The 144,179-nt window shown below is 44.7% G+C and overlaps 1 protein-coding gene and 1 pseudogene across 1 annotated transcript; one reads left to right on the top strand and one right to left on the bottom strand.

Annotated features, from left to right (window-relative positions):
* Positions 1-41,499: 41,499 nt before the first annotated feature.
* On the bottom strand, positions 41,500-98,121 carry LOC126092844 (uncharacterized). The gene is made up of 5 exons (XM_049908573.1): positions 98,063-98,121; positions 94,311-94,406; positions 63,654-63,844; positions 63,478-63,539; positions 41,500-41,646 (listed from the first exon to the last, which is right to left on the bottom strand). The coding sequence occupies exons 1-5, from the start codon at positions 98,119-98,121 to the stop codon at positions 41,500-41,502; spliced, it is 555 nt and encodes a 184-aa protein (XP_049764530.1).
* Positions 80,639-80,756, top strand: LOC126093856 (5S ribosomal RNA; annotated as a pseudogene).
* Positions 98,122-144,179: the final 46,058 nt, after the last annotated feature.

Below are 144,179 nucleotides of genomic sequence, written 5' to 3'. Positions count from 1 at the left end.
AATATCGAATAATCCAGAATGCTGTTGTTTATACAAACAGTCAATATTCCAGAATGTACAAACATTACAAATACAAGATACGAGGAAGTAAGGTCCGATAGGTCATGAAATGGAAATGACAGTGAAATGACAGTGAAAATCCGATGAAGCTTTGTGCAAATGTTTCGAGCAGTGTCTCCGTATGCCTGTCGATCGTGTCACGTAGCGCTTTTCAGTTCTGTACAAGCAGTGAGCATGTTAAAGGTATCTAGAAAATAGTGTTTCTCGCCAGGTATGGGTGCCCGTTACGAGATTTCGCCTGCCGCCGTTGGATAACCAGCTGCAGCAGCAAGTCGTATACTCCTAGCTCACGCATTTGTTACATAGTTCAATTCTTAATTTATTTGCGTGTTTTTGGTACTTGCATTGTTTAATTCATAAATTTCGGGCGTATTATAGTATTTGAGAGTTGTAGCATCGCGTTTTAGTACCTGAATAGTGTAAATTCGCGTAGTCGTCTGTCATCTGTTTTTGTTTTGAACGGCCAGTGTCGGTTGGTCACAGTCAGTGTGCTCCCTGCCGCCGTTGGATAAGCAGCTGCAGCAGCAAGTCGTATACTCCTAGCTCACTCATTTGTTACATAGTTTAATTCTTAATTTCTTTGCGTGTTTTTGGTACTTGCATTGTTTAATTCATAAATTTCGGGCATATTATAGTATTTGAGAGTTTTAGCATCGCGTTTTAGTACCTGAATAGTGTAAAATCGCGTAGTCTCCTTCCGCCGCCGAGCAGTGTGTCAGCAGTGCACAAGTGGCAGCATTACTGCATTTACAAGGCAATCTTGTATTTTAATAACCGTTTAAATTTTGTGTCGATTTGTTTGCGCTCTCTGTAGATTAGTTCAGACGTTCTTTGCACAACAGTTTTTAGCATGGATAGGGACTGCATCTGCTGTGTTCGGATGCAGGCTGAGTTGGCATCCCTTCGCTCCCAGCTTCAGGCAGTGTTGGCTTCGGTCACACAGCTTGAGGCTGTTGCCAATGGGCATCACTGTGAGGGTCCGGATGGGGGTTTGTCAGGGACGGCCAGCTCGTCCCACGCATCCCCCGATCGGACTAAGACTGTGGTTGCCCGGGATACTGCCCGCATTGAGGCTAATCCCTCACCTGTGGTAGAGTGGGAGGTCGTCTCAAGGTGTGGCAGGGTGCAAAAGACATTCCGGAGGGCTGAACGGAAGGCCTCTCCAGTTTGTCTGACGAACTGGTTTCAGGCTCTGTCTCAGGATGATACTGATCTTCGGCCTGACATGGCTGCTTGTCCTGTTCCAGAGGTTGCCCCTCAGTCTGCAAGATCCGGGCGGTCGCAGAGGGTGGGCTTACTGGTAGTTGAGAGCTCCAACGTCGGGCGCGTAATGGGGCCCCTTAGGGAAATGGCAGCAAGGGAGGGAAGAAAACCAAAGTGCACTCCGTGTGCATACCGGGGGGAGTCATTCCAGATGTGGAAAGGGTCCTTCCGGATGCCATGAAGGGTACAGGGTGCACCCATCTGCAGGTGGTCGTTCATGTCGGCACCAATGATGTGTGTCGCTATGGATCGGAGGAAATCCTCTCTGGCTTCGGGCGGCTATCTGATTTGGTGAAGACTGCCAGTCTCGCTAGCGGGATGAAAGCAGAGCTCACCATCTGCAGCATCGTCGACAGGACTGACTGCGGACCTTTGGTACAGAGCCGAGTGGAGGGTCTGAATCAGAGGCTGAGACGGTTCTGCGACCGTGTGGGCTGCAGATTCCTCGACTTGCGCCATAGGGTGGTGGGGTTTCGGGTTCCGCTGGATAGGTCAGGAGTCCACTACACGCAACAAGCGGCTACACGGGTAGCAGGGGTTGTGTGGCGTGGGCTGGGCGGTTTTTTAGGTTAGATGGCCTCGGGCAAGTACAGAAAGGGCAACAGCCTCAACGGGTGCGGGACAAAGTCAGGACATGCGGGGACCAAGCAGCAGTCAGTATTGTAATTGTAAACTGTCGAAGCTGCGTTGGTAAAGTACAGGAACTTCAAGCGCTGATAGAAAGCACCGAAGCTGAAATCGTTATAGGTACAGAAAGCTGGCTGAAGCCAGAGATAAATTCTGCCGAAATTTTTACAAAGGTACAGACGGTGTTTAGAAAGGATAGATAGCATGCATCCGGTGGTGGAGTGTTCGTCGCTGTTAGTAGTAGTTTATCCTGTAGTGAAGTAGAAGTGGATAGTTCCTGTGAATTATTATGGGTGGAGGTTACACTCAACCACCGAGCTAGGTTAATAATTGGCTCCTTTTACCGACCCCCCGACTCAGCAGCATTAGTGGCAGAACAACTGAGAGAAAATTTGGAATACATTTCACATAAATTTTCTCAGCATGTTATAGTCTTAGGTGGAGATTTCAATTTACCAGATATAGTCAGGGACACTCAGATGTTTAGGACGGGTGGTAGGGACAGAGCATCGAGTGACATTATACTGAGTGCACTATCCGAAAATTACCTCGAGCAATTAAACAGAGAACCGACTCGTGGAGATAACATCTTGGACCTACTGATAACAAACAGACCCGAACTTTTCGACTCTGTAAGTGCAGAACAGGGAATCAGTGATCATAAGGCCGTTGCAGCATCCCTGAATATGGAAGTTAATAGGAATATAAAAAAAGGGAGGAAGGTTTATCTGTTTAGTAAGAGTAATAGAAGGCAGATTTCAGACTACCTAACAGATCAAAACGAAAATTTCTGTTCCGACACCGACAATGTTGAGTGTTTATGGAAAAAGTTCAAGGCAATCGTAAAATGCGTTTTAGACAGGTACGTGCCGAGTAAAACTGTGAGGGACGGGAAAAACCTACCGTGGTACAACAACAAAGTTAGGAAAATACTGCGAAAGCAAAGAGAGCTTCACTCCAAGTTTAAACGCAGCCAAAACCTCTCAGACAAACAGAAGCTAAACGATGTCAAAGTTAGCGTAAGGAGTGCTATGCGTGAAGCGTTCAGTGAATTCGAAAGTAAAATACTAGGTACCGACTTGACAGAGAATCCTAGGAAGTTCTGGTCTTACATTAAATCAGTAAGTGGCTCGAAACAGCATGTCCAGACACTCCGGGATGATGATGGCATTGAAACACAGGATGACAAGCGTAAAGCTGAAGTACTAAACACCTTTTTCCAAAGCTGTTTCACAGAGGAAGACCGCACTGCAGTTCCTTCCCTAAATCCTCGCACAAACGAAAAAATGGCTGACATCGAAATAAGTGTCCAAGGAATAGAAAAGTAACTGGAATCACTCAACAGAGGAAAGTCCACTGGACCTGACGAGATACCAATTCGATTCTACACAGAGTACGCGAAAGAACTTGCCCCCTTCTAACAGCCGTGTACCGCAAGTCTCTAGAGGAACGGAAGGTTCCAAATGATTGGAAAAGAGCACAGGTAGTCCCAGTCTTCAAGAAGGGTCGTCGAGCAGATGCGCAAAACTATAGACCTATATCTCTGACGTCGATCTGTTGTAGAATTGTAGAACATGTTTTTTGCTCGAGTATCATGTCGTTTTTGGAAACCCAGAATCTACTATGTAGGAATCAACATGGATTCCGGAAACAGCGATCGTGTGAGACCCAACTCGCTTTATTTGTTCATGAGACCCAGAAAATATTAGATACAGGCTCCCAGGTAGATGCTGTTTTCCTTGACTTCCGGAAGGCGTTCGATACAGTTCCGCACTGTCGCCTGATAAACAAAGTAAGAGCCTACGGAATATCAGATCAGCTGTGTGGCTGGATTGAAGAGTTTTTAGCAAACAGAACACAGCATGTTGTTATCAATGGAGAGACGTCTACAGACGTTAAAGTAACCTCTGGCGTGCCACAGGGGAGTGTTATGGGACCATTGCTTTTCACAATATATATAAATGACCTAGTAGATAGTGTAGGAAGTTCCATGCGGCTTTTCGCGGATGACGCTGTAGTATACAGAGAAGTTGCAGCATTAGAAAATTGTAGCGAAATGCAGGAAGATCTGCAGCGGATAGGCACTTGGAGCAGGGAGTGGCAACTGACCCTTAACATAGACAAATGTAATGTATTGCGAATACATAGAAAGAAGGATCCTTTATTGTATGATTATATGATAGCGGAACAAACACTGGTAGCAGTTACTTCTGTAAAATATCTGGGAGTATGCGTGCGGAACGATTTGAAGTGGAATGATCATATAAAATTAATTGTTGGTAAGGCGGGTACCAGGTTGAGACTCATTGGGAGAGTCCTTAGAAAATGTAGTCCATCAACAAAGGAGGTGGCTTACAAAACACTCGTTCGACCTATACTTGAGAATTGCTCATCAGTGTGGGATCCGTACCAGATCGGGTTGACGGAGGAGATAGAGAAGATCCAAAGAAGAGCGGCGCGTTTCGTCACAGGGTTATTTGGTAACCGTGATAGCGTTACGGAGATGTTTAACAAACTCAAGTGGCAGACTCTACAAGAGAGGCGCTCTGCATCGCGGTGTAGCTTGCTCGCCAGGTTTCGAGAGGGTGAGTTTCTGGATGAGGTATCGAATATATTGCTTCCCCCTACTTATACCTCCCGAGGAGATCACGAATGTAAAATTAGATAGATTAGAGCGCGCACCGAGGCTTTCAGACAGTCGTTCTTCCCGCGAACCATACGCGACTGGAACAGGAAAGGGAGGTAATGACAGTGGCACGTAAAGCGCCCTCCGCCACACACCGCTGGGTGGCTTGCGGAGTATAAATGTAGATGTAGATTTCAAGCAACGCACCATAACATGTCATGCATTTTCTTCTTCAGGACAATTCTTGGCTGCACTCTGCAGGAACAATGGGGAAGGTCCTGCAGCGTTGTGGATGGAAAGTCATCACCTACAATACAGCTCGAACGTGCTGATGTTCATCTTTACGGCTGGCTATGAAAATAACATTTTGACACAGACAACGAACTGAAGAACAGCGTAGAGAAGTGCCAGGAAGCTGCCTTCTAAGACGAGTCTACAGCTCGTGGTCTAGTGGCTAGCGTTGCTAGCTCTGGACCACGGGGTCCTGGGTTCGAATCCCTGCCGGGTTGGGGATTTTCTCTGCCCGGGGACTGGGTGTTTGTGTTGTCCTCATCATTCCATCATCATTAGGGAGAGCGTCTAGTTTCAAATGGTTCTGAGCACTATGGGACTTAACATCTATGGTCATCAGTCCCCTAGAACTTAGAACTACTTAAACCTAACTAACCTAAGGACAGCACACAACACCCAGTCATCACGAGGCAGAGAAAATCCCTGACCCCGCCGGGAATCGAACCCGGGAACCCGGGCGTGGGAAGCGAGAACGCTACCGCACGACCACGAGCTGCGGACGGAGAGCGTCTAGATTGGATTGTGTACAGATCGGGAATTTGTACGGGCGCTGATGACCGCGTAGTTGAGCGTCCCACAAACCAGACATCATCTTCATCATCTACAACGAGAGTATTAGAAAGTTCGTACAACGCTACTCCAAATGTCTAAATCGGTGCGGCATCTATGTACAGAAGTAGCTGTGGTTTCCACTTCGCGACAGGTCGGACCTTACTTTCCGATTATCTCTCATGTTTCAACAACCTTTCAGAAATGATAAATCCTTAATAACAAATAATTGCTGGTGTTCGGATTTGACGGCCCATACAAGACTCCCAGCGACCATAACTGGAAGCTATAAACTCAATAAATTATTAACTGTAAAACTTCATGTGCCCACGCGAATTGTATACGGTTGTGAAGACACTCTTGGACTCTTAGCAACAAATAATCCTGAGATAATAACGAGCATCAAAACGGATACACAAGATTAGTGAACACAGGGTTGTCGTAGCGAGACTGAATACTGCAACCCACAAATCCTCCAAAAAGAAAAGAAAAATATACCTATTCAAAAAAGCAGATAAAAATTCACTTTACGACTTCCTGAGAGACAATCTCCACTCCTTCCAAATTAACAATGTAAGTGTGGACCAAATGTGGCTTGAATTCAACGAAATAGTAGCGGCAACAATTGAGAGATTTATACCAAATAAATTAACAAACAACGGAGCTGATCCTCCCTGGTATACAAAACGGATCAGAACACTGTTGCAGAAACAACGAAAAAAACATGCCAAATTTAAACGAACGGAAAATTTGCATGACTGACGATCTTTTACAGAAGCTCGAAATTTAGCGTGGACTACAGCTCGAAATGCTTACAATAATTTTCACAACGAAACATTGTCCCGAAACCTGGCAGAAAATCCAAAGAGGTTCTGGTTGTACGTGAAGTATGCTAGCGGCAAACCACAATGCCTTCACTGCCCGATAGCAATGGAGATACTGTCGAAGACAGTGCTGCCAAAGCAGAATTACTAAACACAGCCTTCCGACATGCCTTCACAAAAGAAGACGAAGGCCGGCCGGTGTGGCCGTGCGGTTCTAGGCGCTTCAGTCTGGAACCGCGTGACCGCTACGGTCGCAGGTTTGAATCCTGCCTCGGGCATGGATGTGTGTGATGTCCTTAGGTTAGTTAGGTTTAAGTAGTTCTAAGTTCTAGGGGACTGATGACCACAGATGTTAAGTCCCATAGTGCTCAGAACCATTTGAACCATTTTTTGCAGAAGACGAAGTAAATATTCCAGAATTCGAGTCGAGAACAGCTGCCAATATGAGTAACGCAGAAGTACATATCCTCGGAGCACTGGAGCAACATAAATTACCTAACAAAAGCAAGTCTCTTGGTCCAGACTGTATACCAGTTAGGTTCCTTTCAGAGTATGCTGATAAAATAGCTCCATACTTAACTATCGTATACAATCGTTCGCTCGACGAAAGATCCGTACCCAAAGACTGGAAAGCTGTACAGGTAACACCAGACAACAGTTGCTGTCACGTCTTCGTATGAAGCATTTGTATAACGATTGGAATTCACGATATCCAGCGTTTTATGGCACTATACGATAAGTTCGTTTATTTGGATAAAAGCGTATGGGGTCTGAAAATGGCAAAATGAATTGCGGAAACTGGTTGCTTATAGAATAAAATATAATATCTTAAAGTATACGGCTGTTGGTGAAGTTTCTTGACATTAAAAAGTACTTACCAGCCGATGTCCCCTGGCCGTGATGGGCCAACAGAGATTAAAACAGAAAATGATAGGAGCATATGCTGAAACCATATTCCAATTAATTTGTGTGGAATGAGCAAAGGGTAAACGCAAAGACTCTGAAAACCACTGTTTTTTGAGAGAGGATGGGTGTTGTGGCAACTCTATTCGGAGAGAAGTATAAGATCTTAAGAATCCATAGTATCTTTCCTTTTTTGACTTTCTTATAGTAAGGCCTATACTTGTCGTGATGGCGTGATTCTCCTTTTCTGTAAGCGTAGACCAATAATCAGCCAGATTCACCGGTTTTTCTCTAAATCTACTTATTTATATATCTACATACGTAAGCCACAGCACAGTAGCAAGTAGCGAAAGGTATATCGTACCAAAATTATCAATTAGCTGCCCTATTCCATTCACGTGGTAAGAGAAGGAAAAATAGCTGTCAGTATGCGGAGTAATCTCACTTGTATTATTCGCGTTATTTATATTACGGCTACCCGGAACCCAGTCCCGATTGCAGGTTGCCTATCTAACGGCGAGGTGACAAAAACTTGATTTTCAAAATTTCGTCTAATTACTGACCGAATTTAAAATTTAAAATGTTTTCATAATATATTCATTCAGAAGTATAATCATGTTTTAATGGTTTAACACAGTAAGCCAAGGATTCGAGATCGCACTTTTTCTTGAGGCAGCTTGACTGTTTGACGATGCGCACTAAACGGACTTCATTCATCCAGTATTGGAGAAAGAGTGCACTTCGTCACTCTCAACAAACTTTACACACAATTTAAAACCCTTACGAAACTTTTCCTTGCTGACACCACCCCTGAAGTGATGAAAGGGAAGACGTTTATTGGCTCGAATGGCTCTGAGCACTATGGAACTTAACTTCTAAGGTCATCAGTCCCATAGAACTCAGAACTACTTAAACCTAACTAACCTAAGGACATCACAAACATCCAGGCCGAGGCAGGATTCGAGCCTGCGACCTAACTGTCATGCGGTTCCAGACTGTAGCGCCTAGAACCGCTCGGCCACACCGAAGTTTATTGTTCAATAAATTTTGACTACTCATGCAGCCAAGCTTCGTCTGTCATAATTTATTACTTCTTTATTATAGACTCTTTTTCGCAACACAGTTTGCAGACAGGATTCACATATATCAATGACTGCACCTGCGAAATTATATCACAGTACGACACATAGTTGAGGAGATGTGATGTCATAAACATTTACGTGTATAACTTTATGTCGTCTATTTTGAACTGTTATAAGGAACTCCGACTGTTTACGCCAATAAAAATTCAAATAAAACAAATAGTCAGCTGTACCTGTACACGCCATCCAAGCTCTGTTTGACTAAATGCCCAGGCGTATCAAGTTCGTTATTACGGCCAGAGGTGGTTGTTCTGGGTACTGACTGCTCAGGATCTATGCACCCAAATTGCGTGAAAATGTAATCACATGTCAGTTCTAGTATAATATATTTGTCCAATGAATACCCGTTTATCATCTGCATTTATTCTTGGTGTAGCAATTTTAATGGCCAGTAGTGTGTTTGCAACAGTAATACTTTTAAAATGTTATTGTAACATTTTATAATTTTTGTAATTGTTATATGTATCTGTGGTCCACAATGTAAGCTAGTAATGAATGATTTCCGAGACAAGGCACGATATCTTTAAATGGTTGTAGTCTTTGGTTTGTTTATGTTATTACATGTTCCGTGAAAAAAATTAAGTTAAATATTTATGACGATCAGCAGGGTTTTGTGCACTAGAACAGATTGTAACTAGCTCTATCAACGTTTGAAGTTTATGATCTTCACGCAACATTACGCTAACAAGCGCCACTTATACTTCTGCGTAGCAAAACGAAATCACAACAAACAACTGGCTCCATCTAGCTAGAAAATATATAACACGATATCATTCTTCCACCAGAAACTGAGAGTGTAAACTCTCGAAACGCGTCGTGGGATTAAATAAGAGAGTTTATTTGAATTTTTATTTAGATGTGTAAAAAATTAGCTTTGCTTAAAACTGCGCACAGTAAAACTTCAACGTTAGGCACGATGTTTTAATTTATTACTTCCTTACTGCTACCTCTACTCGTAACTCATTTTGCACACTGTATCGACACATATCACGGGTTGTGCCTCCAAAATTGTCCGTCTGATCGGCTCCTTTCTCTCCCACCGTCCTTCCTACATCACCATCCATAACACAGATTCCTACACCTTTTTCCCATCCGCCGGTGTGCCCCAAGGCTCCATCCTCTCCCCCCTTCTGTACCTTTTGTACACGGCGGACATGCCGCCGCGGTCACCCCCGTCCACCTTCTCCAGTTTGCCGATGACACCGCCTTCCTTGCCCTTGCCCCCACCCTGCAGCGCTCCCAACACCTTCTCCAATCCCATCTTGACCGGTTCACCGCTTGGTGCAACCAGTGGTTGCTCAAGGTCAATCCCTCCAAAACCCAGGCGATCATTGTAGGCAAAACCACCCCTTCCTTCCGCCTCCTTGATTTCTATCTCACCATCTATGGCCGTCCTATCGCCCTCACTCCCACCCTTATGTACCTTGGCGTCACCCTCGACCGTCGCCTCTCCTGGACTCCCCATCTCCGGACAATCCAAGCCAAGGCACGCTCCCGTCTCCTCAAGCTCCTTTCCGGCCGTACGTGGGGTCTCGACCCCTCCACCATCCTCCACACCTATAAATCCCTCATCCGCCTTATCCTTTGTTACGCCCATCCGGCCTGGATCTCCGCCCCCCCCCCCCTACCTTTTATAAATCCCTCCAAATCCTTGAACGCCATGTTCTCCGCCTCACCTATCGCATCCGTCTCCCCTCCACCACACGGATCCTGTATGATCTCATCCCCTTCCCCCACCTCCTCCTTTTCCTTGAAAGGATACAGATCGTGTACACCTCCCGCAAACTCGATCCTCCTCACCCGCTTGTCTCACCCATCCTCTCCCACCCCCGCCCGCTGCCGCACCTGTATTCCCACGTCCCACCCGGTCTCCATCTCTTCACCCTCCTTACCCTCTCCCAAGGTGGCTTCCGCCTGCTCCCTCTCCCTGATGATGCCCTCCTCCCCTCCATCTGCCCCTCCTACCAACTTTGATCCTCCCTCCCTCTTCCTGTTTTTGCTCCTTTGGGCACCCTTCCACCCTTCTCTCCCTCTTCCCTCCCTCCTCCATTTCTCCCCACTCCTCCCCTCTGCTTCCCCTCCCCTGTCCCTCTCCTCCCCCCCCCCCCCATTTCCTCAGCCATTGGCATCTTTGTTCTCCCCTCTCCCCCACCTCACCCTTATTCCCCTCTTGGCAGATCCCCGGACTCGCACACGCTAAGTGAACATTCGCGCGCCGGAGATCATCGCCATCAGTGTCTCGTGTGTGCCGTCGTGTTTAGTGTTCAGTGTTCACCGTCACACTCCATCGTTCACCTGTGCCATCGCCATCTTCAGTGTTAGTGCGTCGTGACAACAGTTTGTAGTGTGGATTATCGTCGAGTGTGAACGGCTCCGTGTTTGTCTTTATGTGTCTACTGTTTTCTTACCCACCGTTATGTAACTTATGTGTATTCTTTCTGTTGTTTTCTCCTTGTCTATTCTATGGCTGAAGAGCAGCGTAGAATGCTGCTGACAGCCTGCCTGTTGTCCAGGTTTTAAAATAACAATAAAGAAAAAAAAAACTCCAAAATTATATCACTTTAGTACGACACATAGTTCGGGAATGGACTTTTTTTTCTTTTCTTTTCTTTTTTTTTTTAAAGCGTCGGGGGTGGGGTTACCGGGTCCCTAGTTAAATGAGTGACGAACTCTCTCCAAAAGAGAAAGGAAGCACGATCATGATGATTAAGAACTTGTTGGAAACATAGTGCAGTATAGAAATGACACATTTTGCACGGGCCAGGGTGAGATCATCGATTAAATATCACAGAAAGCAGTTAAGTAATGATCTTATTACAAGCGAAAGCTAGTTCGTTTAGCTGCCGCACTTAGTGACACCAGTACCTATCACTGGATAAAATATATGTTCAGTTCATAAAATGGTGTCACTGTTTACTTGTCCTAAACTATCTTACGTTGTAACTTCTTTGTGACGACATGATAGCTTGATTTGGTTCAAATGGCTCTGAGCACTATGCGACTTAACTTCTGAGGTCTTCAGTCGCCTAGAACTTAGAACTAATTAAACCTAACTAACCTAAGGACATCACACACATCCATGCCCGAGGCAGGATTCGAACCTGCGACCGTAGCGGTCGCTCGGTTCCAGACTGTAGCGTCCAGAACCGCACGGCCACTCCGGCCGGCGATAGCATGATTTACCTGCGTCCGAGCATAAGAGGTGTCTCGTAACTGCCTTACTATCCCCACACCATGAAAACCGCACTCGCACCATCCTGTAGGGATGTCGGCTGTCCGCAGCTCGTGCGGTAGCGGTAGCGTTCTCGCTACCCGCGCCCGGGTTCCCGGGTTCGATTCCCGGCGGGATCAGGGATTTTCTCTGCCTCGTGATGACTGGATGTTGTGTGATGCCCTTAGGTTAGTTAGGTTTAATTAGTTCTAAGTTCTAGGGGACTGATGACCATAGATGTTAAGTCCCATAGTGCTGAGAGCCATTTGAACCATTTGGATGTCGGCTGCCGCCGACGCTACAGCCAGAGATACCAACATTGGCCAATGAATAGGCTAACAATGAATAGGCCGACATTTGCTGCAAGGATTTGGCTACTTATTTTACGCATGCGCAAGTGGCGCTTTGCTCTTACCGTGTTCCCCAACGCTCTGACAATGGACGTATCATGGTACGACCATAGTACTGTAAAGTTCACACAGGATATGGCGGACGACGTACAGTGACCATTTTTCATAAAAGCCGCTGGGCGAGTTCATTCGTTTGTTCGGAAAGGTAGGCCAACAGCGTCGGCGATGACAGAACTGAGGGGCACCCCTTGCAAATTTCCAGAACTCTTCTGCAGAAATTATTCACTAAAAAATTTAATTTTAGTGTTAGTTACAGCTTTATATGTTAGCTTCATGGCGATGTGACATCATTTCGTTAATGATCGTAGTTATTGTGATATTTGCTTGGAAGTAAGACACTGCGCGAAATTCGAAAAAAGTTTGCAATTAAAAATAGGGGTCACCATTATTTTGCGTTTGGTGTATATTACATAACGTTTCTACATATGAAATTTAGCTAACACATTGCATTTTTTAAGGCTTGGATCAGGCTCTCTACATGCCGCCAAGATCGAGGAAACTGATATGACATAGTGCCAGCGATATAGACACAGTGAAACATTGACAACATTCCCCATATTTAATAAAAGGTTTGAGATATAGAAATGATAGAATACAAAGGCGAGAGTATTTTTCCATATGGTTATTACCAAAATTTTATTATCTACAATGTTATTCCACTAACTACAGCCTTTTTCGATGAAAGGATGTAACTCTTAAGGGACATCTATAGCTGGTGAAAGGAGAAATACTGTGGTTAGATGGTTCAAATGGCTCTGAGCACTATGGGACTTGAAGATCTGAGGTCATCAGTCCCCTAGAACTACATAAACTTAACTAACCCAAGGACATCACACACATTCATGCCCGAAGCAGGATTCGAACCTGCGACCGTAGCGGTTGCGCGGTTCCAGATTGAAGCTCCTAGAACCGCTCGGCCATGCCGGCCGGCCTTGTGTGTTGCGTATCCTGATCTAGCGCCATCATTCGAGAAAGTACCAGGTTTCTCCAGCAGTACGGAACTGGAACTTCCACGCTGTGATCTGAAAAGAAGATCCTTCCTAAACGCAATACGAACAACGACTGCAAGTTAATAATGTTTGAAGTGTTTACTGCTAGTATATAGGCCGTGAAGTGCACAGTGACATGTACTTCGATGACTACAGTGTTATTTTCGACTGTTTACCATCTCATAAACTTAGCTTACGAAAATGCCCAAGGAGGAGGAGTAGATTAGCGTTTAAAGTCCCATCAACAACGAGGACATTAGAGAGGGAGCATAAGCTCGGATTGTGGAAAGATGGGGAAGGAAATAGGCCGTGCCCTTTCAAAGGAACCATCCCGGCACTCGCCTGAAGCGATTTAGGGAACTCACGAAAAACCTAAATCTGGATGGCCGGACGCGGGTTCCAACCGTCGCCCTCCCGAATGCGAGCCCAGTGTGCTGACCACTGCCCCACCTCGCTCGGTGAAAATGCCCTAGGATGGAAAGAGAAAATGTCACTTTTCGGATGATTACACGAAAGAGTGTTTTTTTTGTCAATAAAGTGAAACATCCCCTTAGAAAATTATAAATTACTGTCCTGATAAACCTCTACGTTATTTGATTTTCAAACAGCTGAGCAAAACTAAACGTACTCAGACATTTCTCTCTTTACTTATTCTGATCAACACTAAACTGATACACAATATTTTTAGCGCAACGCAATCTGACTTCCAATAATCCCTACAAAAGAATGGCCCTGACTAACAATAACCTATACCTTTCATGAATCACTTACCTCACAAAAATCTTCGTTACTCAAACTACTGCAATAAGGCGTGCGCCAATACTGCCAGCTAAATAAAAGATTCTAACTACTGAAGGCACTAACCTCTGATAGACATAGTTAGCAAATGATAGATTTTGATAGAGAACAAACAATGTATCTACCTTATAATGTTCAAAAGAGTTCATGATATCCAGTATTACAAATTTACTCTTTCTGATGGGCACACGTCCAGATCGTCCGCTCTCAAAATTCTGCCATCTCTCTCCCCACATCCACCACTGCTGGCGGCTCACCTCCAACTGCACAACGCTACGCGCTGTTTGCATCCAACTGCCCAACACTACAATAGCAGATATTCCAACAATGCAAACCAGCCACAGACTGCACACAGCACAGTCAGTAATTTTCATACAGAGCGCTATGTGGCGTTACCAACATAAAAGCCTAAACAGCCTACTTACAAGAGGACGTACGGATCAGGAAGCGTTGTGTGAGATTTGTAGCTGTTTCATCTCAGCAACTCACAGAGGCAAGCCATATGCGAGGCATCACATTTCTACGAAGAATCATACAAATAGATTCGCCGTAGCATCGGCATGAAAGCCTATTTCTACATCCACGATTATAAGAGACACCCAGGAAGAATTGCCCGGTGCTGCTGCAGAACTATTATAATGACAGACTATGAAGTTGTCAAACATCATCAATCCTTCAGTTCTCTTGACTATACCGGAAAACTGAATGCCGCAACGTATCCTGACTCCAAAGTCGCCGCAAAGCAGTCTACAGCTAGGACCAAAGCCACAACGATTGCTAAAATACTCTCGCGCCGCACTTATTTCTGCACCCCCATCTCAGAGTATCCCGACGAGGTCCCAGCTGAATATGGTAATCCTACTCGGAGGCAGTCCACTACACACCTTTCGGACACTATTGGCGCGGAAAGCGGAAAAATCACATATTCCAGCGCATACCTAAACCTAAGTATATTTTATCATTACTATTGTTCTGTAGCTGTATATAGCTGGCAGTTCATCTGTCCCGATGGTTTTCTTAGCATTTCTGCTCTTCGAAATATGACGGTACCGTCAGAGGTGGAGTTCGAATTGACTTTTTACTATGGGGAAAGTAAGCTATCTAGCCTAGCAGCGCCCAAAGTGTTGCAGACTTTCTTGCAACGAAACAGTTCGCCTCGCAGTCACTTTTGAGGGTCGCAGCCTGCAGCCTGCCACGGACTACACACGAGTCCACGTCTCCCACCCTCCACGGCATTCCCCTTCCCTCTCAGCGCGCTGTAGGGCCCGGAAGGGTTCAGACGTCGCGCGCGCCCCTTTTGGCGTCGCCACCTTGCAACACTGCACCACCACGGTCAGCACTGCAGAATCGGAGCTCTGCTGCATTTTGTAGTACTCCTTCAGCCTGGGCGGGTCACTGGGATCATTCACGACTGTTGGATCAAAAGTGCTACAGTGGTCGTCACGAAAGAAGGCAGGTCATCTCTGTCACCTGCATTATTGCCAGTTGGTGATGATTTCAAATATTAGGAAAAAATTTCCAAAAAATATCAGATATCTTTACTTTTAATCAAGAATACGATGAAGTACTTTCCAAAAGAAAATTCTTTTTTGCGAAAAAAGTAAAAAGAGGTTTGAAAGAAATATATTTTTTTACTTCAGTCTCAGGGGAAAGTCAGAAACACTTACATATTCGTAGTCAGAAAACATAGAAACATTCTCAAAATTTATAAATGCGTATGATACATATTTTACGGTGAAAACGTAAAACTATTCAGGGATAAAAAGTAAAAATACCGTCTCCTGTGTAATGAAAATCTTCGTCGCTGATTAATTTACGTTCTGTTTGACGTTGTAGAAATTTCCAGCGAGAAAACTGTTAAGAAAAGTATAAAATTAATTTTGGTAACATCTGAGACTTCATTACCGTATACTATCACTTACGAACGCGATTTATTTATGAGAGAGTAAACACGTGACCCAACGCAGCGAGCAAGTCCTATCCGCCTTCAGGATTCTGGTTCCAACGGCTCGCCTTAATAGGACCTAGAAAAAAACACAAAGAGCGAAACTCGTCTAGCTTGAAGGGGGAAACCAGATGGCGCTATGGTTGGCCCGCGAGATGACGCTGCCATAGGTTAAACGGATATCAACTGCGTTTTCTAAATAGGAACCCCCATTTTTATTACATATTCGTGTAGTACGTAAAGATATATGAATGTTTTAGTTGGACCATTTTTTTCGCTTTGTGATAAATGGCGATGTAATAGTCAGAAACAAATGGCTCACAATTTCAGACGAACAGTTAGTAACAGGTTGGTTTTTTAAATTGAAATACAGAACGTAGGTATGTTTCAACATTTTATTTCGGTTGTTCCAATGTGATACATGTACCTTTGTGAACTTATCATTTCTGAGAACGCATGCTGTTACAGCGTGATTACCTGTAAATACCACATTAATGCAATAAATGCTCAAAATAATGTCCGTCAACCTCAATGCATTTGGCAATACGTGTAACGATATTTCTCTCAACAGCGAGTAGTTCGCCTCCCGTAATGTTCGCACATGCATTAACAATGCGCTGACGCATTAATTTAAAAAACCTACCTCTTACCAACTGTTCGTCTGAAATTGTGAGCCATTTGTTTGTGACTATTACAGCGCCATCTATCACAAAGTGAAAAAAGTGGTCCAACTAAAAAATTCATATTTCTTTACGTACTACACGAATATATAATAAAAATGGGCGTTCCTATTTAAAAAATGCAATTGATATCCGTTTGACCTATGGCAGCGCCATCTCGCGGGCCAGCCACAGCGCCATCTGGTTTCCCCCTTCAAGCTAGACGAGTTTCGTTCTTTGTAGTTTTTTCGTTTGACGCTTATTTCAAGAGATATTTGGCCCGGTCACGATCAATGGACCACCCTGTAACAGAATGTCTGTCACTGCATCCATCACCCTAAACACCAGTTACACTATACAGATGCAGAGCCAATGTGTAGGTACTTTCAGGCTACTATTTCCCTCGGAACCTTCCCAAATATTTTTGCTTGTATGATTTTGCGAAACTCCAGTTCAGATAAACCACTGGCCTTTTGTCCCTCGTATACTATAAATGCACAATGCACAAAGCTGTCCCTCTTGGAGAGACAATATCCCATCGTTTCACACGAAATTTGTCTGTTGTTACATTTTCTGAATTTAAACCCGATGTTTTTCAGAAGGCGGATGACTGGCGGTTCTGAGCCCTCATGCTGAATTTTGTATTGTAGTTGGATACGAACGTTGCTGGCAACAGAATACTGTCCTCTATTATAGTATTCTGACATTGTCTTCTATACCACATGTTTATTAAAATCGTCCGTTTGAGTAAACGTACTTTCCACTTTATATCCCTTTCGTGGCGAATCGAAGACAGCACTCGGAGCTACAGCTTCTGAAGTTAAGGCAATCCTAACACATTACACTGTTCTTGGTGGGACTCCATGTACTTCAGTCGTCAATTTTTATGTTCGGGCAAAGTCTTGCTCCGTAATGAGCAAGTCTGTTGAAATCTGTAGGATATCAGATATTACATATTTACAGTGGCTTGATTTTTCACATTCATCATAAACGCGGCAAAAGATATTTTGAAGCGATTTTGCGACTTCTTTAGGATTCATATGTTTCTGGTTAAGAAGACAATGATCTTATTTCCGCGAATTAAAGTGAATGGGACGAGTCACGTTTCAAATTGTATCGAGCAGATGAACGTGTACGGTTATGGAGACAAACTCATGGAATACATGCACACTGCACTGTTCAAGCTGGTGGAGGCTCTGTATTGGTGTGCAGTTGGATTTACATGGGATCCCTGATACGTCCAGATACGACTCTAACAGGTGACACGTACGTAAGCCTCCTGTATAATCACCTGCATCCATTCATGTCCACTGTGCATTACGGCGGACTTGGGCAATTCCAACAGGACAGTGCGACACCTCACACGTCCAGAATCGTTACAGAGTGGTTCCAGGAACACTCTTCTGAATTTAAACACTTCCGTTGGCCACCAGACTCCCCAGACACAAACATTATGGAGCATATCTGAAAAGTGTCAAAGCTTCTCATGTTTATAATTAAAAAAGATAATTGCTTTTAAAATCGGTCATTAGTTTATTGCAATATATGAAGTGTGATGGAGGTGAATTATTGTGTCATTAAGCATCGCTAAAGGGCTATTATTCTTCTCTTTGCAAACTTGGTACACTTTGTGCATGAAAGGAATTCTTCTGATGCATTCCTAACTGGGAAGCCCGGCGACCAGGTGGACACAGGTAGTGCGCCTATGTCGGCACGCTTCACAGAGGGCAGGCCCCAAGAGGATTAGCGACAGGCGAAGACGCTGCATTCTGCAACACGCTGCCAAGGGAAGCCGTGGACATTCGCACGTGTGCCCGAGGCAGCGGAAATTACGAACTTCGAGCGAAAGACAGTTTTGTCACGATTCTAGGTAACGCGGACAGAGCGGCGAGTGGAATAGCAACAGCACGACTTGGGTGTCCAAGAATCTCAAATGGCCCGGGGAATTTTGGCCGTTTCCCGCGAGCTGGGAACATAGCGGCAATACTCAAAGGAAGATGTCTTGGTTTCTTGCCCCCCTTCTAACAGCTGTGTACCGCAAGTCTCTAGAGGAACGGAAGGTTCCAAATGATTGGAAAAGAGCACAGGTAGTTCCAGTCTTCAAGAAGGGTCGTCGAGCAGATGCGCAAAACTATAGACCTATATCTCTGACGTCGATCTGTTGTAGAATTTTAGAACATGTTTTTTGCTCGAGTATCATGTCGTTTTTGGAAACCCAGAATCTACTATGTAGGAATCAACATGGATTCCGGAAACAGCGATCGTGTGAGACCCAACTCGCTTTATTTGTTCATGAGACCCAGAAAACATTAGATACAGGCTCCCAGGTAGATTCCATTTTCCTTGACTTCCGGAAGGCGTTCGATACAGTTCCGCACTGTCGCCTGATAACCAAAGTAAGAGCCTACGGAATATCAGACCCACTGTGTGGCTGGATTGAAGAGTTTTTAGCAAACAGAACACAGCATGTTGTTTTCAATGGAGAGACGTCTACAGACGTTAAAGTAACCTCTGGCGTGCCACAGGGGAGTGTTATGGGACCATTGCTTTTCACAATATATATAAATGACCTAGTAGATAGTGTCGGAAGTTCCATGCGGCTTCTCGCGGATGATGCTGTAATATACAGAGAAGTTGCAGCATTAGAAAATTGTAGCGAAATGCAGGAAGATCTGCAGCGGATAGGCACTTGGTGCAGGGAGTGGCAACTGACCCTTAACATAGACAAATGTAATGTATTGCGAATACATAGAAAGAAGGATCCTTTATTGTATGATTATATGATAGCAGAACAAACACTGGTAGCAGTTACTTCTGTAAAATATCTGGGAATATGCGTGCGGAACGATTTGAAGTGGAATGATCATATAAAATTAATTGTTGGTAAGGCGGGTACCAGGTTGAGATTCATTGGGAGAGTCCTTAGAAAATGTAGTCCATCAACAAAGGAGGTGGCTTACAAAACACTCGTTCGACCTATACTTGAGTATTGCGCATCAGTGTGGGATCCGTACCAGATCGGGTTGACGGAGGAGATAGAGAAGATCCAAAGAAGAGCGGCGCGTCTCGTCACAGGGTTATTTGGTTAGCGTGATAGCGTTACGGAGATGTTTAACAAACTCAAGTGGCAGACTTTGCAAGAGAGGCGCTCTGCATCGCGGTGTAGCTTGCTCGCCAGGTTTCGAGAGGGTGTGTTTCTGGATGAGGTATCGAATATATTGCTTCCCCCTACTTATACCTCCCGAGGAGATCACGAATGTAAAATTAGAGAGATTAGAGCGCGCACGGAGGCTTTCAGACAGTCGTTCTTCCCGCGAACCATACGCGACTGGAACAGGAAAGGGAGGTAATGACTGTGGCACGTAAAGTGCCCTCCACCACACACCGTTGGGTGGCTAGCGGAGTATAAATGTAGATGTAGATGTAGATGTATTTGTATACTTCGTCTCACACAGGGTATCGCTCTCTTTTCCTCGCGGAATGCGACGGCAAGGAGGGAGGAAATTTTGAAAGGGGCCTCTTCATTGGCAAGAATCTAATGTTCGCTTTGAAAAATAGTACGAGCTACGTAATTTGCGGAAGGGCGGAGACAAGACGCTGGAGGGGAGCGGCTCTCTCTCTCCAGGGTCGAGGAGCGCACTAGTATTTGCATTCCCAATATTGCTTCTGAGGAGGCAGGAGTTCACTCTTGACTGCTCCCGATAAGTCGCAAGGATTCTCTTATCGCTTGTCATGAGACAATGCACTTTGCATTCGTCGCAAACAGCGTAGAGAGCAAAGTTTGTTAGATCCAAGTAAGCGAGCTTCACTCACTGTGCGCGTTATCAAGAGCTTAACTCAGGATCATATTTTGATTTACTACATGTCCGATGACGGTAGTACTGTTAGAACAGTTTTGAGCTTTGTTTAATGCACTTGCACGTAGGTTTGCACTTGCAGATGGACGCATACCGTCGTCCAGTAATGATAACTTCCAGTAGCAGGTTTCGGTGACTAATTTCAGCGTGGTGCATGTTAGATGCTATCAACTACGTCGCCGGCAGAGTCTTGATGCAGCCGCACGCAATCAGCCGACTCCACCGCCACGCCGACCACGCTATGAACATGGTAATACAGAAAACGCCCGCTTTCCTAGCTGCGCATTCTTCTTTCGCTTTCTTCAATTTCTTTGCAATGTGTTGGATGCTCATAAAGACGCAAGGCACAGTATTCACCGTTTGCCCGTAAAGAGAGTCATCTGCTCAGCTGTTTTTTTTTTTTTTATATATATACCATCTCATTTATAGCACCAGGTCAACCAGTCTCGTGTAATTTATTTATATGTTAAATTAGAAGGAAGTCATACAATGCTCATGTTAAAAGGCAAATACCAGGGCAGGCACCTTATATAATTCACTTGTTGTGAGCTGTTGGTGCCAATTCAATTTTATTTGTTGTTTCTTTTTTATGATACTTTCTACAGTATCTGCGACCCAAATTTTTTAGTTTTGTTTATCATTATTTGAATAATTTGTGTGTGATTATTAAATGAATTTCAAAAAATTTCAATAATTATTGCATGTGCAGTTTAATGCAGTTTCACTGAATAAACCACTTATATTTTGAACAGCACACCTTGCATTTCATTTATAGAATTTAAATATAATTCACACCTCTTTCTCCCTCCCACACGAGGTATCTTGCACATCTTGGATGCATCGCAACGTGCTGTTCCAAAGAGATTCCCAGCCCCTCGTACTCTTACGGATTTGTGGTCAGCCCTGCAGGATTCATGCAGTCAGTTCCCTTCAGCACCACTTCAGACGTTAGTCGAGTCAATGCCACGTCGTGTTGCGGCACCTCTACGATATTAGGCAGCTGTACCAGTTTCTTTGGCCCTTCAGTCTAATTATTTAAATAAAAATAAATTTTTAATATGACACGTTTTTATACGGAAGTGTAAAACCATTTCTCTTAGCCCCACGCATACCTCCAACGCCATACAGAGAGTTCTGAAAATTTTTAATAGTGAATTTTTTTAAGAGCTGTGAAAACACTTGTAAGATTTATAACGAATAACGTGGAGCGCGTGAAACAGATAGTAGGAGGTGAATTATTCATGCTTGAGTTATGTATTGCATATGCACCACATTTTTAGTTACAAATCTTACAAGTATTTTGATATCTATTAAAAATTTACACTAACAAATTTTCAGAACTACCTATGCAGGGTGTCCCAGCTACCTTGTCCACCCAAAATATCTCTGGAACAGTAACAGCTATTGGAAAACAACTTTCACCGGTATCAATGTAGGGCTGGGGCCCATGAATGTACATATTTGGAAACATTCTAAAACGAAAGCATATGTGTTTTTTAACACAAACTTATGTTTTTTTAAATGGACCTCCTATATTTTTTCTTCAGCAATCCATAGCATGACAAAGCACATACACAATGGCGTTGATTGCATCGCAATATTCCCATTACATCCCGAGATATTAAGACGCGAAGTTGACGCTTGAAACACCTCACATACGCTGCTAGCGCACGTCCTGAGGCTCAGGCGTGAACCCCATGCTGACCGTAATCGCGATGTGATTGACAAGCGTAATCACACTTCCATACTTATCAAGAGGTCCGAAACGAATAATACGGTCTGCTTCGATCCTGCATTAACGTCGTACATTCCAGCAGGTATATATCCCATAGGCTAGGGGTGATGCGGTTCTGTAACATATCTGTGTACCGCAACGTTAGTCACAGAGTTAACTTCGCTTATTGTTAATCCGTTACTAAAAAGGTAATGCCGTTCAACGTTAAAACTTTACTTTACTGTAGATCTAGCGCAAGTGACAGTTAATCATTCACTCGTAATAGTAAAATTCATGTTGATGGTTTTAGTGAAACGAGCAAGTGGACTAAGTTTTACCGTTGTTTCGGACCTCTTGATAAGTATGGAGGTGTGATTACACATAATCAAATCGCGATTACGGGCAGCATGGGGTTCACGCCTGAGCCTCAGGACGTGCGCTAGCAGCGCATGTCGGGTGTTTCAAGCGTCACCTTCGCGTCTTAATATCTCGGGATGTAATGGGAATATTGCGATGCCATCAACGCCATTGTGTATGTGCTTTGTCATGCTATGGATTGCTGAAGAAAAAATATAGGAGGTCCATTTAAAAAAACAGAAGTTTGTGTTAAAAAACACATAAGCTTTCGTTTTAGAACGTTTCCAAATATTTAAATTCATGGGCCCCAGCCATACATTGATACCAGTGAAAGTCGTTTTCCAATATCTGTTATTGTTCCAGAGATATTTTGGGTGGACAAGATAGCTGGGACACCCTGTATAGTGTTAGCAATCTGTATGGAGCTAGGAGAAATTATTTTATGCTTTTTAGACCAATACAAAACGCGTTATATTAAAAATTTATTTTATTTAAATAATTGTTTTCTGTGTTTTAGTCTTGTATGTATGACATTTTCAGCCGATTTCAAACACCTTGATGAGATTACAGCAAAGACAGCTGGTAAATTTCAGGTTTAGGGTCTGCCGGACTGTCGAGTGCCGGATTATCGTGTTCTTACTGTATGTTTGTGTGGGTGTGCGCGGCTGTCAGGCGCACTGGCCGGGTGGGTGGAGCGCTGTGTAGGTGGGCCAGTGACCCGGTGAGCCGACGCTCGGGGCAGACACGTGAGTAGTCCGCGGCGCGAGCGCCGTCTGCCGGCCGTTAGTCGCGCCCGCATCGAGCGGCCACGCAAGGCGTGGCGCGTGCGTGTGCGAGGGTGCGTGTGGAGGTGCGTGCGACCCGCGTGCCCGCCCCGCTCCGTATCGACCGCCGGCGAGCGCGCCCGCGCCCGCCACCCCCGCCGCTCGCCGCTCGCTGCCTGCACTTGCCGCACGCCCCACGTCGGGGGCCACGCGTTCCCACACACCCACGCCGCCGCCGCCGCCGCCGCCACTCGCACCTCTGCCCCAGCGCGCAGTCCCCCCCGGGCCCTCTGCGTAGACCTGTGCACTACTCCCGACTCTCGAGCAGCGTGCAGCCTTTTCCGGTTCGACGTCCCGCCACTGCACAGCTGCGACCAAGGGTCCCATTGTCGTCTTTACGGTTCGTGGAGTCACTACTTTACTGATACAGGTCACACCTGAGTCAGGACAGGCTCTAACAGAAGAAACGAAAATTGAGAAACTGTAAGATGACCATCAGTTCGGCATTCGGAAAGACAGAGACGCTGGAGAGGTACTTCCGACGTCGTAATAAGCTTTCTCGACTTGTGAAAGCGTTCGAAAATGTAAAATGGTGCAAAATACCCAGAAAAATTCGTTAGTTATATACCTGGGGAATCAAAAAGTCAGTATAAGTTTGAAAACTGAACAAATCACGGAATAATGTACATAGAGAGGTACAAACTGACACACATGCTTGGAATGACATGGGGTTTTATTAGAACCAAAAAATACAAAAGTTCAAAAAAATGTCCGACAGATGGCGCTTCATCTGATCAGAATAGCAATAATTAGCATAACAAAGTAAGACAAAGCAAAGATGATGTTCTTTACAGGAAATGCTCAATATGTCCACCATCATTCCTCAACAATAGCTGTAGTCGAGGAATAATGTTGCGAACAGCACTGTAAAGCATGTCCGGAGTTGTGGTGGGGCATTGGCGTCGGATGTTGTCTTTCAGCATCCCTACAGATGTCGGTCGATCACGATACACTTGCGACTTCAGGTAACCCCAAAGCCAATAATCGCACGGACTGAGGTCTGGGGATCTGGGAGGCCAAGCATGACGAAAGTGGCGGCTGAGCACACGATCATCACCAAACGGCGCGCGAAAGAGATCTTTCACGCACCATCTGTCGGACATTTTGTGAATGTTTTTTTTTTGGTTCTAATAAAACCCCATGTCATCCAAGCATGTGTGTCAATTTTTACCTCTCTATCTACATTATCCCGTGGTTTATTAAGTTTTCAAATTTATACTGAGTTTTTGATCACCCTGTAGTTATATGTTATATAGTTATAAGGTATATGGAATACAATACGTAAAAGAATGGACGAGGACTAATTGTACTGGAAGACCACAATCGAAGTGTCGCATTAAGACGAGAGTTTTACAGGGATGCAGTCTTTGTCTTCTTCTGTTCAGTCTCTGTATCTACTAGCAATGATGCAAATACACTGAAGAGCCAAAGTAACTGGCACAATTGCCTAATATCGTGTAGGGCCCGCACGAGCAAGTAGAAGTGCCGCAAATCGACGTGCCATGGACTCGACTAGTGTTTGAAGTACTGCTGGAGGGAACTGACGCCGTGAATGATGCAGGACTGCCAATATATCCGAAGGAGGGGGTTGGGGATCTCTTCTGAACAGCACGTTGCAAAGCACCCCAGATATTCTCAATATGTTCATTTATGGGGAGTTTGGTGGCCAGCGGAAGTGTGCAAACTCAGAAGAATGTTGCTGGAGCCACTGAGTAGCAATTCTGGACGTGTGGGGCATCGCATTGTCCTGCTGGAATTATCCAAGTCCGTCGAAATGCGCAATGGACATGAATGGACGCAGGTTATCAGACAGGATGCTTACGTACGTGTCACCTCTCAAGAGTCGTATCTAGATGTATCATAGTCCCATATCACTCCAACTGCACACGCCCACACCATTACGGAGCCTCCAAAAATGGTTCAAATGGCTGTTAGCACTATGGGACTTAACATCTGAGGTCATCACTCCCCTAGAACTTAGAACTACTTACACCTAACTAACCTAAGGACATCACACACATCCATGCCTGAGGCAGGATTCGAACCTGCGACCGTAGCAGCCGCGCGGTTCCGGACTGAAGCGCCTACAATCGCTCGGCCACAGCGACCGGCACGGAGCCTCCATCAGCTCGAAGATTCCCCTACTGATACATAGATTCATGAGGTTGTCTCTGTACCCGCACAGGTCCTTCCGCTCGATACAATTTGAAACGAGACTCGTACGGTCAGGCAACACGTTTCTAGCCATCAACAGTCCAATGTCGGTACTGGCTGGCCCAGGCGAGGCTCAAAGCTTTGTGTCGTGCCGTCATCGAGGGTACACAAGTGGGTCTTCCGCTCCGAAAGCCCATACAGATGATGTTTCATTGAATGGCTCGCACGCTGACACTTATTGATGGCCCAGCACCTGCAGCAATTTGCGGAAGGGTTGCACTTCTGTCACGATGAACGATTCTTTTCAGTCGTCGTTGGTCCCGTTCTTCCAGGATCTTTTTCCGGCCGCAGCGATTTCGGAGACTTGATGTTTTACCGAATTCCTGATATTCACTAAAAAATGGTCGTGCGGGAAAATCCCCACTTCATCGCTACCTCTGAGATGCTGTGTCCCATCGCTCGTGCGCCGACTATAACACGACGTTCAAACTCACCTAAATCTTGATAACATGCCACTGTAGCAGCAGTAACCGATCTAACGACTGCGCCAGACTCTAGTTGTCTTATGTAGGTCCCACGCCCGGCCATCCTGATTTAGGTTTTCCGTGATTTCCCTAAATCGCTCCAGGCAAATGCCGGGATGGTTCCTTTGAAAGGGCACGGCCGACTTCCTTCCCCGTCCTTCCCTAATCCGATGAGACCGATGAGCTCGCAGTTTGGTCTCTTCCCCTCAAACAACCCTCTTATACAGGTTGTTACAAAAAGGTACGGCCAAACTTTCAGGAAACATTCCTCACGCACAAAGAAAGAAAATATGTTATGTGGACATGTGTCCGGAAAAGCTTACTTTCCATGTTAGAGCTCATTTTATTACTTCTCTTCAAATAACATTAATCATGGAATGGAAACACACAGCAACATAACGTACCAGCGTGACTTCAAACACTTTGTTACAGGAAATGTTCAAAATGTCCTCCTTTAGCGAGGATACATGCATCCACCCTCCGTATGTGTATGAACCACATGTTGTGTCGTACTTGTAAAGGAACATGTTCTAGCAGCACAGGTAGAGTATCCCGTATGAAATCATGATAACGCGCTCCATTGAACGTAGGCGGAAGAACATGGGGCCCAATCAAGACATCACCAACAGTGCCTGCCCAGACGTTCACAGAAAATCTGTGTTGATGACGTGATTGCACAATTGCGTGCGGATTCTCGTCAGCCCACACATGTTGATTGTGAAAATTTACAAGTTGATCACGTTGGAATGAAGCCTCATCCGTAAAGAGAACATTTGCACTGAAATGAGGATTGACACATTGTTGGATGAACCATTCGCAGAAGTGTACCCGTGGACGCCAATCAGCTGCTGATAGTGCGTGCACACGCTGTACATGGTACGGAAACAACTGGTTTTCCCGTAGCACTCTCCACACAGTGACGTGGTCAACGTTACCTTGTACAGCACCAACTTCTCTGACGCTGACATTAGGGTTATCGTCAACTGCACGAAGAATTGCCTCGTCCATTGCAGGTGTCCTCGTCGTTCTAGGTCTTCCCCAGTCGCGAGTCATAGACTGGAATGTTCCGTGCTCCCTAAGACGCTGATCAATTGCTTCGAACGTCTTCCTGTCGGGACACCTTCGTTCTGGAAATCTGTCTCGATACAAACGTACCGCGCCACGGCTATTGCCCCGAGCTAATCCATACATCAAATGGGCATCTGCCAACTCCGCATTTGTAAACATTGTAGTGACTACAAAACTACGTTCGTGATGAACACTAACCTGTTGATGCTACGTACTGATGTGCTTGATGCTAGTACTGTCGAGCAATTAGTCGCATGTCAACACAAGCACCGAAGTCTACATTACCTTCCTTCAATTGGGCCAACTGGGTGAATCGAGGAAGTACAGTTCATACTGACGGAACTAAAATGAGCTCTAACATGGAAATTAAGCGCTTCCGGACACATGTCCACATAACACCTTTTCTTTATTTGTGTATGAGGAATATTTCCTGAACGATTGGGCGTACCTTTTTGTAACACCCTGTATAACACATACCGAGAAAAAAAATCTCAAAGAACATGCTTTTTTCGGGCCAAAGATAGTAAACCTCCCCTTAATATGACTAGCCAGTGTATAATACGTATAGAGTAACGTGATGAAGTAGGACTGCCGTTAAGCAAAGGGTGAAACATGAGACTGATTAGGTGGGGACCTGATCTTAATGTTCACATCTGAAACCGAGCGAGGTGGCGTAGTGTTTCGCATACAGGACTCGCACTCGGGAGCATGGTGGTTCAAATCCCCGCCCAGCAGTCGAGATTTAGGATTCCCGTGATTTCCCTAAGTCACTATAGGTAAAAGTCGGCACGGACTCCTTGAAAATGGCATAGCCGATTTCCTTCCCCAGCCTTTCGTAATCTGAGTCTGTGCTCCGTCGACGGGACGTTACAATCTATTCTTCCATCCTTCCTTCAACTTCCAGATATGTTTCTAGTGACTAGAACCGTATTTCATAGAGATAAGTTGCTGTTCGTATCCGTAAATTCACAATTACCTTGAAAAATATTTGTTTGTGAGCCCAAGTTTTTAGAAAATATTTTGCCTCCGTTATTCAATATTTCCACCCATGACTGTTTTCTCTGTTATTTATAATACATACTGTATATTAATATTTTGGAACTGCGTACGTTAATTACAATTTTAAAGGTATGAGGCTCGTAAAATGTCCCGATAGAAAACCAGACAACCCTAATTCCGACTGTTCAGTTTGGCATCTGTCTCTCCCACGATTAGTTTTTTATGTCGTCCTTCCACTTTATGTCGTTCTGTACACATAAGACCATAATCTGATAGAGTACTCATGTTTGAAAATTTCAAAAAATCTAGTTTTGTGTTGCTTAAAATGTCCTCTGGAATGTCTACTTTATTGTAACGTTCATCCCGAGTTCGCCAGAAACTCTGTTATCGAGTTACAGATCGATTTGTGAAAAGTTTCTCCGAAACCTATTCACAGCGGCAAAAGGCGACACCGCGGCCAATGTGGCAGGATGTTAATTTCAACGACGGCTCAATGGGAATTATGAAAACTACGAAAGTGGTCGAACATGAGATCGCATCAGCCTCTTACAACTTCCCCTCCAAAGCGAAAGAGAAGCGTATCGAGCGGATGGCAAACTGCCAAAGAGGCCCGAAGGACCATTATAGCCGCGAAGAACATGGAGGTGAACTTCGTTTTGAATCTGGAGGGATTGTTGTATGGTCCGGGGATTGCTGGCTAGAGAGGAATGTTTAACGTAACTTCAAAAAATGTAATCCAAAACTTTAAGCGTGTTTTTCTCGAAACCGTATTTTTCAGATTGGCAGGAAACGTAACTTAGAACAGTACATACGATTCTGGTCGGAGTTTGATGCCTACATTCTAAAATGATTTCCTTGTCTGCATACGTAGGCTTTTCTGCGATATCTTTAAAAGTCTGTTTTCGGGCGAAAATCATGACATTTTGTTAACATGTCGCCATTTTGTTAAAACTTAATATTTTTCAATTATCCTTTGTAAGCTGATAGAAAATGTATTGAAAATCATTTATACAATATTATTTTGGTACATGTTCAGTAGGAGGGCTTCGGGGTTTCCCGCCGATGAGAGATGTTGGCTGCAAGGGGTCCTTCCACGTGGTGCAGCGGTTGCACAGAGCGTTTGATGTGAACACAAAAATTATTTTTGAAAGACGAAAGTGTAAGTAATAAAACTATAGTAAAACTTCGTTAACACGAATCCGAAGAGACCGAAAAATCAGGAGTTCGTGTTAAAAAAAATTCTGTTAAGTGAAAAACACAGATTTTAATAAGTATACATGTTCAGTAGTACACTAATGCGTAATACACTACACTATTAATCACTTTATTGTAGACTTATAACACTATAAAGTGATTGTAAAATCCAAGTACTCACAAATTGTGTACGTTACTTTCTTGGAAAAAAATCGGTCACGGTTCGCTAACGTTCATGGGAACGATAATATTTTGTAATTTCATAACCAACTGTAATGATAGCGTCCGTAAACCCAGCAGTGACGTCGGATGTTGAAGCGGACCGTTCTAAACAGTCCAAGGCTGTAAACATCTCCTGACGGGTAGGTGGAATGGTATCTGTATTCTCTTCCTCTTCATTTTCTTCTGATGGCCCTTCTTGCACCTCGTTCACAGCTTTTGGCACATCCGATCCCACAGAAGCACACACGGCAACATCGTCGTCTACACTAATGAATTCTTCGAAACTAATCCCAGGGTTCGCAACGTCCTGCAGAACTGTCCATTCATCAGGTGGAGTGGCATTTTCCAACTCGTGGACATCTTCAGTGTTGCTATGTCTCCAAGCTCTGTTAAAGCGCTTCCCTATATGATGTGACGATACTGAGTTCCAGGCTGCTGCGATGGCTTTTATTGCGTCAAGCAGATTCCAATTTGGGGTTGCACTATTGTTTTCAGCAGCACGGATTGCAGCTCTTACAAGTCGCTTACGATAAGCTCTCTTTATGAGAGAGATTAGGCCTTGGTCCAAAGGCTCAAGACGGCTTGTGGCGTTGGGTGGAAAAAACTGAACCTTTATGTCGGATAGGTTCAGATCATGAACGTTATGGGCAGTACATCTGTCCAATGGAAGAACAACATGTCTGTTTTGATCAACCATCCGACTGTTGAAACGAGAAGCCACTTGCGAAATGATGGTGCCATCGATCCAAGCTTTCTTGTGGTGAGAGTAGATGCAAGGTAAAGCAGATTTATGTTTTTAAAACAACGTGGTTTTTCGGATTTACCGATAACCCAGGGACGAAACTTCTCACTGCCGTCAGCATTACGGCACAGTACAACAGGCACACGTTGTTTGCTTCGTGCTCCACCGTGACACTTATCACCTTTTGTCCCCAGGGTGTGATTCGGAAAAAGATGGCAGAAAAATCCAATTTCATCCATGTTAAACACATCACACGAGGCATATTTTTCCCTCACTCGGTTGAATTCATGCAACCAGCTGTTCGCACTTTCTTCATCAACTTCATTTGCTTCACCACAAATTTGTACAGATGAAATTGAATGTCTCTTTTGGAACCGATACAACCAACCAGCAGAACAACGGAAGTCTTCGATGCCCATATCTTTAGCAATATCATTTGCTTTTGACTGAATCACAGGGCCAGTTAAAGGTATGTTAGACGCATGCATATGATTGAACCATTCTAGCAGTAAAGTCTCGATGTCTTCATACTTGGCGGTACGAAGTCGTTTGGATTTCTTTCCAGAACCTGATGCGGCAGCATTAATAATTTTTTCTCGATTCTAAATAATAGTAAATAAAATAGATTTAGGTATTCCAAACTGCCCTGCAATTGCTGTTTTCTTGGTACCACGGTCCACTTCATCTAGAATCTTAAGCTTTAACTGTACATTTAGAGCTGTCTGTTTCCACTTTGCCATTTTCGCGTGCTACGGTACCGGTTGTAACTGTAGTTTTTATTCAGTATTCCAACTCGATACGGTTACGACTAACAGAACACCTGTCAAATCTGGCACTGAGTTCATTCCTAAATGATGCTGCCCACTTTATTGAATGTCTTACAAGGTACAGCATACGCTGACTGTTGAGGTGATAATCGCGGCTACCGACCTACAATACGTTAAAAATGAGTCAATAATTAGCTTTGTAGCTACATTTCCTACATTCATTTCGGAAAAAAATTATGCTTTAGAATACTCTAAGGTCGGAAGTTTGTGTTACAGTGAAATTTAATTACGCTAGGAACTGAAACAGAGTTCGTAATTCGCCTTAACCGAAATTCGTGTTAACCGATAAAACGTACCATAAAAACTAATGTATTCCTGGCGGGACCAATATTTTTTTCGCGTGAACCGCGAGTTCGTCTTTTGCGAGTTCGCGTTAACGAGGTTATACTGTACATAACCAGACTTAGTAATACTTTTTATTTTACTTGAAAAATCACGAAAGTAACCTGTTTTTCTTGCGTTCATGGAGGACTACCCAGAGTGTGCTCGGCAATCGTGCAACCATTTCAATAACGGATCTCTCCGCTTATTTTTGCACAAAACGTTTTGTTTACGTTGAGCGTCAACTGCCAACCCCTGCACCTACCGACGATTTCTTGCAAGTCTTCCCGCATATCGCCACAATTTTGGAGAGTTGAGACCTCTCGCACAACACTGTCATCAGCGAACAGCTTCACTTTCTGTTATCTGTTAGGTCATTCATGCATAGCCCAGACGAACCACTGGGACGGACCGACCGCCATGTCATCCACTGCTGATGGCGTAATTTGGATGCAGGATGGAGGTGCGTGGGGTCAACGACCGCTCTCCCAGTTGTTGTCTACCACCACTTCTCAATGACGTAGTTCCCGAAACGACATCACGAGGCTGAGTGCACCTCATTCCAGTCCTTCCAGCAAGGGAAAATCCAAGGCAGTATCAGAAATCAAGTCCTGAACATAGAGGCTGACCACTGAGACACAAAGGCGGATCATTTGTATGGTGAACTAAAATCCACGGACTCGCACGCCACAGCGCGATACTAACAGTACAAAAATGTAACAAAATTTCGGCCGATGTCTAGTTTCTGTAGAATGTGGGCATACGCACAAGAAGGCAAGTTAGTAATATTGTAAACACATGTGATACAAGTATGTTCATTTAAGAATGTTTATCTTTGCTGCACAGTTAGTACTGAGCTTAGTGTTTTGCGAGCCTAGACTTTATACACTGTTCAAAAGAATTAGGGGAACACATGTATGCCGGCCGCAGTGGCCGAGCGGTTCTAGGCGCTTCAGACCGGAACCGCGCGACCGCTACGGTCGCAGGTTCGAATCCTGCCTCGGGCATGGATGTGTGTGATGTCCTTAGGCTAGTTAGGTTTAAGTAGTTCTAAGTTCTAGGGGACTGATGACCTCAGATGTTCAGTCCCATAGTGCTCAGAGCCGTTTGAACCATTTTGAACACATGCATCAATGTATGCTAAATCTATTTTGATACAAGTTGTACCTATAGTCTTATTGCATGGCTTGAGACCTTCGCTTTCAACTACATCATTCGCCATCTACTGGCTGAGTTACCCATTTCTGGCGTCAGATAACCGCTCGGAGTGAGTGAGCATCGGTGACCCAGTGTTTTCTAGTAAGGTACACAGGTGGCTGTACTCATTTGTGGACGCTTTATTCAACCGAGCAGATGCAATGCGACATCTTAACGTGGCATAATTTGCGAGGGTAGTCTGTTTGATCCAAAAAGAATGGACTTTCGCTCGTGTTGCTGCAGATGCCAATGTCTGTCCAGCTGTCAAATGGTTCAAATGGCTCTGAGCACTATGGGACTTAACATATGAGGTCATGAGTCCCCTAGAACTTAGAACTACTTAAACCTAACTAACCTAAGGACATCACACACATCCATGCCCGAGGCAGGATTCGAACCTACGACCGTAGCGGTCGCGCAGTTCCAGACTGAAGTTCCTAGAACCGCTTGGCCACAACGACCGGCTGTCCAGCTGTCATCCATAGGTTGTGGACACACTACAGGCAGACAGGTTAGTACACAATGCGAGTGGAAGTCGCCGAAGCATTACAACCCTACGTAAAGACCGATATCTGGCCATCTCTGCACTGCATCCTTGTTTCGATACCGTCAGAGCATTGCGAGTCGATCTCAGGAGGGCCGGTGGAGCCACTGGGTCAGATCAGACTGTAATGAAAAGGTTACGAGAAAGTACTTTACGTCCCAGACACCCTGTTAGAGTACCCGCTTGACATGACAATAACTTGCAGCTCGCCCTCTGTTCTGGCAACTTCGTCACTGGTGAAACGTGATTCCCAGGAGAGTTCCAGATGTCCTCTGATGCATGGTGATGACCCTGTTCGTGCGCGGAGACCCATGGTCAGCGATATTTGCCAAATGTTTTCCAGGAAATCGACAGATTTCCAAGGTTGTTGTGATAAAGCTTCAGTGTTGGCAGCTATACGGATCTTGTTGTCCGCGGTCGCCTTTCCGCCAGGCTGTACATCGAACAGGTGTTCTTGGGCTATGTGATGGCTTCTGCATATATTGGTGACACTGACTTACTTCTAATGCAACGTCCTATGTGGCGGGCGTCAGCAGGGGTGTCTTGCGAAGCCTGGACGCTGAAGTAATAGAATGGACGTGTGTATGTGTGTGTGTGTGTGTGTGTGTGTGTGTGTGTGTGAAATCTTATGGGACTTAACTGCTAAGGTCATCAGTCCCTAAGCTTACACACTACTTAACCTAAATTATCCTAAGGACAAACACACACACACCCATGCCCGAGGGAGGACTCGAACCTCCGCCGGGACCAGCCGCACAGTCCATGACTGCAGCGCCTCAGACCGCTCGGCTAATCCCGCGTGCCTCGCCGGCGGTGAGCCTCGACCTAATTTCATCGTGCATATGTGGGACATGCTTGACAGAGGTGTTGCACCACAGACTCTGCAAGTACTCTCATGGGGTCCTTTTGAAGAATGGGTACGGATACAACAGGCTGACCTCGTAGACTTACACGGAGCGTGCCGCTTAGGTGACAGGCAGAGATAAACGCTCACGGACGGCATACACGTTATTAAAGCTTTTAAAGTCCAACGAAAAGCACCACTTTGACGGGATGAATTATTATTTCCACTTTCGGCACCTGTCGGGCATTTCAGTTCTTTTTATGTAAGTGATCGAAGATGCTATGATGTTTGGTTGTGTATTTAATCTGTGAAAGATGAAGGTATAATTTGGTAACATACTCAGTCCTCAATTATTGTTCAGTGGAGTACGGTACATGCCCAAACTCATGTTCCTCTAATTCTTTTGAGCAGTGGATTTTTTAGTTTCTAGTCTGCGTTCTATGGTATCTGGCTTCCTGATCCTTATACTACATTTACGGAAGTTGTTCTAGAAAACATGTGATCTTGTTTCATGCGAACACAGAAATGAGACTACAATCGTTTTTCATTCTTCAAGTTTTCGGGAAGTATTTCATTCTTAAATGTTTATCCTCTTCTTTTCCACGCACTACATCCTTTCATGTTTTCTGGTTTATCGTTAGTATTGTTTCCCTGTTCTTCATTTATAAACCACCAACGAAAATAAAAAAACCAACACCACACATCTCCTTCTTGATCTATCCCTGCTGATTTTGTGATAGTTAATTACCTTGCAACCGTGCAGATTGCGTTGTCTAATTATATCATTTGGCACTACATTCGAATCCAGTTTCCGCTATATGTTCCTTTCAGTCTATTAGTACCAGTTATATTGCTAACAACTTGCATGTCCACCTGGCATAACGACTAATTATCGGTTTTCACTGAAGTGGCCGCTCTTGCTAAATGTAGTATGTGTGTCTAACATCTATACACTGATAAGTTATGCAGTTATTTACAACACTGTTCATTAATTTCAATAATCCAAGACTATGAAACTTACTGCCAGTTTAAAACTGTGTGCCGGGCTGAGACCCGAGCTCGGGACCTTTGCCTTTCGCGGGCAAGTGCTTCACCATCGGAGCTACCCAAGCCCGACTCACGACCCGTCGACACAGCTTTAATTCCCCCAGTACCTCGTCTCCTACCTTCCAAACTTCACAGAAGCTCTCCTCCAGACCTTGCAGAACTTAGCCGCAGAATGGAAATGTTTCCGGAATGAAATTTTTACTCTGCAGCGGAGTGTGCGCTGATATGACATTTCCTGACAGATTAAAACTGTGAGCCGGACCGAGACTCGAACTCGAGACCTGCAAGGTCTGCAGGATAGCTTCTGTGAAGTGTGGAAGGTAAGAGGCACTGGTGGAATTAAGGTTGTGAAGACGGGTCGTGAGTCGTTCTTGAGTAGGTCAGATGGTAGAGCAACTGCCACCGAAAACCAAAGGTCCCGAGTTCGAGTCTCGGTCCGGCACTCCGCTGCAGAGTGAAAATTTTATTCTGTGACCAAGACTATTGTCTGACATTCCGAATATGAACACAAGCAAAACTTTATTTCTCCAAAAATATACTTATATACACTTAAACATATGTAAAACAGACAGAAAAAATGGAGTTATTTTCACCAAATTATCCTCATTTAGATTTAACGACTGCCTCACAAACTCGAAGCATACGGTTAATATGTTTTTGTGGGTACTGCAAGTCTACATGATTCCACACGGCATTAACAACATTCCAGAGATGTTCCTTGATTGTTATTTGAAATTTCAACATCATCATCATCATCATCATCAGCCAAATCAATCATTAGATGATGTGGCCTCTTCGAGTCGTGGATTCAGGTAGGCTTTCAGAAGTCTTCTCCAAGTGGAACGGTCTTGGGCAGTTCTCTGTCAGGTGTTACCAGCGATCTTCTTGATGTCTTTGTCCCATCTGTCTGGTGGCCTTCCTCTAGGCCTCCGGTGCTCTCTCGGACTCCACTCCAGTACTAGCTTCGTCCATCTATTGTCTTTTCTTCTTGCGACGTGGCCAGCCCACTGCCATTTCAAGGAACCTACTCTCTCTAAGATGTCATTAACCTTCGTCACAGACCGGATGTCATCTGCCCTTTTCCTGTCCTTTCTTGTATAGCCCAGCATTGATCTCTCCATAGCTCTTTGTGCTGTCCTAAGTTTCCCTTTTGTGAATGAGTTCAGTGTCCATGTCTCGCATCCGTACGTCATCACAGGAAGAATGCATTGATCAAATACTGCTTTCTTCAGATTTACTGGCATTTTTGATCTGAATACTTCTGAATTCTACCCAAATGGTTGCCAACCAAGCTTGATGCGTCGATAGATTTCTGGTCTTATGTCTCCCTTCATATTTATAATCTGGCCAAGGTAGACATATTCACTGACCTCTTCTAGTAGACTGTCCTTGACTTTCACATCTCCAGCTGGGACCCATTTGTTGGATATTACTTTTGTTTTGGAAAGGTTCATGTTCAAGCCAACCAGCTGACATTCCGATGCAAGATCTGTAACTAAGTTTTGGAGCTCTGCGAAGTCTTTGGCCAGTAAGGCAATATCATCAGCAAATCTCAAGTTGGTAAGCCTTCTTCCATTAATTCTAATTCCCTTACCTTCCCAGCTCAGCTTTGACATAGCCATTTCCAATACAGCAGAGAACAGTTTTGGGGAGATGGGATCGCCTTGCTTGACACCCCTCATTTCAACATACATCTGTCCAATTCATCTCGGACCATTTCTATGGGATTATAATCAAGGCTTTGATACAGTGAACTTCTTGTAAAACACCGACTGATGTTTTAGGTCATTATTCTGTGGTAATGTGAACCCTTTCCCTCTTAAGTGCGATCCAAATGGTATCGTATTATACTGAAGTATTGGGTGGTAGTGCTTCTGGTTCATACACTCTTCTACTTTCACAATGTCAGCACTCCCGTCTCCAGCAAAACACCCCCAATCATAATGAACCTCCACCACGTTTAACAGCAGGTACAATGCACTGCTCGGTCACCCTTTTTACTTCAGACCGAAGAATAAAGGTCCTCTCCGTCTGATTCCAAAAGTTCGATTCATCTGTGAATAACACTTTCTAATGCGCTCCGCGACACCTGCCATAGCTGTCTACCGCCCCGATCCAGTGCACTTCTCGCGAGATTATAAATTCACACCAGGCGACGCAATACCTCACAACTGGCAGTCGTCTCACGCTTCGGCATCTCAACAGGTAACATGTTGAGACCGAACCAGCAGCAATTAGGGCGTAGGGAATTTTACTGGACGGGCAAAGCTCCACTTATTCCAGTTTAGAATCCAGATACACGCTTGCATTTACCAACGACTTGATTTCAGCTACAGTTGTTCGATGCATTTTCATCTTTGAGTTGCACTTTAGATTTAGTAAGTTGTTTCTCCACAGGCGCCCAGATAGTGTTTTGGAGTGTTTGATTTACTTTTAAGTCAGATTGCACTTCGGGAATCTTTAACCTTTCAATGTTGGATTGTATATCAGAAGCCATTAATTTTAATTTAAGGTCAGATTGCGTATTAGGTGCCACGAACATTATTCCAAGCATATCTGAATACTTTGATAGTATCATTTTATGCAGGTATGTTCTAGAATGTAATTAATGAATAAATTACATTATATATCAATTTAAAAATGTGGTGTCACCGCCAGACACCACACTTGCTAGGTTGTAGCCTTTAAATCGGCCGCGGTCCGTTAGTATAAGTCGGACCCGCGTGTCGCCACTATCAGTGATTGCAGACCGAGCGCCGCCACACGGCAGGTCTAGAGAGACTTCCTAGCACTCGCCCCAGTTAGACAGCCGACTTTGCTAGCGATGGTTCACTGACAAATTACGCTCTCATTTGCCGAGACGATAGTTAGCATAGCCTTCAGCTACGTCATTTGCTACGACCTAGCAAGGCGCCATTACCATTTACTATTGATGCTGTAAAACACGTACCGTCAAGAGCGATGTTCACCAATTATGGATTAAAGTTAAGTATTCCAGAAGATATGTACGTTTTTTGCTAGTCTCAATTCCTTGTCCTGTTCCAAATCTCACGCCAGCCTGCGTGAGCTTAAACGCGTGCCTTTCGGCTTCCTTATAGTGGGTTGGCTGTCTTGCCAATCCACAACAAAAACCATCCTTACCATTTATTTACCTACAAACCCCCTCCCTCCCCTATAACTGTGTCGAAAACAGTCAAGGAACAAGACATCAAACCGGGCACCTGTACCTCCTGTGTTCTGGGTCTCGTGGACGAACAGAACGAGATGAGTTTTACTCGATCGTTGCTTGCACGTTGATTCCCACAGAGCAGGTTTTCGGTCTTCAGAAGTGTCGTTATAAGCCAGGGCACGAAAGAAAAGAAAGAAAGATTAGGGTTACCGTCTAGTTGGCAGTGAGGTCTTTTAGAGATGGAGCACAAGCTCTGGCTGTTTCAAGGATGGAGAAGAAAACCGTCATATCCTTTCAAAAGAACTGTAACACCGAATATGCAGGGTGCATGGCACCTGCTACCGATGTATATATTTTTTAAATTGTATGTAAATATTTGTAATTTAAATGCTTTCTTTTAATAAGTAAGGACATTGCTTCACTGTATGTGTAAATTTAGGTAGAAGTCTGTTGACGTTTCATTGTATTTATCTTTGTTTTACTGTGAAACTTACAAGCTCTGGGAAAAAGTGAAAGGAATTTGCATCGACTAGCAACGATAATAGCAGTGCTTGTGCGTTGTAAAATCTTTGGGTAGGGAGTTGTTGCGCAGAGCGCGCGGAGAGAGAGGAAGACGGGTTCCAGCGCTTGTAGTGTGCGGAAGTGCGGTGTTAACGCTCTCGCAGTAGAGAGTACCATTTCGGCGGCATCATGTACGCACGCCAGCCAGATGACTAGTAGCAGGAGGAAGGACAGTGGACGGGCGGAAGAGGCTGTATTAATTACGATTGCCCGTTCCTGTAAGTAGCCGTGGCCCCACAAGGTGCTACCGTCCTCAACAACAGCAGCAGTTCCAGCAACACAGATTCCTCGTCGGCTCCGAGTTTCGTCGCACGCATAGCACTGAAATAAGACTGTTCATTGGTAGAAAGTATTAACGGCTAACCCAGCAGCACAACTGAATGTGATTTGATTAATCAACTTTATTTAAATAACAATCAGTTAAATTCAGGGCGATTGTGTCCTCATTGCCCCCAGACACTGTTACGAAGCAGGGTCCTTGTTCCCTTTTTTCCTTATATGCTAGCCGAAGTTTGAGGATCTATCACTGGAAAAAATCAAAATCTAAAGAAAATGCACAAATTAAGAGTGCGGAATTTTTATTTATTTTACATATAGCTTGGAGCACATAGCTGTTTGGTTTGGTACGTATTCTAGTATTCAATTCTGTTCAAGTCAGTAAAAAAGGTTCAGTTGTTCAGACAATAATATGAAATCCAATTTGAAAATTAAGTAACTGCAAAGTAAAAAGTGCTTGCTTTTATCTAAATTTCTTGTTGATGTTATGTTGAGGTCTCTGAAAGTCATTGTTCATGTAACGAAGTTCAATACTAACATACAGTTTAAGTGGATATTTTCAAATCATTACTCAATTGCCTTTTTCAAAATTTAATGACAAACTTAACGTAAAAGTGACAACCTTCAGTTGCCACGTGAGTGTTTAATAATAAATGGCCCGCATCTCGTGGTCGTGCGGTAGCGTTATCGCTTCCCACGCCCGGGTTCCCGGGTTCGATTCCCGGCGGGGTCAGGGATTTTCTCTGCCTCGTGATGGCTGGGTAATGTGTGCTGTCCTTAGGTTAGTTAGGTTTAAGTAGTTCTAAGTTCTAGGGGACTGATGACCATAGATGTTAAGTCCCATAGTGCTCAGAGCCATTTGAACCAGCCAATAATAAATGTTTTTCTTTCCCATCATCTTGTACAGGAGTTTGGATGTAAATCGGCCTAGTGGGCTGGCGTCCGTAATTATTTCCTTTTCGTTTATTACCAGGTGCATTCAAGTTCTAAGGCCTCCGATTTTTTTTTCTCCAGACTTGAAAGAGATAGAAACATGCACATTGTTTTAAAATGAGGCCGCGTTCATTGTCAATACGTCCGAGAGATGGCAGCACCGTACGGCAGATGGAATTTTACCACCAGCAGCAAGAATGAGAACTGTTTTAAATACTTAAAATGGCGACGTTTTCCTTACTTGAACAGTGTGCAATCATTCGTTTTCTGAAGTTGCGTGGTGTGAAACCAATTGAAATTCATCGACAGTTGAAGGAGACATGTGGTGATGGAGTTATGGATGTATCGAAAGTGCGTTCATGGGTGCGACAGTTTAATGAAGACAGAACATCGTGTGACAACAAACCGAAACAATCTCAGGCTCGCACAAGCCGGTCTGATGACATGATCGAGAAAGTGGAGAGAATTGTTTTGGGGGATCGCCAAATGACTGTTGAACAGATCGCCTCCAGAGTTGGCATTTCTGTGGGTTCAGTGCACACAATCCTGCATGACGACCTGAAAATGCGAAAAGTGTCATCCAGGTGGGTGCCACGAATGCTGACGGACGACCACACGGCTGCCTGTGTGGCATGTTGCCAAGCAATGTTGACGCGCAACGACAGCATGAATGGGACTTTCTTTTCGTCGGTTGTGACAATGGATGAGACGTGGATGCCATTTTTCAATCCAGAAACAAAGCGCCAGTCAGCTCAATGGAAGCACACAGATTCACCACCACCAAAAAAATTTCGGGTAACCGCCAGTGCTGAAAAAATGATGGTGTCCATGTTCTGGGACAGCGAGGGCGTAATCCTTACCCATTGCGTTCCAAAGGGCACTACTGTAACAGGTGCATCCTACGAAAATGATTTGAAGAACAAATTCCTTCCTGCACTGCAACAAAAACGTCCGGGAAGGGCTGCGCGTGTGCTGTTTCACCAAGACAACGCACCCGCACATCGAGCTAACGTTACGCAACAGTTCCTTCGTGATAACAACTTTGAAGTGATTCCTCATGCTGCCTACTCACCTGACCTGGCTCCTAGTGACTTTTGGCTTTTTACAACAATGAAAGACACTCTCCTTGGCCGCACATTCACCAGCCGTGCTGCTATTGCCTCAGCGATTTTCCAGTAGTCAAAACAGCCTCCTAAAGAATCCTTCGGCGCTGCCATGGAATCATGGCGTCAGCGTTGTGAAAAATGTGTACGTCTGCAGGGCGATTACGTCGAGAAGCAACGCCAGTTTCATCGATTTCGGGTGAGTAGTTAATTAGAAAAAAAATCGGAGGCCTTAGAACTTGAATGCACCTCGTAGTGTAACTTTTGGATTCATGATCAGTGGTGCGCCTTTTCTGTCCAGTGTTGTTCGTGACTGAATGCCCAAAATAACTTTCATTTTTCCAAATTGTAGCCCTGTTTGGTTTAATTACTTTTTTATTTTTCAGAAAGATCGGTTGTACACTTTCCTCCTACTTATCGGTATTACTTCTTCGGGAAAGATAGCCTTATCCAGTTAGAAAAATTCCATTAGGTATACACGCGATCCACAGTCATATTTTATATCGCAAGCAGGATAGGTCGATTAGTGAAGGGGAGGTTACGGAACCATACCGGCTTTTGCCCAGAGCGATTTAGGGGAATCGCGGAAAACTTAAATCACGATGGTCGGACGCGGATTTGACCCGTCGTCCCACCGAATGCGAATCCACTGTGCTGACCATGCGCTAGCCCGCTCGGTAACAGGCGAGCAGTCAGGGAAAGCACTGTGGGCGTTAATTTGCTGTCTATTCTTGGTTCTCGGCGGCTGTGGGATGAGGCGAGAGCGACCGTGGCGGGCGCGGGCGGCTGGGAGGACCACGTGACTGTGTCCGTTGTTCGGCAGGGACAAGGCCGGGCCTGCAGGCGGGGCTCTCCATCGATCGGCCGGCCACCTGATGACCGGGACGCGGCCGCTGTAAACACACCCACAGCCAGCCGGCGGGCGGGCTGTTTGTTTCCCCTGGCCTCCAGGCCTCACCGCCACAGAGAGACTCGCAGAGTCGCTTAGCGACTGAACTAGATGAGCTCACCGGAAAACAAATTTTACAGGTCTATTACGAATGATTGAAGCGATTTCATAAACTCACTGTAGCTCCATTCATTGACATATGGTCACGACACACTACAGATACGTAGAAAAACTCATAAAGTTTTGAAGCCGCACTTCAGGTTTCTGCCGCCAGAGCGCTCGAGAGCGTAGTGAGACAAAATGGCGACAGGAACCGAGAATGCGTATGTCGTGCTTGAAATGCACTCACATCAGTCAGTCATAACAGTGCAACGACACTTCAGGACGAAGTTCAACAAAGATCCACCAACTGCTAACTCCATTCGGCGATGATATGCGCAGTTTAAAGCTTCTGGGTGCCTCTGTAAGGGAAAATCAACGGGTCGGCCTGCAGTGAGCGAAGAAACGGTTGAACGCGTGCGGGCAAGTTTCATGCGTAGCCCGCGGAAAACTGGCTCATGCCACAACTGGAGACTGACAGCGCCGACTTCATCTTTCAACAGGATGGTGCTCCACCGCACTTCCATCATGATGTTCGGCATTTCTTAAACAGGAGATTGGAAAACCGATGGATCGGTCGTGGTGGAGATCATGATCAGCAATTCATGTCATGGCCTCCACGCTCTCCCGACTTAACCCCATGCGATTTCTTTCTGTGGGGTTATGTGAAAGATTCAGTGTTTAAACCTCCTCTATCAAGAAACGTACCAGAACTGCGAGCTCGCATCAACGATGCTTTCGAACTCATTGATGGGGACATGCTGCGCCGAGTGTGGGAGGAACTTGATTATTGGCTTGATGTCTGCCGAATCCCTAAAGGGGCACATATCGAACATTTGTGAACGCCTAAAAAAACTTTTTGAGTTTTTGTATGTGTGTGCAAAGCATTGTGAAAATATCTCAAATAATAAAGTTATTGTAGAGCTGTGAAATCGCTTCAATCATTTGTAATAACCCTGTATTTGCCAGTTTAAAAGAGCACAGTAGAATGCAGCAGATGTAGCACAACTTCTACCAGGCGTAGATCACGGCATGAAGTGGTACACGAGAAAATAATTGACTGCTCTGCAGAATCCCATCGGTCATTGCGAGAACCACGATGGTACGAAAAACTTCGAAAGTCTAGCCACGAGTCCGTAGAGAGTGGTATAGGCGACGTACAATATACAGGGTGACACACGAGAGACGGAGGGTTTTGAACTGCGTAGTACTGAGGGCGCGGTGGTGGGAGGTGGTCGTGGTGGGGACAGTTCTGATCCCCACAAGACGCCATTTCATTTACTCAGTCACTATGGAGCAGTGGACTTGCAACGTCGAGTGTTTGTCTACGACAGTTTCGTGAAAAGTGGTGAGTCTATTATTGCTATGCAGCCATTGTTTCGTGCGCGGTTTAATGTCGGTCGACATGGAGTTGTTCCGAGACGTAACACAAACCTCAGATGGGTGGAAAACTTCAGATCAACTGGAAACATACTGGATAAGAAGCATCCTGGCCCGAGACGCAAAGTAACGACACCAGAAAATGTTTGAAAGGGTAAGGCAAGCGGCAGTCAGACGCCCAGGACGGTCAGCTAGACGTCATGCTAGAGAGTTACGAATCAATCATCTTTTGCATAAAGAATTAAAAAATTCCATCCCTACAAAATGCTCATTGTGCAACAACTTAAGGAAACTGATTTTGCTGTACGAGAAGACTTCGCTTACAGAATGCAAGTGATTTTGGGATCGAATGAAAATGAAATTTTATTGATGAGCGATGAAGCTCATTTTCATTTAAACGGAACTGTGAATAAGCAAAACCTACGCTACTGGGCTCCAGCCCATCCACACCTTATCCACCAGCGTCCTCTACACTCAGAAAAAATAAGTCTGGTGTGCTCTTGGCTCTCAAAAATGGTTCAAATGGCTCTGAGCACTATGGGACTTAATATATGAGGTCATCAGTCCCCTAGAACTTAGAACTACTTAAGCCTAACTAACCTAAGGACATTACACACATCCATGCCCGAGGCAGGATTCGAACCTGCGACCGTAGGGTCTTGGCTCTGTTGGCATTAGTAGACCTTATTTTTTTTTGAAGAGAACAAGGCCACAGTTACTGTTAATTCGGTTCGTTTCATTCGTATGCTTGAAACATTCTTGAAACCAGAACTAAGAAGACGACGAATCCCTTTAAAATGCGTTTGGTTCCAGCAGGATGGGGCAACATGGCACTCCGCAAACACTTCAATGACAGTTCTTAGACGCATGTTTCCAGGCCAGATTATCTCACGTTTTGGCAATGTTCCTTGGCCTCCCAAGTCTCCCGACTTGTCAGTATGTGACTTTTTTCTGGGGGGGTACCTTAAGAACTGTATCTATAACCACAAATGACGAAATTTGGACGAGTTGAAGAATGCAATCATTCAAGAAATTGCTGCCATCCCTGCAGAGATTTTAGTTCGTGTGATGGAGGATTTTGAGAAGAGACTTGAGTCCTGCATTCGAAATGACGGACATCACCTTGACGACATTATTTTTCACAAATAACTTTGTTAACTAAAATGGCAAATAATGAGCTTTGATTTGTGTAAAAAAACATGCATTAATTTTAAAGTTGGCTGAGTATTATTTCATTAAAAACCGTCCGCCTCCTGTGAGTCACCCTGTACATGTGTTGGGAAAAAAGTAGTGGAAATACTCCTGCAGCATGAAAGATGTGTGTCACGTGGCATGCCCACTGACTGTAGCTGATACCAGAAGGTCACTCGAATTAGTGCAGTGAGCGGGAGGCCATTTCAAGAGTCGTAGCAACGGGTTTAGGAAACTCTAACCAAGTGTGTGGATCAAGACTGAAGTGACACGTGATCGGAGCGCACAATAGTGTTTCCTTCTAGCGCTAAATCCTATCATTCTTCATGACATTACACGACCCCACACGGCGAATCCTGTGCAGGAGCTCCTGCGTGCGTGGGGTAGAGGGATATACAGGTTCTTCGTACTCATCCGATATAAGTCGGTGCGATTTCGACCTTTTCGCCAATATGGAGTAACCTCATCGGGGCATGCGCCACAACGCAGGAGAGCAAGAGAGGACATCATCTGTGTCAAAGGGCGGCTCTTGTGAGAAATCGATAGAGATGCATGCGCTGTCGTCTTCCATCTGTGTAGGGGGAGGGGAGCGAGATTCGGGACTAGTGTATTGGCGGCATGTAGTGTGGTGAACGGCAGTCAACAAAGTCTGGTAGGAATTACACTGAAGAGCCAAAGAAAATGGTACACCTGCCTAATATCGCATAGTGCCCCCGCGAGCACGCAGAAGTGACATGGACTCGGCTAATGTCTGAAATAGTGCTGGAGGGAAAATGACACCATGAATCCTGAAGGGCTGTCCATAAATCCGCAAGAATACTAGGGGGTGGAGATTTCTTCTGAACAGCACGTTGCAAGAATCCCAGAAATGCTCAATAATTTTCATGTCTGGGGAGTTTGGTGGCCAGTGGAAATGACTACCTCAGAAGAATGTTCTTGGAGCCACTCTGTAGCAATTCTGAACGTGTGGGGTGTCGCATTGTCCTACTGGAATTTCCCAGTCCACAATGCACAGTGGACATGAATGGCTACAGGTGACCAGACAGGATGCTTACTACCTATCAGGTGTCCCATATCACTCCAACTGCAAACGCCCCACACCGTTACAGAGCCTCCACCAGCTTGCAGTCCCCTGGTGACATCCAGGATCCATGGATTCATGAGCTTATCTCCATCCCCACACACGTGCATCCGCTCCATACAATTTGAAACGACTTATCCGACCAGACGACGTGATTCCAGTCATCAACAGTCCAATGTCGGTGTTGACGGGGCCAGGCGAGGTGTAAAGCTTTGTGTCGTGCGGTCGTCAAGGGTACAAGAGTGAGCCCTCGGCTCCGAAAGTCCATATCGGAGACTTTATGTTTTTCCGGCTTCTTGATATTCACGATATACACGTGAAATGGTCATACGGAAAAATCCCCACTTCGTCGCTACCTCGGAGTTGCTGTGTCCCATCGCTCGTGCGCCGACTATAACACCACGTTCAAACTCACTGAAATCTTAGTAACCTGCCATTGTAGCAGCAGTAACCAATCTAACAACTGCGCCAGATACTTGTTGTCTTATATAGGCGTTGCCGACCGAGCGCCGTATTCTACCTGTTTACATACCTCTGTATTTGAATACGCATGCCTATATCAGCTTCTTTGGCGCTTCAGTGTCTAACCGTGTTGCCACTATTTTTTACCCGACCAAAGTTAATGGTCGTTCCTTCCCACTCGAGACTGCAAAGGTAAATCTTTCGTGGATCAACTTAGCGGATCGACACTAAGAACTTCCAATCCGTGCCGTCCAGTTTTCTTGCTGATCTAGTCCACTGAAGTAATTCTTGTAACGCTGCTGGATTACTTTGGAGACGCAAACTGTTTAGCTACGTAGCTGTAAGTGGATTTGTGGGTAGCTAATGAACTTTCAACAAATTTCTGGATGCCGTTGCGGTGCATTCATTACCAACACCGTAAAGCACTTAACAATCACAATGTTAGACATAAATAACTTCAAAGTTATGGCTTGCACAGAGACCACGTCTGGTTTGGATCCTAATATCGATTTACTAGTTTGGCTGGCAACGGAAGTCTTTAGTACACCTCGTATAACTTCGGAACCGTTCGGACGTTGTCGAGATATTAACAACTGACGTTAGTTTCCTGATATGAATAGTTGAGTGCATATTGGTAATGTAGCAGCGAATCTTTAGTGATAGGGTCCCCCTCAGCAATTAAAATGCACAAGGTGGCTTTTAATAATTAATATTTGCAAAAGAAAATGTTCCTGCTTCGCGCCTAAATGTCGGTTGGCCCCCGATGTTCAGGATCTCCGAGTAGGTTTCTGTCTCCCGGCTTACACAGAATCCACTGGCATACGTTGGTGCCATATGACGCGTCCATTATCGCTGCCTGTGTTCCGAGCGCGCGAACCGCTCCTTTCTTTTCGCTACAGTGCTCTCCATTGCTGCTCAAGAAAGCGAGTTACGTGTAGTAACACTTCTATTCCAAGAGAATGTTACAATTAGCATATAAAACGTGGTCCCACATGAGAGGAATGTCACACCATCCTCAGATCGGGAAAACAAATGCCAGCCGAAACTAGCCATTTCATTTGAAATTACTTGACAATAAATTACACTACCTAAAAATATGTAAAGCACCTAGAAGACACGGTCAGATGACAGAGTAACTTCATATACATGTGCAATACTGGGAAGTATGATTAGAAATGCAGTTGTCTGCTACAGGTAGGACAGGCAGTATATTAGTGGTTCGTGTTTGGTGATGTTACCATCCCTGGTAGAGACGTTGTATGTTGACTGATCGCTGACAAGGACGTGAAGATGTCCACATACTCGCCTGAAACGGCGTTATCAGCACCTGACAGAGTTGGAGAGGGCCTTATTGTCGCTGTCCATGTCGCCAGCTGGTCGACTCCTGCACTATCCAGATTTGTGGAGTATTCGCATGTGCCAGTGGACCGACTATAGACTGCATGGGAATGTGGCGGTAGCCATACTCGTCATTAAGACTCTGGTACCACGTCTGACCACCAGAATGGAGGATCGCCGTACTGCATACCAAGCACATTGTGACCCCTTCACATCTTGGTCAGAGGCTGGGAGCAGCCAGACTAGGGAATTAACCTCCCGTGTGTAGATGGCAGTTAACACTCTAACACAAACAGCTCCGTCTAGAGCAGGGCTTCACAACATACATGCTCGTGGAGCAAGCTGTGAGCAGCAAGGGGCGAGCACGGAGCAGCACGAGCATGCTACCCCCACTACCGGCCCAGAGCGGAGAGTGGGGAAAGTCACGTGGGGCACACAACAGTTGCCGCCAGTTAATGTAAATCCGTGGCCACCTGCAGGGATATCACTCACGAATTATTACTGCAACAAATGAAACAAATAAAGGAGAATGTACACATGCCACATAATTTTATTAGCTTAGTGTATGCCTCTACATTCACATTAATTTGTGAACTGTTACACAATAAAAGGTGTCACTGAAGTGTGGGATTCTCGGTTATCTTGTACTTTTTGCCCTTTACAATTACGTCTATGTTCGGAGTAATTGTTCTTGTGCATTTTAGGCGCAGCGTGCAGTTTAAATTTCGATCAGACAATGCGTTTCTCAGGCGGGTCTTGTTACATTTCATTGCAGAGAACAGTTGTTCACAAACATACGTGGAACCGAACATTGATATTATTGTAGCCGCCAGTTTGTGGAAACGAGGAAATCTATCCTGAGGGAAGTGTCTGTAGAATTCCAAAATGTTTTTCTTGTTCTGAAATTTGTCTCTGTATTCTCTGTCACACTGCAGGTCAATAATTTCTTGCTGCAGCTCAGGACGAATCTCTTAAATAATCGCTGACTATGGAGAGAACAGATCAAAATCACTGTCTAGTGCTGTCAGATCTTGAAAGCGCTGATCAACTAAACTATGCGAATAACGTTCACAGTCTTTGTGAACATCTTGCATGGATGATAATTTAGGAAAATGAGCTAGGTTTCCTGTTTCCAGCTGACTCACCCAAAGTGTCAATTTCATTTTAAAAGCTCGTATTCGATCTATGAAATGAGTAATTAGCAGATCTTTACTGTGTAGTAAAATGTTCAAAGCATTCAGATGGCTAGTTAAATCTGCTAAGAACGCGAGATCACATTCAAAAGTGCGCGCGCATTTCCCCTCCCTCCCCTCCCTCCCTACTCCGTGACCTTGCACCTGCTCGCGAGCACGTGCCTCAGCAGACGCGAGTACTCGCGCTCAAAACCGGCCAGTTGTCAAGCCCTGGTCTAGAGTGATGCCGCTACCGGGGAAGCGTGAGCTGCTGGTGAATGGCGTCGCAGCGTGTTCAGCGATGAAACACTGTTCTGTACTGCCCCGAATGACCATTGTCGGCGAGTATGGCGGTGAGCTCGGGAGAGGGCGCATTCTACCAGTGCTTTGGAGAGGCACAGTTGAGTCACTCCTGGCGTCGTGGTGTGGGGAACCATGGGGTATGACTTCAGGTCATGGCTGGTAGTGGCTGAGGGAACTGTGCACGTCCACATATGCCACGTGTCTCTACGAACTGTGTGTGTGATGTTCAGGTACTTCTGTGACCACACGATTCCCAGGCTCGATAGAACATATGTGGGATCGTCTCGGATGTCAACTGCATTCCACTCCCGGTACCCAGGATATCGAGGACTGGTTACATAAATTGTGGGGCGTCAGCAGAGGATACTCAGCCGTGGCTGGCTCGAGTCATGGTTGTCTTGGGTTTAACATTGGTTGCAGTCCTGCGGTTTTATTTCTCCTGCAGTTATCGCGATAATGTTATTGTCCTCTCCGTGCGTGGCAGCAGCAGCAGCGCCGGCCGGAGTGGCCGAGCGGTTCTAGGCGCTTCAGTCTGGAACTGCGCGACCGCTACGGTCGCAGGTTCGAATCCTGCCTCGGGCATGGATGTGTGTGATGTCCTTAGGTTAGTTAGGTTTAAGTAGTTCTAAGTTCTAGGGGACTGATGACCCCAGCAGTTAAGTCCCATAGTTCTCAGAGCCATTTGAACCATTTTGCAGCAGCAGCGTCAAGAGATACTAACACTGCTGTACTATCTTTGGTGTGGCGGATACAGTTTCCTGCTGGGAGGTGTGTGACCAGTCGGTCAGTTGGCGTGAAGCAGCAAGGAAGTTCCCGTCGTGAGCACTCTGGCCGCGGCCGCTGGCGGTGTGCGTGTGATGTTGGAGTGTGAGGTGCTGCTTTCGAGTGCTACGAAGTTCGTCGCCCACCGACCTTGGGCATGAAAGTTGAGTCCTCACTTAACCTACTATCGAGCCTCAACTGTTTACATTACTTCGTTCGATCCTCTTTGTCGCTTCTGGGACATTCCCACGATCAACAACGTGTGTGTATTCAAGTTGGCTAAGATTCCAGCTGTCTTCCTGCGGAGTTTAACTTAACTCAATTTATTCCCTGTTATTGAAGTAGACCAGCGGTATCTTCTGCCTTGTGGTCGTTGACGTTCCAGTTACCTGCCCTGGTCGTTGACGTAATTTTCGGCACTGTATTTTCCTTGTCGTGTTGTTGCTGTCCAGCGGGTAGTTCGACAGCTCAGGTGTTGTTGGTTGTCGTGGACGCCAATATTCTGTGTGTCTTTGCTGGTTGCGTGGAGCGGAACTGATTTTGTTGATTGGTCGGTCAGCTGTCTATCAATTGGGTTGCCTTCAGATTAAGAAGTCGTTGGACAGGCTTCCTGTCTCACCTAAATGGGCGTTAGTGTTGAAATCCCAGGCCGACCCTTGGAAACTTCTGAGCGCCGTCCCTTGTGTGTTACATAGTAATTTCCTTGTCTGGGGCCGGCCGGAGTGGCCGAGCGATTCTAGGCGCTACAGTCTGGAACCACGCGACCGCTACGGTCGCAGGTCCGAATCCTGCCTTGGGCATGGATGTGTGTGATGTCCTTAGGTTAGTTAGGTTTAAGTCGTTCTAAGTTCTTGGGGACTAATGACCTCAGAAGTTAAGTCCCATAGTACTCAGAGCCATTTGAATTTGAACCCTGTCTGGGTTTTAGTTATTTGGTTGATGTGTGGCCTTCAGCCGAGTATCAGTATGTCTTAAATTAATGTTCTTGTCTTGCCCTTAAGGCAAGAGATTGTTATTCTTTATAGGGGCGTCCGCCGAATTTTATATGAAATGTTTTAAGATACGCCCTTCTGCCTTTTAAAATTGAAACTCTTCTTTCTGGTTCTTAAGCCGTTAAATTATTTGGTGATGTGCGGCTTTTAGCCTAGTTTTAATATCTCTTAAAATAATGTTCTTCTCTTGCCCTTAAGGCATAATATTGTTATGATTTTGTATACGGCCTTCAGCGGAATTTTGCTTGAAATTTTTTAAGATAAGGCCTTCTGCCTTTTGATTGAAACTCTTCTTATTGCTTAAATTGCTTAATATGTGGCCTCCAGCCAAGTTCCATTAATATTAAATTGCTAAGGCCTTCAGCCTGTTTAGATTGAAGATTTAGAAAATATTTTTGGATGAAACCTCCAGAAGGGCCTTGTATTTCAATTTTTTGCTTAGGCCTTTCTTGCATTTTGAGTGCGGCCTACAGCCAATCTAAGGTTAATCAAAGGAAGTCGATTAAAGTTTTCAGTGTTTTGCATCCTTGTTGTAATATTGTGTGTTGATAAATAAAGTTTGTATGTTGACTGCAACAGACAGCAACGTATTATGGCCCCTTAACCACAACCTAATCCGCTCTGTCCTGCTAGCCCAGGCATTTCAGATACACCGACTTTTTGACAACCTTCCGAACCGAATCAGTGCATGCATCCTGGTCAGAGGGGGTGCAGCGTCAAGAACATCGTTCTTGTGGAACACAACTAGCTCTTTACTCGCACGATGTGATGAGTGCTATTGCCAAGGGTTTCAACTTGATTCCCTATTTCTGAATTTCCGGAAGGTTTTTGACACTGTACCACACAAGCGGCTTGTAGCGAAATTGCGTGCTTATCGAATATCGTCTCAGTTATATGACTGGATTTGTGATTTCCTGTCAGAGAGGTCACAGTTCGTAGTAACTGACGGAAAGTCTTCGAGTAAAACAGAAATGATTTCTGGCGTTCTCCAAGGTAGTATTATAGATCCTTCGCTGTTCCTTATCTAAATAAACGATTTGGGAGACAATCTGAGCACCCTTCTTAGGTTGTTTGCAGATGACACTGTCGTTTATCGACTAGTAAAGTCATCAGAAGATCAAAACAAATTGCCAAACGATTTCGAAAATATATCTGAATGGTGCTAAATTGGCAGTTGACCCTAAATAACGAAAAGTGTGAGTTCATCCACATGACTGCTAAAAGGAGTCCTGTAAACTTCGGTTACACCATAAATGAATCAAATTTATAGGCCATAAATTCAACTAAATACAGGGCTATTACAAATGATTGAAGCGATTTCATAAATTCACTGTAGCTCCGTTAATTGACCTATGGTCACGACACACTACAGATACGTAGAAAAACTCATAAAGTTTTGTATGGCTGAAGCCGCACTTCAGGTTTCTGCCGCCAGAGCGCTCGAGAGCGCAGTGAGACAAAATGGCGATAGGAGCCGAGAAAGCGTATGTCGTGCTTGAAATGCACTCACATCAGTCAGTCATAACAGTGCAACGACACTTCAGGACGAAGTTCAACAAAGATCCACCAACTGCTAATTCCATTCGGCGATGGTATGCGCAGTTTAAAGCTTCAGGATGCTTCTGTAAGGGGAAATCAACGAGTCGGCCTGCAGTGAGCGAAGAAATGGTTGAACGCGTGCGGGCAAGTTTCACGCGTAGCCCGCGGAAAATTGGCTCATGCCACAACTGGAGACCGGCAGCGCCGACTTCATCTTTCAACAGGATGGTGCTCCACCGCACTTCCATCATGATGTTCGGCATTTCTTAAACAGGAGATTGGAAAACCGATGGATCGGTCGTGGTGGAGATCATGATCAGCAATTCATGTCATGGCCTCCACGCTCTCCCGACTTAACCCCATGCGATTTCTTTCTGTGGGGTTATGTGAAAGATTCAGTGTTTATACCTCCTCTACCAAGAAACGTGCCAGAACTGCGAGCTCACATCAACGATCCTTTCGAACTCATTGATGGGGACATGCTGCGCCGAGTGTGGGAGTAACTTGATTATCGGCTTGATGTCTGCCGAATCACTAAAGGGGCACATATCGAACATTTGTGAATGCCTAAAAAAACTTTTTGAGGTTTTGTATGTGTGTGCAAAGCATTGTGAAAATATCTCAAATAATAAAGTTATTGTAGAGCTGTGAAACCGCTTCAATCATTTGTAATAACCCTGTACATAGCGCGCCGTGTGCGGCTCACGTTCTTGCCCTTCATAACTTGGCGTCTTGTAATAGCGGTAGTGGCGTCTCGTTTCCTTCTGGCACCATTGAGTTTTCTAGTATTGTTTGTCCGCGAGTGGCAGAAGCAGCGGTTATCGATAGCCAGCACTGTGGTACTATCTTTGGTGCGACGGCTTTTATTTCCAGGTCGTCGTGTGTGTCAGGCAATTGGGCTTCGGACGGAGCACTGAGGAAGTCTGCAGCGTGAGGGCAGGCCGGGACCGCTGGCGGCGTGCAGGCACTGTTGGACCGAGGGGCTGTAGCCGACGACCCAACCCAGGGTGTTTGAAGCTGAGTGAACCTTATCCAGTAGTGAAACCTCAGATCTTGCTGTTGTTTGCGTGTTGTTTCTCCCAGGGTCGGCGAGACCAACCGCAAAAAGTGGAGCCTGTCAGGTTGGTGGAAGCTATTAGCCGCCTTCTAATGCTTGACATTAGTTTGAATTTGGTGTTATCGGTGAAGTGCAACCAACGGTATTGTACTGCCTACTGGCCGCTAACGCCCCAGTTACCTGCCCTGGTGGTTAGCGTAATTTGCGGCAGTCAACTTTTCCTCGTCTTGCTGATGCTGTCCGGTATGGCGTGTAATTTGACAGCTTCCTTGATTGGGGTATGAATAATTGTTTTCCTTGTCTACCTGGGTTATAGTGGTTCCTTCTGCCTTTTGGTGTTTTAAACACCGGCTTCTGGAGACGCAGTGCTATCTATCACTTCGTCCTCGCCTGAATTATTCCGTCTGGCGTTAGGTGGATTTGGTAAGAGGGTTGATCGGCGTTTAAACCGTCTCTAGTTTGAGTTGCCGTCCGTAGGTGAACATTAGTCTTGGCTACCAGTCTCACTGCTTCCACAGCTGTAGTGACCTTCCTCAGGTCAATCTGTCTGTGGATCACTCCGTCTTACTTGGTCAAGTTGTCATAATTGTTTAAAATTTACCCTAATGTTTTAGCGTGTAATTGCCTTCCTCCCTTGTAATTCAGACCTTCAGTCGTTAATTGTTTGTAACATCGCTTGTGGCCTTCAGCCGACAAAAAAATCTCAATTCTGTCTTAATAAGGCCTTCAACCGTCACTATAGCTTGTTACAGTTTGTTAAGATTGTTTAAAAAAAGGTTTTAGTATTTTTCACGTGTAATTGCCGTCCTCACTTGCAAGTCAGGCCTTCAGCCGTTGAGTATTCTGAAGTTGCTTGTGGCCTTCAGATGACGAATAATTTTGAATTTTTTCTTAATCAGGCCTTCAGCTGTTGATTGTGTGGAACACTGCTTGTGGCCTTCAGCCAACAAATAATTTGCAATTCTCTCTTAATAAGGCCTTCGGCCGTTACTATAGCTTGTTACAGTTTTTGATTGTTTAAGAAGTAAATTCCGGTAAAAAATTGTTGAAAATTATTTCCTAAAATAAAGTGTATGTGTTTACTGTAACCAACGGTAGCTGATTACGGCCCCATCCACATTCGTTGCCTTATCCTGCGTCTTCCTGACTACCAGGTCTCACCTAGGAATTACAACTACTAACAACTTAAATTGGAAGGAACACATAGAAAATGTTATGGGGAAGGCTAACCAAAGACTGCGTTTTATTGGAAGGACACAGAGAAAATGTAACAGATCTACTAAAGACACTGCCTACACTACGCTTGTCCGTCCTCTTTTAGAATACTGCTGAGCTGTGCGGGATCCTTACCAGATAGGATTGACGGAGTACATCGAAAAAGTTCAAATAAGGGCAGCACGTTTTGTATTATAGCAAAATAGGGGAAGAAGTGTCACTGAAACTATACAGGATTTGGGCTGGACATCATTAAAATAAAGGCGTTTTTCGATGCGGAGGAATCTTCTCACAAAATTCCAATCACCAACTTTCTCCTCCGACTGCGAAAATATTTTGACGCCGATCTACATACGAAGAAACGAGCCGGCCGCGGTGGTCTAGCGGTTCAGGCGCTCAGTCCGGAACCGCGCGACTACTACGGTCGCAGGTTCGAATCCTGCCTCGGGCATGGATGTGTGTGATGTCCTTAGGTTAGTTAGGTTTAAGTAGTTCTCAGTTCTAGGGGACTGATGACCTCAGATGTTAAGTCCCATAGTGCTCAGAGCCATTTTTTTTGAAGAAACGATCACCATGATAAAATAAGGGAAATTAGAGCTCTTCGTTCTTTCCGCGCACTGTACGAGATTGGAATAATAGAAAGTGATTGTGAATGTGGTTCGAGGAACCCTCTGCCAGGCACTTAAATGTTATTTACAGGGTCCACGCATATGTAGATGTAGATAGAGATAAAAGGATTCAATGTTTTCTTCATGGTGAGTATGTTCTACATCTTCATGGCGAGTATTCTGCATACAATCCCGTCTTTCAATACGACAACGCACCGCAATAGTTCTCATGAAAAGGCCAAAATTTACGCCACACTGAACAGAAGCAAAACGACGAACAAGTGATCGGAGACGATAATGTAACACCTCTCATTGTGTTTGGAGTCGTAAGTGCTCAAGTCTCATTTTGTGTAAAATACTTGTGAGGAGAAAGTAGATGACAGAGAAGTATAAAAAGGTGAGAAATATAAAAAAAGGTGTGGAAAGCAGTGTACACAATAACCGTAGAAAGAGATATCCACTAGAGATGCACAATAGGACGGGAAAGATAAGTACATGATATACACAACTCCTACCGACGAAAATGTATTTGAAAATAAGCAAAGTTCTTCATAGCTATTTTGCAGATGACATGCTGCCATAAAGACAAAAAAATCACAAAGGAGCTGACCTGTGTAAATATATTTTCACTAGCAGTGTAATTTTCAGGTGAGCAATCGTATTAAACTAAACAACATGCACGTTTTATAGTTTTAGGCCTAAAATAGATAAAGGACCATGAAATTTGTGTGATATTTAACAGAAATAAATTTGACCGACCAAAAAGTCACATAGGTGCTGAAACATGTCTGGGTAAGTAAAAAAGAAATACATTCTGCTTTCCATAAGGCGAAGTTTAAAAGACCCAAATTTAATTCGCAAATACAGAGACAATGTCGAGAGCTCCAACCAAAGCAAGATGACAACAGTCGTGTTCGCACGGCTACCTGCGTAAGTCGAACTGGCCCGCTAAATTAAGCGACCTTAACATACGGAAAGTGTCTATTTGAAGCAGTGACTATAATGTAGCAGTCAAGTAACTATCTATCAAGGCCAGAGACCGTGTTATACACTGCTGTCCACTGTGTTTATCTCACATGACAAAAACCTATCCGGTGAGTAACACACTCGGCTTTTATTCCGAATTAGTGGGGGGAGGGGGGGGGAAGTTCAGTACTCAACACTGGCAAGAAGATCAAGATGTTTTTGTGGTGTCCCTAAATCGCTGTAAATGAAACCTGAGGTTGTTCCATGCAGATTTCCTTTTCTCACCCTAGTCCATATGAGGTAGTTCTGCATCTCCAATGGCTTTTGAGTTCGCCAGGATGCTGAACTCCAACTATCGTCTCTTCGATTGTAGACGACATCTTCATTTTTTTTTCCTTTTCGAAGGAGTAAGACAGAATTTGATTAAAAAGTTTCTTGCCTGTCATGCTACTCAGTTTGGAAGCAAAAGAGTTAGCCGAGCAAAGTGGCCGCGCGGTTTGAGGCGGGATGTCACGGATTGCGCGGCCCCTACCGCCGGAAGTTCGAGTCCTCCCTCGGGCGTGGGTGTGTGTGGTGTTCGTAGCATACGTTACGCTAAGTAGTGTGCAAGTCTAGGGACCGAGGACCTCAGCAGCTTCGTCTCTCACGAATTCACACACATTTGAATATTTTTGAACAAAAGGTTTACGAAACAAACTTTCAGTGACATCCAATGGCCGTCTCTGTGTCAGAGAATCTACCAATGAAAGAACATACTACTTTCAGTTACAAACAAAAGCAATTTAGGCAGACCTTTCTGGAGGTGAACACACACTGATAGTCTATTCCCAGGAAGTCTGAAAGAGAAGATACTTCGTTGTTTTAAATGAATCTAACGTTTCGTAGTGTAGTCTAATGATGTCTCACTTGTACAGTAACGTCCTATAATATGCTCCCACGCCTTGACAAGGTACAATTTCTGGAACATTTACTGTGGAAGCACGTGGCAACAGCAAGACTTCAGATTTTACTAATATAATACAGCATAACCGAAGTTTCCGTAGGTGCTTGACAGAACATGATAATAACAATAAATGGGAAAACATTTCCTAATGTAGTGCAAAATTATATTTATTTGTTCACAAACGGGCTTTCGGCTTCTTAGGCCACCTTCACCTGACAACTGGACGTCAAAAACTCAGATAAAAATGATGTACGATTTACAAAAGGTACAAAAATTGTGTGTAGTGTTAATAAAGGACAAACATTACATTTTTGTTGTCACATAGAAATGATTACATTAACTGAAGAAGGAGGGATACTTTTAACTGGTGATAAATAATCAATAGTGGTTACAAAACCTGGTGCAAAATCCCGTATATTTCTAACAATTCGGATAAACTTTCTAAAAAGTTAACATTTCAGATAACCCTGCAAAAAATTTAAAATCTCGCAACTACACACCTGCATTTTATAATACCAGCATCATTTCAAAAAATTTTTTCAATAGTAAAGACAAATTGCAGCCAATAGCACAGAGTGGTGTGTATAAAATTATGTACAAGCAGTGTGAAAAAGTATTTAGTGGCCAGTCACACGGAGCTGTGACAATTAGAGTATTTGAACCTGAGAGAAGATGGAGATTAAGGAAGAAAGATTTTACATTTGCTGATAATCTTTTAACAGAAAACCATTCATATAATTTCGACTGTAAAGTTTTATATTTTGTTAACAAAAAAAAGATACGTATGGAAATACCGGAAATCAGCAAACACATAACACAGAATACCAGCTTACTATTAAATGGTCAGACTCAGTTTCCTTTTTCCACTTTGTTAAAATTAATTTCTCGTTATAAATAGTAGATACAATTGTAAGTTCATTTATTTCTCTTCAGTTGTTAAATGTATCTCCACTTTTTAAAGTAATTTACTTGTACGTGACAAAAAATGCAATGTTTTTCCTATACGGACACTCTTTGTAATTTTTTTTCTATCTTCTGTGCAAATAATATTTGTGTAAGTCGCAGCTCACGTTTGTCTGTGTTCGTGACAATCAGTTGTCACCCGACGATGGTCTAACACGCCGAAAGCGGTTCGTGAGGAAGTAAACATAATTTTGCAGAACATTGTGAAGTGTTTTCCTCTGTAATATTAATATAACATAACTTCCGACATATAAACAATAGGTAATGAAAATTCTTATTACCGCTTTCAAGAATCTTAAAATCTATAAAGATTCTTAAAAACCATTTTCAGTTCACCAACGAAGGAGTAATTTAGCTGTACGCTTCCCATTGTTAAGTTCAGAATTCTTCAGGACTTTTGTGGGTGAACTTCATGATGACAGACAGCATTATCACAAGACAATGAATTACGCGTCTCCTGGCAGAGATAAACGTCGTCTTTTACTTTTCCGACTCGACAGCGAGCTTTCTGACTCACATATAATCTAAATATTTAACTATTCTTTTATGTGAACACATACCCAAAATCAGGAAACAGTTCAATGTGGCAGCTAAGGAGGGCTGTATACAGAAAAATGAATTTTGGTTTTCCAATGTAGAACGTTCATCATTTAATAGCACAGCGTGGTTCCATGAAGTGAAGAAGGCATAAAAAGGTCGAAATATCAATGAGAGTGAAGCCTGGCTGATCAGGGCAAATCAGACGAGAGGAAGGAAAACGGCAGCGTAACTGACTGCATACTACTCACGAAACGCAGGGATCCGTATTCGAGTTCTGTCTTTTATATTACGCTTGTGAGTAGAGAAATTTCATCATAGATGCATGTTGCCTAGTTTCTTTTTCCATATATTCGTTGCCTAGTTTTTTTTCTATATATTCGTTTCTTCATTGATTCTCTAGATAACGCCCTCGCTTCTCGTCTAATCAGATCATACAATTTTCAGCATCCTTCGATAGCTCATCATTCTGTTGTTTTCTAGTTTTTGAATAAAACATGAATGTAAGTTGTCTCATCACGAATTAGTTCATATTGAACTGCTAATAATGGATTACACATAAAGTGAATTAAAGGTAATTTAAGACTGGTTGCTGCTTTACATTGTAAATATTGTGTTTTAGTTGCATCTTTAAAGGTTTTTACTGTCTGATGTCAACTTCGTAACCAGTGCCCGCGTTCGTAGCGCAGCGGTAACGTTACCGCCTACCACGCAAGGGGGCCCGGGTTCGATTTCCGGGAAGGGACTGGGTGTTGTGTATCCTTCATCATCATTTCCATCATCATTGACACACAAGTCGCCGAAGTGGCGTCAACTAAGAAGACTTGCAATACGGAGGCCGAACCCCGAAGGGGATATCCCGGCCAATAAATGCCATACGATCATATCATTTTCGTAGCCAGTTGCACAGATATTATAACGACGGCTTCACTGTAGCCACACACCGAATCCACAACTTTGTGACGTTACATATTGCGCTGAAGGCCCTTCTGTTAAAATGAACTAATAAAATACGGCAAAGGAGCAAAAAGTTGCAATACTTGCTATCAAGTCTTCGAATGAAGCACTGGTGAAACGACTGAATTCACGACTTCCAGGAGTTTATGGCAGTATATGACATTCTCATTTATTTGGAGAGATGCGTATGGGGCCGGAAGATGGCACAGTGAAATGCTGAACCTGGTTGCCTTCAAAATAAAATGAAATAAAATAACATTTTGAGTTACACGGCTGTTGGAGAATTATTGACATTGACCTTTACTTAACCAGCCCATGTCCCCTGTCCATGATGGACCAACAGAGATTTCTGTTAAAGTGTCTCCCCTGTATAGGAATATACGCATTGAATGTACCAGTATGGATTGTTGACATATGGTTGACGACATATGGAAGTTTGGATCTGGCCTAATGGTAAGGCGACCGCTTGCGATAAGCGGGAAATCCGGGTTTGACTCCTGGTCCGGCACAAATTTTCACTGTCGTCTTTCCATTATACAGCTGCTGGTTGTCCATATTCGCAACTGCGAATGCATGTCATGTATTTCATAACGGCTGTAGTCGCCGCAGTGGCTGCTTCTTCGGACTTGCATGCATGACCGAAGGATCTTTGCATCTTATTTCTGAACAACACAGGCACTGCAGTATCGAAATGAGATTTAAAAAAGGTGCAAGACAAAGGTGTGGTGTTTCAAACTTAGTGGTCAATTATACATCGAAGAAGCAATGACGGAATCGCTGATGACATTGTTATCATCAGTGAAAGCGAAGAAGGGCAGGATGCGATGAACTGAAAGAAAAGTCTAATGAGTACAGAGTACTGAATGAGAGTAAACAAAAGAACGGCGAAAGTAATGAGAAGTAGCCCAGATGAGAATAGCGATAAGCGTAACATCAGAATTGGTGATCACGAAGTAGACGAAGTTAAGGAATTCTGTACCTCGGATGAAAAACAACACATCCTCGACGAAGCAAGGAAATGATGGAAGCCAGAGTAACAAATGCAAAGAGGGCATTCCTGGCCAGGAGAAATCTGCCAGCATCAAATACCGGTCTTAACCTGACGCAGAAATTTCTGAGATTATACTTTTGGAGCACAACTGTGTGTGGAAGTGAATTTGTTGCATTTCTGCCTATGGGGACATTTAAAGTGTTTGGTGTATGCCCAATGCGTTGACAATTTTATATCTTACGGAAGCTTCTGAGGAACACTTGTGACACAATCCGATGGAGGCAAGTTATTTGAAAGAGTGAGCGATTCAGTATGAAGAAAGGCTTAAGGATGTAGCACGATGTGTGCTAACTACATGCTGCACTGCCTATGGAATCTACACTCATGCTCACAAATTAGGAATTATTGCAGAATGTGGTGCCACATAGCGTGGCACTACACAAAACTGGCGCTAATAGCATGGGCACATAGGGAACACACACGACACAGATCTGTAAGTCCACAGTATAGGTGATAAGTTGAGAAAACTGTCCCGAAACACATGTGCTACAAAACGCCACTGTTTCCTGCGCATGTATCCCGACATCAATATGGGATATGATCAGCATGCACGCGTGCACAGGCCGCACAACGGGTTGGTATACTCTGGATAGGGTGGTCGCCCAGCTGCTGGGGTATAGCCTCCCATTCTTGCACCAGTGCCTGTCGGAGCTCCTGAAGTGTCCTAGGGGTTTGAAGACGTGCAGCAATACGTCTACCGAGAGCATCCCAGACATGATCGATGGGGTTTAGGTCTGGAGAACAGACAGGCCACTCCATTCGCCTGATATCTTCTGTTTCAACGTACTCCATCACGATGGCAGCTGGGTGGGGCCGTGCGTTATCATTCATCAGGAGGAAGGTGGGACCCACTGCACTCCTGAAAAGGCGGACATTCTAGTGCAAAATGACGTCCCGATACAGCTGACCTGTTGCAGTTCCTGTGTCAAAGACATTCAGGGGTGTACGTGCACCAATCACAATCCCACCCCACACCATCAAACCACGACCTCCATACAGATCCCTTTCGAGGAGATTAAAGGGTTGGTTCTGGATCCTGGTTCACGCCAGGTGAAAACCCAGCGACAATCACTGTTCAGACTATACCTGGACTCGTCCGTGAACATAACCTGGGACCACTGTTCCAATGACCATGTACTGTGTTCTTGACACCAGGCTTTACGGGCTCTCCTGTGACCAGGGGTCAGTGGAATACACCTTGCGGGTCTGCGGGTGAATAAACTTGGCTGTTCAGTCGTCTGTAGGTTGTGTGTCTGGAGACAACTGTTCCAGTGGCTGCGGTACGGTCTCGAGCAAGGCTACCTGCATTACTCCGTGGCCGTCTGCGGGCACTGATGGTGAGATATCGGTCTTCTTGTGGTGTTGTACACTGTGGACGTTCCGTACTGTAGCGCCTGGGCAAGTTTCCTGTCTGCTGGAATCGTTGCCACAATCTTGACACTTTGTGGCACACGGAGGGCCTGTGCCACGACCTGCTGTGTTTGATTATCCTCCAGTCGCCCTAGTATTCTAGCACTCATAACGTCATCAATATGTGTTCTTTGAGCCATTTTCAACACACAGTCACCACTAGGACGTCTTAAAACTTCTGCACACTTACTCGCTGCACTGTACTCTGACATGCACTAAGCGTATGTGGACTGCTGACAGCGCCACCGTGCGACGACCGCAGGTCAGATGCACCCCATGGTCATACCCCGATGTGGTTTAAACCCGCAAACCGCCCACCAGAGCGTTGTTTCGCCATGTATCAGCATTATCCTTAATTTGTGAGCATGAGTGTAGTTTTACGTAAGAGACAGATGAGAATGAGAGGACAGATGGGTAGAGATGGGTCGAACTCGTTCATTCCCGTGAACTACTTCATTCATTTCACTCTTTGCCGTGAAGCGTTCAAATGAAGTAGTTCATTCATGAAGTACGGAAGCCTGGCGAAGTTGCCCAGTTCGCCGCTCAGCCGCGGCTACGCTCGCTTCGCCTCGTTCGTACAATAAAGCTTCGTAATACTTCATAATTTTACCAACAGATGGCCGAACTATGCAGTAACGTACACGCAACGTTTTACGCTCTTACAGCGTCTGAGTTAAACAGAGCACGGTGGAAGGGGACAAAGGAAAGATAAACGGAGAAGCCTGTCACATATAAAGAAGGTATTACATTTAATCTTGCTCGACATTTTCTCATGAAGCGCCCAAAAAAGTCTATCTGCCAAATGAAACATTATTTGTTGTATTCATGGACTGAAAACTAGGGCTACCAACGAAATGCAGTCCAATTTTATATTCCTTTTAAAATTTAATCCAAAATAGAATGAGTACGTTTACCAATGTCACAAAGTCTATATACCTACGTTAAGTAATTATTCAGAAGTTTTCCTGTAGATTTTATTTTTGTTGGGAATAATAACCCTCCAGATTCAAAACGTAAACTGTCACCTGTAGTCATTGGTACGAATTCAGGTAAAATCCCTCTTTCAGTGTTATTAACAAACCTTTTATTTTCATGTTGGCTGTGCGTGCTCACACAGCGGGCCTCTTCGTATGTATCTTTAATATTCATTTGTTTGCAAGCGCTGCCAACGGTAGGCTACCCGTAGACGCAATAGTCACGGGTAATGATGGCAGCACTGCAGGAAGCAACTGACGCTGCTTTCCCCTCGCCCCTCACCACCCCTACCCATCGTAAACCTATCGTTCCCCACAAACACCGCGCGATTCGTCGACAGGCAGTATAGGGAGGACTGAAGTGACGGGAGGATGAATGTCGTAGCGCCGATGTAGTGGGAGAAGGAGAGGGGGAGAGAGTGAGTGAACTAGAAAAAAGTGTGGAGTGTGCTATCTGTGAAGAGTTTGAAGTACCAGTTCATTGAAATTGAGTGGTTAGTTCACACTTCACTGGAGTGAAGCGTTCATTTGGACGACTCATTCACGAGCTCCCCATCACTACAGATGGGCCAATATCTGAACAGGTACTTGTTTTTCGGACATGTTATACGAACTTTTCTTGTACTTTTGAGCAATACTACCTCTTGGAGGAATACGTGTCACTTTTTTTTTTAACCCCTGTATGTGTTGCTTGGGAGGAACATTATGAGAAGAAGAGTAAAGAAGGAAAACTTCAGGCGCCGTCGTGTACGAGAGGTGGAGTGCTTTCCTCCTAAGTCGAGTGACGCAGACAGGGGCTGGAGGGATTACGTACCTTCTTGTTGACGGAGCGGATGAGATCTGCGGCAGTGAAGGCGGGAACGGGAGGCGGCGGGGGTGGCGGCGCCGGCTGCTGCGGGGCTGCAGCGGCGGTGGACGCAGAGGCGGAGGCGGTGGAGGCGGGGCCGGCGGAGGCGGCAGCGGCGCCGGGCGCGGGGGCGGCGGCGTGTCCGCCGTGCGGCGAGGGCAGCTGCGACGTGGAGGCGACGTCGCCGACGGCCACCCACGTGGAGCAGGAGCGCGACGCCGGCTCGAGGCGCGCGTGCGTCGCGTCGCCCCACAGCGCCAGCTCGGACACGGCGCAGCGCGCGGCCGCCGTGCCCTGCGGCGACGGCAGCTGGCTGATGTCGCTCGTGCTGAAGCTGCCGGCAGAGCGGGCCAGGCCGCCGGGGTCAGCGAAGCTTCCCCACTCACAGGGGAACCTCCCCATGGCACCCCCCTCACATTTAGTTACAAGTTGGCACAGTGGATAGGCCTTGAAGAACTGAACACAGATCAGTCGAGAAAACAGGAAGAAGTTGTGTGGAACTATGAAAATACAGGGTGATTCAAAAAGAATACCACAACCTTATGAATTTAAAACTCTGCAACGACAAAAGGCAGAGCTAAGCACTATCTGTCGGCGAATTAAGGGAGCTATAAAGTTTCATTTAGTTGTTCATTTGTTCGCTTGAGGCGCTGTTGACTAGGCGTCAGCGTCAGTTGATGCTAAGTGGCAACCGCTCAACAGAAAGCTTTTTGTGTTATTGAGTACGGCAGAAGTGAATCGACGACAGTTGTTCAGCGTGCATTCCGAACGAAGTATGGTGTTAAACCTCCTGATAGGTGGTGGATTAAACGTTGGTATAAACAGTTTACGGAGAATGGGTGTTTGTGCAAAGGGAAAAGTTCTGGACGGCCGAGAACGAGTGATGAAAATGTTGCACGCATCCCGCAAGCATTTGTTCGCAGCCCAGGAAAATCGACTCGCAGAGCTAGCAGAGAGCTGCAAATTCCACAATCAACTGTGCGGAGAGTCCTACGAAAAAGGTTAGTTATGAAACCTGAACGTCAACTACCCGAGGCGATGGATCGGCTGCCAGGCAGCCCGTGACAAAGCACTTCATCACTGGCCTCCAAGAAGCCCTGATCTTACCCGCTGCGATTTTTTCTTATGGGGGTATGTTAAGGATATGGTGTTTCGGCCACCTCTCCCAGCCACCATTGATGATTTGAAACGAGAAATAACAGCAGCTATCCAAACTGTTACGCTTGATATGCTACAGAGAGTGTGGAACGAGTTGGAGTATCGGGTTGATATTGCTCGAGTGTCTGTGGGGGGCCATATTGAACATCTCTGAACTTGTATTTGAGTGAAAAAAAAACCTTTTTAAATGCTCTTTGTAATGATGTATAACAGAAGGTTGTATTATGTTTCTTTCATTAAATACACATTTTTAAAGTTGTTGTATTCTTTTTGAATCACCCTGTATAAGCAAAATATACACACTGAGTAGTCCATGAGAAAGATAGGCAACAACAAGTAAAGAGCAAGCTCAGCAGTGCCGTGGTCCTGTGGTTAGCGTTAACAGCTGCAGACAGAGAGGTCCTTGGTTCAAGCCTTCCCTTGGGTGAAAAGTTTAACTTTTTATTTTCAGTTTATGTGACAAATGCTTATGTTTTCATCACTTTTTTGGGAGTGATTATCACATCCACAAGAAAACCTAAATCGGGCAAGGTAGAAAAATCTTTTTACTCATTCGCCAAGTGTACAAGTTAGGTGGGTCGACAACATACTCCTGTCATGTGACCCACATGCCGTCACCAGTGTCGTATAAAATATATCAGACGTGTTTTCCTGTTGAGGAATCGGTTGACCTATGTCCTTGCGATCAAATGTCTTCGGTCCCCATTGGAGAGATACATCCTTTCGTCTACTAATCGCACGGTTTTGCGGTGCGGTCACAAAAAAACAGACACTATACTTATTACAGTGAACACTGGTGTCAATGAACGAACAGACAGATCATAACTGCGAAAATAAAAAAAGTAAACTTTTCACCCGAGGGAAGACTTGAACCAAGGAACTCTCATTCCACAGCTGCTCACGCTAACCACGGGACCACGACGCTCCTGAGCTCAGACGATCCTTGATGTTGCATATCTTGCACATGGACTACTCAGTTTGTATATTTTGCTTATTTTTTCATAGTTCCACACAACTGCTTCCTGTTTTCTCGATTGATCTGTCTTTAGTTTTTCAAGGCCTACCCACTGTGCCAACTTATAACTAAATCTGAGGGGGGTGCGATGGGGAGGTTCCCTAGTCAGAAACAGACAGCGTTGTTTTCCATACTAATATTCGCGGCTATTGTAATGGATAAAGGTGCCTTCTATCTTCGCCATGTTAAACTGCCGTTTCCAATCTGCGAGGCGTGTTTTTGTTTAAGTAAGGTCTGTTTTGTTGTGGACACTAGTAGTTCGCGCACATAACGCAACGAGCGCGTGCGTCGTGTACCGGCTAGAGAGCCTGTACACAGAGAGTGGCCATAGGTGAAGTTGCCCGTGATTGGTTGATTAGCTTTGGCGCCATTTTTCTGCCAAACGTCTCTCGCGCTTCCTGTGTTCGCCGTGCTTTTGAGTTGAATTGTAGTTCAGAGGACTTCTGGAAACGATTAAAAGGTATTTGAATTATTGAGAGACTTGTTATTCGTTGTGCATGCATTTAGTTGTATATCGTTTTTTAAGCTCTTATTTCTTTAACAGTTCTTGCTTACTGGTAGCATAACAAGCTTTTCTGAAGCCAATATCTGACTGTCCTTGCTGGAAACGGAAATTCCTGTAATTGTTGTGCCATGCTCATTCGACTTTATAGAGTCAAACTTTATTTCATTCCGCCGGCCGGGGTGGCCGAGCGGTTCTAGGCGCTACAGTCTGGAGCTGCGCGACCGCTACGGTCGCAGGTTCGAATCCTGACTCGGGCATGGATGTGTGTGACGTCCTTTGGTTAGTTAGGTTTAAGTAGTTCTAAGTTCTAGGGGACTGATGACCTTAGAAGTTAAGTCCCATAGTGCTCAGAGCCATTTGAACCATTTTATTTCGTTCCGAAACAGAACACTAGGCATTATTTTGGTTTCAGTATTATTGCCTGACTGTGGACGCAGGGAAGCTGTAAGCAAGTTTTCCGCAGTTGTCGTGGTTGCTGAAACATTATTCGTAGTAAATACTTGTAGGTACTCTTGAAGACTGTTTTTAATAGGCCTGTGGGGTAGAAGGGATACGGTAGTTTTCTTGTTATATTTGGTCGTTATTACAGTAGCCTACATTTAGCATTAGCTGATTTTTGTAATCTTTTTCGTTTGTTATCTACGAGAGGTTTTCAGTGTATATATATATATATATATATATATATATATATATATATATATATATATATATATATATAAGTAAACAACTGCTTACGACTTTCATTCATCTGACGTAATACAGGTACGATAAATCTTTAGCGTTATGCACTTCCGATACAAAACAAATGCTATACACTGTATTTTTTTTATTTACGTTACTTTCATTTAAAGGAGATAAATGCAAGTAACGAATAATTTTTACAGCTACTGTATCAGATTTTCCTGTGCTGTACGTAGTAGGCTACTATGAGTATATTATAGCTGTAAAGAAAGGCATTTAACGAATGATTTCGCCATATTGTCTTGTGCTTTTGATTCGGTGAGTGTGTACTCCACTACTCCCCTACTGGCCATTCAAAAGTCCCGCCCGCAGTTTGGCAGAAAAATGGCCGCCGTATCGTCCGGTTGGCCACTCGAGTACCTACAATTATTTACTACGAATAATGTTTCAGCAACCACGACAAAATGAAGACAGAAATCTGGGAAACTTCCTGCCCTAACAGCATTAATGAAATAGTTATAAAACTACAATCAGATTATCTGGAATTACTAACAGTAGCCTAGAAATCAAATGACACTCGTGGAAATCCTCAATACAGTACTGTTAAAAAACACCTTATTACACTGAAGGACGTAATTATGACGTCTGCAGCTTAGCAAAATTCTTACACATTAGATACACAATCCCATTTTAATTCTATGTTTATAAGAATAATGTGTTATAATAATTTTCACACAGCCAATTTACAGGTCTGTTTTCCCTTCGCATAGATAAGAGTACTTGGTTGGTTTCCACTAGGCTCCTGTTTGATTTATGTCAGCCCTGTTGACTGCGACTGCCCACTGCTTTCGTTTTTCTTCATTGCATGGTAATGCTAACATGCGAAATCCACCTTCGCCTCAATTGGAACAACCAAATGCAGCACAACCTGGCATTGTTTACGAACGTCTGCAGAACGAATTACAGATGTCAGAAACAATACTGTACAATTACTAACGTGTTTATTTCAAACATGTAGTCCTACCGACTTCATCACAAAACGCTTCATTATTTCAACTCGTTTTTAAGATCGCGAACGCTAATTACGTACTAAAAACGATATACAACTAAATCGAACATGCATGCACAACGCACAACAAGTCTCTCAATAATTCAAATACCTTTTGATCGTTTCCAAAAGTCCTCTGAACTTCAACTCAAAAGCACGGCGAACGTAGGAAGCGCGAGAGACGTTTGGTGCCATTTCTCTGTCAAAGCTAATCAACCAATCACGGCCAACTTCACCTATGGCCACTCTGTGTATAGGCTCTCTAGTACCGACATGTTTCGGGAATAACTGTGCTCAGTTTCAGCTCTGTAGATAATCTGTACGGTTCTGTCTGTGCTTTCAAAGTGTTTTAAGACTATCAACTCGCCCGCAGCATGTGAGGTTCGCTCTGTGAAACGGTTTTTGTCAGCAAGGAACCTGCCTGTTGCAGTAATTCATCGATAGATTTGCGAAGTATACGGTGATACTGTTATGAGTGAAAGCAAAGTGCGTAAGCGGATACAAGAATTCAAAGATGGCCATAACAATGTCCATGATGAGGACGGCTCCGGCCTCCCTTCTTTGATTACAGACGATTTGGAGCTTCAGTCCGGAGCGAGGATTCGTGAGAACAGGCGCTTCATTATAACAGGTCTCTCAAACGAATTTCCTGACGTGTAGAGATCAGTGCTTTACTGTATTGTTTCTGAACATCTAAAGCTTACGAAACTGTGCTCCCTTTGGGTCCCGAAACTCGTAGCAAAAATGGTTCAAATGGCTCTGAGCACTATGGGACTTAACTTCTAAGGTCATCAGTCCCCTAGAACTTAGAGCTACTGAAACGTACCTAACCTAAAGACATCACACACATCCACGCCCGATTCGAACTTGCGAACGTAGCGGTCACGCAGTTCCACACTGTAGCGCCTAGAACCGCTCGCCCACCCCGACCGGCGAAACTCGTAGCAGAGGACCACAAAAACTAAAGATTTGAGTGTGTGATGAAGTTCCTGACCTGTTATCAGGAAGAAGGTGACGGCGTCTTGTGTCATATCGTAACTGGAGACGAAACATGGGTTTCTCGTATCACGCCCGAATCAAAGCAACAGAGCATGGAATGGAGACACACACACTCGCCTGTAAAGGTAAAGGCCAAACAGACTCTGTCCCAGCGCAAATTCATGCGGTCGGTGTTTTGGGATACGCATGGTGTTTTTTGGTCGACTTCATGCAACAAGGAACCACTATCAATGCAGAATCATACTGCCAAACCGTGAGTAAGCTACGCAGAGCGATTCAAAACAAAAGACGCGGCGTGCTTACAAAGGGAACTGCTCTTCTCCATGACAATGCAAGACCTCACACTGCAGGTCAGACCCATGATTTATTGGGCAGTTTTGGCTGGGAAGTTTTAGACCACCCACCCTACAGTCCTGACCTTGCGCCGAGCGATTACCATCTGTTCCTCCACCTCAAACAACACCTCAGTGGCAACCGGTAACAATGATGACGACGACGTGAAAACGGCAGTCAACTCTCGGTTATCAGAGCAGGCGGCAAGTTTTTATGGAGAGGGTATTTCAGAACTGGTTGAGAGGTATGATACGTATTTAACAAACTTGGCAACTACATCAAAAAATAGAGTAAAGTATGTACTTTCTTAAAATAAATTTAGTTTTTTGAAATAACTTTTCGTTGTGTACTTATGTTCAAACGGACCTTACTTAAAAATCACGCCTCGTACAATTTTTTGGGTAGTATTAAGTACAGAACAGAAAATTTTTTACGCGCATTTACATTATTTGCTAACAAGCTGACATTTCTTAAGAATAATACACACATAAAAAAAAAAGGATGCCAGACCGAAACTAGTCATAAAATGAAAGAAGTGAAATTTGCAACTTTTGCTAGTGTTTCGTTGTACTGAACTTTAAATTGCACTTTTACTGTGTTATATCATTCGGTGTGAATGTACACTATGATCAAAGGGATCTGTAGGATCTGTACTGTGGGGCAGTGGGTGGAAATTTCTTACTGTTGCCGTTCTCAACACAGGCTCTCTAACTACTATGTTGGCAAACAGAAAGTGATTAGCAAAAAGGTTGATGCCTGTAATTAAAGTTCACTGTGTCCACTCTGATGGAGAAATGAAATTATTGGTCACTGAAGTTCATTACGCTGAGGATTTAGGATGATGTCTGGGATTCATAGAAAATGCAGTTTACTATAACAATTTTCACTGTATTCTGAAAACGACAAAGCATAAAGTTCCAGACAAAATTTACCCAAGCAATGCTACTATCAGCTCTTGTACTATCAGAGCTGTTCAGTGTATTGAGTGGATCCTATTATCCCTAGATAACGAAACTGTTCAATAATCGTTATCGATTTAAATGTTCAAAGTGAGTGCTTGCCCAAATTTGATGTTAATACTCATCAAACGCCACGCTAGTAATGATAGAAGGTCTGTCCTCCGGCGACACATGAAAATACGACATACGAAAACTGAGAATAAATCACTGAAGTCATTTCGCAATTAACACTTTACCCCAATGCGAACTCATTGTTACGTGCATAGTGAGTTACATAATACAGCATCCAAGGCTGTTCCTTGCAACTGCACAGACGCAATGCGGCTTCCGACATGGAGTGTGTGCAGATAGGAATCTAGAAGAGAACTCGGGGCCTGCCTCTAGCTCGCAGCGCTCTTATTTATACGAGGTGCATTCAAGTTCTAAGGCCTCCGATTTTTTTTCTCCAGACTGGAAAGAGATAGAAACATGCGCATGGTTTTAAAATGAGGCCGCGTTCATTGTCAATACGTCCCAGAGATGGCAGCACCGTACGGCAGATGGAATTTTACCGCAAGCGGCGAGAATGAGAACTGTTTTAAATACTTAAAATGGCGACGTTTTCCTTACTTGAACAGCGTCCAATCATTCGTTTTCTGAATTTGCATGGTGTGAAACCAACTGAAATTCGACAGTTGAAGGAGACATGTGGTGATGGAGTTATGGATGTGTCAAAAGTGCGTTCGTGGGCGCAACAGTTTAATGAAGGCAGAACATCGTGTAACAACAAACCGAAACAACCTCGGGCTCACACGAGCCGGTCTGACGACATGATCGAGAAAGTGGAGAGAATTGTTTTGGGGGATCGCCGAATGACTGTTGAACAGATCGCCTCCAGAGTTGGCATTTCTGTGGGTTCTGTGCACACAATCCTGCATGACGACCTGAAAATGCGAAAAGTGTCATCCAGGTGGGTGCCACGAATGCTGACGGACGACCACATGGCTGCCCATGTGGCATGTTGCCAAGCAATGTTGACACGCAACGACAGCATGAATGGGACTTTCTTTTCATCGGTTGTGACAATGGATGAGACGTGGATGCCATTTTTCAATTCAGAAACAAAGCGCCAGACAGCTCAATGGAAGCACACAGATTCACCGCCACCAAAAAAATTTCGGGTAACCGCCAGTGCTGAAAAAAATGATAGTGTCCATGTTCTGGGACAGCGAGGGCGTCCTTACCCATTGCGTTCCAAAGGGCACTACGGTAACAGGTGCATCCTACGAAAATGTTTTGAAGAACAAATTCCTTCCTGCACTGCAACAAAAACGTCCGGGAAGGGCTGCACGTGTGCTGTTTCACGAAGACAATGCACCCGCACTTCGAGCTAACGTTACGCAACAGTTTCTTCGTGATAACAACTTTGAAGTGATTCCTCATGCTCCCTACTCACCTGACCTGGCTCCTAGTGACTTTTGGCTTTTTCCAACAATGAAAGACACTGCCCGTGGCCGCACATTCACCAGCCGTGCTGCTATTGCCTCAGCGATTTTCCAGTGGTCAAAACAGACTCCTAAAGTAGCCTTCGCCGCTGCCATGGAATCGTGGCGGCAGCGTTGTGAAAAATGTGTACGTCTGCAGGTCGATTACGTCGAGAAGTAACGCCAGTTTCATCGATTTCGGGTGAGTAGTTAATTAGAAAAAAAATCGGAGGCCTTAGAACTTGAATGCACCTGGTATAGCCGCGGTGCGGACCGCCGAAAGCGCAGCCGACAGAATTTGCCTTCCTGACTAGCTGCTGGGGCTAGTAGAGCACCACTTCAAGTTACTAAATAATTAATTGCTTCATTCGATGAAGGCCAATGAAGCTCTCAATTTAATTGTGCAGTCAGCTCACAGGTAAGTATTTGTAATAAAATTCTGATGTGGCTAGGTTAAATACTTTTTGGGAGAGAATTATTTTAGTTGCACTGCACGCAATAGATGAGCTTTGAACTTGCCTTTGGAGAGACGCTAGAGCTATAGTTTTGTAGCTACCTTTTGGAAACTTCTCAAATCTTTGTTATTATAGCGTACCTCCATTCTACCTAAATCTAAACATTCTAACTTTATCTAATTACTTACTTAATCTATTTTACTTTCGAACTTTTAGGATACAAAAAACAGAAAATCATGGATTTCAACCAAAATATTACTTTGTGAGGTCCAGCATGCTGTTTCCATTAAATTATAATGAAAAATGAATCCGAATAAAAATTTTGAAATTTCTAGTTCATTCCTGTTGCACCAATGATTTTTACGTAAAATGTTCAAATTTCGAAAACTGTTAAAGTTACTACACTGAAACGTAACACATTATCATTTTAGCATCATTCCTGACATGCTATTAACTTTTCAGATTATTTACTTTACTTTTAAGGTATTGTGCAACATTCGTGACGTCATAGCTAGTTACAGCGGACTAGGCTGGCACACAATGGAAAGCATATGAATTCTATATGGCGTGAGTAGGCTGTTTCCCTAATGTACACCCCACTGTAATGCGGAATTGACCACTGATGTCAGGAAAGGCGCAACCCCAGTATAAAAGGAGGCAGTGAGTATTACGTTGGCAATGGAGAATGGGTAAGAGCAGAATGGTTCTGTCAGGAGAGCTCAGTGCCTTAGAACGTGGAGAAGTCATTGGATGTTATCTAGAAAATCCATCAGTGACATTTCAACCCTTCTAAAGGTGCACTCACAAATAAACCAAGATTAGGCGTACATACATGATGCACTGACGGACAGGGATACTCCAGCAGTGCGGAGGGTAATTGTAAAAAAATCACTTGAAATCAGTGGAAGGAATAACTCGAGAATTCCAAACAACTACCACCAGTCCGGCTAGTGCAATTACCGCGAGTATGGAATTAAAGAGAAGGTCAATGGTAAGCGACGCTTGAGGTGGTGCGAAGGGTGACGCCACTGTACAGTGGATCACTGGAATCCAGTGATTTGGAGTGATGAATCACGCTGTACGATGAGGAATTCCGATGGAAGCGTTTGGGTTTTGTGAGTACCTGGAGAACATTACCTCTCTTAATGTGTTGTGCCAACAAAGAGGTTTTTCCGGGTTGGGATGTCGTCCCCCTTTTGTGTTTAAGGAAACGCTAGAGCGGAAGAATGCAAGCACATTTTATAGCATCATGTACTGCGTATAGTAGACGAACTATTCTGACAAGGGAACCTCCCCATCGCACCCCCTTCAGATTTAGTTATAAGTTGGCACAGTGGATAGGCCTTGAAAAACTGAACACAGATCAATCGAGAAAACAGGAAGAAGTTGTGTGGAACTATGAAAAAAAACAAGCAAAATATACAAACCGAGTAGTCCATGGCCAAGATAGGCAACATCAGGGATAATGTGAGCTCAGGAGCGCCGTGGTCCCGTGGTTAGCGTGAGCAGTTGTGGAATGGTTCAAGTCTTCCGTCAAGCGAAAAGTCTACTTTCTTTATTTCCGCAAAGTTATGATCTGTCCGTTCGTTCACTGACGTCTCTGTTCACTGAAATAAGTTTAGTGTCTGTGTTTTGCGACGCACCGCAAAAGCGTGCGATTAGTAGACGAAAGGACGTGCCTCTCCAATGGGGAACCGAAAACATTTGATCGCAAGGTCATAGGTCAACCGATTCCTCCACAGGAAAACACGTCTGATATATTCTGTACGACACTGGTGACGGCATGTGCGTCACATGACAGGAATATGTTGTCGACCCCCCTAACTTGTACACTTGGCGAATGGGTAAAAAGATTCTTCTACCTTGCCCGATTTAGGTTTTCTTGTGGATGTGATAATCACTCCCAAAAAAGTGATGAAAACTTAAGAGTTTGTCACATAAACTGCAACAAATGAATGCAACAGTTTCACAGTCGCACAGTTTTCCCTGTGATCTGTCAAAACATATGTTTTTAACGTTTTCAAATTTTTCCGTGTGTAGACCGTCAAATCCTGCATATGTCCAAGCAAATCTGAACATGTCCTGGAATTTTGGAGAGTGAAGTTGATTATATGTGAGTGCCTGAACTTTGATAATTGACACAGGATCACGTAAACAATACTGCTCTGTGTACCTGTGCAGCTTCGCAAAATCATAGAATGTTTTCACAAAGTATTTCACTTGCCGAAAACCAAACACATCTAACGGTTGCACAAAAGGTGCACAACCTGGAGTAATGGTAATCACGTCTACTCCCACACTAAAATTGTACAATGCCTGATCCTTCTGTCCTGTATAACTGTCAAGGAATAAGGCAAAACTTTGTCCGCGTATGGAGCAATCACACGTTCATTAAAGTCTTTCACTAGTCTTTTCTCCATTTTTCCTGACGCACTGCAATTCACAATGACATTCGGCGGACAGATAATAATTGTCTGAAAATAAAAAAATTAAAGTTTTTCCTCGAGAGAAGACTCGAACCAAGGTCCTCTCGTTCCACAGCCGCTCACGCTAACCATGGGACCTTTTTTTTTTTTAATATCATTTTGTTCGTTTTCGTTCGTTGTATCTGATCGGGGCGGACGTCGTAAGACACCTTTTTAAGTTCGTTGTTGATATATTAACTCAGTTTTTTTTATTACAGAAGGCGACTAACCCTCTGACCGAGCACGCTGAGCTACCGTGCCGGCGGACTACGGCGCTGCCGATCTCATGTGTCACTGAAATAGCCTATCTTGCACATGGACTACTCAGTTTGTCTATTTTGCTTATTTTTTTCATAGTTCTGAACAACTTCTTCCTGTTTTCTCGATTTATCTGTGTTCAGTCTTTGAAGGCCTATCCACTGTGCCAACTTATAACTAAATCTGAGGGGGGTGCGATGGGGAGGTTCCCTCGTGAGACGTTGGTGGTGTCAGTGTGACAATGTACCGTGTTATAAGTAGTATCTTTGAGGCAATGGTCTGTGGACAATAACATCCCTGAAACGGATTGGTCTGTCCAGAATCCGTATTTAAGCCAAATGGAATACCTCTGGGATGAGTTAGCAAGTCGACTTCGGCCCAGACCTCAGCGTCCAGCACCAGTACCTTCTCTGGTTTCGGCTCTTGAGGACAAAAGGGCTGCCATTCCTCCGTAATCATTTAGATGCCTCCCTGAAAGTGTCCCCAGCAGAATTCAACCCATCATAAAGACGAAGGCAGACACAGCCCATATTAATGTCCGGAGACTTTCGATCAGATAGTGTACAAAATAATCGCCTTCTATAAATATTTAGTTATGTAATCAGAAATATGTGGTAAATAGTAGGATGTAGCCTTTGGCGAGGTTATGCCATCATGTGCTTTGTAAAAAAATGCTATTTTAATCTATAAATAACTAATTAAACTGGGAAAGTTAAGAAGTTGTTAACAAGAAAATATTAAAAACTACTAAGAAAAGAAAAAAAGGAAGTTTTTACTGCCTATTATCATGCCTCTGAGCGCATGCTATCAACAGAAGTAGTGCAATGAAGTCGACATACAGGAGCAACATGCGTCAGAAGTACAGGGAAAGTCATTGACAATCAAACTCGAGCGAATCGAGTAAACGTACGAGTAGAGATGCGTAAAGAATGAATGAATAAATAAATGGGTCTAATGACTGAGACATGGAATGTGAAGAGCGAGCTTTGGGTCGTATCTTCTGGTAGGGTTGGGCAGGCAATTGGTGCAAACACCGGTGGGGAGCGGGAAGTTATCCCGAGACAACGGCTGCTAACCAAAGCGAAAATATTTGCAATAAATATGTTATGATACCAAAAACTTAGTTTTATATTCATATTTCGCATGTCTATTTTGAAGCACAAGTGCTTTCTTAGTATCTCCGCACTGTTTCCCAACACTTTTTACTATTTATGATAGAAATAACGCCACATATATGGTACTATCTACAAGGTGTTTCAAGAGACACATCTGCACAGCTATTCCTCTAGGTCACAGGAACGGTCACTTAGCTCTTTTTCCTTCGTTGTTATTTCAGCTCTCCTCAAGAGCACAGCCTGGTGGCGGACAAAACTGTTTTTCAGTTGCATGTTTAACAAATATATAATAAAAAAATACGACAAATCATTTAGCTTTAAAAACCATACATAGGTGACAATTTGACTAATTTTGAGTGTAGATAAATGATTCACATGAGAGTTTAAATACATAGGGTTGAGGATATTGATGCTCTTACGATATAATGGTGTTGCTGGTGATTTATGAAGAAACTCACGAATCCGATGGAGACGAAAAGAGGTTTGCAGGAATGGGGACCATGAAGAACTGCAGGAGGTATATGTTATTGAGTAGAAGGGAGGCAGAATGATGGAGAAATGGTTGGCTGCGACGATGTAGTATAAGGCTTGGGTGGAGCTTTGTAGGCTGATAGGAAGGTTATATGTCGAGAGGAATTTCATGACGTAAGAGTTTACTGAATTTCCGGCAATTTCATTTTCTTCCATTCTTTTATTCTGAGTCATCAGTCTCCTGGCAGGTTCTTTTTATGCGGCCAGCCAAGAATTCCTCTCCTGTGCCAACGTATTCATTTCTGAGTAGCACTTGCTCCCTATGTCCTCGTTTATCTGCGGGATGTATTCCAATCTCTGTATTCCACTACAGTTTTTATCCTCTACAGTTTCCTCTAGTACCATGGAGGTTTTTTCATGATATCTTGTCATCCTGTACCTTCTTCTTCTCACGGTTTTCAATACGTTCCTTTCTTCGCCGATTCTTATCTTTTCAGCCCACCTGATTTTCAACGTTCTTCTGTAGCACCAGTTTCAGACGCTTCGATTCTCTTCTCCACCGGTTTTCACGCAGTCCATGTTTCACTACCACTCAATGCTGTGCTCCAGACGTTCATTTCCCAGAAATTTCCCCCGCAAATTAAGGCCTATGTTTGATGCCAGTCGGCTTTTCTTGGTCAAGAATGCTCTCTTTGCCTATGTTAGTCTGCTTTTTATATTCCCCATGGTTCATCCGTCGTGGTTTATTTTGCTTCCAACGAAGCAGAATTCCATGACTTCGTCCCCATCGTGACCAGCGGCTTTGACGTTAAGTTTCTGGCTATTCCCCTTTTCTGCTACTTGTCATTAGTCTCAGTTCATATTCTGTACTCGTTGGACCGCTCATTCCACTCAACATACCCCTTCATTCTTCTTCATGTTCACCGAGGACAGCAATCTCATCCGCGAATCTTGTCATTGATATCTTTTCCTCTTGAATTTTATCCCACACTTGAACCTTTCTTTATTTTCCGTCGTTGTTTCTTCGATGTACAGACTGAACATTAGGGGCGAAATACTGAATCCCTGTCTTACACTTTTTCCAAAGCAAGCACTTCGTTCTTGATCTTCCAATCTAACTCTTCCCTCTTGATTTTAGTACATATTGTATATCACGTGTCTTTCCCTGCAGCTTCTCAGAATTTCAAACATCTTGCAAAATTTCGCATTGTCGAACGCTTTTTCTAGGTCTACAAATCCTTTGAGCGTACTTTTTATAGGTTTTGTTTCCATTATCAAGTGCAAAGTCAGAATAGCCTCTCTGGGGCCTTTGCATTTCCTGAAAGCAAACCGATTGTCACTTAACAGATCCGCAATTTTCTTTTAAATTCTTCTGCGAATTATTCTTTCCAATAGTTTGTGTGGATAAGATGTTAAGCTGATTGTGCGACAGTTTCTTCACTTATCTGCCCTTGTTACCTTCGGAACTGCGTGGATGACATATTTCCGGAAGTTTGGTGCTACGTCACCAGTCTCATGGATTCTACACACCAGTTTGAATATTCGTTTGGTTGCTATTCCCCCAGCGATTTTAGAAATACCAACGGAATGTTATCTTTTATAAATTATAGAGCGCAGGAATCAGTCGTCCTTTTTTTTTGTTTTTTGCAGGTTTTATTTGGCAACATTGATAATGGCTAGGCAAGAGCCGAAATGTGGAGTTGCCAAATAAAACCTGCAAAAAAAGGACGATTGGTTGCTGCACCCTATAATTTATAAATCATATCACAGTCGCTGAGTGCACCCACTTTCCTACTGGAAGATAACCTGAGAAATGTTATCTAGCCCTTCTGTTTTATTTTATTTCAAGTCTTCAAGAGCTCTTTTACGTTCTGACTCTAATACTAGGTCCCATACGTCTCCCTTATAGACTACAGTTTCTTCTTCTATGAAGCCAAGATTGTGCAAGATGCACTGTCTACTGATTAAGGATTTTGTATTGAGAGCAAATCAAATAAAGAGGAAAATATTGTTAATATTTGCAGCTATTCTTCGTAAGTTGCTACTACAATATGTTTATCTTGTAGATAACAGATACATATGTTTATCACCATCGGGTCCTACCTGCGAAGAGATGGTGACGCTCACCTATAGTGCGCGGGGTGCAGTACGTTTGACAACCGTGAGCCCAGTATAACAGAGGTTGTGGCGGAGGACATACGCTGCCATATGTAATTTTACTTATGTTCGAAACAGGCTTATGTCTGTTGTAGTTATTTTCTTGGTCGTGATGCAGCCGCTGGGCTGACATTTTTCATTTATTAGTGAGACTTCTGAAGAAGGCTATATTATTATAGCAGAAACCATGGTCAAGGTTTAAAATAAACACATTTTAGCGCAACTTTGGGCTGTTTTTCATTCGAGACAATTTCGTAACGGTTGCTGTTGTTGCCATGATGAAAATAATGACTTTTTAAGAAAATGGCGGGAAGCAATATTTCTCTGCTAGGGCCGTTAATATTGAGGCACAACTTTTTTGTTATAATACAAGTTCATACATACTGCATTAGGTTTACAAGCAGTAGAGCTGTAGCAAACAATAAACCACTTCCCATACATTTTAAATCACGGAACTCCATAGGGAAGCACAGCTTTACACAAAGACCATGAGTCGTCTCTTACGCAGGTTTCAAAGACTTTCGCCATGGTTTCGGCTCCTGGGCCAAGCCTAGGGACATGCAACAGAGCACCGAAAACGCAGTAACACTGAAAATGCGTTTTGCAAAGAAAAAGAAGGGAACGTAGAAGTTTTCCATTTCCACTTTTCATGTATCGAACGATCATCAAAACATTTATTTGTCAATATGTATAATTAAATCGTTGTCCCGGAACCTATTGCCAGTTGGATGCTGCGTGTATAATAGGTATCAGAGCCAACGAAAATTTTATTTTCAACATTTCGCATAATTACTGTGCGAATTTCAAAATATAAAGAGTTATAACAATCTACTCATTGAGAAGCATATCATGTGTTATAAGCTTAACACAAGAAGACAAGTATAGCAGGTAAAAACAGTGTGTCTTGAGACAGGGAAACCGACGGCGTGCAAAACCCGGGCCATATTCGTCCAGTACTTGAGAATGAGAGTATTTAGCGTATGCCAGCAAACTTCACACGTGAATTCAAACCTCCACGAAAATTTTTCTCGCTGACCCTCCAGAAAAAATGATGAAAGGAAAAAAAAGTTAATCTCTTTACTACATTTTCGTTAGTCATACATTCAGACTTCAACATTAGGCATGACGTTTTAATTTATTACTTCTTTACTACTAACTTTATTGGCAACACACACATTGCAGGCAGTATCTACATATATCGCAAAATGTACCTGCAAAGTTATATTATTGTACAACACATTGTTCAGGCCATATGACATCATAAACATCGAAAAGTGTGAAAAATCAGCTTTTACTTAAAACGACACGCAATAAAAGTTCAGTATCAGGCATATCCCTTTAATTTATTTCTTCTTTGGCTCAAATGTCTCTCAGCACTATGGGACTTAACATCGGGGGTCATCAGTCCCCTAGAACCTAGAACTACTTAAACCTAACTAACCTAAGGTCATCACACACATCCATGCCCGAACCTGCCTCGAGATGACTGGGTGTTTGTGTTGTCGTCATCATTTCATCATCATTCATGAAGAGTGACGAGACTGGGCTGAGAAAAGGTTGGGAATTTGTACGGGTGCTGATAACCGCGCAATTGAGCGCCCCACAAACCAAACATCATCATCATCATCATCATCATCGTCATCATCATCATCCATGCCCAAGGCAGGATTCGAACCTGCGACCGTAACGGTCGCGCGATTCCAGACTGAAGCGCCTAGAACCGCTCGGCCACAATTATTTCTTCTTTACTGGTAACCCTATTCCCAATGTATTTTGCAGACAGTATCTACATTTATTACTGTATGCATCTGAAAAATTATATCATTGTTCGACGCGTACTGGGGTCGGACAAAAGTATGGAAACTCAGTGAGAAATGTGTATTCCAAAATAACGCAGATACTGGCGTACTCCGCGTGCTACGCTGTCTTGATTGATCACCACGACACTTATGCCATGTCGTCAATGCGCTACAACGGTCAGTCAAGATCAGAACAGTGTTATGTGTAGTTGTGGATGCATTAAGTCGCAGCTAAGTGAATTGGAGCGGCATCGGCGTTGCCGCAGTGGAAACACCGGTTCCCGTCAGATCATCGAAGTTAAGCGCTGTCGGGCGTGGCTAGCACTTAGATGGGTGACCGACCGGGCCGCCATGCGCTCTTGCCATTTTTCGGGGTACACTCAGCCTCGTGATGCCAATTGAGGAGCTACTCGGCCGAATAGTAGCGGCTCCGGTCAAAGAAAACCATCATAACGACCGGGAGAGCAGTGTGCTGACCACACGCCCCTCCTATCTACATTCTCATCTGAGGATGACAAGGCGGTCGGGTGGTCACGATGGGCCGCTTGTGGCCTGGAGATGGAGTGCTTTTAAGTGAATTGGGACGTCGGCAAATTATTGATGCTGCTACGGTGTATGCTTCCGCAATCAACGTAACCCAAGTATTTCGTGTTTTAAGAGGCACTATGTCGATGATTTATGCCGCATACAGGGAAAGCAGAAAACTGTCATCCGCTAAGTCACAGCCCGGACGAAGGAGTACATTGAGTGATCGTGGGAGACGGTCATTGGAGAGGACTGCAACGAAACATAACAGGAAGGCAGCTGCAGCAGTCATTGTTGTTGTGGTCTTCAGTCCTGAGGCTGCCGGCCGCGGTGGTCTAGCGGTTCTGGCGCTGCAGTCCGGAACCGCGAGACTGCTACGGTCACAGGTTCGAATCCTGCCTCGGGCATGGGTGTGTGTGATGTCCTTAGGTTACTTAGGTTTAAGTAGTTCTAAGTTCTAGGGGACTTATGACCTAAGATGTTGAGTCCCATAGTGCTCAGAGCCATTTGAACCATTTTGAGTCCTGAGACTGGTTTGATGCAGCTCTCCATGCTACCCTATCCTGTGCAAGCTTCTTCATCTCCCAGTACTTACTGCAACCTACATCCTTCTGAATCTGCTTAGTGTATTCATCTATTGGTCTCCCTCTACGATTTTTACCCTCCACGCTGCCCTCCAATGCTAAATTTGTGATCCCTTGATGCCTCAGAACATGTCCTACTAACCGGTCCAATCTTTTTGTCAAGTTGTGCCACATACTCCTCTTCTCCCCAATTCTATTCAATACTTCATCATTAGTTATGTGATCTACCCATCTAATCTTCAGCATTCTTCTGTAGCACCACATTTCGAAAGCTGCTATTCTCTTCTTGTCCAAACTATTTATCGTCCATGTTTCACATCCATACATGGCTACACTCCATACAAATACTTTCAGAAATGACTTCCTGACACTTAAATCTATACTCGATGTTAACAAATTTCTCTTCTTTAGAAACGCTTTCCTTGCCATTGCTAGTCTACATTTTATATCTTCTCTACTTCGACCATCATCAGTTATTTTGCTCCCCAAATAGCAAAACTGCTTTACTACTTTAAGTGTCTCATTTCCTAATCTAATTCCCTCAGCATCACCCGACTTAATTCGACTACATTCCATTATCCTCGTTTTGCTTTTGTTGATGTTCATCTTATATCCTCCTTTCAAGACACTGTCCATTCCGTTCAGCTGCTCTTCCAGGTCCTTTGCTGTCTCTGACCGAATTACAATGTCATCGGCGAACCTCAAAGTTTTTATTTCTTCTCCATGGATTTTAATACCTACTCCGAATTTTTCTTTTGTTTCCTTTACTGCTTGCTCAATATACAGATTGAATAACATCGGGGAGAGGCTAGAGCCCTGTCTCACTCCCTTCCCAACCACTGCTTCCCTTTCATGCTCTTCGACTATTATAACTGCCATCTGGTTTCTGCACAAATTGTAAATAGCCTTTCGCTCCCTGTATTTTACCCCTGCCACCTTTAGAATTTGAAAGAGAGTATTCCAGCCAACATTGTCAAAAGGTTTCTCTAAGTCTACAAATGCTAGAAACGTAGGTTTGCCTTTCCTTAATCTTTCTTCTAAGATAAGTCGTAAGGTCAGTATAACCCCACATGTTCCAATATTTATACGGAATCCAAACTGATCTTCCCCGAGGTCCGCTTCTACCAGCTTTTCCATTCGTCTGTAAAGAATTCGCGTTAGTATTTTGCAGCTGTGACTTATTAAACTGATAGTTCGGTAATTTTCACATCTGTCAACACCTGTTTTCTTTGTGATTGGAATTATTATATTCTTCTTGAAGTCATAGCAGAACTGAATGTCGCGCTCGCAAACCGTCAATGCCAAATCAACACGAAGGTAGCTCCATAAGCTGGTAATTGCTGGGCCAGCTGGAATTCCAAAACAACTCATCAGTAATTCAAATTCCTGCGACAGGAAAACGTGGTTTCGAAGCCACAATTCCTTGACTACTGAGAAATGGAATACAGCCATTTGGTCGAACAACTCTTCTTACACACTGTTTCCAACTTCGGGCCGAGTTTACTTCCCAAGAGTGAAACATGACGGGGATTCCGTGATGATTTTAGCAGCGATATGGCGGTATTCCATGCGCCCCATGGTTACTCTGCGTGGTCGCACTACAGTCAAGGATTATGCGGCGATTTTGGCTGATCCGGTCCGTCCCATGGTAAGTGTTTGTTCCCCAGAGGTGATGCTGTGTTCCAAGACGACAGGTCCGCTGTTCACACACATTGCATCATTCAGGGCTGGCTTTGTGAGCACGAGGACGAATTGTCACATCTCCCCTGGCCACCATAGTCGCCATACCTCAGTATTATTGAGTCTTTGTGGTCTACTTTGGAGAGAATGGTGCCTGATTGCTATCTATCATCATCGTTATCGGAACTTGCCACTATTTTTCAGGAAGAATGGTATAAGGTTCCCTTGAAAACCATGTAGGAACTGTATTTATCCATTCCGTGCGGACTGGATGCTGCTTGGAAAGCAAATGGTTTCCTACACGGTATTAAGCATGGTAATGTGCTTTTGCTGTTTCCTTATTTTTGGCCATATATTTTTGTAAACATACGAGGGTCACTCCAAAAGAAATACACACTATTTTTTTTAAATCCATCTTTTATTCTACATGTTTGTAAGTTTTACGGTGTGTAGATAGATCCTTTAGGAACAATATTTTCTTTTCTCCACACAATTTCCATCCCTTTCAACTGCCTTATACCATCTTGGAACCAGCGCCTGTATACCCGCACGGTAAAATTCTGAACCAACCTGTTGGAGCCACTGTTCGGCAGTGTGCACAAGGGAGTCATCATCTTCAAATCTTGTTCCAGGAAGAGAGTCTTTCAGTTTCCCAAAGAGATGATAGTAACATGGAGCCAGGTCAGGACTGTAAGGCGGGTGTTTCAGTGTTGTCCATCCGAGTTTTATGATCGCTTCCATGGTTTTTTGACTGACGTGTGGCCATGAATTGTCGTGCAACAGCAAAACATCCTGCTTTTGCCAATGTGGTCGAACACGACTCTGTCACGCTTGAAGTTTCTTCAGTGTCGTCACATATGTATCAGAATTTATGGTGGTTCCACTTGTCATGATGTCCACAAGCAAGAGTCCTTCGGAATCGAAAAACACCGTGGCAATAACTTTTCTAGCAGAAGGTGTGGTTTTGAATATTTTTTTCCTTGGGTGAATTTGAATGATGCCACTCCATTGATTGCCTCTTCGTCTCTGGTGAAAAATGATGGAGCCGTGTCACAACTCTTCCACGAAATTCATCTCCACCATTCTCGTACTGTTCGAAAAGTTCGCTGCACACCATTTTTCTTGTTTCTTTGTGAGCCACTGTCAACATCTTGGGAACCCACCTGGCACAAACCTTTTTTAACGCCAACACTTTCAGTATTCTGCAAGCACTTCCTTCCCCTATCCCAACGTAGCGTGACAATTCTTTCACTGTGATGCGTCTATCAGCAGTCGCCAATTCGTTAACTCTCTGCACATTTTCTGGAGTGTGTACAGTATGAGGACTGCCACTGCGAGGACAATCCTCAATATTGCCGTGCCCGCTTTCATCACGAAACCTGCTTGCCCACCGACTAACTCTACTGCGATCGACAGCAGCATCTCCATACACCTTTTTCAACTTCTTATGGATGTTTCCCACTGTCCCGTTTTCACAGCACAGGAATTCTATGACAGCACCTTGCTTCTGACGAACGTCAAGTGTAGCAGCCATTTTGAAGACATGCTGTGACGGCGCCACTCACGGGAACAGGTTGAAATAAGTTTGAAAACAAGCGGGAAGGATGTATCTACACACTGTAAAACTTTTACACATGCAGCATGAAAACTGTATTTTTACAAAAATAGTGTGAATTTATTTTGGAGTGACCCTCGTATTTAGTTCAGGAGATATGCGAAGGAAAGTAGCTGTTACTTAAAATTTCGCGCAGCGAAACTTCACCAACAGGCAGGACGTTTTAATTTATCACTTCTTTCCTATAAACTCTGTCCTTAAAACACTTTGCAGACAGTTTTGACGTATATCACTAAATTAGCTGCAAAATTATATAACTGCACCTCTCATAATTCAGGAGATATGACGTCATAAATATTGGGATGCGTCAAAAACTAATTTGCCCTTAAAATGGAGCGCATATTAGCGAGACTGTATTTATCCAGTGTTTAGTAGTGAGACCATCTAGTGACTTCTAACAAATTTTAAGCACAATGTCAATCCTTTCGTGAACTTTTTCTCGCTTACGTGTTTAAAGACGAATATTAATTACATTACGTGATTTTTAAAGTAATCTGACATTTGTCTAGCATTTTTACATATGTTTGGTCGACCATTTAATGAATCGGGGATTTACTGGCTGCAAATTAGATTGGAACTGCTGTCTTGCGGCTGTTTTACTGCATCGCTGTTGCCCATACAGTGACAAGTGGACCGCGTCTACTCATGATCTCCGTTTTATCCAAATGTTTGGTATAACCCTATACAGAGTTGGTCGAGAAATGAAAGCGAGAAGTCGATATGGCCAAACTTTTAGAGAAAATAGCATAGTTGGCGCGGGTTGGGAGCAGCATGACCCATAAACGCCGACGAGCAAAAAAAAAAAATTACGACCACTTGTTTAATAGCGTGTTGTTCCACTTTACAAACACTGTACAACAGAAATTCTGCTTGGCATGGATTCTACAAAACCTTAACACGATTCCAGAAGTATATGGCACCAGAGGTCTACGCACAGGTCAAGCAACTCCCACAAATTACGGCATGGTGATGTACGGGCAAGCAGCTGGCGCTCGAGAAGTTTTCCATTAGGTACATATCAGGCACATTTGCTGGCCAAGACATCAATGTGAGCTCACTATAATGTCCCTCAAACCACAGTAACACGGACAGTTAACCTGTTGGAAGATGTCATCGCCGTTGGGGAGATCTATAGGAATCAGCATGGGTTTCCAAAAAGACGATCGTGTGAAACTCAGCTCGCGCTATTCGTCCACGAGACTCAGAGGGCCATAGTCAGAGGTTCCCAGGTAGATGCTGTGTTTGTTGACTCCCGCAAGGCGTTTGATACAGTTCCCCACAGTCGATAATGAACAAAGTAAGAGCATATGGACTATCAGACCAATTGTGTGACTGGATTGAAGAGTTCCTACATAACAGAACGCAGCATGTCATTCTCAATGGAAAGAAGTCTTACGAAGTAAGAGTGGTTGCAGGTGTGCCGCAGGGGAGTGTCGTAAGACCGTTGCTATTCACAATATGTATAAACGGCCTTGTGGATAACATCGGAAGTTCACTGAGGCTTTTTGCGGATGATGCTGCAGTATATCGAGAGGTTGTAACAACGGAAAATTGTACTTAAATGCAGGAGGATCTGCAACGAATTGACACATGGTGCAGGGAATGGAAATTGAATCTCAATGTAGACAAGTGTAATGTGCTGCGAATACATAGAAAGAAAGATCCTTTATCGTTCAGCTACAATATAGCATGTCAGCCACTGGAAGCAGTTAATTCAATAAATTATCTGGGAGTAGGTATTAGGAGTGATCTAAAATGGAATGAGCATATAAAATTAATAGTAGGTAGAGCAGATGCCAGACTGAGATTCATTGGAAGAATCCTCAGGAAATGCAATCCGAAAACAAAGGTAGTAGGTTACAGTACACTTGTTCGCCCACTGCTTGAACACTGCTCACTGGTGTGGGATCCGTACCGGGTAGGGTTGATAGAAGAGATAGAGAAGATCCAACGGAGAGCAGCGCGCTTCGTTACAGGATCATTTAGTAATCGAGAAAGCTTTACGGAGATGATAGATAAACTCCAGTGAAAGACTCTGCAAGAAAGACGCTCAGTATCTCGGTACGGGCTTTTGTTGAAGTTTCGAGAACATACCTTCACCGAGGAGTCAAGCAGTATATTGCTCCCTCCTACGTATATCTCGCGAAGAGACCATGAGGATAAAATCAGAGAGACTAGAGCCCACACAGAGGCATACCGACAATATTTCTTTCCACGAACAATACGAGACTGGAATAGAAGGGAGAACCGATAGAGGTACTCAAAGTACCCTCCGCCACACACCGTCAGGTGGCTGTCGGAGTATGGATGTAGATGTAGATGTAGACTTTAAGCATGAAGCGACGCAGGTGGTACGCAATAATGTTCACATACACTCCTGGAAATTGAAATAAGAACACCGTGTATTCATTGTCCCAGGAAGGGGAAACTTTATTGACACATTCCTGGGGTCAGATACATCACATGATCACACTGACAGAACCACAGGCACATAGACACAGGCAACAGAGCATGCACAATGTCGGCACTAGTACAGTGTATATCCACCTTTCGCAGCAATGCAGGCTGCTATTCTCCCATGGAGACGATCGTAGAGATGCTGGATGTAGTCCTGTGGAACGGCTTGCCATGCCATTTCCACCTGGCGCCTCAGTTGGACCAGCGTTCGTGCTGGACGTGCAGACCGCGTGAGACGACGCTTCATCCAGTCCCAAACATGCTCAATGGGGGACAGATCCGGAGATCTTGCTGGCCAGGGTAGTTGACTTACACCTTCTAGAGCACGTTGGGTGGCACGGGATACATGCGGACGTGCATTGTCCTGTTGGAACAGCAAGTTCCCTTGCCGGTCTAGGAATGGTAGAACGATGGGTTCGATGACGGTTTGGATGTACCGTGCACTATTCAGTGTCCCCTCGACGATCACCAGTGGTGTACGGCCAGTGTAGGAGATCGCTCCCCACACCATGATGCCGGGTGTTGGCCCTGTGTGCCTCGGTCGTATGCAGTCCTGATTGTGGCGCTCACCTGCACGGCGCCAAACACGCATACGACCATCATTGGCACCAAGGCAGAAGCGACTCTCATCGCTGAAGACGACACGTCTCCATTCGTCCCTCCATTCCGCCTGTCGCGACACCACTGGAGGCGGGCTGCACGATGTTGGGGCGTGAGCGGAAGACGGCCTAACGGTGTGCGGGACCGTAGCTCAGCTTCATGGAGACGGTTGCGAATGGTCCTCGCCGATACCCCAGGAGCAACAGTGTCCCTAATTTGCTGGGAAGTGGCGGTGCGGTCCCCTACGGCACTGCGTAGGATCCTACGGTCTTGGCGTGCATCCGTGCGTCGCTGCGGTCCGGTCCCAGGTCGACGGGCACGTGAACCTTCCGCCGACCACTGGCGACAACATCGATGTACTGTGGAGACCTCACGCCCCACGTGTTGAGCAATTCGGCGGTACGTCCACCCGGCCTCCCGCATGCCCACTATACGCCCTCGCTCAAAGTCCGTCAACTGCACATACGGTTCACGTCCACGCTGTCGCGGCATGCTACCAGTGTTAAAGACTGCGATGGAGCTCCGTATGCCACGGCAAACTGGCTGACACTGACGGCGGCGGTGCACAAATGCTGCGCAGCTAGCGCCATTCGACGGCCAACACCGCGGTTCCTGGTGTGTCCGCTGTGCCGTGCGTGTGATCATTGCTTGTACAGCCCTCTCGAAGTGTCCGGAGCAAGTATGGTGGGTCTGACACACCGGTGTCAATGTGTTCTTTTTTCCATTTCCAGGAGTGTATTTTGATTAACACCTATATCAATCAAATACTGAGAATAGTATACAAAAAGGGGAGATAAAAGGAATAGATTATCACAGATTCTTTATCAAACATCTATAGAATAAATTCAAAATCATATGAATGAAGGTTAAAACCAAGAAAGTAATGCAGTCAAAGACAATAATTACCATGGAAGAGAGTTGTGGCCGCATCGAAAAGGAAATTCAATGCGACTACAATGCAACTATCAACCGTACACAGGCATGGTGGCGACTCCAGCGAGCGACCAAATGGTGTAAATTGTCCTGAAGATGACCCCATCGCGGGTTGAAACCGGTTGGCGGCTAAACAAATAATACGATTGTGACTGTCATTTTGAATAATTGGCTCTACGTTTTGTTATGAGCCGTGGTCGTCCAATACCATAGGGCCAACCCGTTATTTCACCGTCCTTCAACCACTTTCCATAGGTGTTCACGACAGTAGTACGCCAACAGGCCATCAGCTTCGCCGTTTCAAAGCTTCTCGTGTCCAGCCGCATCGCCACAAGCACGCGCCCTTTGTCAGAATCGCTTATATCAGTGAATTTCTGCATTTGCGGCCCGTATCTTAGCTATAATGACTATCTACCGCTTACATTCTTTCGTTACTGCGTCACGTGCCCACAATATCACCAGGAGGCAGTCAACTTTGCGGTGGGCAGTAATAATAATAATAACAATATTGAGCGTATGGCATGGGTGGCCGGGAGACCCCTCGCGGGGCGGTTCGGCCGCCGCTCCACAAGTTCTTTAACGCCACTACGGCGACTTGCGAGTGAATGAGGATGAAATGACGATGAAAGACACACAACAGCCAGTCAACTCGAGGCAGAGAAAATCCCTAACACCGCCGGGAATCGAACCTTTTTTTTGTAACCATATATATTTATTTAAATATATTAACAACGATACATTTTATTCTATTAACCTATTATATTCCTAGTGCTGGTTAATATTACTGTCATTTTACATGTTTTCGTTTTTATATTTTCCTTTTTCGTTTTTCTCTTATTGTTGTTCCTTAAACCCTTTTACATGGCCATTTGTCGTCTTTTTTTTGAGGGCGTAGACATTGCAGGACAGGCATAACAGTTTATATTTGGCATCGATGCATTGATTTTGAGTTTATGTTTCTGTATGTGATGCACTTGTGATGCCACAGGCACATTGTGTATTCTGGTTTGATCTCTTCCTCTAGTTATACTGTTAAGTGGGACAGTATGAGGGAACGTCACCATGATAGGTGGAGCAGAAGTGGAAGAAACTTTTTTTACATATACTACAGAATATACCTAAATTGAAGAAGAGAGAAAATTTTGTCATATTACATAAGAGAAGCAGAAAAGAGAATGTGAGTAATCAACAGAATTTTATAGGCACAAAGTAAAGGAAATCATTTAAAAATATCTAATAATAATAATGAGTAGTTGGCACTTTCCACTAAGTAATGCTTGTTTCCTAGTCAGTATAGTACAAATAATGGAAGAAAAGTTATTTAAAAAAACTGGTAGTACTACTGTGCATACTTTTGACACTGTTTTGGCTGCGAGCATGACAGATGTTTGCTGAGAAGCACTTTGTATCACTAATTTCACTAAGAAGAAACACTTTGTACTACTATACTTGACTATTTGAGGCGAGAGGAGAAAGCACTTTATCTTTTCTGTTGCACTTATTCACTATCACTGCACACGTTCTTCTTGTGGTGAGTGTGGTGAGGTGGCTGGTGGCGGTCACAGGCTGGGGAGGACTCTGGCGATCGCTGTCTGCAGTGGAATCTGCAGGAAGTTTCTGAAGTTCTCGCGCTAGCGCCTGTGCTGCTGGGCCGTCTTGCTCTCCTCCCAGCGGTCCATCAGGAAGGCCAGCTGGTCGGTCTGCCTCCGCGCTACGGTGGTGTGTGCCGTCATGGCGGGGATCCAGAGAGTCGCCAGTCGCTTGGGCCGTGGAAATGGGTTGCAGACTGGGGCGGTGATTGCTTCCACTGTGATGCTTCCCGGCGCCGTTCTGTTGATGTGGGCCACCATCTGCTGGCACGCTTCCCAGATGTTGATGGCATTCCCGCACGTGAATCGGTGCTCGAGGGTGTCGGTCATGCCACATACTTCACACTTGTCACTTGCGACGAGTTTTATCTCCGCCAGTCTTTGGTTGGTTGGTACCGTTCTGTTAATTATTTTGTACCACGTCTCCTTCGCATGTTTAGGCAACACGTTTTCCGAGACGTTCCCCCATATTTGTTTCCAATTGTATTGCGGGAGTTTTTGTTCAATTTTGTTTTTTGCCGGCTTCCCCCTGAGGGCCCAGTATATTCTCTTGGCTGTTCTGTGGCTGGGGTTCGCCACGGTGTCCAGAACGTAACTTTTGTTGGCGTAGTGCAGCCTGACGTGTCGCATTCTGAAGGGAATGTACCTCGTGTCGACCGGCGCTTCTTTGGATGCGGGCTTGTATCTTCCAATTATCTTGGCTGTGGCACTGTCAGGGTCTTTGTCCTGGATGGCGAGCGTTCGTTTCAGTAGAAGGCCTGCACATTTGGTCTTTATATCAACTAGACCTAGTCCCCCTTCTTTCGTTGGCAGCGAGCACGTTGCTTGCGCCACTTTGAATATATTTCGACGCCACAACAGGTAGTACACTGCGCTCGTTAGTGCTCGCGCAATTTCTGTCTGGATGCTTAAGATTTGCGCCAGGTACCAAGCTTTCGACAGGATCGTCGTGTTTATCAGTTGTGTTTTCTGGTGGATTGTTAGTTTCCGGTTCGCGTGCTGTCTGGAGAGACCTCTTATGGTGTGTAGCACGTCCCTCCAGTTGTATGCGGCCATTCTAAGTGGACAAGACTGTATATATATTCCAAGAACTTTATGGCATTCTGCTATTTTATACCACTGGCTGTCTGGTTTGAGTCGTTGATTCACTATCGGTAGTAGCACTGTTTTTCTGGGATTGGTTTGGGCGCCTTACTCTTTTTGGAATGTATTCATGATGGACCCCGTGCGCGGGAAGCGAGAACGCTACCGCAAGAGCACGAGCCGCGGACACGGTGGGCAGTGGTCACAATGTTTTGGCTCATCAGTGTAACTTAGCGTACTTTCCAGACAGCTGAAAGGCTGCTCCTCCCAAATGCGTGCATCCGCCGTGCCTCGGGATTAGGGGGAGTGGGGTGTAACCTCACCGATCTAGACAACGCACCCAATTGTGACTTTAGGATAAGTTTAGTTGTAGGACCTAGTTTATAGATACTTTTCTTAGGAACCTGCAGCGACCAACTCCATGGCCTGCCCAGTGTCAGGGGCACGCTCATTGGGGTTAGCTCAATGAGCAAGACTTAATAGTAGGTTTATACTATCAGCTGACACATTTGTAACGCTGCAGGCTTTAGTGACTAGTTTATAGTTAGTTAGTTAGGTTACCACTTAGTTCTTAATTAACATACTAATTTGCCCATTGTAGTATCCATGTAGTTTGCTACTAACTAGTTACTAACTTACACATAGAAAAGCTGCAATTGTATAAATGTATAAGATCTTCGGCCCACTAATCACATAAGACAGTGGGCTACATTGTATAATTAATAAGATTTGGAAATAAAGATTAAAAAAAAAATGCACTAGTGCAACTTGTCATATCCAATTTTAACGTCAGCTAAAGAATCCAATCAAAAAGTTTCAAAATTGCTCTTATCTCGTCGAGCGAAGGAAAGAAATAACATTCCGATAAGACTGTATAAAAATACATTCCACTGTAAACCATCAGCTATCCTCGCCAATAATTGGCGAAATTATGCGTTTTGTGAATGTAAAACCAGTTGGTTTTTGTACAGAAACTTTGAAACACCCATGTAATAAGGCTTCATAACGTGTGTAGTATGCCGAAAAATTAGTACTCCCCCTCTCTTTACGATGACTATTATCGCAACATGTGTAAATCATCAACTGTAAAAATAACAAAAAAATGGTTCAAATGGCTCTGAGCACTATGGGACTTAACATCTGTGGTCATCAGTCCCCTAGAACTTAGAACCACTTAAACCTAACTAACCTAAGGACATCACACACATCCATGCCCGAGGCAGGATTCGAACCTGCGACCGTATCGGTCACGCGGTTCCAGACTGAAGCGCCTAGAAGCGAACGGCCAAACCGGCAGCCTGAAAATAACAAAAGTATCTAATTTTGTATATGAAGTTCTCCTGTACGCCTTGCAATCCTTTTCTGGAAATTTATTTCCAATCCCATATTATCTTTGCCTTTCCTTTTCATACCATTTATGAAAATATTAATAAACACAATATACTTAGCGATTCACGCAGTGGAAAAACTACATGAAATTTCACAAAAAACCGGACTACAGATATCTTATGAAAAAACCCAATACATGGAAAGGCAGCCAGAAAATAAATCCCCTTTAATAACAAAATATGGTAAAATTGCACAAGTCTGCCTTTTTAAATACTTCGGTGAAACTATACAGTCCTCAGGATTAAAGCGAATTGCCAATGAACAAAGAATCACCAAGCTCCAGAAAGCCTACAAGCTAACATGGACGCATTACAATAAGAAGTGCATCTCGACAGACGCAAAATTAAGGCACTATACAACAGTGATTCTTCCAGAAGTAATCTGTGCAGCTGAAACAATGGTGATTGATGGTTATTCAAAAATTAAGGAAATAGAAAAGCAAGAAAGAAAAATTCTCAGGAAGATTTACGGTCCAATCAACAAAAATGGCATTTGGATGAAGAGACCACAAAACGAACTCTATAGAAAGATCAACATAGTAACAGATGAAATCAGAAAGCGCCGAGCCAAATTTTATACACACATCTACAGGATGGAAGACTCCAGAACAGCAAAGAAATTATTCAATATTATAACAAGGAGTAAATGTGGCACAGAATGGCTGAAAGAAGTCCTGAGGGATCTACAGCAGATCAACATAAAAAATCTCGAAGATCGCACCGAGTGCGGCATAAAATCACAAGTGTGAAGTTTGGAGAAAGAACATCGCGTCAGCCTGGTAAAAAATGGACAGAGGAACGGGAGAAGGAGCATTCTGAGAGGATGAGGAGGTTTTGGGAAGCAAAGAAGAAAAACATCCGAAGATGAAATTATGAATTCAAGTTCAATCGCTCTCCTAAAGGGGAACAATCGTTATAATAATAATAATAATACTGAGCGTTATTTCACATTATTTGCCGTGTAAGTAACGCAAAAATTGAAAAAAAGGAAAAAGTTTTCCGCAGAAGAACTCGACCTCACGACCCTTGGATTGTCGTTTTGCGCTCTTACCGCTGCACCGACCGTTGCCTGGAAACGACGTTAGCACATACGGCTCGTGCCTCGCTTGGCCACCTGGAGCTCTCGTTTCTATCACATTGATTACTGGCCAAGCCCTGAATGCACCATAAATCTGAACGAAATCTATGATGATGAGCAGGTGCCGTCTGCTTGTGAGCTTCCGTCCGCTGGCGCGCCGCACCCCTCATTCGTCGACACACCTGCCACTGTCCGACGCGCCCCCTCTACCAGGTCCGTGCTGGCCCAGGGCAACAGCCAAGTCCTGGTGCTCCGTAGAGCGCTAGCGTGATGTGAGCTACCCTCATCTAGACCCTCCTCGCCCCCCCCCCCCCCCCCGGAGATAAAACTTTACAACAAGCGTTCCTGTGTTCATCTGACGGGACATGCTGCGCCACATTTACTCACCTCTTCTGCAGTCCGAGGGCAGAGCTGAGGGCGCCACAGCTGCGAATCAGTTCCGTCTCCTCCTCGAACCATAATATTTCCGGTATGTCAGCAGGCCTGAAAAAGAAAACAGAAAACTGTCACTATGGTTCCGATTTTATTTTTATCCACTTTCAGAACTTCAAAACCATGCACCAAAATACAAGACAAATGAGTAAAAAATCTCCACCTGTAGTTTTATAGTCAATATAGGGCTAATAATTATTTTCCCAGAATCTACACTACCCTGTTGAGAGCGTAGCTGCAATATTGAGTATACAGTTTCGATATAAATACAGTGCTCAAATGTCTCTGAGCACTATAGGACTTAACATCCCAGCTGATCAGTCCCCTAGAACTTAAAACTACTTAAACCTAACTAACCTAAGGACATCACACACATCCATGCCGTAGCGGTCGCGCGGTTCCAGACTGCGAATGTAACAGCAAAGGATATGACTAATAGTGATACAAGGTACCCTCCGCCATGCACCGTACGGTGGCTTGCAGCGTATGTATGCAGATGTAGATAAAGCTACAGTCTGGAACCGCGCGACCGCTACGGTCGTAGGTTTGAATGTCCTTAGGTTAGTTAGGTTTAAGTAGTTCTAGGGGACTGATGACCACTGCAGTTAAGTCCCATAGTGCTCACAGCCATTTGAACTTCAACGCACCGGACGCAGTACATAAGGTGATATCGCAAATTGCTTCGTCTTATTAGGGCTATAAAAGCTAAACAGCTGTAATCACGTTAGTTTACTTCCACTGAGGTTCCGCACCAGCGCAGATCATCTTTGAAAGTAGTGTCTTCTAGTGTTTGGTATGTAGATGATGTCAGTCATTTCACGTTATTGATATTGGACCGCGCTGTCATAATAAGGGATAGAGTTGGGCGATTGATCAGTAATTTACTTAGAAAGTGTAAACTTTGTAATATAAAGTTTTTTTTTATCCTACAATAATTATATAAACAGGAACAACGTTTATCATTTAATAGGATTAGTGCCTTCATCATTCATTTATGTTCAGACTGCAATTTATAGAATTAAGAGATCCTAATATCTGCTTCAGGGGGTAGTCAGACAGGGCCAAATCATCATTTTAGCGTTTATTATTTTCCGTTGCGCACATTCATTTTGCCGGTCGCTGTGGCTGAGCGTTTTTACGCGCTTCAGCCCGGATCCGCGCTGCTGCTACGGGCGCAGTTTCGAATCCTGCCTCGGGCACGGATGTGTGTGGTGTCCTTAGGTAAGTTGGGTTTAAGTAGTCTAGTGGACTGATGACCTCAGATGTTAAGTCCCATAGTGCTTAGAGCCATTGGAACCATTTGAACATTCATTTTACACCCGCCTGGAGCAGCATCTTGGACGGAAATGTTACATTGACCCATGGGGCATCACGTGAGCTCATGTGAAGAGCCGCGAGGCGCGGTAGTGCTTTGACGGTGACCATGTATGGTCATACACGAGGCCCAGCAGAGCAGTGTACGAAAGTGACAACGTGGAATGGGCAGCGTGACCTGCCGCACAGTGTAAAGGCGGAGGCGGCATAGCCCGTGGGAGATTCCAGGACAGACAGCGGTCCAATCCGTGTAGAATAGCCCTGGAGTCTCGACTTGTAGTATTCGCTTTGGATCTGCTCGCGCTCATACTCAGCCACGCATCTCGCTCCACGAGATTTTGCTATCAGTTAACTTTCAATCAAGTTCTTATCCAATTCTTGCTCAGATGAGCAATTGAAGATTGTAATTATTCACGTCTTGTCTTTGTTCGATTATTTCCAAACCGAGTTAACCATCTCCACATTAGGTGACTGGGCGCACCTTCTCCAGTCTCCAATGCCACTGAGAGTCTAGACCACTCGCTGGACGCGACAGCTCAATGATTGATACATGGCGAGGACGGTCGCTCAGGCTCACCGTTCTATGCTATGTGATCAAAAGTATGCGGACACCCCCAAAAACATACGTTTTACATATTAGGTGCATTGTGCTGCCACCTACTGCCAGGTACTCCAGATCACCGACCTCTGTAGTCGTTAGACATCGTGAGAAAGCAGAATGGGGCGTTCCACAGAACTCATGGACTTCGAGTCAGGTGACTGGATGTCATACGTCTGTACGCGAGATTTCCGCACTCCTAAACATTCCTAGGTCCACTAGTTCCGACGTGATAGTGAAGTGGAAACGTGAAGGGACACGTACAGCACAAAAGCGTACAGGCCGACCTCGTCTGTTGACTGCCAGAGACCGCCGACAGTTAAGAGGGTCGTAATGTGTAATAGACAGACATCCATCCAGACCATCACACAGGAATTCTAAACTGCATCAGGATGCACTGCAAGTACTATGATAGTTAGATACCTGTGGCGGAGTGGTTACGCGACAAAAACATGCCTGTAATGGACTGGCCTGCATAGAGTCCTGAACCGATCCCTATAGAATACCTTTGGGATGTATTGGAACGCCGACTTCGTGCCAGGCCTCATCGACCGACATCGATACCTCTCCTCAATGCAGCACTCCGTGAAGAATGGGCTGCCATTCCCCAAGAAACCTTCCAGGAGGTGAGAAAACTTGGATTTTATGGTCGAGCGGCTGCTCATAAGCCACACATCACGCTGGTAAATGCCTAACGACGCCTCGCTTGGTGCAGGGAGCGTAAACATTGGATGATTGAACAGTGGAAAAAGGTTGTGTGGAGTGACGAATCACGATACACAATGTGGCGATCCGATGGCAGGGTGTGGGTATGGCGAATGCCCGGTGAATGTGAACTGCCACCGTGTCTAATGGCAACGGTACGATTCGGAGGCGGTGGTGTTACGGTATGCCGGTGTTTCTCTCGGAGGGGGCTTGCACCTCTTATTGTTTTGCGTGGCACTATCACAGCACAGGCCTTCACTGATGCTTTAAGCACCTTCTTGCTTCCCCCTGTTGAAGAACAATTCGGAGGTGGCGATCGCATCTTTCAACACGATCGAGCACCTGTTCATAACGCACGCGACAAAAACATCCCTGTAATGGACTGGTCTGCACAGAGTCCTGACCTGAACCCTATAGAATACCTTTGGGATGCTTTGGAACACCGACTTCGTGCCAGGCTTCACCGAACGACATCGGTACCCCTCCTCAATGCAGCACCCCGTGAAGAATGGGCAGCCGCGCGGGATTAGCCGAGCGGTTTAAGACGCTGCAGTCATGGACTGTGCGGCTGGTCCCGGCGGAGGTTCGAGTCCTCCCTCGGGCATGGGTGTGTGTGTTTGTCCTTAGGACAATTTAGGCTAAGTAGTGTGTAAGCTTAGAGACTGATGACCTTAGCAGTGAAGTCCCATAAGATTTCACACGCATTTGAACATTTTTGAAGAATGGGCTGCCATTCCCCAAGAAACATTCTAGCACCTGATTGTACGTATGCCTGCGAGAATGGAAGCTGTCATCAAGGCTAAGAGTGGGCCAACACCATATTGAATTCCAGCATTACCGATGGAGGGAGCCACGAACTTGTAAGTCATTTTCAACCAGTGTGTCCGGATACTTTTGATCACATAGTGTATAGAGTTGGCAACTAGACATGGCTGCGAAAACGCATTTCGAAACGCTGCGTTTTTCTCCGGTACCCCGTTCTCATAGATTTCCAAGCAGCCGTAGACACGGAAGGCGCTCATTTCGGCAGCAGCAGAGCGACGTGAATTCTGCTGACGAGTGAATCCAGTAACAAGTTGGATAATCTCACTTGAGCGTCGGTGCTTCGAGAAGGAACGATGTGTCAAAGCGATGTAGTGCAAGCTGCATGAGGGCGATAGCTGGTTGGCGGGTCGCGGTCGATTGGGCGAGGTTCGTGCATCACGCTAGCTAGCCAGGCGTCACTGCTTTCCGTCGTGTTTGTCACACAATGCGGCAGCGGCCGGTCAGCGACACAGAGCCACAGGTTAGAAAACAAAGGCATCACGCAGCTGAAATCACACGCGACGCTTTGTTGCGTGCGTGCGCCGCTTCCCACCAGTCTTATCGCGCATACCTGAACGTGGCGGATATAGCAACTGCGGCAGTCGCTGTGGGAGATGAATTTGACGCATTAGGTTGCGGATCGCGTGCCAAAGCTATGCAGCGCAAACTTCGCGAAACTGGTTTCGTATATGAGAGCAGACACCGGCGGCAGCAATGTGCGCTTAAGTTTCGTCATTTTCTGAATGCCGGAGTCATCTCTGAAATGAAAGCTTTGGCAGCTGAACGAGTAGTGACGGAGTTAATACTTGTCGGAATCAAATCGATACAGAAGAAAAGAAAGAAGAGACGTGTTTGGATTCGCGATTTGCTCAGTGAGTTACTGAAAGAAATTGTTGTGGGACACTCGAGAAGGTATTTCAGTTATCTGGGAATGTCACCAGAACAGTTCACGTTGTTTTTTAAAAAGTATTAATGATACGACAAGAAATAAACGTGCTATAATGTGCGAAATATTGTCGCCAGAATATTGTCTTTTTTTGAATAGAGGGGATTCGTATTCATCTTTACAGTAAATGTTTCTTCTGTTCCACAGCCAGATATTATTCTCGCTTATGTGTTTCTAAGTCAATGAATTTCACCGAGCAGCTCAGATATCCGTCCATCCATGTGCAGGTCGCGTACGACTGATGCAAAGGCAATTCTAACGTTGCGGCTGATAATGGAAGCATGTAAGTAGGCTGTTTATGTTTTCTTTATGTAAGTAGGCTGTTTATGTTTTATTATCGGCAACGTTACGTAGCGCTCGGTATGAAAATCACTGGCTGTGCTGTGTGCAGTCTGTGGTTAGTTTGCATTGTTGTCTGCCATTGTAGTGTTGGGCAGCGGCAGCTGGATGTGAACAGCGCGTAGCGTTGCGCAGTTGGAGGTGAGCCGCCAGCAGTGGTGGATGTGGGGAGAGAGATGGCGGAGTTTTGTAATTTGTCATGAACTGCTATATATATATATATATATATATATTATGACTATTAAGGTAAATACATTGTTTGTTCTCTATTAATATCTTTCATTTGCTAACTATCCCTATCAGTAGTTAGTGCCTTCCGTAGTTTGAATCTTTTATTTAGCTGGCAGTAGTGGTGCTCGCTGTATTGCAGTAGTTCGAGTAATGAAGATTTTTGTGAGGTAAGTGATTTCTGAAAGGTGTAGTTTAATGTTACTCAGGGCCATTCTTTTGCAGGGATCTTTGATAGTCAGATTGCGTTGCGCTAAAAATATTGTGTGTCACTTTAGTGAATGTTTGAGTACGTTCAGTTCTGCTCAGGTGTTTGAAAAGCAAATAGTGTAAGAGGTTTATCAGCACAGTCTATAATTGTTCTAAGGGAACGTTTCAAGCAAGACTAAAGAAAAATCAAGACACGTTCATAGCATTTGTCGACCTGGCAAAAGCGTTCGACAAAGTAAGATCGTGCAAGATGTTCGACATTCCGAGAAAAATAGGGGTAAGCTGTAGGGAGAGAAGGGTAACACACAATATGTACAAGAGCCAAGAGGGAATAATATGAGTGAACGACCAAGAACGAAGTGTTCGAATTAAAAAGAATGGAAGACAGGGAGGTAATCTTTCGCCCATACTGTTCAATCTGTACATCGAAGAAGCAATGGTGCATATAAGAGAAAGGTTCAGGAGTGGGATTAAAATTCAAGGTGAAAGGATGTCAATGAAACAATTCGCTGATGAATTGCGATCCTGAGTGAAAGTGAAGAAGAATTACACGATCTGCTTAACGGAATGGACAGCGTAATGAGTACAGAACATGGATTGAGGGTAAATTGAAGAAAGACGAAAGTAATGAGAGGCAGCAGAAATGAGAGCAGCGAGATACTTCCCATCAGGATTGATGGTCACGAAGGAGATGAAGTTAAGGAATTCTGCTACCTGGGCAGTAAAATAACCAATGATGGACGGAGCAAGAAGGACATCAAAAGCAGACTAGCACTGGAAAAAATGGCATTCCTGGACAAGAGAAACACAGGCCTTAATCTGAGGAAGAAATTTCAGCGAATATTCGCTTGGAGCACAGCATTGTACGGTAGTGAAACACAGACTGTGGGAAAACCGGAACAGAAGAAATCTAAGCGTTTGAGATGTGGTGCTACAGACGAATGCTGAAAATTAGATGGACTGATCAGGTAAGGGATGAGGAGGTTCTGCGCAGAATCGGAGAGGACAGGAATGTGTGGAAAACACTCATAAAGAGAAGGGACAGGACGATGGAACATCTGTTAAGACATGAGGGAATGACTTCCATGGTACTAGAGGGCGCTGTAGAAGGAAAATATTGTAGAGGAAGACAGAGATTGGAATACATTCAGCAAATAAATGAAGATGTAGGTAACAAGTGCTTCTCTGAGATGAAGAGGTTGGCATAGCAGATGAATTCGTGGCAGGAGGCATTTAACCAGCCAGAAGACTAAAAAAATAAAAAACGACTGCTTCAAGTACAGCAACATGTCTCTGCTTCTCTTTGCAGTCAATATCATTAAAATCCATAAATATCTACGTCTAAGCACTATGGGACTTAACATCTGAGGTCAGGAGTCCCCTAGACTTGGAACTACTTAAACCTAAGGAAATCACAAACATCAATGCCCGAGGCAGGATTCGAACCTGCAACCGTAGCAGCAGCGCGGTTCCGGACTGAAGCGCCTGGAACCGTTCTGGCACCAAGACGAACAATCAGGTCTGTTTCCAGTTTTATATTTAACTTTTCTGACATGCTACTGATGCAATACTTAACCTTAAACCAGGCGCAATTACTAGTTTCGTGTCGGCGAAGTTGGAACAAACCGGAACTTGAAACTTCCTGGCAACCCGGAACTTTTTAGTTTCAACAGCGACTTGTGCAAGTGCTCGCCGCCCATGCGCAATAAACAGTAGTGCAGTTCCGAAACGTAGTTTCGCAAACTCGTGTAAACTAACCTTTGGGTGCATCGTGACAGAATGGCAGGATATCACAATTTGTTGTAATCGACATAGAATGTGGTTAGGCTACTATATCTTTCCGAGATCAGCATTTTACAATGAAGAGCCAGAAAAACTGGTAGACCTGCCTAATATCGTCTAGGGCGCCCGCGAGTACACGGAAGTGCTGCATCACGACGTGTCATGGACTGGACTAATGTCTGAAGTACTGCTAGAGGGAATTGAGACGATGAATCCTGCAGGGCTGTCCATAAATCCGTAAGAGTACAAAGGGGTGAAGATCTTTTCTGGACAGCACGTTGCAAGACATCCCAGATATGCTCAATAAAATTTATGTTTGGGGAGTTTGGTGGCCAGCGGAAATGATTACCTCAGAAGAATGTTCCTGGAGCCACTCTGGCCAGCGGAAATGATTACCTCAGAAGAATGTTCCTGGAGCCACTCTGTAGCAATTCTGGACGTGTGGGATGTCGCATTGTCCTACTGGAATTGCCCAATCCACAATGCACAGTGGACATGAATGGCTACAGGTGACAAGACGGGATGCTTACTACATGTCACCTGTCAGAGTCGTATCTAGACATATCAGGTGGCCCATATCACTCCAACTGCAAACGCCCCACACCGTTACAGAGCCTCCACCAGCTTGCAGTCCCCTGCTGACATGCAGGGTCCATGGATTCATGAGGTTGACTCCACGACCGTACACGTCCATCCTCCCCATAGAATTTGAAACGAGACTCGTCCGACCAGACAACGTATTTTCAGTCACTAACAGTCCAATGTCGTTGTTGACGGTCCCAGGCGAGGCGTAAAGTTTTGCGCTATGCAGTTATCAAGGGTACACGAATCGGCCTTCGGTTCTGTAGCCCTTACCGATTATGTTTCATTGAATGGTTCGCGCGATGACGCTTATTGATGGCCCAGTACTGAAATTTGCAGCGATTTGCTGAAGGGTTGCACTTCTGTCACTTTGAACAATTCTCTTCAGTCGTCGTTGGTCCCGTTCTTGCAGGATGTTTTTCCGGCCACAGCTATGTCGGAGATTTGATGTTTTACCGGGTTCTTGATATTCACGGCACAGGCCTATATCTCTGACTTCCGTCAGTTGTAGAATTCTGGAACACGTTTAATGCTCACGTGTTATAACATTTCCGGAGACTAAATATCTCCGGTGTAGGAAGCAACGTGTGTTCCTAAAACAACGATCATTTGAAATCAAGCTCGCTCTGTTCATCCGTGAGACCAAAAGATAGTAGATATCGGCGCCAAGTTAGATGCCGTGTCCTCGACTTCCGTAAGGCATTCCGTACAGTTGCGCGCTGCCATCTACTGAACAAATTACGGGCCTACGGAATATCAGACCAATAGAATGACTGGACTGAAGAGTTCCTAGCAAACAGAACGCAGGACGTCATTCTTAATGAAAAGAAGTCTTCAGACATAAATGTAACTTATATGTATATCGAGAGTTTCGTGAGGCTTTTCGGGATGATATTTTTCTTTACAGACAAATCGCAACGCTACAAAATTGTAGCGATATGCAGGAAGACCTGCAGAGGCCCGACGCTTGGTCCAGGTAGTGATAACCGAATCTCAACATAAACAAATCTAAGATATTGCGTATATTTCTAGACTTCCGAAAAGCATTTGACACTGAGCCCCATTACAAATGTCTCTGTGCGCTATACCACTTCTGAGGTCATCAGTCGCCTAGAACTTAGAACTAATTAAACCTAACTAACCTAAAGACATCACACACATCCATGCCCGAGGCAGGATTCGAACCTGCGACCGTAGCGGTCGCTCGGCTCCAGACTGCAGCGCCTAGAACCGCACGGCCACTCCGGCCACCCACAGACTGTTAACCAAGGTACAAGCATATGGGATAGGTTTCTAAACTTGAGAACTGCTAGAAGATTTCTTCAGTAACAGAGGCCAGTGTATTGTCCTCGACGGCGAGTGTTCATCAGAGACTAGGGTATCATCAGGGGTGCCCCAGGGAAATGCGATAGGACTACTATTATTTTCTGTAGAGATAAATCACTTGCAGACAGATTGGGTAGCGATCTGCCGTTACTTGCTGATCTACGGGAAACTGTTGAAGTAGTGTGACTGTAGTAGGATACAAGATGACATAAAAAATATTTTCTAGTAGGTGTGAAGAATGACAGCCAGCTCTAAAGGTACAAAAATGTAAGTAAATGTGGATGAGCAGAAGAAACAAACCTGTAATGTTGGGATACAGCAGTAGTAGTGTCCTACTTGACACAGTATAATGTGTTATGGTAAGAAGAATAGATGATGAATGATGAATTCATGCAGCTTGCCGCTAACTTTGTGTAATGTCTTGTCTATATAGACGTGTATGTGTTGCCTTTAAGATCCCTTCACTTTCACACATAAATCTATACAGTAAAGTAAGGGCCTCCCGTTTTGTCTTTAGGCTGATCCGTGATAAGACAGGCGAAAAATTAGACTAATGGAGGATTATTAGTATTTTCTCTAATTTTCATTCGCTCTCTCTCTCTCTCTCTCTCCTTTATCGGTGTACAGTTTTTGATATAATATTTCATTACGTGAACTCAGCCAAATAGAATCTCTGGTGGAGCCCTTCGTCTTAGTATTCAGCGGCTGGCTTGCTGTAAGAGATCTTTACATTTATTATAATTGTTAAGCGCTGCATTCAGTTGGGAAAATCAATCGTTTGAACAATTCGTTCCTTTTGCGAAAGATTTCGAATTCCAGATGTGTACGAAGCCTTTTTGGACGATTTAACAAAGACTCGGTGATTGCAGGCTCTCTTCGACACAGCTGAAACTTCCCCACTAATTACAGGGCCAACGCGATCATCAATGATTCAGACAAAGAACTCATTCGTCCATTCACTCCAGAATAAAAGGGGTCACAAACCTTATTTATGAAGGAAATTGTATATTCAATCCATCTCCATTACATATCCAAATCTCTGTTGTTTCCAAGTCTTAATTATTTTCCGTTACAGTTTCTTCTCTTCAAACAACCCGCTAGTGGCACAAATGTTAATAGCTCGCTTTAGCGAGAAGAAAAGCAAATATGTCTCTTTTAGAAACCCGTCAATCTTCCAACAGATACTTCCGAAGCTGTCCTCGTTATCAGTCTAACAACCATGGAGAATACATACATGTATCTCTGTTATTCCAAAGAATAAACGCACTAGAAAATACTTTGGCGTCGACGAGCTGTCGCCGCATATGTTACTAGAAAATCAGATCAGATACTTTTCCAAAGTAAATAAATGTGGATGGTTTGATTGACAATGATTAATTGTTGCGTGGTAGAGGGTAATTTTCTGTGGGGAGATTACAACAGTTACGTCGTTTAAATATCTGGGCGTATCGTTGCAAAGCGATACGAAACGGATCGAGCATGTGAGGGTTGTGGTAGCGAGGGTGAACGGTCGACCTCGGGTTGTTGGAAGAATTTTGGGAATGTGTGGTTCATCTGTAAAGGAGACCGCATACTAGTGCGCTAGTGCGACAGCATTGCTCAAGTGTTTGTGGTCCATATCAGGTCGGACTGAAGGAAGACATCGAAGCAATTCAGAGTATAGCTACTTACCGGTAAAAGTTCGATCAACACGCAAATGTTACGGAGATGCTTCGGGAACTCGAACGGGAATCACTGGAGTGAAGGCGAAGTTCTTTTCGACCAACACTATTGAGAAAATTTAGAGAAACGTCACTTGGAGCTCATATACACACACCAAAATAAGTTTTGCGTCACCCCAGTTTCCAGAACTCCTGAAGATGATGATGATGATGATGATGTTTGGTTTGTGGGGCGCGCAACTGCGTGGTTATCAGCGCCCGTACAATTACCCAATCTTTGCTCAGTCCAATTTCGCCACTTTCCTGGATGATGATGAAATGATGAGGACAACACAAACACCCAGTCATCTCGAGGCAGGTGAAAATCCCCGACCCCGCCGGGAATCGAACCCGGGACCCCGTGCTCGGGAAGCGAGAACGCTACCGCGAGACCACGAGCGGCGGACAAACTCCTGAAGAGTGACTGTGGATATTGTCTCACAGACGCAGTCCCTTTGACTGTTCAGAGATGTCACTAAACCCGCCGAAAGAGGCAAAAAAAAAAAAAACCATGCAAGAGCAGCGCCTACTAGACCCAGGGGTCCGACAGCCTATCAGGTCCACTCATTCCACCAGGAAGGAGGTACACGGCTCGTGTTGTCTGTAGTTCAACCATGCCTACACGGTCAATACCACGGTTAGATCGCGTCCGGATTCATACTTTGTGCTAGGAAGGGCTCTCAACTAGGGAAGCGTCCGGGCGTCTCGGAGTGAACCAGAGTGATGTTGTTCCGTCATCGAGCAGAGGAGGAGGAGGAGGAGATTAGTGTTTAACGTCCCGTCGACAACGAGGTCATTAGAGACGGAGCGCAAGCTCGGGTGAGGGAAGGATGGGGAAGGAAATCGGCCGTGCCCTTTCAAAGGAACCATCCCGGCATTTGCCTCAAGCGATTTAGGGAAATCACGGAAAACCTAAATCAGGATGGCCGGAGACGGGATTGAACCGTCGTCCTCCAGAATGATCGAGCAGATACAGGGAGACGGGAACTGTCAATGACATGCCTCGCTCAGGCCGCCCAAGGGCTACTGCTGCAGAGGATGACCGCTACCTACGGATTATGGCTCGGAGGAACCCTGACAGCACCGCCACCATGTTGAATAATGCTTTTCGTGCAGCCAAGGGACGTCGTGTTACGACTCAAACTGTGTACAATAGGCTGCATGATGCGTAACTTCACTCCCGACGTCCATGGCGAGATCCATCTTTGGAACGACAACACCACGGCGCGGTACAGATGGGCCCAACAACATGCCGAATGGACCGCTCAGGATTCGCATCACGTTCTCTTCACCGATGAGTGTAGCATGTGCCTTCATCCACACAATCGTCGGAGACGTGGTTGGAGGCAACCCGGTCACGCGGAACGCCTTAGACACATTGTCCAGCGAGTGTAGGAAGGTGGAGGTTCCTTGCTGCTTTGTGGTGGCATTATGTGGAGCCGACCTACGCCACTGGTGGTCATGGAAGACGCCGCAACGGCTGTACGACACGTGAATGCCATCCTCCGGCCGATAGTGCAACCATATCTGCAGCACATGGCGAGGCATTCTTCTTCACGGACGACAATTCACGCCCCCGTTGTGCACATCTTGTGTATGACTTCCTTCAGGTCAACAACATCGCTCGACTAGTGCGGCTAGCGTGTTCTCCAGACATGAACCCCATCGAACATGCCTGGGATAGATTGAAAAGGGCAGTTTATGGATGACGTGGCCCACCAACCACTCTGAGAGATCTACGCCGAATCGCCGTTGAGGAGTGGGGACAATCTGGGCCAACAGTGCCTTGATGAATTTGCGGATAGTATGCCACGACGAATACAGGCATGCATCAATGCAAGAGGCCGTGCTACTGGGTATTAGATGTACCGGTCTGACCAGCAATCTGGACTACCACCTCTGGAGGTTTCGCTGTATGGTGGTACAACATGCAGTGTGTGGTTTTCATGAGTAATAAAAAGGGCGGAAATGATGTTTATGTTGATCTCTATTTCAATTTTCTGTACAGGTTCCGAAACTCTCGGAACCGAGGTGACGTAAACTCTTTTTTTGATTGTATTTCGCGTAAGGGCTCGCAAGGTAAGATACGAGAAATTAGGGCTCATGCGAAGGCACATAGTCATTAGCCATTTCTTCCTCTTTCTGTTTACGAGAGGAACAGGAAAGCAAGTGACTAGTAGTGGTACAGTGTAATGGCTCTGAGCACTATGCGACTTAACTTCTGAGGTCATCAGTCGCCTAGAACTTAGAACTAATTAAACCTAACTAACCTAAGGACATCACACACATCCATGCCCGAGGCAGGATTCGAACCTGCGACCGTAGCGGTCGCGCGGATCCAGACTGTAGCGCCTAGAACCGCTCGGCCACCCCGGCCGGCAGTAGGGGTAGCAGCAGTAATACGATAGATACTCATTCATACATCACACACATAAATGTTGATTCAGAATATACACCCATGCAAGCACACACTTTTTTTTATTGCTGTTTGGTCACTGTAGAACATTTTTCCAGAACTATATTAAAAATAGTTCAAATCCCTATGGTTGCGACCGAGATTTCCGGGCGTTTTCCCGTGTTTGTAAGGCAAAATCTGTGATCCATATTATGACCCACACATTCCGAAATTGGAATCCTTGTCCCGCTGCCACTGCCGAGACCCTAAAAGGCTCTGACTTCAAACAGCTCGCTCGTCACCTTGAAGCAGAGAATAATAATAATTATAAATAACAGGTTTCTGTGACTGTGCGAATGAACTGTCTTCCAACACAGTGCTGGCGTCAGAAGGGATACACACCTGCCTACAGGTAGCGAGTACATGGGGAATTTTATAGCTGTCGTAATGCGTGACACGGGCAGTCAGCGTACGTAAACAAACAGTCGTGCAGCTTGCAGGACTGCTGTTGAGGCCGGCAGTGGTCGTTTATCTTGACGCTCCCTGCGTTTCCGGGAACTGGTCTGCTGTAGAGCTAAATCCGGCTGCTTTCCAAACAGCGAGCTACGTACGTGGCGTTACGAGGTGTCTGCGCGCAGGTCGGGAAACGTCATCCATTAAGGTCTTCACTACACCACTACACCTTCTGCGAACGGTCTAACAGCGTCCTTTGTCACAGCCTGCAGAACGAATCTGCAGCAGCGCGTGCGCTGATTTGAAACTTTTTGGCAGATTAACTGTGTACCGGAGCGGGATTCGAACCTCGGACCTTTGCCTTTCGCGGAAAGTGCTCTACAAGACTAACCTATCCAAGCACGACTCATCTTGCCGTCATTGCTTTACCTGCCCCAGTACCTCTTTTCAAATAAGCGCACGCTCCGCTTTTATCCTGCCAGGATGTTTGAAACTGCTGTTATTTGTTCATTATAAAAAATTAACATGATCTATCTGTCACTTAAACGCTCCTGTCTTGACTATAGTTCGTTTCACAGATGCTACTTCTTTCAAAGCCAAGAGCTGTTGTCTATGGACTATATCGTATACGGAGACAAGTTTGGTTCTACCGGGTGATCAAAAAGTCAGTATAAATTTGAAAACAGAATAAATCACGGAATAATGTAGATAGAGAGGTACAAATTGACACACATGCTTGGAATGACATGGGGTTTTATTAGAACCAAAAAAATACAAAAGTTCAAAAATGTCCGAGAGATGGCGCTTCATCTGATCAGAATAGCAATAATTAGCATAATAAAGTAAGACAAAGCAAAGATGATGTTCTTTACAGGAAACGCTCAATATGTCCACCATCATTCCTCAACAATAGCTGTAGTCGAGGAATAATGTTGTGAACAGCAATGTAAAGCATGTCGGAGTTATGGTGGGGCATTGGCCTCGGATGTTGTCTTTCAGCATCCCTAGAGATGTCGGTCGATCACGATACACTTGCGACTTCAGGTAACCCCAAAGCCAATAATCGCACGGACTGAGGTCTGGGGACCTGGGAGGTCAAGCATGACGAAAGTGGCAGCTGAGCACACGAGCATCATCAAACAATGAGTGCAAGTGCACGCGTCTAGCAATATGGGGTGGAGCGCCATCCTGCATAAACATCGTACGTTCCAGCAATTGTTTATCAGCCAGGCTGGGGATGAAGCGATTCTTTAGCATATCGGCAGACCTCTCACCCGTTACGGTAGCAGTTACTGATGCTTTGCTGTCCAGCGCCATCTGTCGGACATTTTTTGAACTTTGTTTTTTTTTGTTCTAATAAAACCCCATGTCATTCCAAGCTTCCGTGGTTTATTAAGTTTTCAAATTTATACTAACTGTTTGATCAGCCGGTACTTCCACGTCGCGTAGTGGCATTTAACGTAGTGTTAGTTCAAAAGCTGCCATTTTTACAGTTTCTATTCTAGCAGGTTCACTAGTTTTTTTATATGTACAAAACTTCGTCATAAACTTGGAATAATTTCTAAAACAAAATAAAATTAAAATTAATCTACAGCCATATTATACCCAATAAATATTTTCTTAAAATAAATCACCCACTGTTCATACTTCTCACTCTTTGAAAGCAGCTGTTCACCAGTAGGTATTCAGGATGATGTGCTTGAACACCGTCATACGTCTTATTTCCTGCAGAGTTTAACGATCGATGGCTGACGACCTGTGGCTACTAATTCTACCTGACTTCCGGTTTGTATTTTAAGTTGACATGAGTATGTTTTATACGTCAAGAAGGCGTAAATGCCGCAGCTCACAGAAAACTAATCACCCAGGTACTTTTAATTTGTTTTAAAACGAATTTGAAAAAAAAAACGATCTAATACAGGTTGTTTATAAATGAATATCGGGGATTTAACGCTTTTGAATATTTATTACATTAAACTTACAGTTATAAATGATACGTCAAATGAAAGAGCAACTCAAACAGTTTTATCAAGAACCTTATAAATGTTCAATGTGAGCACCATTTGTCACACGGCACACATCAAGTCTATAGCCCAAGCGCTGAATAGGCCGCAAGGGGCACAATGACAGTTCTTGCTTTGCATGGCCTCAACGCTTACTTGACCTAACGCCGTGCGATTTTTTCCTTTGGGGCTTCATCAAGGATCGTGTGTACGTGCCTCCGCTACCAGCAGACCTCCCTGAATTAAGAAACCGGATTGAAGCAGCTGTTGCTACAGTCACTGAAGACACACTTGTCGGCGTTTGGGAAGAACTTGGTTATAGACTTGATTTGTGCCGTGTGACAAATGGTGCTCACATTGAACATTTATAAGGTTCTTGGGAAAACTGTTTGAGTTGCTCTTTCATTTGACATATCACTTATAACTGTAAATTTAATGTTATAAATATTATAAAGCGTTAAAACCCCGATATTCATTTATAAACAACCTGTATATTAAGACAAATCAAATTTTGAAATAATGGATAAACCAGTACCGTCCACACAGTATCCTTTGAGGAGTGCGTTTCACGGGCTTGTTGACGGGTGCTGGTTCCTGTCTCGTTAGCCGCACGATCGAACACCATCTCCTGAAACTCTGGTGTTCGGACATGCCTCGCCGGCCCGCGTGGTCTAGCGGTTCTAGGCGCTCAGTCCGGAACCACGCGACTGCTACGGTCGCAGGTTCGAATCCTGCCTCGGGCATGGATGTGTGTGATGTCCTTAGGTTAGTTAGGTTTAAGTAGTTCTACGTTTTAGGGGATTGATGACCACAGATGTTAAGTCCCATAGTGCTCAGAGCCATTTGAACCATTTTTCGGACATGCCTCTGGCGGGAACCTTCCCTGGTTCTCTGTGACGTGTACGCCCCCGTCTCTCGTAATTTAGTATCCATGGAGATAAACTTCTTCTAATTAGGATGACATCTGTTGGGCAAGCGTTCACTGTGCATTCGTGCTGGTTTACAGACACTACATCCTGCCGCATTGTACATTAAATGCAGGTCTGCCAATTCTCGTGACAAGTGGCGTTCATCTTTGCCAACGCGTTATGCACTGTACACAGTAACACAAGTTGTGTACAGTACGTCTGTTTGGTGGTCAGGGGTGTACGCTGTTTATCACCCGCTGCCTGTTCCAGTGTACCTCAGACACTCAGGATCCTTGCGAGAGTGCGGCAGAACTGCATGCGCCGTTGCAATACATACATTGAGAATGGCGGCCGTCGCTTTCAACAATTACAAAGACTTATGATGCTGTTATGCGGTGTACGCTGTACATGTTCATAACACAATAAATATGCAACCTTGATCATTGGTTGCGCGGGATTAGCCGAACGGTCTGTGGCGCTGCAGTCAGGGACTGTGCGGCTGGTCCCGGCGGAGGTTCGAGTCCTCCGTCGGGCATGGGTGTGTGTGTTTGTCCTTAGGATAATTTAGGTTAGGGACTGATGACCTTAGAAGTTAAGTCCCATAAGATTTCACACACATCTGAACATTTGAACATTGGTTCCCTGTCACAATATAATCGGTTGTGGACCCACTATCACCTGTTTCAATGTGACCCAAAAGGTTTGAGAAACCCTGTAAAGGAGAGTGAGGAGGAACTGTGTTAGCTTGCTCGTAACTCGGGACTAGTTGATGGTAATTTGAATTATACTGAAGAAAGTTTGATTTCGCTGTTATTGTGATGAAATGGAGTGTTTCGTCTATGTCAAAATGACACAGAATTAACACCAAAAAGGAACCTTGCCTTTTATTGAAGAAACTGACAAACATCCGGACCACTATTAACACTAGGACAACAGAAGGAATCGTCCCCTATACTACGCTCCCGAAGTAAAGTATCTGCATTCATTAATTGAATGTACTTCTCCCACAATTAATTCAAGGTGCAGAGTGGAAGATGTCTGTTCTAAAACGCCTTCATTCAGTAACTGTCTTCAATAATATCATTGTGGTATGTGGGGACATTTCAAGTGGAACCTCACGCCTTCGTGTTACACCTGCACTGTAACATTCCTTAATTAATTTTGTGTCTTCCGACTCCCTAATGCGTGGCGATAATCATCCTTAGGTGCCTCCTTCGGTTACCAAATTGCTTCAAATAAGCTACGAGATGGTTATATTCTCCTTTTATTTCCCAGGAAAAAAGTTTAGTGGTACAGGCACCAAATAATTTCTACACTCCTGGAAATGGAAAAAAGAACACATTGACACCGGTGTGTCAGACCCACCATACTTGCTCCGGACACTGCGAGAGGGCTGTACAAGCAATGATCACACGCACGGCACAGCGGACACACCAGGAACCGCGGTGTTGACCGTCGAATGGCGCTAGCTGCGCAGCATTTGTGCACCGCCGCCGTCAGTGTCAGCCAGTTTGCCGTGGTATACGGAGCTCCATCGCAGTCTTTAACACTGGTAGCATGCCGCGACAGCGTGGACGTGAACCGTATGTGCAGTTGACGGACTTTGAGCGAGGGCGTATAGTGGGCATGCGGGAGGCCGGGTGGACGTACCGCCGAATTGCTCAACACGTGGGGCGTGAGGTCTCCACAGTACATCGATGTTGTCGCCAGTGGTCGGCGGAAGGTGCACGTGCCCGTCGACCTGGGACCGGACCGCAGCGACGCACGGATGCACGCCAAGACCGTAGGATCCTACGCAGTGCCGTAGGGGACCGCACCGCCACTTCCCAGCAAATTAGGGACACTGTTGCTCCTGGGGTATCGGCGAAGACCATTCGCAACCGTCTCCATGAAGCTGGGCTACGGTCCCGCACACCGTTAGGCCGTCTTCCGCTCACGCCCCAACATCGTGCAGCCCGCCTCCAGTGGTGTCGCGACAGGCGTGAATGGAGGGACGAATGGAGACGTGTCGTCTTCAGCGATGAGAGTCGCTTCTGCCTTGGTGCCAATGATGGTCGTATGCGTGTTTGGCGCCGTGCAGGTGAGCGCCACAATCAGGACTGCATACGACCGAGGCACACAGGGCCAACACCCGGCACCATGGGGTGGGAAGCGATCTCCTACACTGGCCGTACACCGCTGGTGATCGTCGAGGGGACACTGAATAGTGCACGGTACATCCAAACCGTCATCGAAACCATCGTTCTACCATTCCTAGACCGGCAAGGGAACTTGCTGTTCCAACAGGACAATGCACGTCCGCATGTATCCCGTGCCACCCAACGTGCTCTAGAAGGTGTAAGTCAACTACCCTGGCCAGCAAGATCTCCGGATCTGTCCCCCATTGAGCATGTTTGGGACTGGATGAAGCGTCGTCTCACGCGGTCTGCACGTCCAGCACGAACGCTGGTCCAACTGAGGCGCCAGGTGGAAATGGCATGGCAAGCCGTTTCACAGGACTACATCCAGCATCTCTACGATCGTCTCCATGGGAGAATAGCAGCCTGCATTGCTGCGAAAGGTGGATATACACTGTACTAGTGCCGACATTGTGCATGCTCTGTTGCCTGTGTCTATGTGCCTGTGGTTCTGTCAGTGTGATCATGTGATGTATCTGACCCCAGGAATGTGTCAATAAAGTTTCCCCTTCCTCGGACAATGAATTCACGGTGTTCTTATTTCAATTTCCAGGAATGTATATTATGGTCCACCGAGTTATAAAGCTCACTGCTTCCATTAGGGTTATAATACACTATTGGCCATTAAAATTGCTACACCACGAAGATGACGTGCTTACAAACGCGAAATTTAACCGTCAGGAAGAAGATGCGGTGATATGCAAATGATTAGCTTTTCAGAGCATTCACGCAAGGTTGGCGCCGGTGGCGACACCTACAACGTGCTGACATGAGGAAAGTTTCTAACCGATTTCTCATACACAAAGAGCAGTTGACCGGCGTTGCCTGGTGAAACGTTGTTGTCATGCCTCGTGCAAGGAGGAGAAATGCGTACCATTACGTTTCCGACTTTCATAAAGGTCGGATTGTAGGCTATCGCGATTGCGGTTTATCGTATCGCGATATTGCTGCTCGCGTTGGTCGAGAACGAGTGTCTGTTAGTAAAATACGAAATAGGTGGGTTCAGGAATGTAATACGGAACGCCGTGCTGGATCCCAACGGCCTCGTATCACTAGCAGTCGAGATGACAGGCATCTAATCCACATGGCTGTAACGGATCGTGCAGCCACATCTCGATCCCTGAGTCAACAGATGGGGACGTTTGCAAGACAACAACCATCTGCACGAACAGTTCGACGACGTTTGCAGCAGCATGGAATATCAGCTCGGAGACCATGGCTGCGGTTACCCTTGACGCTGCATCACAGATAGGAGCGCCTGCGATGGTGTACTCAACGACGAACCTGGGTGCACGAATGGGAAAACGTCATTTTTGCGGATGAATACAGGTTCTGTTTACAGCATCACGATGGTAGCATCCGTGTTGGACGACATCGCGGCGAACGCACATTGGAAGCGTGTATTCGTCATCGCCATACTGCCGTATCACCCGACGTGATGGCATGGGGTGCCTTGGTCACACGTCTCGGTCACCTCTTGTTCACAATGACGGCACTTTGAACAGCAGACGTTACATTTCAGATGTGTTACGACCCGTGGCTCTACGATCCCTGAGGAACCCTACATTTCAGCAGGATAATGCACGACTGCATGTTGCAGGTCCTGTACGGGCCTTTCTGGATGTTCGACTGCTGTCCTGGCCAGCACATTCTCCAGATCCCTCACCAAGCAACTGGCTCGTCACAATACGCCAGTCACTACTCTTGATGAACTATGGTATCGTGTTGAAGCTGCATGGGCAGCTGTACCTGTACACGCCATCGAAGCTCTGTTTGACTCAATGCCCAGGTGTATCAAGGCCGTTATTACGGCCAGTGACGGTTGTTCTGCGTACTGATTTCCCAGGATCTATGCACCCAATTTGCGTGAAAATGTAATCACATGTCAGTTCTAGTATAATATATTTGTTCAATGAATACTAGTTTATCATCTGCATTTCTTCTTGGTGTAGCAATTTGAATGGCCAGTAGTGTAGAATGGCGGGTGTCATTATTGCTTAGCTAGACGACTGCGCACCAGGGGACAGCCTGATGATGGCGCGTTGTACCGAAACCAATAGCTAGTAGCGAAAATAAGAGTTCGACACCAGGCAAAAATAAATAATTTTGTTGGTTGTGTTTATTGCTGTTGCAACTGACAGTTTGTCGGGAATATGTCATCTTGAAAATCACCACTCGATGATGAGCGGCTGATGTTCAGAAAAGCTGGCGATCTCCCCACATCACCGGTAATTGAAAAATTTCGGACGCAACTTCCCGCGCGCGGAACTGAGGGGAAATGAACATCGCGGGCCGCACGCGAGAGGGGCGAGGCAAATCGCCATCCTGCCGGCCGCCTCGCGTCACACCCCGGGGGCGGCAATTTCCTGCCCGTGGGATGCGCGGCCGGCGGCCAGCCGTGACGTCACGGCCCCAGCAGGCGTCTGGTCGCAGCCAAGTGGCTGCACGTGCCCTGGCTGCGCCGCAGGTCGTTACAACTGCACCACCGCCGCGACAGCAAATGGCGACAGTTTAATTAATGTGCGTATGGTCGAAGAAAAAGCAAACCACGTGCTGCAGAAGCAGCAAATAAATCTGCGTACATGGTGCTTAAGGGCAAACTCTGACTAAACAGGAATTCAGCCTTTAGGTTAGATTTTTTTTAATTTTATTATTTACTGCCAAATTATAGACCTGTTACCTGATGTTTAGGCCGGCCAGAGTGGCCGAGCGGTTAAAGGCGCTACAGTCTGGAACCGCACGACCGCTACGGTCGCAGGTTCGAATCCTGCCTCGGGCATGGATGTGTGTGCTGTCCTTAGGTTAGTTAGGTTTAAGTAGTTCTAAGTTCTAGGGGACTTATGACCACAGCAGTTGAGTCCCATAGTGCTCAGAGCCATTTGAACCATTTTTACCTGATGTTTAAAACAGGTCGTACATCTTACAATTTTCGTTTTTCATCTTTTTACAGTTTTCTTTTCTTTTGTTTTATCTACAACATTTACAAAGAATGATTCTTTTCAAAATACCAATAATTGAAGGTTGAAATATAAATAAAATTTTGTTGTTTTTTAAGAAGACTGACGGTGAATACCTCGGAATGGTTTCTTCAAGCCGTTGACCGCCAGTCACACACACACACACACACACACACACACACACACACAAATGGGTATTAGTAGAGTAATAGCGTTGCTTATCCTATTTATTACTAATTCTATTAACTACTTTAGGTGCACATTCATGTACAGCATTTGATGATTTCTCGGCTAGATCGCCAGCACCTTATGCTTATTTACTGTCGCATCTCAGCTTCCTCCTCCTGTTCCTCCTCATTGTCACTATTTTCGCTGCCACTGTGGTTATCGCTGTCCACCCTCTGGAGATTGTTGTTAAGTTGCACATAGGCATGTCTGTAATGTGGTGTCCGCATGTGCTCTTTATGTGTTGTGTTTGAAATACTGTTTGTCAGTGCGTTTAATTCTGCCCATTGTTCTTCGTCTCTTATTGCTGTGTATATATCTGTGTCTGTATCTGTGTAGTCTAAGTGTAGTGTACGTTTATTGTTTGCGTATTGCCGGCAGAAAAAGACAGTCTGTTCTGGGGAACCTTCTTCCCCGCATGTGCATGTAGGTCTCTGCCTCAGACTCACGCGGTTTTAGTGCTTGGAATAAGGTCCGTGTCCGCTTAAGAAATGTTCAAATGGTTCAAATGGCTCTGAGCACTATGGTACTTAACATTTATGGTCATCAGTCCCCTAGAACTTAGAACTACTTAAACCTAACTAACCTTAGGACATCACACAACACCCAGTCATCACGAGCAGAGAAAATCCCTGTCCCCGCCGGGAATCGAACCCGGGAACCCGGGCGCGGGAAGTGAGAACGCTACCGCACGACCACGAGCTGCGGACTAAGAAATGTACCATACCGCGGCTGGGATCGATAAACCTCATTCTCAACCGCTCCTTTATGTCAGGGAGGAAGTCGAGCAGTCTACGTCACTTATCACTTACATCCCACTCACCTTGCCATGTATACAAACGCCAACTTTTAAGGTGACGTTTCGTCTCTATCGGCACACCGGTTATTGTGTATACCTTACCTAGTCTCCCCACCTTTAACCAGTACCTTGCAGCTCTGTATTTGATCGTGATATCTATGGGGCATATCCCGAGCACCACACAGAGTGCATCTGCTGAGTTGATACCGAAGGCTCCAGATAGCTTAAGTAGGACACTTCTCTGCCCTCGTCTGACCGATGTTTTGTTGGTGACCACGTTCAGTCTGTGTGACCACGTGCTAGCTGCGAAGCTGAGTACTGATTCGAAGAGCGCACATTGGTATGTCCGTATGACTGGTAGAGGTAGTCTGTACTGTTTGGAATTTAGCCTCACCAGTTTGTGTAGTATTTTTTCTGCTTCTTCTGTTGTTACCCTCATGTGTTCGTGGAAATTCAATTTTTCATCTACGTGTAGCCCAAGATAGCGTGTAACGTGTGCTCGTTTGATGTTTGTGTCCGCAATTTTAACCGAAGGATTCCTTTGGAGTGATCCTTCAATAAAGTGTATCCGGCTATCCTGCGTTTGTTGTTGTGACACAACTGGGTAATTGTTTGTAGTATCCCACTGGCTTTATCTTCTAACTGGCCCCTGTTGTTTGCAGTGACTACAACTAATATGTCATCTGCGTAGGCGACAATCCCGTCTCACCTGACATCCCCACCCAGAAGTTGTAGGAGGGGTTCGATTGTTATGTATCAGAAGATCGGGCCGCAGGGTCGCCTTGAGGACAGCCTTTGGTAATTCATTTAATTAGGTTAGATAACAGTCCGAAGACGGCAAGAGCGAGAATTATCGCACAATCAGCTTAACAGCTCATGCATCGAAGCTGCTTACAAGAATAATACACAGAAGAATGGAAAAGAAAATTGAGAATGCGCTAGGTGACGATCAGTTTGGCTTTAGGAAATGTAAAGGGACGAGAGAGGCAATTCTGACGCTACGGCTAATAATGGAAGCAAGGCTAAAGAAAAATCAAGACACTTTCATAGGATTTGTCGACCTGGAAAAAGCGTTCGACAATATAAAATGGTGCAAGCTGTTCGAGATTCTGAAAAAAGTAGGGGTAAGCTATAGGGAGAGACGGGTTATATACAATATGTACAACAACCAAGAGGGAATAATAAGAGTGGACGATCAAGAACGAAGTGCTCGTGTTAAGAAGGGTGTAAGACAAGGCTGTAGCCTTTCGCCCCTACTCTTCAATCTGTACATCGAGGGAGAAATGATGGAAATAAAAGAAAGGTTCAGGAGTGGAATTAAAATACAAGGTGAAAGGATATCAATGATACGATTCGCTGATGACATTGCTATCCTGAGTGAAAGTGAAGAAGAATTAAATGATCTGCTGAACGGAATGAACAGTCTAATGAGTACACAGTATGGTTTGAGAGTAAATCGGAGAAAGACGAAGGTAATGAGAAGTAGTAGAAATGAGAACAGCGAGAAACTTAACATCAGGATTGATGGTCACGAAGTCAATGAAGTTAAGGAATTCTGCTACCTAGGCAGTAAAATAACCAATGACGGACGGAGCAAGGAGGACATCAAAAGCAGACTCGCTATGGCAAAAAAGGCATTTTTGGCCAAGAGAAGTCTACTAATATCAAATACCGGCCTTAATTTGAGGAAAAAATTTCTGAGGATGTACGTCTGGAGTACAGCATTGTATGGTAGTGAAACATGGACTGTGGGAAAACCGGAACAGAAGAGAATCGAAGCATTTGAGATGTGGTGTTATAGACGAATGTTGAAAATTAGGTGGACTGATAAGGTAAGGAATGAGGAGGTTCTACGCAGAATCGGAGAGGAAAGGAATATGTGGAAAACACTGATAAGGAGAAGGGACAGGATGATAGGACATCTGCTAAGACATGAGGGAATGACTTCCATGGTACTAGAGGGAGCTGTAGAGGGCAAAAACTGTATAGGAAGACAGAGGTTGGAATACGTCAAGCAAATAATTGAGGACGTAGGTTGCAAGTGCTACTCTGAGATGAAGAGGTTAGCACAGGAAAGGAATTCGTGGCGGGCAGCATCAAACCAGTCAGTAAAAAAAGTCCAACTACGGGAAGCACTGTACTCAGGTATTTCCTCGACGATGGAAGTAGTCGGCTCATGTAGATACGGTCTACCTAAAGACTGCCGAAACCATGCACAAAACTGACGCCGTTACTGCTCACTTACCGCTGGAGGCTGTTAAACTGCTCGATAATGATACTGATTGCCACTGTGGATTGCGAGTCTTGCAGCAAGTGCTTGGACACTTCAGCTCCCCCTGGAAGGACACAGAGCCACCCTAAATCGTACGTTGGATGTGGTTCTTCTAAGGACGACGGGTGCATACAGTACTACCGCTAGAGGGTTATCTTGCCATTCTGGGAATGTGTCCCGCTGAGCTCACACACATTGTGCAGTGAACACATAGTGTGTGTAATGGGGCGATCACTCTGTGGTACAAATAATTCAAAAGTCAAGATCGCTTAAATACTGTTTACTGGATAACCGGTTTCAACACACTAAAGGTGCCATCATCGGATCTGATGTACCTTAACATTGTAAGTAGGCTGTTTAGGTTTTTATGTTGGTAACACCACGTAGCGCTTTGTATGAAAATCACTGGCTGTGCTGTGTGCAGTCTGTCGCTTGTTTGCATTGTAGGTGTTGTGGATTGGCAAGGCAGCCAACCCACTATGAGAGGAAGCCGAAAGGCACGCGTTCTAGCTCACGCAGGCTGGCGTGAGGTCTGGAACAGGTCAAGGAAATTAGACTAGCAAAAAAGGACGTAGCTGTGAAATACTTAACTTTAATCCATAAATGGTGAACATCGCTCTTGACGGTACATGTTATACAGCATCAATAGTAACTGGTAATGGCGCCTTGCTAGGTCGTAGCAAATGACGTAGCTGAAGGCTATGCTAACTATCGTCTCGGCAAATGAGAGCGTATTTTGTCAGTGAACCATCGCTAGCAAAGTCGGCTGTACAACTGGGGCGAGTGCTAGGAAGGCTCTCTAGACCTGCCGTGTGGCGGCGCTCGGTCTGCAATCACTGACAGTGGCGACACGCGGGTCCGACGTCGATTTAAAGGCTACCACCTAGCAAGTGTGGTGTCTGGCGGTGACACCACAGTTTGAATATTTGCTACTGTAGTGTTGGGCAGTTGGATGTGAACAGCTCGTAGCGTTGCGCAGTTGAAGGTGAGCCGCCAGCAGTGGTGGATGTGGGAAGAGAGATGGCAGAATTTTGAGGGCGGAGGATCTGGACGTGTGTCCATCAGAAAGAGTAAATTTGTAATACTGGATATCATGAACTGATTTATATATGATGACTTTTGAACATTATTAAGGTAAGTACATTGTTTGTTCTCTATCAAAATCTTTCATTTGCTAACTATGCCTATCAGTAGTTAGTGCCTTCAGTAGTTAGAAACTTTTATTTAGCTGGCAGTATTGGCGCTCGCTGTATTGCAGTAGTTCGAGTAACGACGATTTTTGTGCGGTAAGTGATTCATGAAAGATATAGGTTATGGTTATTCAGGGCCATTCTTTTGTAGGGATTATTGAAAGTCAGATTGCGTTGCGCTAAAAATATTGTGTGTCAGTTTAGTGTTGATCAGAATAAGTAAAGAGAGAAATGTCTGAGTACGTCCAGTTCTGCTCACCTGTTTGAAAATCAAATAACGTAAGAGGTTTACCAGAACAGTAAATCATAAATTTTCCTTAGAGGGGTGTTCCAACATTTATAAACCATTCGGATATAACGATACATGAGGCAGACCAGCTGATATAAAATCTTTGTCACAAAAATAAAAAACAAATATAAAAAATATTTGTTTTTATTTTTTATTTTTGTAATAGCTGGTCTGGCTCATGGATCGTTACATCCGAATAGTTTATAAATGTTAATCTACATTCAGATCCAATGATGGCACCTTTAGTGTGTTGAAACCGGCTATCCAGTAAACAGTATTTAAGCGATCTTGGCTTTTGAATTATTTCTCATACATACTGGTTGCGGCGGGGCAACGTAACTGGTGCAAAGGTTGACTAGCGTTATTGAACGTGCCATTTAATACTGAAATTGTTGTGGGCTCACACAGAATTTTTTGAGCAACGTCCCGAACGCAGTTAGGTCCAGACTTCACCATTTTACACCGAGGTGACCAAAGTCATGGGATACTTCGTAATATCGTTTCGGTCGTTTCTCCCGGCATAGTGCAGCGACTCGACGTGGCTTGGACTTAACAAGTCGGTGGAAATTACCTGTATAAATATTGAGCCACGATGCCTCTATAGCACTCCGTCTTCAGGCCACAAGTGGCCCATCGGGTCCATCCGACCGCCGTGTCATCCTTAGCTGAGGACGCGGATAAGAGGGGCGTGTGGTCAGCACACCGTTCTCCCGGTCGTTATGATGGTTTTCTTTGACCGGAACCGCTACTACTCGGTCGAGTAGCTCCTCAATTAGCATCACGAGGCTGAGTGCACCCCGAAAAATGGCAACAGCGCATGGCGGCCCGAATGGTTACCCATACAAGTGCCGGCCACGCCTAGAGGCGCTTAACTTCGACGATGCCTCAATAGCCGTCCATAACTGCGAAAGTGTTGCCGGTGCAGAATTTTGTGCACGAACTGACCTGTCGATTACGTCCCATAACGATGGGACTCATGTCGGAAGATCAAGATGGCCAAATCATTCGCTCGAATTGTCCAGAATGTTCTTCGAAGCAGTTGCGAACAGTTGTGGCCCGGTAACATGACATTGAGGCTCGGGAACATGAAGTTCATGAACAACCCCCAAGTAGCCGAGTTTCCCGTCAATGATCGTTTCAGTTGGACCAGAGGACCTAATCCATTCCATGTAAATACAGTCCACGCTATTGTGGAGCCTACCACCAGTCTGAACAGCGCCTTGTTGACAACTGAGGTCCACCCACAGCTTCGTGGGTTCCGCGCGACACTCGAGCACTACCATCCGCTCCTATCAACTGAAATCTGGATTTATCCGACCGGGCCACGGTTTCTCTATCGTGTAGGCTTCAACCTTTATGGTCACCAGCACAGGAGAGGCGCTGCTGTTAGTAAGAGCACTCGCATCGGTCCTCTGTTCTGGCGCTGCAGTCCGGAACCGCAGGTTCGAATCCTGCTTTGGGCATGGGTGTGTGTGAGATGTCCTTAGGTTAGTTAGGTTTAAGTAGTTCTCAGTTCTAGGGGACTTATGACCTAAGATGTTGAGTCCCATAGTGCTCAGAGCCATTTGAACCATCGGCCCTCTGCTACCATAACCCATTAACGCCAAATTTCGCCGCACTGTCCGAACTGATACGTTCGTCGAACGTCCCACCTTGATTTCTGCGACAACTTCAAGTAGTGTTGCTTGTCTGTCAGCACTGACAGCGCCACGCGAACGTCGCGGCTCTCGGTTGTTAAGTGAAGGTCCTCGGCCACTGCGTTGTCCGTAGTGAGAGGCAGTGCCTGAAATTTGGTATTCTCGGAACACTCTAGACACTGTGGATCGTTGAACTTCCTAACGTTTCCGAAATGGAATGTTCCATGTGTCTAGCTCCAAATACCACACCGTGTTTAGTCTACACTACTAGCCATTAAAATTGCTACACCACGAAGATGACGTGCTACAGACGCGAATTTTAACCGACAGGAAGAAGATGCTGTGATATGCAAATGATTAGCTTTCCAGAGCATTCACACAAGGTTGGCGCCAGTGGCGACACCTACAACGTGCTGACATGAGGAAAGTTTTCAAACGATTTCTCATACACAAACAGCAGTTGACCGGCGTTGCCTGGTGAAACGTTGTTGTGATGCCTCGTGTAAGGAGGAGAAATGCGTACCATCACGTTTCAGACTTTGATAAAGGTCGGATTGTAGGCTATCGCGATTGCGGTTTATCGTATCGCGACGTTGCTACTCGCGTTGGTCGAGATCCAATGACTGTTAGCAGAATATGGAATCGGTGGGTTCAGGAGGGTAATACGGAACGCCGTGCTGGATCCCAAAGGCCTCGTATCACTAGCAGTTGAGATGACAGGCAACATATCCGCATGGCTGTAACGAATGGTGCGGTCACATCTCGATCTCTAAGTCAACAGATGGGGACGTTTGCAAGACAACAACCATCTGCACGAACAGTTCGACGAAGTTTGCAACAGCATGGACTATCAGCTCGGAGATCACGGCTGCGGTTACCCTTGACGCTGCATCATAGACAGGAGCACCTCCGATGGTGTACTCAACGACGAACTTGGGTGCACGAATGGCAAAACGTCATTTTTTCGGATGAATCCAGGTTCTCTTTACAGCATCATGATGGTCGCATTCGTGTTTGGCGACATCGCAGTGAACGAACAGCGTGTATTCGTCATCGCCATACTGGCGTATCACCCGTCGTGATGATATGGGGTGCAATTGGTTACACGTCTCGGTCACCTCTTGTTCGCAATGACGGCACTTTGAACAGTGGACGTTACATTTCATATGTGTTACGACCCGTGGCTCTACCCTTCATTCGATCCCTGCGAAACCCTATATTTCAGCAGGATAACGCACGACCGCATCTTGCAGGTACTGTACGGGCCTTCTGGATACAGAAAATGTTTGACTGCTGCCCTGGCCAGCACATTGTCCAGATCTCTCACCAATTGAAAACGTCTAGTCAATGGTGGCCTAGCAACTGGCTCGCCAGTCACTACTCTTGATGAACTGTGATATCGTGTTGAAGCTGCATGGGCAGCTGTACCTGTACACGCCATCCAAGCTCTGTTTGACTCAATGCCTAAGCGTATCAAGGCCGTTATTACGGCCAGAGGTGGTTGTTCTGGGTACTGATTTCTCAGGATCTATGCACCCAAATTGCGTGAAAATGTAATCCCATGTCAGTTCTAGTATAATATATTTGTCCAATGGATACCCGTTTATCATCTGCATTTCTTCTTGGTGTAGCAACTTTAATGGCCAATAGTGTATTAATTCCCGTAGTGGGCCGTAGTCACGTCGGAAGCCTTTCCACATGAATCAGGTGAGTTCAAATAACAGCTCCGCCAATGCATTGTCCTTTTATACCTTGTGTACGTGATGCTACCGCCCACTGAATATGTGCATATCGCTATCCCATGACTTCTGTCCACCTAAGTGCAGGATGAGTTGTCTACACTTTGCTTGTTTTTCCGATGAGTTTGCCTGGTGATAAATCGCCGGAACGGAAAAGAGTAGCAAAGTGACAAGGACGCGAGCGCTGAAATGCAAGTTATTTCGCCCGGAGGTCGAGGAAACAGTGAATTTCAGGCTCCGCTGGTTCTTCCGCTGGGCGCACCTGTAATGGGCCGGGGAAATGGCTGTCCCTCTCAGGGAAGGCGTCCGCTGTCGTCGCGAGCCGTTAATGGCTTCCGCCGCGCGGGGCAAATTGGATAGCCGCAGGACGCGGCGACACGGGAGGAGGCGGGGGCGGTCTCGTTACGCGTGCCGGCCCCTCGCCGCCGCGCGTATTTCTTCACTCTGCTGGCCGATCTCTCATCCCGCAGCGGGAACCACTGTAACTAGGTTAAGGGGCTCCGGAAAGGCTCAAAATCATGAAAAGTTCAATTTTTACTTTTTTGAGTTTTCTGAATCTGCAGACTATTACCTTTTAATAGATATATAATTTATTCAATTCCGAAGACTACAACTATTTTTAATTTTTTTTTGAAATGTGTTCTACATGGGCGTGACCCACTGTGGCGCTGTTAAACTGCTGTCAAATGGTGTTATTATTAATTATTATTTATTATTATTATTAATATTATTATTAATTATAATTTGAGTGTATTGGACACGTACAGAAGCGAATGGGAACAAGACTTCGGCGACTGAAAGCTTCGTACAAAAAACAAAAACTCAGTGATGGTAAAGGGTTGGATGGGAAGGGAAGGTTAACTGACAGTGTAATTGACAAAATACAGAACTATTATGGAATGGCTATTAGGCAAAATACACAAAGTGTCGACGAAATGAAGAAGGCTGTTTGGGCTCTTTTTTTTTCATACTTCTTCAACCGATGAAAATCCCCAACATAGCTTGTGTCCCAAAGAAGAAGACAGTTGGTGTAAATATAACAAAGGATTGCTAACTCGTGAAGTGTACACTCATAAGCATAGTCTGCCTCATGCAATAATGGAGGTGATAAAACCTATTTTCAGAGACTTAGCAGCACCTGAACTGTTGAAAAAGTGTATTCACGGAAAAACTCAAAACCCCAATGAAAGTGTAAATAGTGTTATATGGTCGAGAATCCCCAAGACTGTATTTGTTGGAATAGAAACACTTCACTTTGGTGTGTATGATGCTGTTGCGACTTTCAATGATGGCAACATTGTAAGGTGCAAGGTATTTAGAAATATGGGAATGAAGGTAGGTTCTAACATGGTACGAGCGATGCTTCCTTTAGACAAGGAACGCCTTCGGGCTGTAGACAGGGCTGTAAAGAGTCTAGAAATACAAGCAAGAGCAAACAGGAGGAGGAACAAGAGGAAGAAGATAATCCATCCTATGGACCTGGAATGCACTAAAAAGTTAATCCAATCTTTGTCGCTCGATTCCCAAAACTTTTATTTTCTCATACTAATTACATGTTTTCTAAGGATCTTCCAAACATATTTGTTTCAAACTTTCAGTAAATGTTACACAGTACCTTCTGCATAATTTAACACAGCCTTTTTCCAAAAAACTGTATATTTCTTAATATATAAATAAAACATTGCAAAAAAATGTTGTGAATTTTCATTACAATTGAAAAAAAATCATCTTTAATAACTGAACTAAAAATTTGTTGAATCCCTGTGTTAAGTTGTAGCCCATATTCCAATAAATAATCTGTAAAAAGTTCAACTTCCTACCTCAAATACTTTGTGAGGAAATATGTAATTTATAAGCGTTATTTCAAGATTGCAAGTATAGGTCGTTCCGGAGCCCCTTAAACTGCGCGGCGTGGATGCCAAATGAATCAGCACTCGTTGGTACTACGTAAGTACCTTTTTCGTTAACAGGTTCCTCATTTTTCTGTTCATTTCTTCGCAGTATTATTGGGTGCATGAGCGGTTAAAGCTAACTATGTAATATCGTAGCTCTCGGATACTGCTTGAGCCGGCGCCTCGAATATACCTGCGCTCTCCGCGGGCGGCACTTTTAACATCGCCACAAATGAAGAACTTGCAGGCCGCCGACCAATGAAGACCGCCAGGACGGTGTCATAAGCGGCGGGCACCTGGACACCATTCGTCAACTCGAGATTACTTCCGTGTCGCTAGTTGGTGCCGAACGTTATACCGAGTTCTTAACAGATAGCTCTACCGAAAAAATGGTTCAAATGGCTCTGAGCACTATGGGACTTAACTTCTGAGGTCATTAGTCCCCTAAAACTTAGAACTACTTAAACCTAACTAAACTAAGGACATCACACACAACCATGCCTGAGGCAGGATTCGAACCTGCGACCGTAGCAGTCCCGCGGTTCCGGACTGAGCGCCTAGAACCGCTAGACCACCGCGGCCGGCAAGACGGTTCCAACCAAGCTACTACGCAAGAAATGAGCGTCGAAGAAGAGGGAGACGCACTTGTTACAACTCGAAAAAACTCTGACTGACGAGAAGAGAATGGCGGCTTTTGCATGAATTGAGTACTGAGCATATTGTTCTCTAATGATGCAAAGAACGGAAGTGGTACGAGGAAAAATGTGTTCTTAATGTCCCACATTTGTTAGGGATTAACTTCTCACGATTCAAAGAACATTTTTACGGTTCCGTACCTCAGTCGGTAAAAACGGAAAATTTGGAAATTTGTGGTAAGGTCTTATGGGACCAAGCTGCTGAGGTCATCGGTCCCGAAGCCTACACACTACTTAGTCTAATTTCAAGTAACTTACGCTATGGACAACACACACAGCCATGCCTGAGGCAGGATTCGAACCTGCGACTGTAGCGGTCGCGCGGTTACTGACTGTAGCTCCTAGAACCGCTCGGCCACCCCGGCCGGCTAGCTTTACCGACAAACATTCAGTGTGCATAGAGTATAGATACTGACGTCTGTCACTACTTGTCAACAGCCTAGCGCCTCTTCACCAAAAAGTTGAGTACACTATATTTATCAGGTTACCTTCCATTCAGAAGGCTGTTGCACGCAGCGACTGTTATATTGACTTGTAAATAACAGATTTCAGCCATCAGTCGTCCTCTGTAGATTTTATTGGCCGATCTAGATTTCAGCTAGAAAATAGCCATTCTCGATGCACTATAATTTTTGCTCAATGCATGTAATGCCTGTTGGTCGGGCTTCATCCACAGTTCATTGAGTATTCAATGAATGGCTAGTTTCTAGCTGAAATCTAGATCTGCCAATAAAATTTAAAAAGGACGACTGATAGCTAAAATCTATTATTTACAAGTACGCTATGTTTATTTGAAGTGCACTTCTGTCTAAAGTGCACTATCAGCGAGGATGTAACATTTGGCTCCTCGGAACATAACGATTATCGACTCGCATCGTAACAGGCTATGCGGTAGCTTCCGCCTTACCCGCTGTCTCAAAAATGGCTCTGAGCACTATGGGACTTAACATCTGAGGTCATTAGTCCCCTAGAACTTAGAACTACTTAAACCTAACTAACCTAAGGACATCACACACATCCATGCCCGAGGCAGGATTCGAACTTGCGACCGTAGCAGTCGCGCGGTTCTGGACTGAAGCGCCTAGAGCCGCTCGGCCACCGCGGCCGGCTACCCGCTGTCTCTTTCTTCGGGGTTTTGAGGATGATTTTTTCCGAAAATCGGATGGTATGTCTCGTGTACACTACACGCCAGCTAGAACAGTAGTTTGGTTTCCACTTCCTCCCAGTCATGACAGCAATTCCGAAGGGTTCTTATCTATGACCTTATTTGATCGTAAGGTTAAAGCTCTGTTAAAATGTGATTGTAATACTGGTTCACTCACAGAGGTTGGACAAAAAAATGGTAACACCGCGGGAAATGCATACTTGAACGCAAGCCTGCAGGTTGCGCTGTTGTACGAGTATTTGACCACCAACGGCACCCTTGCAATGTCCTCAGTAAGTTGCAAATACACTCCTGGAAATTGAAATAAGAACACCGTGAATTCATTGTCCCAGGAAGGGGAAACTTTATTGACACATTCCTGAGGTCAGATACATCACATGATCACACTGACAGAACCACAGGCACATAGACACAGGCAACAGAGCAAGCACAATGTCGGCACTAGTACAGTGTATATCCACCTTTCGCAGCAATGCAGGCTGCTATTCTCCCATGGAGACGATCGTAGAGATGCTGGATGTAGTCCTGTGGAACAGCTTGCCATGCCATTTCCACCTGGCGCCTCAGTTGGACCAGCGTTCGTGCTGGACGTGCAGACCGCGTGAGACGACGCTTCATCCAGTCCCAAACATGCTCAATGGGTGACAGATCCGGAGATCTTGCTGGCCAGGGTAGTTGACTTACACCTTCTAGAGCACGTTGGGTGGCACGGGATACATGCGGACGTGCATTGTCCTGTTGGAACAGCAAGTTCCCTTGCCGGTCTAGGAATGGTAGAACGATGGGTTCGATGACGGTTTGGATGTACCGTGCACTATTCAGTGTCCCCTCGACGATCACCAGTGGTGTACGGCCAGTGTAGGAGATCGCTCCCCTCACCATGATGCCGGGTGTTGGCCCTGTGTGCCTCGGTCGTATGCAGTCCTGATTGTGGCGCTCACCTGCACGGCGCCAAACACGCATACGACCATCATTGGCACCAAGGCAGAAGCGACTCTCATCGCTGAAGACGACACGTCTCCATTCGTCCCTCCATTCACGCCTGTCGCGACACCACTGGAGGCGGGCTGCACGATGTTGGGGCGTGAGCGGAAGACGGCATAACGGTGTGCGGGACCGTAGCCCAGCTTCATGGAGACGGTTGCGAATGGTCCTCGCCGATACCCCAGGAGCAACAGTGTCCCTAATTTGCTGGGAAGTGGCGGTGCGGTCCCCTACGGCACTGCGTAGGATCCTATGGTCTTGGCGTGCATCCGTGCGTCGCTGCGGTCCGGTCCCAGGTCGACGGGCACGTGCACCTTCCGCCGACCACTGGCGACAACATCGATGTACTTTGGAGACCTCACGCCCCACGTGTTGAGCAATTCGGCGGTACGTCCACCCGGCCTCCCGCATGCCCACTATACGCCCTCGCTCAAAGTCCGTCAACTGCACATACGGTTCACGTCCAGGCTGTCGCGGCATGCTACCAGTGTTAAAGACTGCGATGGAGCTCCGTATGCCACGGCAAACTGGCTGACACTGACGGCGGCGGTGCACAAATACTGCGCAGGTAGCGCCATTCGACGGCCAACACCGCGGTTCCTGGTGTGTCCGCTGTGCCGTGCGTGTGATCATTGCTTGTACAGCCCTCTCGCAGTGTCCGGAGCAAGTATGGTGGGTCTGACACACCGGTGTCAATGTGTTCTTTTTTCCATTTCCAGGAGTGTATCAATCGTATCTAGACAGTGTTTTGGGTAGTTGCCAATGCATTTCTTCGGAGCTACGTCAACACGAAAAGTTGGTACTCTTATGGTGAGAGCTTCCGTAACAGAGCTAGGCACAGTCTTCGGCGTTTCAAGACGCACCGTATCGAAGATCTATACCGCATACAGGGAAAGAGAAGAAATCAGAACGGTTACGTCAGTGTGTGTTGAGTGCTCATGACAGTCGAGATTGTGACGAAAATTAAAGATGACAACAGCTGCAAAAGTAACTGTAGAGCTGAGTGTCCCACTAGCGAAGCGTGTCAGAGCGAGCTGCAACTCCAAATCCACTTAACTCCACTGCAAATGTCCGCAACAGAAAAACGTAGTACCGAATCCATAAAGCCTGGACTATAGAACAATGGAAGAAGGTCATTTGGTTCGGATGGGTCTTGTTTCGCACTGTTTCCAACTTGGTTTGCGATGATTCGGCAGTAACATCGTGGTGCTGTACGGACACAATGGTTACTCTGCAAGACCGCGTTACTCTCAATGTTTGTGTGAAAATTTTGGCTCATCAGGTCCATTCTGTGGTGTCACCGCCAGACACCACACTTGCTAGGTGGTAGCTTTTAAATCGGCCGCGGTCCGCTAGTACACGACGGACCCGCGTGTCGCCACTGTCAGTAATTGCAGACCGAGCGCCGCCACACGGCAGGTCTATACAGACGTACTAGGTCTCGCCCCAGTTGTATAGCCGACTTAGCGAGCAATGGTTCACTGACAAATACGCTCTGATTTGCCGAGACGATAGTTAGCATAGCCTTCAGCTACGTCTATTACTACGACCTAGCAAGGCGCCATTACCAGTATCATTTAATATTTATCTTTGGATGCCTGTATCATCAAGACCGATGTTCTCCAATTATGGAATAAAGTTAAGTATTACTTCAACTCCGTACTTTATTTGCTACATTAAATTACATTGACCTGTTCCAGACCTCACGCCATCCTGCGTGAGCTTAGCGTGTATGTCGGCCTCCTCTAACTACAAGGAGTTGGCACTTCTGCCAACACTTCACATTCCATGTTTATTAGCCAATGGTGATGCGCGTCCAAGACGTTGTTGACTCAGCTCGCATCGTCCAGGGCCGGGTTTGTTAGCACGAAGATGAATTCAACAATTTGGGTAACATTTCTGGGAAACAGCCATCTTCAAAGCTAAATAAAATTAATGAAAAAACAGTATAGATTGCGATGGTTACTTTATTCAAAATGACCAGTTTCGGCCTAGTCTTAGACCATCTACAGAATAGACCGGCAGTTCTAGCGACGAAGGCCTACCTACTGTTCTGAACATCGTCAACTTCAGTTGATGGTGCTATTCTGTAGATGGTCTAAGACCAGGCCGAAACTGGTCACTTTAAATAAAATAACCATCGCGATCTAGACTGTTTTTTCACTAATTTTACGAAGATAAATTGTCACCTCTCCCCTGGCGAACAGAGTCACCAGATCTCAGCATTACTGAGCCTTTGTGATTACTTTGCAGAGAAGGGTGGATGATTGCTACCTGAACTTGCCACTATTTCGGCAAAAGAGTGATATAGGCCTAAGGACGTGTATTTATCCATTCCGAGACGACTGGAAGCTATTTTGAATATCAACGTGTTTCCTATACCATACTATGCATGTTAATGTGTTCTTGGTGTTTCTGTATTTTTGTCCGTCCTCTGTATGTCATCCTTTGCACCTATCCGGTCTGTCATATGCGTTAACAGTAGAGTTCCTCTTTTAATACTGACTGCTTTGCTTTTAATGTCACCGAAAGTGGTTTTTTACTTTTCTTACCCTAAATCTGTCCTTCTGACAACCATTTCTCTACCTAAACACTATATTATCTGTTTGGTTCTGATACGAACGCGACAGGGGGGGGGGGGGGGGAGGTGGTTGCTGACGCGTCTACGTAGTTCTGAAGATGATCCAGTGAGATCGAAACTAGTAACGTATTTAAAAAACAAGCTGTAACTGCGACTGAAAATTAAACTATATATTAACTTGTTTTAAATATCAGTACTGTTGCTGTTCTCTCGTGTCAGCTGTAGCATTTCTCTGTTTCTCCCCAAGAGTTCACACTAGACGCCATGAGTGCCTGAGCGCGGCTAGCTCCTGGGTGGACGATGTGTACCGGTCGCTGGGCCGCGCAGAATGGTGCAGCTATGTCAGGAATGACGAAATGGACTTATTTGCAGCAATGCAAAGATTCACATGTACAGTTCTGCCACATCAGGAGCAGCAAGCATTCTCCGATAAGAGAAAAGTTCAGCAAATTGAGCAAGTCAATAACGCGCTGGTGCACCTCTAGCCCTTACACAAGCAGTTATTCGGCTTGACATTGATTGACAGAGTTGTTGGATATCCTGCTGAGGGTTGTTGTTGTTGTGGTCTTCAGTCCTGAGACTGGTTTGATGCAGATCTCCATGCTATTCTATCCTGTGCAAGGTTCTTCATCTCCCAGTACCTACTGCAACCTACATCCTTCTGAATCTGCTTAGTGTATTCATCTCTTGGTCTCCCTCCACGATTTTTACCCTCCACGCTGCCTTCCAATGCTAAATTTGTGATCCCTTGATGCCTCAGAACATGTCCTACCAACCGATCCCTTCTTCTAGTCAAGTTGTGCCACAAACTTCTCTTCTCCCCAATCCTATTCAATACCTCCTCATTAGTTACGTGATCTACCAACCTAATCTTCAACATTCTTCTGTAGCACCACATCTCGAAAGCTTCTATTCTCTTCTTGTCCAAACTACTTATTGTCCATGTTTCACTTCCATACATGGCTACACTCCGTACAAATACTTTCAGAAACGACTTCCTGACATTTAAATCTATACTTGATGTTAACAAATTTCTCTTCTTCAGAAACGCTTTCCTTGCCATTGCCAGTCTACATTTTATATCCTCTCTACTTCGACCAGCATCAGTTATTTTGCTCCCCAAATAGCAAAACTCCTTTACTACTTTAAGTGTCTCATTTCCTAATCTAATTCCCTCAGCATCACCCGACTTAATTCTACTACATTCCATTATCCTCGTTTTGCTTTTGTTGATGTTCATCTTATGTACTCCTCTCAAGACGCTGTCCATTCCATTCAACTGCTCTTCCAAGTCCTTTGCTGTCTCTGACTGAATTAGAATGTCATCGGCAAACCTCAAAGTTTTTATTTCTTCTCCATGGATTTTAATACCTATTCCGAATTTTTCTTTTGTTTCCTTCACTGTTTGCTCAATATACAGATTGAATAACATCGGGGAGAGGCTACAACCCTGTCTTACTCCCTTCGCAACCACTGCTTCCCTTTCATGTCCCTCGACTCTTATAACTGCCATCTGGTTTCTGTACAATTTGTAAATAGCCTTTCGCTCCCTGTATTTTACCCCTGCCACCTTTAGAATTTGAAAGAGAGTATTCCAATCAACATTGACAAAACCTTTCTCTAAGTCTACAAATGCTAGAAACGTAGGTTTGCCTTTCTTCTAAGATAAGTCGTAAGTTCAGTATTGCCTCACGTGTTCCAGTATTTCTACGGAATGCAAACTGATCTTCCCCGAGGTCGGCTTCTACTAGTTTTTCCATTCGTCTGTAAAGAATTCGTGTTAGTATTTTGCAGCTGTGACTTATTAAACTGATTGTTCGGTAATTTTCACATCTGTCAACACCTGCTTTCTCTGGGATTAGAATTATTATATTCCTCTTGAAGTCTGAGGGCATTTCGCCTGTCTCATACATCTTGCTCACCAATGGTAGAGTTTTGTCAGGACTGGCTCTCCCAAGGCCGTCAGTAGTTCCAATGGAATGTTGTCTACTCCGGGGGCCTTGTTTCGACTCAGGTCTTTCAGTGCTCTGTCAAACTCTTCACGCAGTATCGTATCTCCCATTTCATCTTCATCTACATCCTCTTCCATTTCCATAATATTGTCCTCAAGTACATCGCCCTTGTATAGACCCTCTATATACTCCTTCCACCTTTCTGCTTTCCCTTCTTTGCTTAGAACTGGGTTTCCATCTGAGCTCTTGATGTTCATACAAGTGGTTCTCTTATCTCCAAAAGTCTCTTTAATTTTCCTGTAGGCAGTATCTATCTTACCCTTAGTTAAGGGTTATCGTGCCAAATTCTGTCCAACTGCCACGTTAGTGTGTCAGAATCCCGAGGTGGTGGCAGGGCCACGCCCGTAATGCTCCAAACGTTCTCAACTGGGGAGAGATCCGGCTATCTTGCTGGCCGAGGTAGGTCTTCACAAGTACTAAGACGAGAAGTAGAAACTCTCGCAGTATGCGGGCGTCCGTTATCTTTATGAAATGTAACCCCAGGATGGCTTATCATGAAGAGCAAGAAAACGGGGCGTCGAATATCGTAGACGTACAGCTATGCTGTAAGGATGCAAGGTTGCCACAGGAGAGGAAATCACGGCAGGCTTCATCAAACCCGTCAGAATAGTGATGACAAAAAAAGTAGTTGCAGTGATAAATCAAAAAAAGTAATGGCTCTTTAGGCCATTGGGGGAAGAGTAACGTGCTCGTTCAACAATGGGAGTAGAGGAATGCACTCATTGGACCAAATTCGACATTTCACTGTAGGGATGCCTACACGCAGAGGCTAATACGTGAAGTCGTCATGCCCCTCCTCATTTCTGAGCCACGCTCTATTCATAAGCTACGCCCTTCCCCCCTCCCCTTATAACTGCAATAAGTAATTTAAATATTCCTGACTGACTACCCGAATAATACTGGAATTCTACTGTAGTATTACTTAAGCCCTCCCCCCACCCCTCCCCCATGAACTATGAACCTTGCTGTTCGGAGGTTCGAGTCCTCCCTCAGGCTTGGGTGTGTGTGTTGTCCTTAGCGTAAGTTAGTTTAAGTTAGATTAAGTAGTGCGTACGTCTAGGGACCGATGACCTAAGCAGTATGGTCCCATAGGAACTTACCACAAATTTCCAATTTCCTTGCCGTTGGTGGGGAGGCTTGCGTGCCTCAGCGATACAGATAGATAGCCGTACCGTAGGTGCAGCCACAACGGAGGGGTATCTGTTGAGAGGCCAGAAAAACGTGTAGTTCCTGAAGAGGGGCAGCAGCCTTTTCAGTAGTTGTAGGGGCAACAGTCTGGATGATTGACTGAACTGGCCTTGTAGCATTAACCAAAACGGCCTTACTGTGATGGTAATGCGAACGGCTGAAAGCGAGGGGAAACTACAGCCGTAATTTTTTCGGCCGCATGCAGCTTTACTGTATGGTTAAATGATGATGGCGTCCTCTTGGGTAAAATATTCCGGAGGTGAAATAGTCCCCTACTCAGATCTCCGGGCAGGGGCTACTCACGAAGACGTCATTACCAGGAGAAAAAAAACTGGCGTTTTACGTATCGGAGCGAGGAATGCCAAATCCCTTAATCGGTCAGGTAGGTTAGAAAATTTTAAAAGGCAAATGGATAGGTGAAAGCTAGATATACTGGGAATTAGTGAAGTTCGGTGGCAGGAGGAACAACACTTCTGGTCAGATGAATACAGGGTTATAAACACAAAATCAAATAGAGGTAATGCAGGATCAGGTTTAATAATGAATAAAAAATAGGAGCACGGGTAAGCTACTACAAACATCATAGTGAACGCATTATTGTAGCCACGATAGGCGCGAACTCCACGCCTACGACAGTAGTACAAGTTTATATGCCAACTAGCTCCGCAGATGACTGAAGAAATATATGAAGTGATAAAAGAAATTATTCAGATAGTTAAGGGATACAAAAATTTAATAGTCATGGGGGACTGGAATTCGATATTAGGAGAAGGAAAAGTAGTAGGTGAATACGGACCGGGGGGGGGGGGGGGGGGGCGGGGGGTAAGGAATGAAGGAATGAAAGGGGAAGCCGCCTGGTAGAATTTTGCGCATAGCATAACTTAATCATAGCTAACACGTTGTTTACGAATCATGAAAGACGGTAGTATACCTGGAAGAGCTGTTGGGACACCGGAAGGTTTCAGATAGATTATGTAATGGTAAGACAGAGATTTAGGAACCAGGTTTTAAATTGTAAGACATTCCCAGGGGCAGATGTTGACTCTAACCGCAATCTATTGGTTAAGAACTGTATATTTAAACTGAAGAAACTGCAAGAAGGTGGGAATTTAAGGAGATGGGATCTGAATTAACTGAAAGAACGAGAGGTTGGAGAGAGTTTCAGAGAGAGCATTAGGAAACGAATGACAACTACAGGGGGAAGAAATACAGTAGAAGAAAAACGGGTAGCTTTGAGAGATGAAATAGTGAAGGCAGCAGAGGATCAAGTAGGTAAAAAGACGAGGGCTAGTAGGAATCCTTAGGTAACAGAAGAGATATTGAATTTAATTGATGAAAAGAGAAAATATAAAAATGCAGTAAATGAAGGAAGCGAAAACGGATACAAACGTCTCAAAAATGAGATCGACAGGAAGTGCGAAATGGCTAAGCTAGGACGGCTAGAGGACACATTCAAGGACGTAGAGGCTTATATAACTAAGGGTAAGAAAGATACTGCCTAAAGGATAATTAAAAAGACCTTTGGAGAAAAGAGAATCTTATGTATGAATATGAATAGCCCAGATGGAAAACGAGTCCTAAGCAAAGACGGGAAAGCAGAAAGATGGAAGGGGTATATAGAGCGTGTATACAAATGCGATGTAGTTGAGAGCTATATTATGGAAATGGAAGAGGACGTAGATGAATATGAAATGAGAGATACGATACTACGGGAAGAATTTAACAGAGCACTGAAAGACCTAAGTAGAAAAAAAAGCTCCCGGGAGTATGCAACATTCCATTAGGACTAGTGAAGGCCTTGGGAGAGCCAGCTATGACAAAACTCTACCTCTGGTGAGTACGATGCATGAGACAGGCGAAATACCCTCATACTTCAAGAAGAATATAGTAACACCAATCACAAAGAAAGCAGGTGTCGGCAGGTGTGGAAATTACAGAACTCTCACATTAATAAGTCGCAGCTGCAAAATACTAACAACAATTCTTTGCAGACGAATGGAAAAACTGGTAGAAGCCAATCTCGGGGAAGATCAGTTTGGATTCCGTACAAATGTTGCAACACACGAGGCAATACTGACCCTAAGACTTATCTTAGAAGATAGATTAAGGAAAGGCAAACCTACGTTTCTAGCATTTGTAGACTTAGAGAAAGCTTCTGACAATGTAGACTGGAACAGTCTGTTTCAAATTCTGAAGATGGCAGGGGTTAAATACAGGGAGCGAAAAGCTATTTACAATTTGTGTAGAAACCAGATGGCAATTTTAAGGGTCGAGGGGCATGAAAGGGAAGTAGTGGTTGGAAGGGAGTGAGACAGTGTTCTCGGCTATCCCTGGTGTTATTCAATATGTACATAGAGCAAGCAGTAAAGGGAAAAAAAGAAAAGTAGGAGTTAAATCCATGGAGAAGAAATAGAAACTTTGCTGTTTCCCGATGACATTGTAATTCTCTCAGAGACAGCAAAGGACCTGAAGAGCAGTTGAACGGATGGACAATGTCTTGAAAGGAGGATATAAGATGAACGTCAACTAAAGCAAAACGAGGATAATGGAATGTAGTCGAATTAAATTAGGTGATGCTGAGGGAATTAGATTAGTAAATGAGACACTTAAAATAGTAGATAAGTTCTAGTATTTGAGGAACAAAATAACTGATGATTGTCGAAGTAAAGAGGATATAAAATGTAGACTGACTACGGCAAGGAAAGCGTTTCTGAAGAAGAGAAATTTGTTAACGAGTATAGATTGAAGTGTCAGGAAGCCTTTTCTGGAAGTATTTGTATGGAGTGTAGTGATGTATGGAAGTGAAACGAGGACGATAAAGAGTTTAGACAAGAAAAGAATAGAAGCTTTCGAAATGTGTGCTGCAGAAGAACGCTGAAAATTAGATGGGTAGATCATGTAACTAATGTGGAGGTACTGAACAGAACTGGAGAGAAGAGGAATTTGTGGCACAACTCGACTAGAAGAAAGGATCGGTTGGTAGGACACATTCAGAGGCATCAAAGGATCACCAATTTAGTATTGGAGGGCAGCTTGGAGGTTAAAAAGCGTAGAGGGAGACCAATAGATGTATACACTAAGCACATTCAGAAGGATTAAGGTTGCAGTAGTGACTCAGAGATGAAGAATCTTGCACAGGATAGAGTAGCATGAAGAGCTGCATCAAACCAGTCTCTGGACTGAAGACCACAACAACAACTAGTTAAGAGGAGTTGAATACCCCGAGGCAAAAGTTGGCTGTCAATGAACACACCCAAAATGATATGTCTTTGCTTTCTACTGTTTTGCCACAGTAATGCAGTACTAAACAAATATTTTCGCCTAAATTGCACGTGGCAAGCCCCACTTGCTGTTGCCTATGTCAGACGACTTAATTCCATAGACACACACGCAACATCACAGATATATACAACAGGTGCAAATACAGAATCACAAAGTAACAGCTTAGACAGATAATCTGTTTCTCTTACCAGACTGAACTGATGTACCGGGTGATCAAAAAGTCAGTATAAATTTGAAAACTGAATAAATCAGGGAATAATGTAGATAGAGAAGTACAAATTGACACACATGCTTGGAATGACATGGGGTTTTATTAGAACCAAAAAAATACAAAAGTTCAAAAAATTACTGACAGATGGCACTTCATCTGATCAGAATAGCATAATTAGCATAACAAGTAAGACAAAGCAAAGATGATGTTCTTTACAGGAAGTGCTCAATATGTCCACCATCATTTCTCAACAATAGCTGTAGTCGAGGAATAATGTTGTGAACAGCACTGTAAAGCATGTCCGGAGTTATGGTGAGGCATTGGCGTCGGATGTTGTCTTTCAGCATCCCTAGAGATGTCGGTCGATCACGATACACTTGCGACTTCAGGTAACCCCAAAGCCAATAATCGCACGGACTGAGGTCTGGGGACCTGTTTTTTTTTCTTTATTGTGATTTTAAACATCTTATACAAAGGCGGGCTGTCAGCAGCACAATACGCCGCTCTTCAGCCTTGAGTTTGACAGCAAGTAGTACATAAAGGTGGCACAGAGAAGACAGTCAAAACGGTGGGCAAAAAATGTAGACACTAAAAATCGAAAAAACATGGAGCCGTTCACGCTGGACGAGAAACATCACTAACACTAGGCGACACGGTGCACATAACATGGATGATGGCGACGGCACGTGAACGGTGGTGGCGTGACGGCGAACAACACTACACACAAACGAAAGCACACACACGAAACACTGATGGCGATGATCTCCGGCGCGCGAATGTTCACTGAGCATGTGCGCGTCTGGGGACCTGCCAAGAGAGGAGGAGGAGGAAGGGGAATGGGAGAGGGAGAGGGGAGAGCAGAGATGCCGTGGGCAGAGGAGAGTGGGGGAGGGAGGAAGGGGGAGGGGAAGCCCAGGGGAAGAGTGGAGGAGGGCGGGGACGGGGGGAAAAGGAAAGAGAAGGGAAGGGAAGAGAAGGGAGGGAGGGTGCCTAAAGGAAAGGACGCAGGAAGGGGGGGAGGATCAAAGTTGATAGGAGGGGTAGGTGGAGGGGAGGAGGACATCATCAGGGAGGGGGAGCCGGCGGAAGCCACCTTGGGAGAGGGTAAGGAGGGTGGAGAGATGGAGACTGGGTGGGACGTGGGAATACAGGCGCGGCAGCGGGCGGGGGTGTAGGGACCTGGGAGGCCAAGGTCCTTTTACACACGATTGTCATGCACAGTCACTGACGTTTTGCTGTCCAGCGCCATCTGTCGGCCATTTTGTGAACTTTTTTTGTTCTAATAAAATCCCATGTCATTCCAAGCATGTTTGTCAATTTTTACCTCTCTATCTACATTATTCCGTGGTTTATTAAGTTTTCAAATTTATACTGACTTTTTGATCACCCGGTATATCCGATCGAACGCGAAATGGAAACCACAGGGACAATCCTAAAAAGCTTTGCACACATGTGTTGGGCAGTGTCTCTAGTATATCTGCTGATCGCGTCGCGTCGCTCTTCTCTGTTCTGAGCGCAGAGTGAGCACGTATAGATGCCTAGAAAACAGTGGGGAAAACTGATGGGAGACTTCGCCTGATGTTACGCAGCCCACACAAATAAACTGTCATGCGTTTCCTTCTTTATACCAATTCTCGGTCGCACTCTGCAGGGGCGTTTAAGAAGTTATTGTAGCGTTTTCGATGGGAAAGTTTGATCACCCACAATACAGCCTGTAATTGTTTCCCTCTGGATATCATCTCTGCTCACATTAACCGCTGGCTATGAAGACAACATTTTGGCCCAGACAACGAGCTTAGACGAGCATAGAGAATTGGCAGAAAGCACTGGCGGCTGCCTTCTATGACGAGGGTATTTGAAAGTTGGAATAACGCACGACAAATGTCTAAGCCGGGGCAACGACTACGTAGAGAAGTAACTTGAAGATGTAGCTAACTGTTGAAAATAAAAAAAGTTTTGCGTCACCCTGGTTCCCAGAACTACTGAAGATAGACGTTGACTGTGGATACTGTATTACAGACACAGTCCCTTTAGCTGTCCAGAGATGTCACTAAACCCGCCCAAAGATGTAAACAACGTTGCATGAGCAGTGCCTATTAGACGGAGGGGGTCCGATAGCCGATCAGTTCCACTCATTCCACCAGGAATGAGGTACACGGCTCGTGTTGTCTGTAGTTCTACCATGCCTAGGCGGCGAATACCGCGGTTCGATCGCGTCCGCATTGTTACTTTGTGCCAGGAAGGGCTTTCAGCAAGGGAAGCGTCCAGGCGTCCCATTCGTGCATATCTTATGAATGATTTCCTTCTGGATATCGACATCAGCATACAAGGTGTATGCTAAGATTTTAAATAGAGGACTTAAAAACATAGCTGAAACAGTGCTACATGAGGAAGAAATAGGTTTTAGGAAAGGACGCTCCACAATAGATGCAGTTTTTATTCTACAGCAAATAATAGAAACACGGAGAGAGTATAATATTTATTGACTTCAAAAAAGCTTTTGACAATGTCCATAGACAGAAACTTTGGGAAATAAAGACGAATCGTAGATATCCAAAACATCTAGTACATGCGATAAAAAGTTTATATCAAGACACGAATATCACTCTAGATCTCAATGGTAAAACAACTAATGACATACCAACTAACAAAGGGGTACGCAAGGCTGCTGCATCTCTCCAACCTTGTTCAACATCTACATTAATGAAATAATACACATACGGAAATGAGAATTTCAGAAAGGCATCTACCTAGACAGGAACATTCTTTTAAATAATTTACTATATGCCGATGATGCAGTGATCCTAGCAGATAAGGAAGATGACCTTCAGAAAGGAATCTACTTGCTAAAACAAATAAGTGCAAAATTTAACATGGAAATTTCAAAAGAAACAACTAAGACAATGGCCTTCATAGGGAAAGAACCAATCAGAACTAAAATAGTGATAGATCAAAAGATTTTAGAGCAAGTAAAGCATTTCAATTATCTCGGATGTGGAATGACGCATGGCACAGTAGAAATATTGAAATTAAGCTTAGTAAACTCAGCCGGGTATGTAGAACAATAAACAGAAACCTAAAAACAAAACCACGAAACACACTCAAATTAAATTTTACAAAACTGTTGCAGTTCCCACACAGCTCTATGGATGTGAGACATGGGTGATTTCCAAGAAGCGAGAAAGCTGGATTCAGGCACAAGAAATGAAATTCCTTAGAGATGTTAAAGGTTGCACAAGAGAAGACACGCTAAGAAATCAAGACATTAGAGAAGAACTGCAAATCTTTAGCCTCAATGAGAAAATTCGAGATTACAGAAGAAAATGGAACGGACATCTACAAAGAATGGAAAGCGAGAGACTTCCCTAAAAGGCAAGAATTTATAAGTGCCATGGGAGAAGAGATAGAGGAAGACCCCGACAGAGATGGGTACCGTAACAGGCAATTGCTGCTTAATACCTGAAGTGAAGATATACTTAAAGAAAAAATAGTGAATAAGCTCGTATCACGACGAACAGTCTTCGGATTTCCCAATACACATCGACATAAACTGCACCAAACCAACGTGTTATGATGCCCTAGGCTCAATTAAAATAGTAATTTACAACACTGCCTGGATACTATATTAGGACTGATTAATGAGATATATGATATTTTGAGACTTGTAGTCCGGGGTGATAGGTTACAATACAGCATCACCGGTCTATTGCGGTCTAACTGTGTTGGTGAGCCAGTAAATTTCCACTGTGCAGTGACTGCGTCACTGCAATTCACTTTGGAGGTGTGGCGGTGGGACTCGTGGTCCCGTACCACCCTCTGACGATGATAGTGCTACATGAGTCAGGCAGAATTTATTGCCTAACATGTGCAGGTGAAGGTGTGGCGGTGGGGCTTATAGTCCCGTACCGTGTGTGTCCGCGACGCGACGTATGATATTTGATTTTGCTATTGAAGTTAAAGAGTGGGGTGAAACATTGGACTGCGAGAAAATTCTGATTTAGGACGTAAAATTTAATATAGCATTTGGATTTATTGTTTTTGTTTGAAATAAATGGTTGAGTTTCAACATTCTTCACTGCCATTTACGTTTACATGAAGTCTGAAACGCAATGTTTGGGCCACGTGAACACTTCACAAAAATTGAAAATACCCAAGAACGTTGACGGACGGCATCATTGTGTTGCATCCACATGTTGCCGAGGTTGTTTAGAGTACTCTGCAGAAATTTTCGTGGTAAGCCCTTACACGTCCTCCATAAAGTCCTGATCTCTCCCCATGCGATTTCCAAATTTTTTTAGAGCCCTGAAGAAATACATTCGTGGCAGTTGATTTGCTTTGAACGAAGTGACTCACGCCTTGATACCGTCAAGGTTCCTAGGACACAGGTAAAAGCAGGCCTTTTTACATGAAGGCATTAATAGTCTTGTGTCACGATGGGACAAACGTATTAACAGTTATGATGATGATTACTTTTGAAATAATAGGTAGTTTATTTACTTTTTAAGTTTCCGTACTTCAATCTATAAAACCGGAACTCTTACAGGATCACTTTATTGCTTTCTGTCTGTCTGTCCAACTGTTAAAAACCGTTTTTCTGTGGAACGGATTGACGTATCAAGCTGAAATTTATGTCGCATACTACGGTTTATGGACCCTTGGCAGCTTCTAAATCAATGGAATCAAAATATACGGCCATTTATCTCACACATATTTTTATATTCGACAACTCACTCATCAAAACCTGTAGGGTACCTCCCGTTGGCTCAGGATCATGAAACGTGGGACGAAGTAAGATTTTATAGAATAAGTAAGAGGAAAAATCCGAATATTATGAATTTGTAATTATATCACGCGAAAATATTTTTTTTTGTAATTTGTTATCCGATTTCCTGTCCGTCCCTCCGTCTATGAAGACCCCCTTTTCTTAGGAATGGATACACATATCATGTTGCAACTTATGTTGCGTGTTAATGCCTGTAATCCCTTAGCGATGTAACATTCTAAGCTTCTAAGCCAATGAAATCAAAAGTTACTGCCATTTATGTAAAATATTTTGATACTTGCAAACTCACTCATTACAACATGTAGGGTACATCCTGTTGACGTAAATCATGAAATGTGGCAAGAAGCAATTTTTAACAGTACAAGTAAAGGAAAAAATTCCAAAAAATATTAATTTGTAATTATATCACACGTAAAATATTTTTTTGTGATATGTTATCCGACTTCAAACTGGAAATGTAAACATTCTCCCCTGGCGTGTCTGAAACGGTTTCCTCGGCTACCCAAAAGAAAATCGCATGGTTCCTTAGGTAGGTGCCGCTGTTCTGACCTCCATAGCAGAGGCGGTAGTAGACGGGGTAAGATGTGGGTAAGAGGACCTTCCAATTGAGTGTCACGTCCGCGGTGGCATTGGGCAGAAGTACGATGAAATTTAGTGCCAATTTGGTATCTACCTTACGGCGCTTTTTCCGCACGGTTCGACACATCGCTATTTGAAGCGTTGTCCAACACGAGGGTGATGTTGCAGCGAGCCACGCTTTTGCGCCATTAAAAGGAGGGTTGTAGGCAGCTCTAAACCATATCTCAAACTTATTCTTCTCAATGGGGCACAATTAAAGGGTTTGGTTCACAAATGGTTCAAATGGCTGAGCACTATGGGTCATCAGTCCCCTAGAACTTAGAACTACTTAAACCTAACTAAAATAAGGACATGACACACATCCATGCCCGAGGCAGGATTCGAACCTGCGACCGTAGCGGTCGCGCGGTTCCAGACTGTAGCGCCTAGAACCGCTCGGCCACTGCGGCCGGCTATAGGGTTTGGCAAAGGTGACAAATGTTTTTGGTAGTATATATATATATATATGTATATTACATATTCGAGTGTTTGATACAGATATTATATACACATAAACACGTGTTGTGGCGAGAGCGGAGAGAATGGACCTCGGTACAGTTGAACTACCACACAGTACCTTTAAGGGGGGCCGTTGATGAAATTGACCAAATATGTCAACTTTCGATTTATTTTTTATTTGTTAGTACAGCTCATGAACAATAAGTTCTCAAAGTTTCAATGTTGAAATCGCATTCGAAGTGCCTGAAGTGTAACGCGGCCTCCCTGCCACGCCCACGCTTTGAAGCAGCACTTCAGTACCAGCGATTCTGTGTATTACTTTCAACCAAACGTGTGCAGGATACATCTAAAAGGACATGATACATCCTCTTTGGTT

Source organism: Schistocerca cancellata, chromosome 7 (assembly GCF_023864275.1).
Source record: "Schistocerca cancellata isolate TAMUIC-IGC-003103 chromosome 7, iqSchCanc2.1, whole genome shotgun sequence".
NCBI classification, from domain to species: Eukaryota; Metazoa; Arthropoda; class Insecta; order Orthoptera; family Acrididae; genus Schistocerca; species Schistocerca cancellata.
Note: the sequence above shows the minus strand (reverse complement) of the source record. Positions and strands in the feature narration are given on the sequence as shown.

Excerpts from the sequence above, each read along its gene's own strand:
- LOC126092844 (XM_049908573.1), bottom strand. The coding sequence starts at position 98,121 with ATGCAGCTTGCACTACATCGCTTTGACACATCGTTCCTTCTCGAAGCA. Across the intron at positions 94,407-98,062 it reads CTCGAAGCACCGACGCTCAA|GCCTGCTGACATACCGGAAA; the intron begins GTGAGATTATCC and ends TTTCTTTTTCAG. Across the intron at positions 41,647-63,477 it reads TCCGCTCCGTCAACAAGAAG|GTGGCCGGCCGATCGATGGA; the intron begins GTACGTAATCCC and ends CCCGGTCATCAG.